The sequence below is a fragment of the Equus przewalskii genome, chromosome 13 (assembly GCF_037783145.1).
Source record: "Equus przewalskii isolate Varuska chromosome 13, EquPr2, whole genome shotgun sequence".
Lineage (NCBI taxonomy): Eukaryota > Metazoa > Chordata > Mammalia > Perissodactyla > Equidae > Equus > Equus przewalskii.
Genome location: NC_091843.1, coordinates 57,614,292 through 57,746,207, shown reverse-complemented (window position 1 = coordinate 57,746,207; position 131,916 = coordinate 57,614,292). Strand labels below are relative to the sequence as shown.

At 36.5% G+C, this 131,916-nt stretch overlaps 1 protein-coding gene across 4 annotated transcripts; it reads left to right on the top strand.

Annotated features, from left to right (window-relative positions):
- Positions 1-13,910: 13,910 nt before the first annotated feature.
- YTHDC2 (YTH N6-methyladenosine RNA binding protein C2) lies at positions 13,911-89,874 on the top strand. 4 transcript variants are annotated; one of them, XM_070569542.1, is made up of 30 exons: positions 13,911-14,580; positions 15,755-15,845; positions 22,961-23,157; positions 24,478-24,677; positions 29,349-29,515; positions 30,267-30,369; positions 31,162-31,318; positions 34,413-34,520; positions 35,672-35,820; positions 37,192-37,327; positions 44,358-44,484; positions 44,693-44,758; positions 49,758-49,936; positions 50,189-50,285; positions 50,366-50,453; positions 50,537-50,617; positions 52,578-52,660; positions 56,029-56,134; positions 57,608-57,727; positions 64,888-65,160; positions 67,189-67,315; positions 68,807-69,012; positions 69,362-69,557; positions 73,888-73,997; positions 75,378-75,670; positions 80,209-80,383; positions 85,551-85,754; positions 86,507-86,689; positions 87,921-88,008; positions 88,110-89,874. In XM_070569542.1, exons 1-29 carry the CDS (start codon positions 14,379-14,381, stop codon positions 87,999-88,001), a joined length of 4,305 nt encoding a protein of 1,434 aa, XP_070425643.1. In that variant the 5' UTR covers positions 13,911-14,378; the 3' UTR covers positions 88,002-88,008; positions 88,110-89,874. The 4 variants fall into 4 exon arrangements, with proteins under 4 accessions (XP_070425643.1, XP_070425642.1, XP_070425645.1 ...); XM_070569541.1 differs by having other exon boundaries at positions 80,209-80,416; XM_070569544.1 differs by lacking the exon at positions 22,961-23,157 and having other exon boundaries at positions 14,397-14,580.
- The last annotated feature ends 42,042 nt before the right edge of the window (positions 89,875-131,916 follow it).

Sequence of the window (131,916 nt, the reverse complement as noted above, 5' to 3'; positions counted from 1 at the left end):
GGTTGTTTGATGTTTTGTTATTGAGTTGCGAGAGTTCTTTATATATTATGGATATTAAGCCTTTGTCAGATATATGACTTGCAAATATTGTTTCCCAGTTAGTGGGTTGTTTTTTTTGTTTCAATCCTGTTTTCATTTGCCTTGAAGAAGCTCTTTAATCTGATGAAGTCCCATTTGTTTATTCTTTCTATTGTTTCCCTTCTCTGAGAAGGCATGGTGTCCGAAAAGATCCTTTTAATACTGATGTCAAAGAGTGTACTGCCTATGTTTTCTTCCAGAAGCCTTATGGTTTCAGGTCTCACCTTTAGGTCTTTGATCCATTTTGAGTTTATTTTGGTGAATGGTGAAAAAGAATGGTCAATTTTCATTCTTTTACATGTGGCTTTCCAGTTTACTGAGCACCATTTGTTGAAAAGACTTTCTTTTCTCCATTGTATGCCCTCAGCTCCTTTGTCAAAGCTAAGGTGTCCATAGATGTGTGGTTTTGTTTCTGGGCTTTCAATTCTGTTCCATTGATCTGTGCACCTGTTTTTGTACCAGTACCATGCTGTTTTGATTACTGTAGCTTTGTGGTATGTTTTGAAGTCAGGGATTGTGATGCCTCCCGTTTTGTTCTTTTTTCTCAGGATTGCTTTAGAAATTCGGGGTCTTTTGTTGCCCCATATGAATTTTAGGATTCTTTGTTCTAAATCTGTAAAGAATGTCATTGGGATTCTGATTGGGATGGCGTTGAATCTGTAGATTGCTTTAGGTAGAACGGACATTTTAACTATGTTTATTCTTCCAATCCATGTACATGGAATGTCTTTCCATCTCCTTATGTCGTCATCCAATTCTCTCAGAAAGGCCTTGTAATTTTCATTATATAGGTCCTTCACTTCCTTAGTTAAATTTACCCCAAGGTATTTTATTCTTTTTGTTGCGATTGTGAATGGTGTTGTATTCTTGAGTTCTTTTTCTGTTGGTTCATTACTGGAGTATAGAAATGCTACTGATTTATGCAAATTGATTTTATACCCTGCAACTTTGCTGTAGTTGTTGATTACTTCTAAGAGTTTTCCAATGGATTCTTTGGGGTTTTCTATATATAAGATCATGTCGTCTGCAAACAGCGAGAGTTTCACTTCTTCCCTCCCTATTTGGATTCCTTTTTTTCCTTTTTCTTGCCTGATTGCTCTGGCCAGGACCTCCAGTACTATGTTAAATAAGAGTGGTGATAGAGGGCATCCTTGTCTCGTTCCTGTTTTCAGTGGGATGGGGTTCAGTTTTTGCCCATTGAGTATGATGTTGGCTATGGGTTTGTCGTATATGGCCTTTAAGGTTCATTCTTAAGGTTCATATTTGCATTTGAGGAGGTTCCCTTATTAAAATGGAAATGCTCCTGGAAGACTATTCAGTCCTTAGCACAGATTTCAAACTTTGTTCAAATAGTCCATTAGATTGGTCTTGTGGGCAGGAGGAGAGGATGGAACTGGGGAAGAGTGTGAAGACGCTGATGTGAATCCAGTGCACTGTCTGGGCTCTACCACCCTGAGTGATGGACCAATTGTTATAGGAAAGGAAATATGAAAAGACTAGGTTAGGGGATGGTATGGGGAGACCTGAATCAGTTGGAGTCCACACAAATTTTAGCACATGACTCTAAAGTCCCCTACATTTCTGTCATGGACTTAATATTCATATCCCTTCCCAAATTCACATGTTGAAGCTCTAACCCCCAATATGAATGTATTTGGAGACGGGGCTTTTGAGGAGTAATTAGGGTTAAATGAGGCTCTGAGTGTGGGGTAATCATGATGGGATTAGTACTCTTCTAAGAGGAGACATGAAAGAGATTGCTCTCTCTCTCCACACACACATATACACACACACCGAGGAAAGACCATGTGAGTACACAGCAAGAAGGTGGCCTGTGCAAGCCAGAAAGAGAGCTCTCACCAGAACCTACCTCTGGATGTTAATCTTGGACTTTACAGCCAGAAATAAATTTCTGACGTTTGCGCTACCCAGTCTGTAATACTTTGTCATGGCAACTGGAGCTAAGACAATCTCCTTTTAATCACATGGCTCTCTTCCCTTCCAGTGTTAGCCATGAGTCAATTTGCCAAATTAGGCATGAAAGAAATGTCCCCAAAACATCTGGCAAGGGAATATTCTTAAATATTATTCCTATCCCAGAGGTTACCAGGGTGGTCTTTCTTCATGTGCTGTTGCTGAAGTTGACTACTTTCGGTTGAAGTTGACTACTTTTGGGTGATCCATTCAAACAAGGTGATAGCATTTCCTAAAGGAGCACTTCTCTTTTAACCTGTCCCACATGTGAAGTTAGATCTACTAACTTGATACGTGTTGGAGTTGGAAAGACTTTTACTGATTTTTAAAAAATTATCAACATTTTCAAACATGCTCCAAAGTAAAAACAATAATACAAAGAGCACCCACATCCTTATCACCCAGATTCAGTGATTACCAGGATTTTGCTTGTGAAGATTTTAAAGAAAAATATCAGTGAGAGGCAAAGTATTATATTTACAAATACTACGTGTGCCATGGGGAAAAAAAATCATTATTTTGTGGGGTGTAATATGCTGTCAAGCTATAGAAAATGTATCTAATCATTCTTCAACTAGAATGTAAGGGTAAATCTGGCCTAAACTTTAAAAGCTGAATTCTTTAATAAAATGGAAACATTAAATATTCAGCAACAAACCATTTGTATTTCAGTGGGTTTTGATGTTTTCTTCTCTTCAAAGGGCCCCAGGAGGGGGTTCCCAGGAGAGGGCTCCATGAATGGCCAGACTCTCCCTCTTCATATCTGAGCTCTTCTTAACAGTCTCCTGAGAGAGAAACCTAGAAAAGTCATTCTCCTCACCTTACTACATGCTCCCATAGATTCTCATTTGAGTCTTTTTACAATCACAGTTAAATCCTTAAAGTGTCACCATTTCTACACTTGGTTTTTACAGCCTACTCTTGGCTGGCATCCTAACAGCATCATTTCCTTAAAATTCTACAAGGACATATGCCAGCTAACATATTTATGTTACTTCTATCTTCAAAACTGTTTAGTGGTTCCACTTCCCAGGGAAGTAAATGTCCTCTGCTACCAGACCACAGACTAGACTCACATTGATCACCTTGGGTCGCCACTTTCTTCCTTGCTTCCATCAACCTGCCTCTCCATGTTCCCAATGAGTGGTCTTCAGGTTTGTGAACTGGTGCATTTTCTCCTACACCACTCCTTTGCTTAGAAAGTTCTTTCCTGTGAGCTTTTCTAAACCTCTTTTCCCCTTTTACTGTACATCTCTTTAAAATTACATCTACTTGAAAGAACAAACAAACCTAGCAAGACTGCCTGGAAGAAATGTTTTTCCTCCTTCCCTCAGTCACCCTCAGCATGAGATAGCAAGTGCTCCATAACTTACACAATGCATTTGCTGACCTATTGTGTTCACATTTCGGGGCTGAGCTGTAGCTTTTGAGAGATGGTTTTAGAGTGTTCTGGAGGTTTTTGAGGAACGTCCTGTAAAAATATTCACTTAAATTTTAACTCCAAGATCTGAGAGACTAAATCTATTTAAATTTTCTCTATGAGTGCTGAGTAAATTAGTTTTTGATGTCTTGAGTAATGGTTAGGATATTGTATGATGACATGATAGTGGGTAAGAAAAAGAGGAGGAATACAAACTAGTTGATAGCACTTCCAGAGAGTCTATTTTCATGAGTTTTAAATAGAAGCACTGCCTTCATGAACCCAACAACTGTCATCTCAACCTTCACTATGATTACTGCTATTATTACAGGAGTTCAGTTATATGTTAAAATCAATGACCTTCAAGAAGTGGGACCTAAAGCAAAAGACAGCTTTCTAGTACCACCTTGTGGCTAACCTATTAATATACATTGTAAGCTGATTACTACGTAGAAAGGTAGATAGACACATGTACGAAGTATTAGTGAAATATGCATTTTTGATGAATACATAATTATATATGTAAAAAATTATAGAGCTGAAAGGAATTTTACGATTACTTAAACCTCACGTAGGATAAATTTCATCCCACAGATTCAGATATGTAAGACAATTTCTCTGTAATTAACTTACTCTCAGTTAATTCTGGGGCCCCCTAGTCCACCTTTAGGCGTGCTCCAAAATTCTGGAGGACTTAAGGGGCGTAAAGGCATCAGCAAAAGTGGGAAGGGGTTTCTGATCCTTGGTCATCAAACAACATAAGTAACTTCTGAATCTTTTGTTGCTTGTTCCCAGCTGCAAGATACCTTCAGGTCTGGTGTATTTCTGCCAATTCTGGACTCTTCTTGGGTACCAGGGATCCTCTGCTGCTCTAGGTCACACTGCGCCCTACCCGTCTAGATGCATCACATCACCATTCCTTCCTGGGCTGCCTCTCTGGGGCCCCACTTGGTAAAGCAGCACATGTCATTCTGGTCTAGGATCTCCCAAACCATCCGGAATTTTTGATGTATTTTCTCTAGGAGTGCAGGGCTCAGGATTCCTCTTACTGAGTCACTGGCATGTTAGTACATGACTTCTTCCTCCCCTACGTCTCCCTATTTCTCCCATCCTCTGGCCCCTAGCAACTACCTTTCTACTCTCTGTTTCAATGAGTTTGACCATTTTTTTTTACATTCCACATCTAAGTGATGCCATGCAGTATTTGTCTTTGTCTGGCTTACTCAGTATAATGCCCTCAAGTTCTGTCCATGTTGTTGCAAATGACAGAATTTCCTTTTTTTTTTAAGGGTGAATAATATTCCATTACGTGTGTGTGTGTGTATGTGTACACCACATTTTCTTGATGCATTCATTTGTTGACGGACAGTTAGATTGTTGGCTATTGTGAATAATGTTGCAAGGAACATGGGAGTACAGATATCTCTTTGAGGTAATGGTTTTGTTTCCTTTGGATATATACCCATAAGAGGGATTGTTGGATCATATGGTAGTTGTATTTTTAATTATTTTGAGAAACTTCTGTACAGTTTTCCATAGTGGCTGTTACCAGGTTTCACTACCACCATTCACATACCTATTGGCCATTTGTATATCTTGTTTGGAAAAATGTCTATATCAGATCTTTGTCCATATTTTAATTGGATTATTTGTTTTTTTGCTACTGAGTTGTATGAGTTTCTTATATATTTTGGATATTAACCCCTTGTGGGATATGTGGTTTGCAAATGCTTTCTCTCATTCCGTAGGTTGCCTTTTCGTTTTGTTGATTGTTTCCTTTGCAGAGCATAAGGTTTTTAATTTGATGTAGTCCTGCTTGTTTATTTCTGCTTTTGTTACCTTTGGTTTTGGTGTCAAATCCAAAAAATCATTGCCAAGACCAATGTCAAGGAGCTTACTCCCTTTGTTTTCTTCTAGGAGTTTTACAGTTTTAGGTCTTACATTCAAGTCTTTAATCCATTTTGAGTTGATTTTTGTGTATGGTGTAAGATAGAGGTCCAGTTTCATTCTTTTCCATGTGGCTATCCAGTTTTCCCAACACCATTATTCATTCAATTATTTATTAATATAACTGTAGGCTCGTGGATATTTATTTTATTCTATGGGTGATAATCCAATACTATCATTATTCTGTTATTCAAATTGTGCCAGCATTAGCCCTTAGGAAGGAGTTCCTTGAGGTTGGCTCCTGTGTTCTTTTGGTAAGCCTGTATCCTATTTTGAGCAATTTCTTTCTTTCTGAGTCATCAAGATGTTTCAGGCTCATCTCGTTTTGTCCTGTCCCAGACCTGGAGTCAATCTTTTCTCTAGGGAGCCCTAGTTCCTTTTACTGGAGAATAGTGTTTAGAAAGTAGGATGTCGGTGCTAGGTATACTTAACGATACTGAGGTGTCATTGCCTCTAGACCCTCCCTGTATTTATACTCATATATAGTTACACATTTATTTTTACTTCTTTATCTAACCATCTGTATGTATATATTGAAAGCTATTATTTCATACTGAAGCTGCTAATTCCAGTCAAATACCACAGAGCTCATTCTGGCTTTCCCTCTTTCCTTATTTGTAATTCCTTCCTCCAACATCTGACTGCAGACCAGAGAAGAGGGAGAATCACAGGAGGGGTACTGTAAATCATTTCTTTCCACATTCCATAGGTCAAAGCTTAGCCATATGGCTTCACAATTTCAAGGTAAAAATAAAGGCAGAAACGTAGAGGAATATGGAAGAATGTGGTCTAGTGTGCTAAGAAAGAGGAGGAGAAACATGACAATTTATGAGCACTAGCATTCTTTACCATACCCAGGGGATGCAAATATCATTTTCTATGTGTGCCATCAGGTGAAAAAGTTTGGGAAGTACTAATAAGAGAGACTAAATGATACGTAAAAATTAAGGAGCAGCTAGATTTCTTCCAATGAAATTATATTATCTACTTAGGGCTAAACATAACTTTATTATTTTTATTTGGAAATATTTTTGATATGTAAACAATGAAATCAATGAGAAAACACCAAAACGTAAATGTGGTAAGTGGATTTAAGGTTTCAATTCAGAACACATTTTTCCACCTCAATCTCTAAGACAAATAAAAATCTGAGTTTTTATATACGTATGTCTGTTTATTGGGCTGGGTTTTTGGTTTTTAGTTTGCAAATTGTCATCATTTGAAACTCTGACATCTTGTTAAGCACTGTAAAAAGGTGACACTAACATGGTGGGGATGACAATTACTCTTTAACTGATACTGAGCTGCCAATTCAAATTCTATATGGATGTACTGGGAGTTGTATGCTCTTTTCTGCTTCAGTGAAGGAGACAATTGTTCTCTGTGGCTTTCCGATTTCTTATAAAATCTGTAATGCATGCTCTGGGAATTAGGATATTCTATCCTCAAAGATAGTTATTCTTCCTCTTTTAATGGAACTGTATTGCTGATGTTTTCTTGTGGGAAATCAGACATATTTACTTTAGATAAATTAATTATCTGAGCTAAACAAACCTGAGAGTTAGTATCTTGAGTAACAGAATATTTAATTAATACAGAATATTTGATCATGCAAATTGGGCTGGAATTACATTTAAATTTAAAACAAAAGCTCACATAACAGTTCTGTCTATCCAGAGGTCCCAGGATGACTCTAAAGGAAGAAAAGGGGTATTTATGCCTTATGATATTATGTAGGAAAAAATACTACTAGACTCAAAGTCTCATAGGAGACTTTTTTTTAAAGAACAAATTTATTAAGGTATAATTGACATACAACAGCACATATTTATAGTTTACAATGTGAAAAGTTTTGATATACATATATACATGTGAAACCATCACCAAAATCAAGGTAATGAACATATCCACCCCCCAAAGCTTCCTCATGGCCCTTTGAAATTCCTTCCTCTGCACCTTATCCCTAGGCAACCACGGATCTGCTTCCTGTCACTATAGATTTGTCTGCACTTTCTAGAGTTTTACATAAATAGAATTATACAGTATGTACTCTCTTTGTCCCACTTCCTTCATTCAGCATAATTATTTTGAGTTTCAACCATGTTGCTGTGTGTAACAATAGTTCATTCTTTTTATAGTTGAGTAGTATTCCATTATATGCACATATCACCATTTGCTTATCCATTCCCTTGCTGAGGGACATTTGGATTCTTTCCAGAGAATCCAAATGAAGGCTGTCACAAATAAAGCTGCTGTGAACATTTGTGCTCTAGTCTTTGTATGGACATATGCTTCCATTTTTCTTGGGTAAGTGCCTAGGAATCAAATAGCTGGACTTCATGGTAACTGTGTTTTACCTTTTTAAAATTTTATTTTATTGAAATCAAATTGAAATTGAAATTGAAAAGTGTGTTTTACTTTTTAAAGAAACTGCCACATTTTTTCCAAAGTGATTTCTTTCCCATCAATAGTATGTGAGAATTCCAGTTCCTTTGCTTCCTCTTCAATATTTGGTAAAATCAGTTAATTTTAGACATCCTAATAGGTATGTAGTAGTATCTCTTTGCGGATTGTATTTGCATTCTTCTAATGACTAATGATATTTAGCATCTTTGCTTATTTGCCATCCATATATCTTCTTTGGTAAAGCGCCTGTTTAATTTTGGCCAATTTAAAAAACTGGGTTGTTTCTTTTCTTATTACAATGTTTGAAAGATATTTATATATACTGGACATGTGTTTTGTCAGATATATGATTTGAAAATATTTTCTCCCAGTCTGTGCTTTGCCTTTTCATTCTTTTAATAATGTCTTTCAAATAGCAAAATTGTTAACTTTGAAGAAATCCAATTTATCAATTCTTTTCTTTTATGGTTTGTGTTTTTGGTAGTATATCTAAAAAATCTTTGTCTAACCTAAGATCACAAAGATTTTCTCTTATGTTTTCTTCCAGAAGTTTTATAGTTTTATTGCTTATATCCAGGTAAGGACTATAACCCAATTTGAGTCAATTTTTGTGTATGGGTTAAGGTACGGTTTGGGGTTATTTTTAAATTTTTATTTGCATTTGACCATTCTGTCACCAGCAGTGGACTCTAACTTTTTTTTCCTGTTTAGTGTAACCTAAATTCTCTTGTCTTGTTAGAAGGTGTAGATATTCCTTTCTCTAATGTCTTTGAATCTTGAGGTTGTTGGTTTCAGCTATGTTCCAGGAAGAAGATCTAAATGCCAACTGCCCTGAACCCAACTGCTCTGAGCAGGACCAGACCGATCCAGAGTGCAACCACAAGAGTGACACCCGCAGAGATGGGTGGAATGTTATACTAAAGCAACCCGACTTCATTAATGTCGTAAATTCTCCTCCTCTTGGAAGGGCAAAGTAGCCATTTTTAGATCATGCGATATATGTAAAAACATGTTTTCAAACCACTTATGTGCAAACTTATGCCCGCCTCTACATGCAATGATGAAACTTCCCCTTTTGAATATTCATTCCCTACCACAAATAAAAGACAACCACTCTCCTTGCCACAGCTCTGTGAAGTGATTCCCTGTGGTCTCCATTTTATTTGCTGCATGCTGTGAATAAAATTATGCTTTGTGTCACAACTACTTCTGGTGTAGGTTTTGATTTAACTCACCAAGGAGCAGATTCACTTTGGTCCAGTAACAATTCAATTGTTCTATCACCATATTTTGAAAAAAGCCATCTATCTCCACTGAATTGTCTTTTTACCTTTACTGAAAGTCTGTTGTCCAAATATATATAGGTCTGTTTCTGGACTGTCTATTCCATACCAATTATCTATTTGTCTATCTTTATGTCAGTACAACACTGTCTTGTTGAATGTAGCTTTATAATAAGTTTTTAAATCAGGTAGTATTAGTTCTCAAGCTTTTTTCCTATTTTAAAGTTGTTTTGGCTATTTTAGTGCATTTCCATATGAAGCATCAGCTTGTTAATGTTTTAGAAAACATTGTGCTGTGATTTTAATTGGGATTACGCTGACTTTATAGACTGATGTAAGGAAAATTGATATCTTAACACTTTGGAGTCTTCTGATTCCTGAACACAGTATATCTTTACATTTATGTAGGTCTTTAATTTTTTTCAGCTGTTTTCTCTTGTAGTTTTTGGTTTTTAAAATCAATTAGAATAAGATAATTCATTTTCTTTGTTATACATGTTTTGCTAGTAATTTGCAGCTAATTACAGCAAAAAGTGAGGTCAACCTGAAAGTGACACATATCACTTCAACTCACTACTCGTTGGCCAGAACTAATCATATGTTCCCACCCAACTGTAAGGGAGCCAGGAAGTACAATTCTGCTACATACCTGGAAAGGAAGGAAACTAGAAATATTTGGTGAACATCACTGTTGACTACCATAATATCCTTGGTTGCTACCCATCAGCCATTCCCCATCCCTTATAGCTTGCTAAGGGGACCCCAGTTTTTTTCACTCTCTTCTAGGTGACCATCTGCTTTAGGAAAGACCAGACCTTTCACAGTAATCCCATTCCTCTTTACTGGTTATTGAGTTAGCCATGTTCTGGCTAGAATACATAAGGATGTCTATTTCTGGGACTTCTGGGAAACTTTTTCTCTCTCTCAAAAAGGGATATCAGACAGGGGCACTTATCTTTCTTGCCTTTACCTGATGCTGTCTGATGATGTGCTTCCTTGTTGCTGAAACTAAGAGGGAGTGGCAAACACTCCAAGGCTGGCAGAGTGGTAGGCTGGACAGATTCTGGAAGACTGAGGGCACTGGCGTACAATGCTGAAACAATCAACCCTAGAATCACCCTACTTCTAGACCTCTTGCTATATAAGATGATAAATGTCCTTATTTTGGACCTTTTCTGCTTGGAATTTCTAATTGTACCATCTAATTGGTACTGAATGCTAAAGAGGAGCCAGGAATTGTGCTAAGCACTTCATCTGCATAAAGGTAATACAATCTAATTTAATCCCCATAATAACACTGTGATGTAGTTGTGTTTATCATGTACATTTTATGGATGGGGAAATTAAAGCATAAGGAAGTTAAATCCTTGCACAAGACCACACAACTATAAAGTGGTAAAAACGAAGATTAGAACTTTAGGCCTTTCTGACACTAAAGACAACTCGAAATCATTTGTAAATATTTTATATCTTCCCTACGTCTAATTTTTCTCTGAAGCATACATAAAAGGTAGAATTGCAGTGTTTCACTCTAAGCATCTACAAATTTCCAGGGGTACACAAAAATATTAGATAACGTAGAATCTGATTAACCTTATAATTTACTGCTATGTAACTTTAGGCAAGTATTCTCTTTTATTTCAGTGAACATGTTCCATATCCTCACTAGGTACCAGAAATACAAACATTTAGACATTTATCCAAAGAGAATGGCAAGAAGGAAAAAAGAAGCAAAACATTAAATCAATGCTTAAACATTAAATCAACAGTTCTATAAAATGAGTATTAAATATATCCATTTGCAGATGGGAAACTTGAGGCTCAAAAGGCAAAGTAGTCAAGCCACAAAGCTAATAAATGATGGAATCAATAAGTGGTGGAATTAAGAAGTTACAGAGTGAGATTGAAAGCAATATTTGTCTGACTCTGTGTAAAATATTTTCAGTTTTACTGCAATATGTTTAGTGCATCCAGATATTATCTACTATGTATGTTTTGTCCTGAAATGAAGCTAGGCTTCATGATCAGCTGGTCCTGGTTTCCATTCTTACTTCATTAATTACTGTGACAATTAATAAAGGGAAACCTCATTTAAAATGAAGACAGGAGGCCAGAAGGGGGAACTCCTTTACGGTGCCACTGGAGGTCAATTGCAGGAAAGATAGTCAATTACAGACCCCATCAGAAAGAAGTCATCAACTGGAAGGAATAGTCAATTACAGGAAGAAATGTGCATTGCGTCCCAAACAGAAATCTCCCAGCTCAGCAACTCAGCCAGTGAGAAGCCATCACCACCCTAAACTCTTGCTTTTCTCCAATCACCTTCCTTCAAGGCCACTCCTCCCAATTTTTTCCTTTTTCTCTATCAAATAACGTTCTTCTCCTTTGATTGTTGAGTTTGGCTATGGTCTGCCATAGCATGCACATCCCAAATTGAAATTCTTCAGCTATTCCTGAATAAACTCATTTTGCTGGCAAAATAATTGCCTCTTTTATTTTTAAGGTTGACATTATCAATATCATGGCCTTGGGCCAGTTTTTAACCTTATGCAGCCTGTTTCCTCATTTGTATTGCAAGGTAATATGACTGCTTCATATGGCTTTGTGAAGATTGGGAAAATAAAGACAGTGCTCCTGGGCACTTAATAAATGACAGGCATTATTATTGCACAGCTAAGGAAATTAGGATACATAGAGATCAAAGTAGTGATAAATGTTCATCCAGTTCACTGGTAACCATGCCAGGACCAGAATGTAGAACCTATTTCTGCTTATCCAGAACTCTTTCTAGTAGCCAACCAAGGAGACTAGGAGGTTAAGGATTATGAAGAAAGTTTTTGGAGGGTAGAGGCAACCAATCCTAATTCCAGATTCTAAAATACGGTCCACTGATAAATGTTTATTGTGTACCTATTCAATTCTAGCTGCTGATGAGACAGTGACAAAAAGATCAACAAGATTCCTGTTCTTAAGGAGCTTATATATATTCTAGGAAGAGCAAATAGTAAATAAATAAACAAAATAATTTCAAACAGAGGTAAATGATAACAGATTGATGTGGGAGAGCCTGTCTAGGTAAGGGATGGAATCCTGCCTTAAATGATGAGAAAGAGGCATCCAGATAAAGTACTGGGAGGAAAATTGTCCAGTGTTGGAGGAAACTGTGCAAATGGAAAGTTCTGCTGATGGTAGTGTCACCGAACCTGAAGTGAGTTCGCTCACCCGTTGCGCAGCAAGCCAATCTCTGACACCGGGGGTGGTGGAAGAAAGTAGGAACTTTATTTTTGCACAGCGCTGAGCAAGGAGAGAGGGCAGCTAACGCTGAAATCCCAAACTCTCCGAAAAGCTAAAAGGAAGGGTTTTTATTTGGGGCTTTAGGTAGGGGAGGGGGAGCATATGGCCTTGTTGGTTGGAGCTTTCCCACCAGCCTGCCTTTGGCCTTGAGACACTTGCAGAGAGGAGGGAGCTCTTGACCTTGCTGGTCAGCAGCTTTCCCACCAGCCCGTATCTCTTTGTGGGGAGGAGATGGTCCAGGTGCTTGTCCTTGATGGTGTCTGTCTCCATGGAGGATAGCGGATTCTGGAGGCAGGAAGCCAGAGAATAAGCAGGGAATGAGTGTTTTGGTTTTAACCCCATATATGCTGGGTTTAATGTGGGGAAACTGATACCAGTGTCGGTATCAGTAGTGAGCTTGGTGTGTTCAAGGGAGAGAAAGAAATAAGTGCATTTGAGCACTGTTGAAACAGTAAACAGACATTGATGATTAGGCACCTAGTAACTAAAGTATTTTTTCTTTTTTGCAGTTAGTGATTATAGCTTTCAGTTGTTCAGCTGCCCACTGTTAACTGTGCTGTTTAGGCAATACGCTGACTCCCACTAGTTTCCTATAGATAACATCTCCCTGGCGCCTGATTCACTCTGGCAATGGGTGTTCGAGCTGTTTTTCAGGAATTAGGATCCGCTTGTTCAGATCAGGCTGATTGAGACCACCAACCCATCAACTGGGCCCACGCAGATGCCTGACAAGTGACCTTTTGATGTCAAGAGGCTGAAAACTCCACCCTCAGACCATGCTAATGTCACCATTTCGTGAACATGCGTCCTGTGAAGAGGCATGAAGTTTGCATACACTTGTACAGATCATCCATTACCTCACCTCCAATCATCTATCTCCACACTTCAGACCACCTTGCCTCCTACCCCATAAACACCCCCGAGTCTCCATTTTAAAGGAGTCAGATTTGAGATTCGTTCTCCCGTTTCCTCACTTAGTTGCCTTATGATTAAAACCCTCTCTCTGCTGCAGTCTCATCATCCCGGTGTTTGGCTTTCCAGGCAACCGGTCAAAACGAACCTAGTTTGTTAACACTGTGAGGATGAGAGAGTGGGAGATGAGATTTAGTTGATGTTAGTAGAATTGTGTACAAGCAAGTGGAAATTCTCACAACCTTTCTTGACCTCCCAAACTAAAGGGTTCCACCTTCCTATTCCATCATCTCATATAGCACTTATACGTACCATTTAATCATTTACTTGTTTATTGTCTGTCACTCTCATTTAGGGTTGCCAGATAACATACAGACGCTCAGTTAAATTTACATTTCAGGTAACAAATATTTTCTTACTATATATGTTCCTAAATATTGCATGGGAAATGTGTAATACTAAAAAGACATTCGTTATCTGAAATTAAAAGAAACTGGGCATCCTGTATTTTTTTTTTTTTTGCCAAATCTGGCAACTCTAGCCTCACTAGAATGTAAACTCCAGGAGGGCAGGAGCCATTTTTCTGGTTCCCCAATGTCTATCTAGGGCGTAGCATAGTGCCTGCGAGGCACATAGTGGGAGCCCACACACGCTTACTGAATGAATTAATGAAGGATTTAATGAAACAATGAGTGACTGAATCAAAGGATGAACTAGAGCTCCGTAGCGCGAGGCGTGCGCGAGGACGGAGAGGACCACCTCGGTGCGAGACATTGGACGAGCGTGCACCGGCCGGAGGCAGCCGGCGGCCGACGCGCTGAGGTCACGGGCCCCGGCGGCCCTGGTGACGTCATCACGCCCGCGCGCTCCGCCTCGCCGGGGCTTAAGTGGCACCGGCGCCTCCTTGGCTGTTGTGGTGACTGGGGGCTTTCGGGTTACCCCGGCCCAGCTCAGGCCGCGTGTGGGGCCGTCCGGTCCCAGCAGTGGTCCCCGAGGCTCTCTCTCATTGGCCGTCAGCCAGCAGGCTGGCCGCTCCCCCGCGGGGAGAGCATCTCCTCAGGGCCATGTCCAGGCCCAGCAGCGTCTCCCCGCGGCCGCCGGCTCCTGGCGCGGGCGGGGGTGGCGGGGGTGGCGGGGGCGGCCCCTCTCAGTGTGGCCCTGGGGGCGGTGGCCGGGCCAAGGGGCTGAAGGACATCCGTATAGACGAGGAGGTGAAGATCGCAGTCAATATCGCTCTGGAGCGCTTCCGATATGGGGACCAGAGAGGTGAGGTTCCTGACAGGGACCCCGCCGGCTGCCCCACCTCCCCCGAACCCGGCCCGGGTGTGCAGGGGCCGCCTCTGCGGAGGGAGGGAGGACCCGGCCGTCCCCCGGCCCGCTCGAGCCGGCCTCAGAGGCGGCCCGGGGGCCTGGGCCGCACTCGTTAGCCCCCCCTGGGAGGTGAAGAACCAGCCGGCATCCTGCGGATCGGCAGGGGTGCGGGGCATTTGGCCGGCATCAGAGGGTGAAAAAGTCAGGTTACACCCTTGCAGGAGGCGTTTCTGTCCGGAGGGAGAGGCCTATCGGCAGCTTGGGCGCCTAAGCCACAGCTTTAGGTATTAGTAATCTTAAAGGAGGTTGTGGTAGCCTTAACTGAGGCACGTTCAAGCCACAGAGGTCGAAGAGCGGAAGGAAATCAGGCAGTACATGCACTGGCGATCTGTGGTGCTTTGATTAGATCCTGGAAGCATTACGCTAAACACCTAAAGAGAATGAAACTTGTTTTGGTGTAGGAAACGGCTTCCGCACTTCTTAAGGTTAGAAAGGTATTTGATGCAGAACCAGCAGCCGACCTGTGGTCATCTGTACAGTATAATGATGCTCATTCCGATTTGCTGGCCTAAATAGGGGATCCCTTACTGTGGAAGCTTACAGTCCAAGACAGAGAATGACCTGGACAGAGTGTTTCTGAGCTTACATTAAACAAATGTAAAGCTTCAGCAGTATATAACAAATCCAGTCTGAGATAGTGATGAGTTATCAATAAGGACGTGGAATGGGAATTCTATACAGTTTTGAAGGCAGAGACAGTGGAGTTTGATGTTGCACATTCATAATACTTGAGCATGCCTCATGATGGAAGTAAATAAAAGTTTTGTTAATTAAGCAAGTAAGAAGTTAAAATATTATCATCCGTCATTGTGCCAACTCAAGATTCCAGTACAAGTAAGAGGAATAATCTTCGGTTAGCATTAAAGTCCTTTATCACATTTAGGTTTATCTTTTGTTAATATAACTCTGGTAGACATTGAGTTGTTATTGAATTAATATGTGCTTTTCAAGTTTGATTATATGCTATATGAGTTTATTCATATTTTAAATCTATATATGTTGTATATTGAAGCACCTTGATAGAAAATTGCTTAGCCTCAAATGGTACTTTCTGTTTTTTTCCATGTAGAAATGGAGTTTCCTTCTTCTTTGACCAGTACTGAAAGGGCCTTTATTCATCGATTGAGTCAGTCTCTTGGTTTGGTCTCTAAAAGTAAAGGGTAAGCTGATAGCTTTTCTTCTTTAAAAAAAATTATTTATCAAAAAAAGAGAAATGTTTCTGACTACATTTAAATAGTTATTACTGTTTTAGGTTTACATTCTTAATTATATTGCATGTAGATAAACTGATTTTTGTCTGTATCAAACTCAGCTCTTTCCTTTTCCTCCTATCTCCCTTTTTTAATTTTCTCTAGGGGGCAACAAAGAAGTAAATTTTAAGATGTAAGAAAAAATAGCTTAAAAGTTGAAATTGATTGCTTGAGAAAAATATTTTCCTTTTTTGCAGAAACTAGATCCTTTTTTTAAGAATGGATGGAGTAAAGATAATAAGTACGATTATTTACAAAACTTATCTCTTAATGTTACTGTACTGTAATGGTAAGCTTTAGACCACATATTCATTGTTTTCTTTCCTACCAACTCAAGAATCTGGTGATTAGAAATGGTTGAGTAAAATGGAACAGGAGAAAACAGTATATATTTTTTGAGTGTTCCTGATCCATATGGGGGAAAAAGTCATTTGAACCCTTCAGGTGGAAGAACTTTAAAATTCTCTGGAGCTGTTTTATTTTGGGAGTAAGGATGGTGGGATTCCTCTATAGCAGGGTTTCTCAGTGTTGGCGCTGTTGATGTTTTGGACTGGGTAATTCTTTATTGTGGAGGGCTGCTTTGTGCATTGAAGGATGTTTAGCAGCATCCTTAGCCTTTACCCGCTAGATGCCGGTGACACCTCCACCTGCAGTTGTGACAACTAAAAATGCCTCTGGACGTTGCCAGAATGTTCCCTGGGGAACACACTTGCTCCTGGTTGAGAACCACGGAGAGAGGGAAAAAAAGAAAATTTCAGCTTACTGGTTTTTGCCAGGTTAAGAAGAGGGAAAGCAAAACTTTATTAAGTACCTATATTAATAAATAAAGAGTAGGAAGGTCTTAAAATGAAATTAGCTTATATAGGAATGTCTTGCATATGAATGCCCACCACGGTGATACATTACTGACTGAGACAGAGGCTTTAGCTTAGGTGAATGTGCATTTTGAATATCATTAAGGCCAGTGCTGGGGCAATGGTTAGGTTCCTGAGCATGCCCAAATTATAGTTCTCTGGATAGGTAATATTCTGCATTTGAAAATAAAAATAGAGGACCATAATCCTTTATCCAAAAACACCCGGACCAAATATGTTTTGAGATTCTGATTTTTCAGATTTTAGAGAAGTATTGTGGTATATTTGCAATATGATATGTAATATCCTCAATAAGGTATGGGCATCACCTTTAATCACAATAATATTTCTACTGGAAAATGTATGAATATTCACACTAAGACAAATAAAGACTAGAAATAGCTTCATGTCAATTTAATCAGGATTTGCTGCCGAACAAAGCTGCAGCAAACCTACAGAAATCTTCCAGTTTTCAGAGCTGTTTGGGTTTAAGAGTTGCAGGTAACAGGCAGTAGGCCTGCACTAGAAATCATATATTATAAATGCACACTTCTGCAGCTATGTCATTTCTGTGGTTAAATGGTTTTTGAATTCTGAACAGTTAATTTAGAAATGACCATTGGAAATTACTCTTGGAAAAGCCGTCCATTGGAATAGACCGTCTCTACTTCTGTGCAGTAGCATGGCCGGTTAAGGGATGGTGCAGAATGGAGAAACATCTCGGGAAGGGGAGAGCAAGAAAGAAATTATCAGGACAAAAAAGAGAGATAAGGAAATATTGAAGAGACAGAGAGAGAGGAAAAAGGAGCGAGATGCTAAGGGAAGCAAGGCAACCCTGCCTGCTTATCCAGCCCCTAATACCAATACCTAGTGCTCCACAAACCCTCCTATGAAATTTCTTAGCTCTTTTCTTCCCCTTTTTATCTTTGAGCAAACTTAATACAGTGTTTATCTAGTGGTCCTTGTGATTTTTAAATGTCTTTCCTTCTTTTCACGTATATAAAAAACTAAATAACTTTGAATATACTTCTCAAATCCTTTCTTTTCATTTGTGTGAGAATTTGTACCTGACTTATTATATTTCATGGGTTTTTCTGTTCACCCTTGAGTAAAGATTTTTTTTAACCTCCTAGCATTAACTTCATTAACTTATTAGCAAATTAGTTTTTCTGCTTTTTTTTCTTTTGTGCCTGGTATTATGGCTCTTTAATACATATTTGAGAGACAGTCTGGTGTGGAGGAAAGAGCAGGAAACCTGCATTCTATTCCATCTCTGAGCACTTCATTCTCTAGCTTTGGTCATGCCTCTTAACTTTAAAGGCCTGTTTTCTTAAATGTAAAATATGAAGGAGTTATTCTCTTTGTTTTAGTTAAGATTCTGTGCTTCTGTAGTTCATTTTGAGCTTCCTACAAGGTTTTTAAAAATAGATTCCAGGCTTACTCTGTGATAGTTTACAATTTTTTTCTGATCACTTTTTCCTTTTTGATCTCCTTTCTTTCAAAATGAAGCCATATGTTTTGGATTTTGTTTCTGTTTTCCCAAAGAGTTGAATTTGCTTTGCAATTTATTATTTTTAATAATTGCTTTTTTTTTGGTGAAAATATTCTTGTTGGAGTAACACCTTCATTTTGTGTTCTTTAGTATATCCTAATGTTTTCTTTGAAATTTTAGTCGAGTTTTCCCATACTAAAAATTTCACCTCCTTTTAATTTGTTTCCTTTTTTCCTCAACTGAGGTCACTGTGTTTTGGTTTTAAGAGCACGCTTTTCTGAGTCTTTAACTTGTTCATGAACAAAACAAAATCTCTTTCCTATTCTTTTATTCCAAGTTAGACAAAATGAGATTTATAAAATGAACTTTGTTAAAAACTTGCGGAAAGAGAAAATATAATGTATATGAAAGTAGGTTTTCCAAGTTTCTTTCCCTGTGATTGCTTAAATCACTGCTTAGTAAGTATCCAAGTGCTCTCCTCACCCTGACAAGGAGTCTCGACCCTATGAGGAAGCCCCCTTTTCAGATTTGGGTTACTGACTCCCTTGCCTCTTGCCTTGGAAGGTTGCATACTGTGCTTCCCCTTTCTTCCCCTAGCTAAAATAGGAAAAAAGGGATAAAAGTGAGGAACTCTCTTAGTGAATTTTGGGATATCTATTGAAAAGAAAAAGCCTATGGTGCTCAATAATATTAGTAATAACAGCATGCAACATTTATTAACCGCTCTTGTGCAACAGGCATTGTGCTAGATGCTTTAAATAGATTATCATTTCATCCTCACAATAGTCGTGTGTGGTGGGTTCTCATTAAAATCTGGTACCTGTATAACAGATGAAGCAATTCAAGCTTGGAGAAGTTAAGTAATTTTCCCAAGACTGCACAACCAGCAAGTAGCAGAGCTAAGATTTGAATATAGTTAATGTTTAATTAATTTTTTATGTTCACACTGAATTCAAAGCAATGTCCTGGGAGCTATGAGGAGTTAAAACGGAAATGTTAGATAGGTCTCATCTCTAAAGTTGCTTATAGTCGTTAAGTCACAGAAAGAACAAATTTACCACAAAACGTAGTGTCTATGACATGAAAGCACCTGTGTTTGTGACAAAGTTAACTGGTTGGTGTATTAATTTCTAGGTAATCATAAAAAGGTACAAATTGCTATGATGCAAACTTCAATAAATTTGCAATTCTATATTACAGTATTAGGGAGAAAATGGTTTGGAGTTAGGTCTTTGCATCTGTCTGCCTAATGGAAGTATAAATTAAGGAGATGTGAAATTAAGCATATACTGGGCATCAAATGAACATTATTTTTTTAGAGACCTTAGCTCCTTGGTGGCCGTGAGCTTTTTAAGTAGTGATTTCAGATTTTGGCTCTTTAGATGATATTTTAAACTGTTTACAGATTTGGAAAGTGGGAAATAGCAAGGCGTTTGGTTGTATTTGAGTTAAGTATTCTGTAATGTGCTGTGTAAATAGATAAATTGATAAATGTTAAAATTGCATCAAATTTGATTAGTTATATCATCATTTTTCTTTAAAAGGAAGAAGACATAGAAATGCCAAAACTTCTTTATAGCGTGTGTTGATTACTTTTACCCTTTGAAAATTGGAAGTTATGATGTTCTTATCTGAAATTTTAGTACATTTACCTTTATACTTAAAAATTGCATATGGGGCTTGCATTTTATTATTTTAAAAAATTGTTATGGGGCCGGCCTGATAGTGTAGTGGTTAAGTTCCCGCACTCTGCTTGGGCGGCCCAAGTTCGCTGGTTTGGATCCCTGGCATGGACCTATGCATCGCTCATTAAGTCATGCTGTGGCGCCATCCCACATACAAAATGGAGGGGGATTGGCACAGATGTTAGCTCACTGACAGTCTTCCTCAAGCAAAAAGAGGAAGATTGGCAACAGATATTAGCTCAGCGCCAATCTTCACCAAAAAAATAAAAATAAAGAAAATAAAAATTCTTGTGTAGTTCATTCCTCTAGCATCTTTTCCATATCTTGCAGTTAGTTTCTAGTTAATTTTGCTCTATAAAGAAGACTCTTACAGTTTTCATCAGAACATAGTGTCAGTTACTTTGGAATGAAAGCATAATGAGGAAATCTCAGTATGTTAGTTTACATAGTAGGACAAATCTCTACTGTATTGGATATTTCTATCCTCACAACAATGAGGTGAATATAGTACCAAAAATTTCGCTAATCTTTTTATTGTATATCAGTGTCACTGTGGTGCTGAATGTGGTAGGAACGAGCACTAATAGCCAGAAGTAGAATCTTTTACTAAAACGTAAAAGCTGTCAAGCTGATGTCATCTTTGTGCCTCACCATCCATATTCAAACTAAATTCAGTAAATTTTAAATGGTAATGGCTAACTACTCACCCCTGCTTTATATGAGTTATTTTTACACATAAGTGCTGTATTATTATTAGGCAACCCAGTGAAACTTTCCTAATTTCAATCTGACCTATTATTTTGGTTGTGAGCTTAATGAGGAAAAAGTGTATTTTACTCAACTTTGTGATTGTAGCTTCTAGCATAGTGCCTGGCATACAGTAAGTGCTTAATGTATGATGAATGAATGAATAAAAGAAAAATAGTTACAGGTGAAATACAGTAAAACTTTACTGAGATGAGTTTTAAGAAAATTAAAGCATCTTGGAGCTGATAGAAATAGTAGTGAGTTTAAAATTAACTGGTATACGGTGTTGGAGAAGTAAAATGATTTATTTTTGATCATATAGTTAGTTAGTTGAAAGATTCTTACCAGCCGAACACAAACCTCCTGACTCTTGCTCTAGTGCTCATTTCAGCATACTTCCTGCCTTCTGTATGTAAAATTTTATAAAGTAAATGGCACAGAGGGGAGTGAATGATTGAGTCTATAACAACTGTGCTGAAGTTTCAGGAGGGTCCCTGGGAAAAGAACCTACAACAGAGACCATCTCTAGAATCCAATAATTCTGATTTACCATGGAAGTAACTAAAATTTCTAGATCAGGTTAAATTTAGTTATTTCATCTTTATACCATCATTTAAGCATGACTAAGCACTTGTTGTGACAGCATAGAAAGCTTATAATTCATTAAAGCAATAAAGAGTTTCCAGAAACCGAAAATTTTGGTAAATTAAAAACCTCACTTAGATGACTTAGATGGCTAAAACTGTATAGGTTAATCCCCAGTTTTATGTCATTCTCACAGTGAAGATATCGTTGAAAAATTTTAAAGCTAATGAAAGTTAGGAAAATTATACATGTAATTTTCTTTATATTTGTGGCTATGTTGCTTATTTCTGTAACATGATAGTGACATTAACAAATGGTGAAACATATTACAAAATGTTTTTGGTAATTTTTTTATGCTTTTTTTGTTGAGGAAGATTGACCCTGAGCTAATATCTGTTGCCAATCTTCCTCTTTTTTTTTTTTTATCCTCCCCCAAGCTCCAGTACATAGTTGTTTGTCCTAGTAGTAAGTCCCTTTAGTTCTTCTATGTGGGATGTTGCCACAGCATTGCTTGATGAGCAGGGTGTAGGTCTGTGTCAGGATAACCAGCAAACCCCTGGCTGCTGAAGCAGAGTGCACAAACTTAACCGCTATGCCCCTGGGCCAGCCCCTGGGTAACTTTTTAAAAAATATAATAAATGATATTTTTTCTTGACTATAATTATAATAATAGCTTTCATTTTTTTAAGTGTTTACTCTGTGACAGATACTGCCCTTTACATGCATTCTTATTTAATGATATGTATAGTCCTTTGAGGCAGATATTGTTCTTATCTTAGGCTCAGGGATATTTTTGCTAATAGTCCCACAGCTAGTAAGTGGTAGAGCTGGAATTCAAACCCAGGTCGGTATGCTTTCAGAGGCTGAGCTCTTTACCGATTTGACCACATTGTACTAGATTACAGATATGTATTATTAAATCATTTCAGAACACGTTTGAGGACTTCCTGTGTGTATAACATTGTACTTAGTACTCTTGGAGCTATAAAAGTCATAAAAGACATGGTTAGACCTGGACCAGTTAAAAAACCAAATATGCTTATATCAAATAATTTGAGAACAGTTATAAATCATTATTTTATAATTGAAGACTAGAGTTAGAAGCTTTGAAAAATTTTGTTTTTTTCAATATGCATCTGGGATACTTTTCGGTAATGCTGGTTTATATTTTTCTGGTCCAGCCACCAAACTTGGCTCTCGGCTCTCTTAACCAGTTTTCGGGGGAGCATGATATTACCAGTATACTGTAGAAACATTCAGTGGGTCTGGACAGTGAACCATAATTTTTTTATCATGATTTTTAGATTCTGTTGTTCAGATTGGTTTTATCCCTCTATGTGTTTCCCAGCATGTATAAACTGGTGAGGTTTCATCCACCATGAAGTCTGTTAAGACAAACTTTAACACTTACGGGTAAGTATGCCATTTTTGCTGATTTAAAATTGGATTTGCAGCATTTTGAAATTTTAATTGAAAGTGGTCTTGTGGCCACGTTAGCACTAAACCCCTCTTTATTGAATTTTTTGGGATTTTCAGCATCTTCTCCCGAAGTATTTTGATTTTTTTCAATGTTTTGCTTGAGACTTGTTTCTAAGTAGGCATACATCATATGTGAACAAATTGACTATATATAGTAAATAAATGATTTTTATTAATATTCAGAAAGGGAGCAAATAGATACCTAACTGTGAAGAAGAAAGATGGATCAGAAACAGCTCATGCAATGATGACCTGTAATTTGACTCATAATACAAAACATGCTGTTAGGAGCCTAATTCAGAGATTTCCTGTCACCAATAAAGAGCGTACTGAACTTCTGCCTAAAACAGAAAGAGGAAATGTGTTTGCAGTTGAAGCTGGTATGTATTTTCTGGGGAGCTTCCTTGTTTATCCTATTATTTGATGACTGTTCTTTTTCCATTTTAAATTTATTTTTGAAAACTAAGATGAAGTAAGATTTCTTAATTTGAATAGTTTGTTAGAAATTATTAAGGGTTGTGAAAATTTTGGAGTAAAATACAGTGTTAAGGTGTGTCATAATGTTAGGTAAGTTTTTTTGTGTGTGTCATTATGGCTCCAATTTACTGAGCACTTACTGTGTGCTAGGCAGTATACTAAACTCTTTATACAGGACCTCAGAACAGCCCTTGCAAGGTAAGAATTTCCCCTATTTCACAGGTGAAGAAACTGGTGCTAAGAGAAGTTAAAGAATTTGTTCAAAGCCGCTCAACCAGCTGGTAAACTGCAGAGCTAGGATTTGACTCCGAGGTCTGGACTTTACTATATTAAGCTGCCATGACATGCTAATAAATGAGATTTTGAATTGGGGTTTTAGCTTCTGGTGAGAGACAAGACAGAGTCTTCAGTGCATTAACTTTCTGAAAAGGTAGATAAATAATATATTTAGGTTATAAAATGGAGTTGTAATTTCACTATTTGGAAAAATAACTTCCCTAGTGAGAAAATGATTTTATTACCTAAAGTGACAGAAATTGCATAATTTCCATTGTCTGTTGGAGTAGGTTTGCAGAGTCTAGAAAACATATGGTCCTAGATATCAAGAAATTTAAGTTTTAAATACATGCACACAACAGTATTTTGCATTGTGGGAAGAATATAAAACACAGCATGCTTATTTTTTTTCCTGTCTGCTTAGTTAAATGTAGATGTTGGGTGAAATGCTGAGTTAAGAAATTTGTTAAGCATTAGGACCTTATATTTACACGTTATTATATTTGATCACAAAATCTATATGTTTAACTTTAAAAATAGAGGATATTTTTCTTTTTCATAATGTGTTTTCATATTGTCCAAAATAGTCTTTATAAGTATAATGCACATTGTTTCCTACTATAAAATTTTAATTTTCTGTCATTATTGATAGATATCAAAGTTGTATTTTATTTTTAATGGTTATTGGATGATTGATTTTTGTTCATTTGTAAACATTATGCGTCAGAAGTACTTTTGAGAAATCTGCTTTCTAATTGATACTGAAATTTGTAACATGTTGTCTAAGAATATTAAGTGTAGGAGTACAAAGGTTGAGGCATTGCTTGCTAACTCTATGTAGACTGAGTAGAGAAGAAACACTTGAATTACATTAGAAATTATCTTTATTTTTAACACTTTTTTTAACGTTGATCATAAATTTTTTGTTTTCTGTTGATTTTTCAAAGAAAACCGGGAGATGAGCAAGACAAGTGGGCGACTCAATAATGGCATACCTCAGATTCCAGTGAAAAGAGGAGAATCCGAATTTGATTCTTTCAGGCAGTCTCTGCCAGTGTTTGAGAAACAAGAAGAGATTGTTAAAATAATTAAGGAAAATAAAGTAGTGTTGATTGTAGGAGAAACTGGGTCTGGAAAGACTACACAGGTTTGTTTCTTCTTTGACATTTATAGAAGAAAAAGTATTTTATCCCATGTGACGGTTTTATATCAAATGTATACTACATGTATTTTAACAAAAGCGAAAAAAGAAACTTCTGGTTACTTTAATGGTTATTTCAGAAATAAATTATTACTGGGAGTACATTGTGATAGTTTGTAGAAAGGAAATGTTTTACAATATTTATTTTTACACTAGTACTTTGGGCCTTCATTTAAACAGAGGTAAGGATGTGATTTGGCATCATGGAAAAATGTGGACTTTGGCCTTCAGTTCAAGTGCCAATTTCCTTATTTATTGGATGTGAAGTTTTAGGCTAGTTTTGTAACATTTATGAGCCAGAGTCCTCATTTATAAAATGGAACTAATAATTGCTACCATTTGAGGTGAAGTTTAGAGATGTCCGTAAAGTGCCTACCATAGTGTTTTGTACATACCAGCTAAATTAAAAGCAATATTAATAACATAAAATGTTAATATAAAGTTCACTGTAGGATAGAATTAATGTAACAGTTTGGATGTTTAGAATCAAAGTACTTGATTATCATGAAGTTTCACTCATGGGGTGACAGATTGGATGTATGGCACAACGTTATGACCTTTTCTTCTTTATGTTCTTTAACATGTTAGCATGTTAAAATAGTAAAATTACTTTGCTTTTGATAGAGGTTCAGATAGAATAGTTCATATAATTTTACATTTTTTTCTTTTCTTTTATGGACAAATTTGCTTTTGACAATTGCTTAAGATATCCTAGGGTTATGTTGGTTGGTTGAATAAACTTAGTCAATGGGTAAGGCAAGGCGGTAGGAGACGTTGACTATAAACTTTACCAATTATTTACTTGTAGGACTTAACTATTTTCGTGGAAGTGTAACTCTTTATCCTTAAAACCTGAGCCTGTAAAACTAAATAATTAAAAACGTGATGAAATTTTTATCTGAAGACAATATATAAGATTTTCCTTTAGCATGAATCCTTTTATGATTAAGTGATATTCTGTGGAGTCACTCCAGAGATTCTGTTCAGGCATCTTAGATTCTTACAATTGCTTTAGTGTTAGAGTTACTTTTGCCAGTAGGTGTTAATTATAAGTTTTATTTATATTGAATGGAGATTATGGAAGTTTTGATAAATATAATAAATTTGTTTTTATTTAAATTATTTGAATGTCCTTGCTAATGATATTTGTATATTGGAATTATGTATGCCTATTTTCACAATTATGTATATCATTTTACTAGGTATGAAAAGAAACTTGAAAATTTAATTAGGAATTAAATGTACTCTTTGCTTTTCAAAATAAACTGTTAATCTAATGGGTTTAAACCTAAGAAATAATTGTATGTTGTTTGAGGAGTTAAAGTACTAGTGTTTTTATTCTATGAAATATAAATATAACAGAATTTAAAGTCAATATCATTAGCCAATTTCATCCTGCTTTTGGTAGCATGAGGAAATTCAGTGCCTTTTGAATTTTCATGTTCATTATGTAAAATTCAAACATTATGGAAAATATTACATAGAAAGTGAAAGATTTCAAATTCTCTTGCCACCTTCTCTCCCTGAATGGTCAGAAACTTGGAGTATACGTTTCTGGGTTTTTTTTTTGAGTATCTTTGTTTCGTTTTTGTTCTCTTTATAGCATTGATATATGTTGTTTTTTAAAACAAACGTAGGATATTATTATACATCGTTTTTTTTGAGGAAGATTAGCCCTGAGCTAACATCCGCTGCCAATCCTCCTCTTTTTGCTGAGGAAGACTAGCCCTGAGCTAACATCTGGTTGATGAGCCCATCTACCTCTACTTTATATGTGGGACACCTGCCACAGCATGGCTTGACAATCAGTGTGTAGGTCCACACGCAGTACCCGAACCTGTGAACCCTGGGCCACCAAAGTGGAGTGTGTGAACTTAATTGCTGCGTCACCTGGCTGGCCCCTATACATACATTTTCCATCTTGCTTTTTTCCCTTAATAGATATTAGATACTTTTTCATGTCACTACCTAGACACGTACCTCATTTTTTAGACAAGTTTATAGTATTCCTGAACATTTTTCCACTAACAATGATAAAAAATGACAGTTTACTGTGTGCTGGACTTTTATAAGAATATCTCATTTGAACCTCTCAATAACCCTAATTCATGTAGGCTTTCTGTTATCTCTTTTTGCAGATGAAGGATAAAAGCTAAAACTTACAGATGTTAATCTGTCCAAATTCACATAGCTAGGAAGTGGCAGAGCAGGAATCTTATTCTTGTACTTACTTTCTTATACTATATCCTAATATTTCTTTGCTAATTTGTGGGAGTCTTTTAATAGGATAAATTCCTACAAGGGAAATGCTGGATCAAGAATGTGCCAATTAAAATTTTTATAGCTACATTAGTAGTTATTGTCTATTAATTGAAAAAGTTATTGTATTAAAATAGTATTGAAAGTATTGAAAGTTCCCATTTCTGTAAAGCTTGGGCAACAATGGACAATTTTTTTTTTTACCTTTATCAATCTGATAAGCAATAAATAGTTTTAATTTGCATTTCCTTGATTCTTAGAAAGTTGAATATCTTTTTATTTGCTTATTATCCATTTATATTCTGAGAATTGCTTATTTAGATCTCATTTTTATTTTTGCTTAATCATTTTAAACTTATTTTTAATAGCACTCTGGTATATTATGGATTCATGCCTTTTGTCTGTTAGATATTTTAAAAGTAATTTTCCCCATTTTTCGTTTGCTTTTTGGCTTTGCTTATGGTATCTTGCTTAGTAGTTTTACATTTTCATTTGGTCACATCTGTCAATCTTTTTTTTAGGGCTCTGAGCCATGCTAAGAAAGGCATTTCCTACTCCAAGATTAAAAAGCATTCTCTTATAAATATTTTATTCTAATACTTTTATATTTATAGTTTTAAAAATCCATCTGTAATTTATTTTGTATCATATCAGGTAGAAATCTTTTTTCTCATGTTAGCATCTAATTGTTCCAATATAATTTTTATTTAGTTATCCTTTCCCCCCTGATTTAAGATATCACTTTTGATCATATACTAAGTTTCTATAGTACCTCAGTCTATTTCTGGAATTTTTGTTATGTATCTTTAATTATCTGTTCCTACACCAGGATCTTACTTTTTGCTTTTTTGTAGTTTTATAGTATGTAGCATAATATTACTCTTCATTATCTTCTCTTTTTAGATATTTCTTAGTTTGTATGAATTTATGCTTCTGGATGAACTAGTCAAATTTAAAAAAAATCCTAGAGGCTCAGACATGGATGAAAAGATGCTCTCTCTCACTCATAGTGAAAGAAATGAAATCAAAACAATAATTATGTTTTTCAACTATCATATTGGCAAAAATTAAAAAATTGATATCTAGTATTTGCGTAGGTGCTGGGAAAACATCATCTTCTGCTTTGTTTGTAGGAGTATAAATTGTTTTGGAGGGCAATTTGATAGTGTTCTATCCAAATTAAATTTGTATATTCTTTGACTCAACATATATGTCTTTGCAAAAGTATGTATAGATTTTCATTGCAGCACTCTTTATAATAGCAAGCAACGACACCAACAGTAACAAACCTAAAAAAACTGGTAATTACTTACTGTGTAGTTGTATTTGTTAAATTATAGCACATCCATAGGATGAGAATATACAGCTATAAAATGGATTAGGTAGAGCTGATATGTTAGGTGAAATCTGAAAATTATATACATTAAATGTAATAATCACTTTGTGTGAATAAAAACCTGTTTATATACACAAATATTCTAAATTGTGTAAACAGTTTTTTTTCCCCTGAAAGAGTTCTTAAGAAACTTAACAGTAGTTACTTTTTTGGATAGGACTATTCGTAGTGATAGGAGTGGGAGGACCTTTACTTATTTTAAATCTTTCTGACCTGTTTGAGTGTAATCATAGAAAAGTATCTGCAAGCCTGGTATTAGGCTATTGTTTTTCTTCATGCTTTTTACTATTTAAAAAATCCCAATGGAATTTTGATTGTTATTTCATTGACTTTATAAAATAATTTGGGGAGAATTGACATTTTTGCAATATTGATTATTCCCATCCCAGGAATATGTCGTATTTCTTTTGTATTCAAATTTTATGTTTTTCAGTAGCATTTTATAATCTTCTTTGTGTAAGCCTTAACTATTTCTTTATGAATTTGTTTTTCAATATTTTATTTTTAGTTTCTGTTGTCAACAAGATCTTTTTAAATTACGTGTTCTATCTTATTAGCAGTTACACGAAAGTTGTTCATTTTCTGATTACTTTATATTTAGACATGTTAGAGAATTTTTTTAGTTCTAATAGTTTTTTGGTTGATTGACTTGGATTTTCTGGGTGTTTAATCATGTCATCTTTATTTTTATTTTTATTTTTTTAAAAGATTTTTAAAACCTTTTCCTTTTTCTCCCCAAAGCCCCCTGGTACATAGTTGTATATTTTTAGTTGTGGGTTCTTCTAGTTGTGGCATGTGGGATGCCGCCTCAGCATGGCTTAATGAGCGGTGGGATGTCCGTGCCCAGGATCCAAACTGGCAAAACCCTGGGCCGCTGCAGTAGAGCGTGTGAACTTAACTACTCAGCCACGGGGCCGGCTCTAATCATGTCATCTTATAGTACTTTAAAACTTTTGTTTCAGATTCCTCAGTTCCTTTTAGATGATTGCTTTAAAAATGGTATCCCCTGTCGTATATTTTGTACTCAACCAAGACGATTAGCAGCTATTGCTGTGGCTGAAAGAGTTGCTGCAGAGAGAAGAGAAAGAATTGGTCAAACAATTGGATATCAAATCCGATTAGAAAGCAGGTAAAGACAATTCTCCTGTAGCCTATCTGTTATCATTCTTAGAAAAGACTGAATGTTTATATTTCACTAAATATAGAGAATGTGTTAGTTAAAAAGTTAGATGATCATTTTGCTTCAAGTAAGTCTGTGACAGGACCTTGAGGTCATGTCTAAACTTAGGTTTTGAATAAATAGTTTGAGAAAGAGTTTGGGCTATAGATATAAATCCCATTTCATAGTGTCATGATCAAGTACAAGTTTTTTCACCTCATTGAGCCTCAGTTTCCTCATCTATAAAATGGGGCTAATAAAAGCATCTAGAGCACACGTTTGATGTGAATTGCGTAGTAAACATTCATTAAATGTTAGTGACTGAACTGATTATTATTAGTACTAGTAGTACCTTCTTGACGAGTAGTGCTATCTCTTTGCTCTCAATGGTTTGGATATAGTGATTCAAAAGGCTGATCTCATTTATAATATGCTTTTTCCCCCCCAGCAAAAATATTTAAGTTCTTAAAAAAATCTGTTTATAGCTCTTTAACAAAATAGTTAATTAATTAAAGCTGTTAGTAATAAAAAATTTGTGAGATTGTCAGGCATAAAATACATATTTCACATAACTTTGTTAATAAAGCATACATACTAGTACTATTGTATTGGTAACTTTAAGTAGCATTTAAAATACATATGATACTAGTATTTAATGTGATCATGTTTTAGTTACATATGAAATTTGTAATTGTGCACTTTATTTTGATTTTTTAAAAAGGGTTTCTCCAAAGACACTTCTGACATTTTGCACTAATGGGGTATTGCTTCGTACATTGATGGCAGGAGATAGTACATTGTCAACTGTGACACATGTTATTGTGGTAAGAATATTGCTGAAATTTCCATATATAACTCAGATTGCTTAAAATTTAATATGTGATTATACTTTTAGAATAGGGTATAAGTGAGAACCACTTTGTTTTTTTGAACAGGCTGTTATAATCAGGTTACTTTTTATTGTCTATAATTATTTGGAATAAATTTTTTTGTGTTAAATAAAGATATCCTTACCATCAAGTTTTATGAGTAAAATAAAATAAGTAGATAGTTTTTTTAAAAAGCTTTTTTTTTGCTGAGGAAGATTAGCCCTGAGCTAACATCTATTGCCAATCTTCCTGGTTAAGGTGCTAAATTAACTAGTTGGTGATGAAGTAAATAGATGAGTTACCACCTTATTCAATTTTTCTAAGCTTTTATCCAGTTTGTGTCAGGAAAAAATTAGATTAAGTTTTATAAGCTTGTAATAAGCAGCTTTTGGAAACTTAGTTGCGTGTATTCAAACCAAAGGATGCACCTGAGCCCTAAGGCTAACAGAAGCATATTTAATAGATTGTGTGTGTATTAAAAGTATAATTAATTAGACTCCACTAATTCAGAATTTGTTGTATTTTGTGGGTTTTATATTCTGTGATAAAAAGGGTGCTAGTTTATTACCCACAGTAGGTTGTTACTGTCTGATTATTTCTGAATTGTTCATAATACAAAATTTTTGCTAATTGGCCTTGTCCACACTTAGTTTGGATTAGTGTAAAACCCAGCAGCTCCATAATTTTAAACACTCAGTCATCCATAAAGTTTTAACTGTTCCATGGTTTTATTTTTGTTTACTGCAGGATGAAGTACATGAAAGGGATCGATTTAGTGATTTTTTACTTACAAAGTTAAGAGATTTGTTGCAAAAGCACCCAACTTTGAAACTAATTCTTTCTAGTGCTGCCTTGGATGTAAATCTTTTTATAAGATATTTTGGAAGTTGTCCAGTCATATATAGTAAGTTAAATTATCAGATTTCTTCTAGAATTTTTATGAAAGAATACTTTTTGACATAATTATATTTATTGTAATAGGAATTGGGGGTGTTCTGAAGTAGAGGGCATCTATTTCTGTTTCCTCTGAGATATGCTTAATCAGTCATCTTTCTGTATTTTCATCCTCTCCTTTTCCATCTACAACTCTTTGGTATTGTGTTTGAGATCAGTTCTCTAGTCTTGAAAAGAAATAAGCTTTATTTTGGCCCTTCATTCCCCTTTAAATTCTGTCCTGTAGCTTTCCCTTTATTGCTAGACTCCTTGAAAGAGTAGTCTACACTCCCATGTTTACTTTATATCTACTTCTGAGTATGTTGCCACTTAACTTGTGTCCTTAAATCAAAACTAGTTTTGCCACTATTCTTTAAAAAAATTATTAAATTCCTCCTCAAAAATTGAAAAAGTTGTATGTGTTCACCTCAGTGATACAGTATGAACATATATAGGAAAAAAGTTCACAATTGCCCCATCCTCTTTTTATTTCATATCCTACTTTCCTGACATTACTTGATGTTAAAGCCTAGTATACATCCTTTCTCATCTTGTCCATGCTCATACAACATTTGTAAATACATACGTATGTATTGGGTTTACAGAAATTGGTTTTACAAAAAATAAGCACATGCCTTATATGTTATTTTGCAGTTTTCTTTATTCATGTGACAGTACGTCATGAACAGTCCTCCTGTTCAGTAGCTCCAGATGTAGTTCATTATTTTAAGCAGCTATTTTAGTATGTCATAATATGAATGTACCATGATTTATTTAACCATTTCTTTATTTTTGGACATTTAGGTTCGTTCTAGATTCTCCCTTCCCGCCACTGTAAACAGTGTTGTAATGAACATCCTTGTACCTATATCCTTACATATTGCTCTTATCTCGAGGGATAGATTCTTGAAAGTGAAATTGTTGAGTAAAAGAGTATTATCTATTTTGAACTTTAACAGGTTTTGCCATTTTACTTTTTCAAAATGCTGAAATGTTTCCCATTTCTGCAGTGTATGGGGCTGTTCATTTGTGCATTCTTGCCGTTGTTATTTTGACACTGATTTAATGCCAAGCCTACTATTCAAATTTTTCACAGAAATCTTAGATTTTCTTAGTATTTCTCATGGTTGCACCCCTCCAAACTTTTTTTTGTGAAATGCTGAGATCCCATAATTTATTTGACAACCCTGCCTTCTAAGTCTCATTTTGCATTATAGCCTGTACTTCCGTGGTCTCCTTTGTGGGCTTCTTTTCTTTTGCATGGTGCTTAAATATGGGTATTTTCTAGGATGAGTCCCTTGATCCGTTTTTTTTCCTCTTCCTTCCTCACCTTCTTTTCCTTCCTTCCTTTTTTTTTTTATCCTCTTCTTTCCTGCTCTGTGCTGTGCTCTACTAGGTACTGGAGAGGCACAGTCAGTTTCCCTGGAAGCTCTCATTCATGCCCTTGGCTTCTACTTTCTCTTTTATGCCCGTGACTTCTGAATCTTTATTTCCAATTCAGACTTGTAAGCAGCTCACTTCTGATATGCCCCAAACTGAATACTTAATCTGTTTTTACAAAATCTATGTCTCTTGTGTTGCCTGTTTTGGTTAATCGTACCATCAACCTACTCACCTAAGTCACAAACCTGTAAGTCTTTTTCTTCTCATAATATTCCTGGATGATAAGGCACATAAAATGTATACATCTGCTAATTGAAAGCTTATTTTGGCACCTCACATGTGACATGTCTAAAACCGAACTCCAGTACCCACCAGCCAACCTGTTCCTCTATAAGCTTTGCTTATTACCTCAGAGAATGACTTCATCATCTCTCCAGTTTTGTAAACCAGGCATCTAAGAACCATGGTTACACTTCCTTTTCATTCCTCCATATCCAATCTAATACTGAGTTCTGTGGATTTTACTTTCTGTTTCTAGAGTCGATCTCTTTTCCATTTTTACTATCACTGGTCTTATTCAAGTAATTGTCTTCTTTTACCTAAACTGTTGAAATAACTCTTAGCTTGTCTGTTGCATCCACTTTGCTCTCTTTGAAATCCGTTCTTCACGTTGCAGCCAGAGTGGTCTTTTCTGAAGTGGAATTCCAGTGATGTTGAACACTTCTCTGAGCTTAACATTTTGAATGACCTTTACCTTAGGATAGAGACCTAAACCCTTAATGAGACTTACCTGTTTTTTCTGCCTCATCTTGAACTACGATCCCCTCTCCACTTCCCCTGTCCCACCATGTTCCACGTAGCTTGGCCTTTTAGTTTCTTAAGAATATGATATTCTTTCCCACTATTGGATCTTTGCATGTGCTGTTCTTTTCTTTATTGTATACTCTTTTCTTTCCATATAGTTTATTTTGTTTACTTCACTTGTCTTGGTCTTCATTTTCTCAGTGAGGATGCTTTTCTTGACTCAGTCAGATCCCCCTATTATATACTGTCATGGTATCTTGTATTTCTCTCTCTTTTTTTTAAAGATTTTTATTTTTCCTTTTTCTCCCCAAAGCCCCTGGTACATAGCTGCATATTTTTAGTTGTGGGTCCTTCTAGTTGTGGCATGTGGGATGCCACCTCAGCATGGCTTGATGAGCAGTGCCATGTCCACGCCTAGGATCTGAACTGGTGAAACCCTGGGCTGCCAAAGCGGTGCGCGCGAACTTAACCACTCAGCTATGGTCTTGGCCCTGTATTTCTCTTTCATAAGACTTGTCACAACTCTGTTTTTACATTTGTTTTCTGGATCATTGGTTAATGTCCGTCTCCCCTGCTAGCTTGCAAGCTTCAAGAGGTCGGGAGGTAGCCCTGTTTCTGCTTACTATTTGTATTCCTGGTCCCTAGCATGATGCCACACACATAAGTAGATAGTAAACATTAGATAAAGCAAGCTAATGAACAGTTGTCTAAAATAAAGATCAAAGTTATATTTAAAGGACAGTATCGTGAGGATCACTTGACCTGTGGAATTGCTTTTGGATTTTATACTCAGGTTCATTAACTTGGATTCTCATGTTTTTATGTGAATTATCTCTAAGATGCAGGTTGACTTTTTAAAAGTAAATCATATTATTTAGTACAGGGAAGACCATTTGAAGTAAAAGAAATGTTTCTGGAAGACATTTTAAGAACCACTGGATACACAAACAAAGAAATGTTGAAATACAAAAAGGAAAAACAGCGAGGTAAGCTTTTATTAAACAAATATAAAAGAAAATTACTATTGACTTTGACTTTTTGGACTGCTCCGCTCTTATACTATGGAGGTACAAGGACACTTGAAAGTGTTTCTCTCTTGTGTATAATTGTTTAATATTATATTAAAATACTGTCCTAACTGTACCTTTTGCATTCTGGTTTATGTCTGGGAGTTATAATCTATAGAGAGGAATTGAAAGTGGATGTGCTAGAGTTGAGCAGCTTGAGTGTGTCTATGTCCAAAGATTCAACCACTATTTTGAGGAGGCAGAAGAGTATATGCTTTTCTGCACATATAATGTGCTACATATGAGAAGAGTATGATATGCCACAGCATATCCCATAGGACAGGAGTGGGGAGTGGGTGGGAGGGAGTGAAAAGAGTAGCATGTGAGTAATAACAGGCTCATCTTTGATACAAACGTCAAGGTTTTCAAATCTTGATATTGTTATGAATTGCAATTTTACTTTGAATTTAGCATATTTGCCTATTAATACATCTCTTACATGACTTATACTATATCTCAACTTTTGAATTAGGGTTAGATTCTTTTTGCTTACTTTTGACTGCATTATTCATGATAGATTTGGCTTCAAGCTTTGATTTCTCTTAGTCTGTGTGACCTTAGATGAATATCTTAACTTCTTTGGGTCCTCCACTTGGAAAAAACCTGTTAGCAATGCCTATTTCACAGTGCAGTGCTGGATCACTAATATGTATATTATAAAACGCCTAGATCTCGAAACCGTTGAAGGTGAAAATTGTATGTAACTTGTCTCTCAAACAACTAGTGTGGTGGTAGAAGTTCAATAGATGGTTTTCTGCAAAATGCTGTATCAGTGCTGTCATTGATTTAAACAATATTTTTTGTATGGCTAAAATACTGTTCTTTGAATTATAAACTTACTTAGAAGTAAACTTCTTACTAGTAGATAAACAGATGATGTTTTTAAGCAGTTTCATGTGTCCTAGTTCAGCATAACACATTTTATTGAATTTCCTAGTGTATTTTTAAAAAGTAATTTCAAAGTAAGGCCAATTGTTAAGTATTTTTGGATTCATTTAATTTTTTAAAACAAAGGGATATGTTAAAAAAAAGAATTTATCTACTTATTTTTCCTTTGGTAATTAATTTAGAAGAGAAACAACAAACCACGCTTACAGAATGGTATTCAGCTCAAGAGAATACTTTTAAACCTGAATCTCAGAGGCAGAGAACTGTTCCAAATGTGACTGATGAGTATGATTTATTAGATGATGGTGGTGATGCTGTCTTCAGTCAGTTGGTAAGACCTCACTGGTTTCACACTAGTATTTTCAGTGAAAATTGTGTAGTTCAAAGAGCATCCTATGAGATTATAGTTTTTTATTGCATTACTAAAGTGAACTCTCTTAGTTTGTTTTAGGCTACAAGACATTTTTCAGAAGAATTTTCTAACACTTTTTTTTCAAATAGTGCAACATCCTTTATTGTTTTATTCTGAGTTTAAATTATTTCAATATTTTCTCAAAATTTTTTGAAGTTATAGATATTATGCATATACATTATTATTGCTTGATATTTTATCATTTCAAAAGTTTAAGCACTTATGAGCTAAACAATGTAAGATAAGCTAAGTTAGGAGAAAACTGAGTAAAGCCTGTTGGTATTAGAGCAAATGATCAGTACTGGTATTTGTTTCCACCACCGACCAGCGATGTGACTTTATAAAATCAATTACCCACAGTAGACCTCAGTTTCTCCTTTTTATCCTTTTCTTTGTTTTCTTTGGCCACAAAATCTTTTACAAATGAAATACTTCATAGAAGCCCTGCCTGCTCATTCATCTCTCTCCATCCACTTCCCCATACTGGGGCCTCTGCTACCTTGGGTTCCATGGAGTCTGCTTGAAAACTACAACTAGCTGATTTCCTAGGTCCCTCTGGTCTTTGATTCTGGTTTGGAATTCTCAAAAAGGCATTGGTGATTAGTGTGATGCAGAATATAGCTGGGACTACGCACTTTTTAGAAAAAGTGTTTAACTGTTTTGAGCATGACACAGATATGCTTGCAGTTCCTACCAGTGGTTAAAGTTCTAATGCATCCAAATGAAGTATATATGAGTTTTAAAAATATCTTTAAAGAATGTTTAAAAATTGTTATTTAGAATAGGGAACATCCTTTTGGTTCAGTGAACAGCATTTTGACTATTAAATTATTGGTTCTTAAGCCTGGCTGCACATTAGCATCACCTAAGGAACTTTTAAAGCCCTGTGGAATCTGGCCTTCATCTCCAGAGATTCCAATGTACTTGCTCTGGGGTAGGACCTGGCATCAGTGTTGAAAAACTCCAGGTGATGGTCCTTCTGATGTGCAGTTGGGAGAGAGAACCACTGGTGTACAGGTACATTTAGCAACAACCTATCAGAAGCCCATTTAGTTAATATTTTGACTGGATCATACTCTTTTGTTGACAAGCTCATTCTCAGATAAAAGATGAATGTAAGAACAAGATATAGTATTGTGAATGATAATGTTTGTGATGAGATGAGAAACTTTTATGTGAAAGCCTGTGCTATGGTATATAGATTCTTGTGGATATTTTGGCCATCTCATGTTCTTTGCAAGCAAAGGTTAAGATGTGTGGTAATTTAAAATCTTTGCTTTTTTTTTAAAGACAGAAAAAGACGTTAATTGCCTTGAACCATGGTTAATAAAGGAGATGGATGCTTGTCTTTCTGATATATGGCTACATAAAGATGTTGATGCCTTTGCTCAGGTCTTTCACCTTATTTTAACTGAAAATGTTAGTGGTAAGTGTAATTTATTTAAATTTTCTTTTTTTATTACTCTTGCAGTCATTTTATGGTGGAAGGGTGGTTTAATTCAAAATGTATGTACTATGTTTTTTTGTTCACAGCTAATAATTTAGTTTTTTGGAGTACTTATTTCAAATGCACAAATCAGGATCTTATTAGCCTAGTAGAATAAATAAATACTGTTAAATGAGGGATTCTTAACCTAGTTGTCTCCAGAATAGTTTTATGGGGTCTGTGAATATATGACAGTTATGTGCAAAAGTATTTTTGTGTATATATGTGCACATAAATACACTCCCCCCAACCCCAAGGGGAATATCTTGGATTTTCAAAGAGATTTGTAAATTCAAAAAAGGAAGGAAAAAAAGGTTATCGACCTTAAAAGTGAAATAACAAGGTCTTTAGCCAAAATGAGTTTATTCAGGAATAACAGAGGAATTACAATTTGGGATAAGCAAACTCTGGTGAACCACAGGCAAGTTTGAGGAGACAGAGGGATGTTCAGCTTTTATTAGGTTTTAGGAGGAAGTTGGAGAGGGCTGTGGCAGTTTTTCATTGGCTGCAAGCGCTGAGGAGCCTGTTGTTGGGTCAGAAGGAAATCATCTTTCTTCCTGCTGGGGTCTCTAAGCTGTGCTGAGTGATACGTATGTGAGAGCCCTCTTTTCATGGCTTCCCAACTCCATTTTGATTTAGCTTTCCTTTGTTCATATTCACATTTTCCCCCTTTGATCAAGATCTTTCCTTGAAAATATCGCTGATCAAGAATCAGGTTATCCAGTTTTAGTGAAATTATATTTTGTCCCTTGGTGCCAGAAAGAACCTTTCCTGGATGTCATGTTCCATGTTGGAGGGAAAGTGCATAGTGATTGGAAAACATTTGAGGCCATGTTTGAGTAACAAAGAGGGTAGAAGGGAGGAACTCTCAGACATTTTCACTTTTAAGATCATATCTTGTCAAGGTTATTAGCATTGGCAGTCATCTCAGAGTGTTGAGCTAACATCATTCTATTTGGTGTGTCATTTCTGTGAAGTGTGTCATTTCTGTGAAGTTTGACAGACAACAGGTACAAAGTTAAAAAATAATTGTGCAAAGCAGAATTAAAAGTAATATGACAAATCCAGTTTGTATGATGGTTCTAGACCATGACCCTAGACTTGAAGGTAGCCAACTGAACAAATCAAAGGGTGATGGAGAGTCAGGTGAAATTTGTTGTAACCAGTACACTTGTTCCTTGATCTTGTGTAGTTGAGTTTCTGCTTCTCCAGAGGTGTTGGATTACCCATGTGTGATAGATAGTATTTGCTATCACACAAACACCTCCTTGTTCAGCAAGTAGGTAATCAAGGGCTATGTAATTGTCTAAAACTACTTTAGCCAACAAGTCAAGTGATCATTGTTGGGCAGCTATTGCTTTGGCTTTGGAATTGGCTAGCTCTCTTAATGTCAGGGGGAGATTTCTGATCATACACTTGTGGCACTTAACTCTGCCCCAAGGGAGAAAGGCTCTTTCTGTGGAGGCAAATCTGGAGTTGTGTATGCCCCCAGGTAGTTCCCATTTAAGACACTGTGGTCTTCAAGTTTAGTTCTGAGAAAAACAAATTTGGGGAAATTGAAGGTTCCCCATAATGGCCATTGAAGTTCTAAATTATATTTGGTTAGGTGAGTCCATTTAGTTAAAAAGGCACATGAGGAGGGACCTGTGTTTTTCAATATAAAACTGGCTGGGGCACTAGAAGGAGGGCCATCCTTAAAGTGTTTAGAGGATTGGGATCCCATAATCTTAACTTAGAAGTTCAGAAAAAAAAAGAGTACTCACCAAAAGGACGATGCCTTCAAGAAAACAGATCCTGAACAAAGTCAGAGAGCTTGACCAAAAAGAGGGAGCTCAAATCTGAGAGGAGGCTTACTGAACTTAAAGGAAGAAGGTGATTCACGGAAACGGAAAGCACAAAGGGCTTGAGTAGGTACTGCACATGATTCTGGGCTCTTTAGTTCCTCAGGGGTTCATCTCCTTCAGGTGCCTTTGTGGTTGTCATGAAATCAACCTTAAAAATGAAGTTACAAGGTTTTTAGCTAGCCAAAATGAGGTTATTTGGGAATAGCAGAGGAATTGCAATTTGGGACAAGCAAACTCTGGTGAACCATAGGCAAGTCCAAGGAGACAAAGGGAAGGCCCACTTTCATAGGTTTTCGAAGGAATCTGGGGAGGGCTGTGGTGAATTTTCACTGACTGCAAGTGGTGGGGAGCTTGTTGTTGCTGAGTCAAAAGGAAATCATCTCTCTTCTTGCTGGGGTCTGTAAGCTGTGGTTGATGTGTGTGTGTGAGTACCCTCCTTTCATGGCTTCCTGACTCCATTTTGATTTAGGTTTTCCTTGTTCATTTTTACATGGTTAATAACTTTGCTCTATACTTTTCATTTAGTAAATGGGGAATTTGAGCATACCTTTGGTTATGTAAGCTCAAGTTCTAATTCACATGTACATGCTTTATGTCATGTGACATGTTTTCACTAATGAGTTATCCTGATTTTGTTAGTTGCTTATGGTGGATATTGGCAACCAGAGGTGAGTTTCAGAATTCTGAAGGCTTCTAGGCAAAAGGCAGAATGAAAGATCATAGAAAATCAGTACTGGAAAGGATTTAGATGTCAAGTAATTTATCCCCTCACCTTAAATTCTCAGCATTATTGTTATTATCGATCACTACCTTCTTGAAACATTTTCTTCAATTAACTTCTGATATTCCATACTTGATTTATTTTAGTCTCATCTTCCTGGCTGGAACTTATTGGTTTTCTTGGCAAGATTTTCCTCTTTTTCCTGACCTCTAAATATAGAATGTCCCAGGCCTCAATCCTTGGATCTTACTTCTGTTTACACTTGCTCCCTGTGTAGATCTCATCTAGTCATAGCTTTAAATATTTGTTTTAAATGGCTCCTAGTTTTTGTCTATAGTCCTATCTCCCTGCCACCTCATTTCATTACACCTAATCACTTGACGTCTCCAACTGGATGTCTCTTAATGGAATGAAACTGGATATACCCCAAACAACTTTTCATTCCCTTCTCACCTCCCTCCCTCTCAGCCTGCTCTTTCCTTGGTGTTTCCTTAGTGATCATAATCAATTGTAGACCTCTTTAAAAATGCATGCACCTGCCCATCCCAGACCTACTGAACCTGAATCTAGGGTACTACCATTCACCTAGTTGCTAAGACAACAAAATATAAAATCATTCTTGCTTTTGCTCTCACACCTCACATATAATCCATTAGCAAATCTTTTTAGCTTTACCTTCTAAATAAATCTCAAATCTGACCATGATTCACTTCCCCTACTGCTGCCATCCTAGTCCAAGACAACATTTTTCACCTGGACTATTGCAGTAGCCTATTAACTGCTTCTATTATGTTATTGCAGTCTGTTCTCCAGAGAGCAATCAGATTAATCCCTTTAAAAAGGAAATTGGATTATGCCACTTTCCTGCTCTCCACTCTCCCAGGGCTTTCAATTACACTTTGAATAAAAGTCACTCCTTCTTCTGAGTTGGTCTCTGACTGCCTCTGATCTCATTTTCTGCCACTCTTTTCCTTGTGTTCACTGTGCTTTAGTCACTCTTACCTTGCTCTTCTTCATTTATGCTGGCACATTCCCATCTTTGGATCTTTGCTTTTGTTGTTTCCTAAGCCTGGAATACTGTCCCCACAGATACTCATATGGCCCAATGCTAGCTTTGTTTAGGTCCCTACTTAGATATTGCTTTGTCAGAGAGGCCTTTTGTGATCACGTTACTAAAACTGCGCCCTTCTCTCACTATTTCTCCCTATACTGCTTTATAATTCATTATTGTACTTTCATTGCCTGACATCATATATTTTTGATATTTTTACGACCTGACTTAGACACTAGAATATAGACTACTTGAGGGCAGAAACCTTGTCTGTTTTACTCATCTCTGTGTCCCCAGAGGTTCATAGTAAGTGCTCAATAAATATTTGTTGACTAATGACATAACTTTTAAGCATCCTACCAAATGCTCATCTATTTGAACATGTTTAGCAATAGGAAGCTCACTGTCTTTGTTGAGGACATTTTCTCAGATTTGGTTTGTTTTAATTGTTAACTTTTTAAATATGTTTTGAAGTGAAATCTACCTGTATAGATTCCATCCTTTTCTGCTTCTGGGGTGATAATGAAGAGATTTAGTATCTATTTTTGCCTGACAGACCTTCAGGTATATGAAGATAGTTATTCTTTCTCCTTTTTTGTTTTCTGGTCTGACCACACCTATGACTTCAGTTATTCCTCTTTAACATAACATGGTGTCTAGTCCTCTCCTGCCCTTGTCCACCTTTTCTGGTTATGTTCTAGTTTGTCCCTTTTAAAAAACATGGTGTCCAGTCCTAAGTGTTAATCTCTTAGTGATCAGCTTTAGGTCGAGTAGATCTTTCAGCCTGAAAACCTCTACTCTTTACTTACATTAATTCAGCCTGTGGTAAGTAAACTCTACCAACCACATTGTCTTACTGACTCATATCGTCTTTGAAACTTCTAGTTCTTTTTTTTTTAACATATGATTTTATTAAATTAATCCCTCCTAACATTTACTTGTTTTTAATTTTTTTGAGCTTAAGACATTCTATTTATTCCTTTTAAATCTCATCTTATAGTTAGCTTTGGCCTATTGTGTCTGCTTAACAACTTTTTTCAGTTCTAATTTTTATTAGTATATTAACAAGCTTTCTCTGTTTATTAACTTGAGGGACCTGGGTCACTGACCAAGCATTTTGTATGCTGCAAGAGGCCTTAGGTCAATATTTGGGTACTATTGTTCAAGTGATTGTAATTCCACATATCTGCTAGTCTAACAAACTTCTTAAGAAAGAAATTAAGATCTTTGGCACTTTTTGTTCTTTGTGAATGTATTTTGGCTCCTATTGATCTGCTTTTTTTCAGCTTATCATTCATTAAAAAAAATAATCAATCTGTATTTTGAAAAGTCATTTTTCTATTTGGAAATGTGGACATTTGTTCATCTCCAGTGTTCTGGCAGTCTTTTTTTCTCCATTATTTTTAAAAGTATTTGTTCTGGAACAGTTTAGCTATCTCACCTGAAAGTTAGGAAATTTGAACTCTGAGATATGTTGCTGTAAACTAGAATGTTATTGTAGCTCTATGAACGGTTATTTACTTCCTATCTTTTTATTTCTCTTCTAAAATCTGAACTCCCAATTGGCATGAAAGTTGAAAATACTTCATGTGATCCAGGAAATCTTGGGCTTCTTTTTAATGCCATCAATATCCTTGTGTAATCCTGGCTAAGCAGCTAGTAATTAGCTGGTTTAGTAAGACTAAGCATTCTCTGGCACATTTACTGTCCTAGTCATCTATTGCTGCATAACAAATGATTTCCAAATTTAGCATCCTAAAACATTTATTATCTCACATAGTTTATGAGAGTCAAGAATCTGGAAGAGACTTAACTGAGTGTTTCTGGCATCTAGTCACTTGTGAAGTAGTAGTTAAGCTGTTGTTAGGGGATGCAGTCGTCTGAAGGTTTACTGGAGTTGGAGGATGTGCTTCCAAGAAGGCTCACTCACATGGTGTTGGCAAGAGGCCTCAGTTCATCTCCGCTGTTGGCAAAAGGCCTCAGTTCCTTGCCATCTGGACCTCTCCGTCGGGCTGTCTTATTCTTCCCAGGATGTGGCAGGTGGCTTCTCCCAGAGTGAATGCTTCAAGAGAGAAGGATAAAAAGCAAATAGGAAGCTAGGTACCTTTTATGGCCTAGTCTCTAAAGTTGCACATCATCACTTTGACTTTATTCTCTTTGTTAGTGTGAGACACTTAGTCCAGGTTGCACTCAAGGATAAGGGAATTAGGCTCCACCTCTTGAAGGAAGGAATTTTGAAGAATTTTTGGACGTTTTAAAACGCCCACTTATTCATACCCTTCTGCTCAAAATACATGCATGTTGGTTCTGTTCTCCAAGTATCAGTTGAATATTCAGTTGAAGCAGTAATTCTCATATGGTAAGTGCGATCATAATCCTTGCAGACCTCTTTAAAAATGCATGTGCCTGGCCATTTCAGACCTCCTGAACCTGAATCTAGGAGTAAGACATGGCTATCCGTGCTTTCCAAAATAACAAGCCTGAGGTAATTCTCTTGTAAGTCCGCCTCCCCACTTAAGAACCACTGATTGATGTCAATTGGGGATACCATGTTTTAGAGTGTCATTAAATAATGAGGGTAATTGGGTATATATGGAAAAGTAAAATTGTCCTTTTGTAGTTATCTTACATATTACTGCAGAGGGTTTTTCACATAATTTCAGAAAGAAATTACCACTTTTGTAATTTAAGCAAATTAGTGCTAAGCAGTTATATATTGTATTGCTTGAGAAATGTATTCTAGGAAGGAACTTAAATTCAATAGAACTTTAATTACTTTTGTCATGGAGGGGTTTTACAGGAAGTAAATTTTCTGCCAGTGTTATTTCCATAAAGCATTTTGGAAAATAACAGCCTACAATGATGGGGGAATCAAAGCAAAACAAAAGAACAACAGAATATTGTCTTGAACTTTGCATTTGCACTTTTAAGCATTCATTACCAGCTACTGATGAAAATTAGCTTTAATTCTTCTTTAATTGTTTCTTGTCATTTGATGATCAACGCAATATCTAGGTTTAGGAAGATTATTTGAGTGTTCTGCAAGTTAGTAACTTTCCTTTTCTGTATTATCTTGGTGAGATTAAGACAGTTTAACAACTGTCTTTCCTTCTCCTGTCTTCCAACTGATATTCCTTATTCCATGCTGTTTATACTAAGGGCATATCAATAACAGATTTCCTTGGGTGATCTGAGTTAAGGGTCAGGTAAGGCTATTATCATGTAGTTAGGTGAAGGAGCAAGTCCCAGGTTCATTCTCCTGACACTCAATTCTTTCATTTAAGATTTTTTTAAATTAAAATAATTTAAAATAATTTGGAAATTTAACATATATTTATCTTTTCCTTCTTTTAGTTGATTACAGACATAGTGAAACCAGTGCAACAGCTCTGATGGTTGCTGCAGGACGAGGTTTTTCAAGTCAAGTAGAGCAGTTAATTAGTATGGGAGCCAATGTCCATAGTAAAGCATCAAATGGCTGGTAATTTTAAACTTTGTCTACTTTTTGTATATCTTTATAGAGCTGCACATATCTTTTTTGACTTCTTATATTTATCGTTATTAAAAGCTATTGTGTAACAATTGCTGATATATCTCTAATGGGTGAATGAATAGTTTTGAGTGACTAGTTTTATAATTTTGAGAACATTATTTCTCTGTCTTAATTTGATATCTTTGAATTTTGGCAGGATGGCTTTAGATTGGGCTAAACACTTTGGACAGACCGAAATTGTGGATCTTCTAGAATCTTACAGGTAAAACTTTATACTATGTTTAATCAATCCTAGCTGCTTTTTAAAAAGCCATGTAAATTGTAGAATATGACAAATATAGGCTATTTATACACTCTTATCCAGAGACTTTTGGGTTTTTTTCGTACTTCTAAGGAATTTTTCTGTCTGATTTTTTGATAGGTTGCTAATAAGATACACTGTATTGTAATATTTATCTTTTTTTAAAATTTTATTTTGAAAAAGCATGAGGGGGTTTTCCAGTTAAACCTGGTAGATAGAACATATATATTTTTCTCTGCATTTTCCCAAAGCCTCGCTAAAACGGTAAGGAAGGAATATTAAAATGTGTAACCTAACAAAGTCAAAGAGAATGCAAGAGGACATGGCAACTGATGGAAGATATTAGTACATTTTTGGATAATAGATGGCTAATGGATCAGTGGTGTTTGATTTAGCAGAGCTAGGGAAACTGAAACCTGAGTGCCTGCAGAAGGAAGTGCCAAAGAGAAATTTCAGCTTTGGAACTTATTAGAGGCTCATTTAACTACTTGTAAATAAGGCAATGAAAGAAGGGGCTGAAAAAGTAACAGAACTGGTTGAAATTCTCTATGAGGAACGTTTAGAATTCCAGATTCCCTTCTTCCCTGCCATTTGATATCCCTTCCCCACCTTGGCAGGAAGTGGGAGGCTTATTAAAAAATTAAGCCACAGAGGCTTTGGACTTGGGGTTACCAGGCACAACTGGAGAGTGGGAATGAGGTGTCTAGCAGGAAAGGGATTTAAGTGAAAGTCTACTTAAAGACCGAAAATTGAGTCACCTGTCACCTTTTCCTGTTTCCTATGTTCTTTGGCAGAAAACTTGAGAATTCTTTCCTGGAAAAATAGACCAAGCCTAGAGAAAATAATTAGAGTTATAGAAGGTTTAGCATTCCTTCAATGAAATGACTGTCTTTAAACCAGGTAGCTCAACAGTCACCACTGTGTACGCGGAGTTTTTTGTTCATTACTTTTTAAAAATGAACAAACCTCCAAGGATTGATCATTAGGCATTTGAGGGGGAAAAAGCACCCACAAATCAAACAAACAACAATAGCAACAAAAAACCCCGGAACTTGCCTGAAACTAAACGTCAGTGACCAGAAGAGAACTTCAAAAACAGTGATAGAAGATATTCATGAAACCAAAACAGTATACTATTAAAAAAGGAACAGAACACAAATCTTTATTCAAATTTCATTGTCGTGAAGGCTGCCGAGATTTACCCTATCTGTTATTGCAATTTACCTCCTTGTGCTATTGATTCTCCTTAACCTATTCTACTTTTTCTTTTGTCCACAGGACCTGCCACTCTCTGATAAACTGTGTAATTTACTTACTTACTATATTCACTGGTTTATTATCTGTCTCTTCTCTCTACTAGAATTTAGCAAGCTCCTTTTCTTCTTTGTTCAAGGACAGTGCCTGGATATAGTAGATGTTCAGTGAATATTTGTTGAAAGAATGAATAAACAAGAAAGAGCTCGCATAAATTAAAAATATGATAGCAGAAAAAATTCAGAAAGGTTGCAAGATAAGGTTGAGAAAATCACTTAGTAGGAAAAAAAATACAAGAGATGGAAAATTGTAGAGAAAAGATAAGAAAGTTTATTTTCTGTATGCCCTTTATCAGGAAACTGTTGGAGAATGTGCTCCACAAAACTGAGAAAGGAAAATAAAGCAGAAAAACAAGGTAGATTCAGCATAGAAGATAGGTGAAAGAAATGCTCAGTATGCTGGTGCAGAGGACTGTGGCTGTGATATCTGCCTAGTAGGGCTAGTCTTAGAGAAGCAGGATATGGAAAGCTCCAGGAGGGAAGTCCCTGAGGGCGAAAAAATAATTATTTGATGTTTTTGACCATATTAAAAAGACTTTATGAATCTGAGACTTTGGGAAGAATTAGTGATAAGTACACAGAAAACTAAGCAAATAAAAATTAGACAGTAATTACTCAAAAAAACCCCAAAAAGTTAGAGAAGAAAGGAGGTGTAATCATAGTTCACTATATGGCTCATGGTAAATAATGTTTACATAGTTAAAGTAAAGGCTGAATGAAGATTTAACAAAAATTGTACAGATTGGTGTGAGTGGAAAGTATAGGAGGGTGGAGGTGCTGACTTCATTTTTCATTAATTGGTGGTTCACAGATAATGACTAAATTGTTAAATCAATAAACATAAATGTTGCTTAAAGAATTGAAAAATGTCCTAGGCAGTGTGACTAGGAATGGAGAGAGGTTTTTGTTATAACTTTCATAAAACCATTTGTTTATTAACACGATGTACATGTATTACTTTGGTTTAAAAAAAAATGAAAGGGCAATACTTTAAAAATCCTATGAAACTAATCTTCTTTTAGGTAATTAAGGATTTTAGGTAAATTTAGATAGATTATGTAGATTTTAGATTAGATATCTAAAGAAAAGATAAAAGATATTTAAAAGAAAAGATAAAATGTATTTTATAATACATTGATAATGTCTGTTTTCAATCTGTAAGAGTCTCGAAAAAGAAAAAAATGGAGTCTGAAGTTAAAATATATTAAAACTTTTGTTATTCAGGAAGGTATAAAATGTTTTATTTGACTTGGGTTTTCATTTTTAATTCTATTTAGTCTCAGACATTAGATGAAGTAAATGTTTGAAGTATGAAATTAGTTTTGTCACTTTAATTTCATTAAATGGTAGTGTAGGTTACAGAATCTCAAAGTTCTTGCCAGATCCAAATGCTAATTCTAGTATGTTGTCATTTCAATAATAGCTCCCAGAACTCACAATCCTTTTAGTGCTAACATTTTGAATATTCAAGACATTCTAATGATGTTAAATGTAGGTCACTAGACAGACACTGTAGATGACCAAGTAAAGCAATTATCTGGATAATATTTTAATTATGCTGGCTAACTGGGCTTTCTTTTTATTCCCTAGATCATGACATTGTCAATTATAAATTTTAAATATTTAAAAATTAAATTTATTATTATGTTTTCTAGGTTAAGTATAATTGATATCTAAAGTTTATAGCTTTAAGCAAAGAACATAATACTGTTTTCATTTACCTGTTAAGACATAACAAAACAAAAAAATTTGGAATGTTTTAAAATGGATCTTAAAATTTAAAATACTACAATTATAAAATTGTATAAGTTTAATGTTTTCCCTATTGGAAGCAGTCTTCTGTTATTTTTCTTATGTTATTTTTCTCTGTTTAAGAGAGATTGGGCTGCACTGAACTTCCTCGGAATCTTATTAATAGTTACTAGTGATGGCAGTGGTTTATACTTACACACAAGATGAAGAAGCAAGGCATTTATTTCAGTAATTTATGCTGATTCTGGGCTTTTGGAAAACAGCATAATCAGCCTGCTTTTAGTATAGAAGTACCAAATTAGTAGTCATGTTAAGCTGGTATCTATAGAGGTTTTTTTTTTGGCTGAGGAAGATTAGCCCTGAGCTAACATTCATGCCAATTTTCCTTTAATATCTTTTTTAGTATGTGTGTCACCAGCACAGCATGGCTGCTAACAGAGCAGTATAGGTCCATGCCCTGGAGATTGAACCTGGGCTGCTGAAGTGGAGCGTGCCAAATTTAACCACTAGGCCACTGGGGCTGGCCTAAGTTTCTTTTTTTTTTAATGTGGACTTTTCTTCAGAGTATTGTTTATAATAGTGAACAATTAGAAACAATCTATTAAAAAATATAAATGATGACCAAAAGTTTGTGTTTTTAAAGTTTTGTTGAGATAAAATTCACATACCGTATAATTCACCCATTTAAGGGTACAATTCAGTAGTTTTCAGTATGTTCACAGTGTTATGTAATCATCACCACAGTCAATTTTGAGAACATTTTTATCACCCCAAAAAGAAACCTGTACTCATTAGCAGTCACTCCTCATTTCCCCTAACTCTCCCAGCCCTAGGCAACCACTAGTCTACTTCATGTTTTTATAGATTTGTCTTTTCTGGACATTTTGTATAAATGGAATCATATAAAGTGTAGCTTTTTATGATTGGCTTCTTTCACTTAGCATAATGCTTTCAAGGTTTATCCATGTTGTAGCATCTTTTTCTGACTAATACTCCATTCTATGGAAAGACCACAGTTCGTTTATCTACTCATTCATTCATGAACATTTGGGTTGTTTCCAGTATTTGACTGTTATGAACACTTGTGTATACAGATTTTTACGTGAACATACATTTTCATTTCTCTTGTGTATCTCCCTAGGAGTTAAATTGCTGGGGCATGTTACCATATTACACTATGTTTAACATTTTGAGGAACTGCCACATCGTTTTCCAAAGTGGCTGCTCCATTTTATGTTCCCACTAGCAAGGTATGAGGGTTCCAGTTTCTATACACCCTAACAATTATTATCATCTATCTTTTCTTTTTTTTTTTTTTAAAGATTTTATTTTTCCTTTTTCTCCCCAAAGCCCCCCAGTACATAGTTGTGTATTTCTAGTTGTGGGTCCTTGTAGTTGTGGTATGTGGGACGCCACCTCAGCATGTCTTGATAAGTGGTGCCATGTCTGCGCCCAGGATCCAAACCGGCAAAACCCTGGGCTGCCGAAGCAGAGCTCGAGAACTTAACCACTTGGTCACGGGGCTGGCCCCTATCATTGTCTTTTCGATTATAGCCATCTTAGTGGGTGTGAAGTGGTATCTCATTGAGGTTTTGATTTTTATTTCTCCGATGACTAATGATGTTGAACATCTTTTCATGTGCTTATTGGCAATTTGTATATTTTCTTTGGAGAAATGTCTTCAGATTGTGTTTTATAAAGTGCTTATTGCCAAATTTTACTTTGAATAATGTACTTGAAACCAAAACATAAATTATATTATAGCTAGGACATTAAATATCACTTACTCTCCTTAGGGTATATTGAAAATTTGAAGAAGGACATAATGCGAATCTTTGGCCGTTAACAGTTACTCTTTTTAATGAAAATTGACTTAAAAAATTTTTTTTTTTTAGTGCTTCATTGGAATTTGGAAATCTAGATGAAAGTTCTCTGGTTCAAACAAATGGAAGTGACCTCAGTGCAGAAGACAGAGAGCTCCTAAAAGCTTATCATCATAGTTTTGATGATGAAAAAGTAGACTTGGATTTGATCATGCATCTTCTGTACAATATCTGCCATAGTTGTGATGCTGGTAAATACGTATTGTCTAAAAGATCTGGAACAAAAATATATACTTTGATTTAAAAATTAGTATCTTGTGTGTACAAAGTTTTATATAACTCCATTGATAATAATGCATAAATAATCTCTTAAGCGTCATCGTATAAATATTACGGTTTATCAGTACTTGAAAACACATGATGTGGTTCATTATAGCTAGTTTTGTTGATTGGTTCTGCTTTTACAATGAGATTTAATATTATGAAAATCATTCTTCTCCAAGGTGCAATTTTAATTTTCCTACCTGGATATGATGAAATTGTTGGACTGAGGGATCGCATCCTGTTTGATGACAAGCGGTTTGCTGACAGTACACATAGGTAAAAGCTAAAGCTTTGTATTTGTTGCTTTAAATAAGAGGTGAGTACCATAGTATATTTTCTCTTTTAATTGTCAACAGATATCAAGTCTTTATGCTTCATTCAAATATGCAAACATCCGATCAAAAGAAGGTATTAAAAAACCCACCTGCAGGTGTTCGAAAAATAGTAAGTTTCATAAAATATTTTTTCCATTTTATTAGACATTAGTTCTATTTTCATGTTAACTATAACATAACATCCCATTGCAGATCCTTTCCACCAATATTGCTGAAACCAGTATCACAGTCAATGATGTTGTCTTTGTTATTGATTCTGGTAAGGTGAAAGAGGTATGTATGGATAAGTTGTATTTTCACTTAAATGAAGAAGGTTAAGTGCCATTCCAGTAAATGCTTTTATAACCAGAATTCACTTTAATGGGAAAATTTCTGGTTCTACATGAATTTAAGATGGCAAATGTTGATTTCACTAAAGTGAATATTCTACCTTAAACAATTCAGTATATAGGATGTATCTTATATTTTAAAAAACTATACAAAAAAATTAGCTTCTGCTAACTAAATACTAAGAAAGTAAAGGATTTGGCAGTTTTAGTGAGAATTTTGTCAAACGGTATGGGAATTTGATTCATATTTTGTGTGTTTTCCTGTTACATGTGGGCATGGACCATGTCCTTCTTCTTTGTTGTTATATCTTCTGTGCTTCACAGATAGTAGGTATTCAAAAGATGTTTATTTCAAGAGAACCATGCTGAGAGAAAGCAAGCAACCATAAAACCAGGGTTCAGCAAATGAAAGTTAACAGCCAAATTGGGCCCATCACCTGCTTTTATAAAAATAAATTTCACAGGATCACTGCCACGTCCACTCTTTTACCTGTTGTTTGTGGCTGCTTTCAACACTGCAGTCGCGGATTTGAGTAGTTGGAACAGAGACCCTCTGCAATGGCTGAAATATTTACTGCCACCCTCGATATAAGTAAAAGGCAGTGTTTATTTCTTTTTAGTATTGCAATGCCCAGCAGTTCTTATTACCCTTAACTTTTCACTGAAAGAATTGAAGGTGATAGAGGTGGTTGATTTTTCAGAGAAAGAAATACTATCCATGTTGTGAAAAGCAAGTTGTGTCTGTTCTAGTGGATATAAATGCTCATTTTTAATGTGAAAAAGATCATTAGTTGCAAAATATTTTCAATGTGATTTTTAGGAATTACTTAGAGAAAATAAAGTTTTACTGTAAAATTTGGACATTTTATTATAGTTGGATACTGTAAAGGAGGAATAAGTTTCATTTTTTGTAAGAAGATGATGAATATTGTCACTGAAAGTCTAAATGTTGAGTCAATGAAGATTCAGATTTTATTGTCCTAAAATTATCTAGAGCTGATGAAGTAGATTTTGAATATTTTAGAAATTAATTCCTTTAGGTGTTGTTTATCAGGTAAATCATGGTTTAGAACACGATGGTAGTGTCAAGTTATTTTACTTACGAAATTGACAAATTTGACAGTTTATTAAAAACTAAATAAATGGCATCTTTTCTGAAAAGCTCATAATTAACTATTCTGAGAAGATGTTTGTATTTGCTCTGTGTAGTTATTTTATGAAAGGGAAAGTACAAGTCACTGAATGATTGGAGTATATATTCTAGTTAGGAATGCATTCTTTTAATATATTTTTTGACAGTAAATTTTGACTTTAGATTCTTTAAGGAAGTATGAGGGTAGTAATGGTTCTTTTTTACTTTCTCTTCTATAACATTCTGGATAGGCTAACTGCGTTAGTGGCTCAGCAGGAGGTAAAATGGAAGGGGTTAAAAATTCTTCACTTTGGGATAGATTTAGTTCAGCAATTGTTATTCTTATCCTCCAGATCAGCTGCCTGGAAAGTATTTCAGAAACTGTCTTTCCCTGATCACTGCTATTCCGCATAATGATGTAAATCTGATAGAAAATGACCTTAAGAGAATAGATCAGTTCTCTCTAATCTTGATGCCTTATGAGAACTGACTGCTGTTATCCAGCTGTGGCAGAGAGAAAAAAATAGCTCAGCAAGGCACAGAATGAGGAAGTTTTACAGCTCTTCTAAGTTTAATTTTCATTCTTTTTCCATGGAATGGTTGTAACCAGAAATCTGGATTTTTTTTTTTTAAATCAATACCTTGTTCTAATGATCTAATCGAGAGGGGCTTTGAATTAAACTTGGCATGTTAAAATGTGTTCGTAATGTTTCTTGCTGTTACTTTTTAAATACCTTTATGTTTTAACACAAAGATGATTTAAATTATACAGAAATCCTTTGATGCCCTGAATTTTGTTACAATGTTAAAAATGGTGTGGATTTCCAAAGCTAGTGCCATACAACGAAAAGGCAGGTAATGTATATTTAATGTACATTCATTCAATTGCCTGTAAAATGGAAACATTTTCATATGTATTACATATTTAATCTATATTCAACTTTCTATGCAATGTTAACTTTTTCATGTTAGTCTGAATTTTTATATTATTTTTGCAAAGCAAACATTTTAATACTTTTTTAAAAGTCAAATTCAGGTTATGTTAAAATTAAAAAGTTTTTCCTAGAATAATTTACACATGAAGATGTAAGAAATTTAAAAAACAAAAATAAAAGCAAAAATTTGGGCTCAGCCTGGTGGCACAGTGGTTAAGTTCGCCCGTTCTGCTTTGGCAGCTCAGGGTTCACTGGTTCAGATCCCAGGTGTGGACCACACACTGCTTGTAAAGCCATGCTGTGGCAGGCGTCCCACATAAAATAGAGGAAGATGGGCATGTATGTTAACTCAGGGCCAGTCTTCCTCAGCAAAAAGAGGAAGATTGGCAGCAGATGTTAGCTCAGGGCTAATCTTCCTTAAAAAAACCCAAAATAAAATAAATAAAAGCAAAAATTCTGAATATTTGCAATACACAGGACAAAGGACTAATTTCTGTATTATACATAAAAGCTCTTTTAAATTAATTGATAAAGATTAATCCATTAACCTCACATATTCCACCTCATATATACCAAAAGAAATACAAATTAATGAGGTACTAGTTTTTGCTTATCAGATTGGCACTGATGAAAATGTTTAACAGTGTACACAACGGAGTTGGCAAAAGCATGGGCCAATAGGCTTTCATAGTTTGTTGATGGAAATTTAAGTTGGTGTGTCTTCTTCAGAGGGCAGTTTGAAACGGTTTATTCAGATCTACCCTTTGAAGGTAGAGTCCACTTCTCGTAATTTGTCCTGAGTATTCTTGCACATGTGCACAAAGATGTATGTTTAAGAATGTGTTTTTCAGTATTATTTGTAATAGTGAGAAGTCTGGGAGCACTGCAGTGTCCATCAACAGTGAAGTGGTTACATAAATTATGTTTTAGCCACACAATGGTAAACTAGGTAACTGTTAAAAGGAAAGATGTAGATGTATGTGTTTTTATGTGGAATGAGTTTTCAGACTATCTTATTTGGAAAAAGTTAGGTATAGAACATGAGTCTAGTGTTCTTTTGTGCTAAAAAATATATGTATATGTTTGCGTGTATATTTAGACACATACGTTGTTAAGTCTGAGAGAAATATTAAAAGACAATTGTTGTTGACTCTGAGGAGGAGGATTTGTGGGGATCTTGAAGGAAGGAGACAATTTTCATTTTATATTTTTTTGTAGTTTGGTTATTTATTTTAGTATATGTGTTACTTTTTCATTTTTAAAAAGGTAAGATTAAAGAGTATCATTTTTCAGTAATTATTTGACTAATTTTTCTTCAATTTTAACTAATAGGAAAACATCAAATACTGACTTTAAAGAATGCCTCATATGCTGAAGACAATGAATGCATTATTTCTGTACTTTGTAACTTCATAAAATGCTCTTGAGGGCTTTGTTGTTATTGTATGAATTGTCTTCTTATGACAAAGTGTGGCTTGACACATTGAGTTGTATTTATATGCTGTGAATAGTATATTATTAGGGATAAAAATCAGAAATTGTAGACATTTCCATTGTCATCTTTTTCAACAGATATTTTTTGACAGCCTTCACTGTGCAAGTGTTATGGATACAATGATGAATAAACTATAATCTGATGGATAAAGTCTGAGGTGGGCGGAATGTTGCCACCCATTTTGGAACCCATTAAATTAAGCAATTTGTTTTCTTTGCTACAACTGGATAATGCTTCTAGAGGAGTTAAGATAGAATCTGAGATAAATATGAATAAAGAGATGTTGTGGAAAGACATTTCTGGCAAAGGGAAAGCATACACAAAGGCTGAAAGGCAAGAATGAGCAAGAAGGTTGTTTGGATGGAGTTTAGTTTAGAGGAGAATAGTGAAAAATGAGTGGAAAGAGGTAAGTTGCAGACAGGTCTTTAAGGCCCATTTTGTGTTTTTCTCTCTCTGTTTTTTTTTTCTTCCCCTCTAATAAACCAGGGGATGGCATGATTATAGTTTTCTTTCAGCTCTTTGACGAATGAATTGGTAGAGACAAAATGACGGCAGGAGGACCCAGTAGGATGCTCTTTTATTAGTACTTCCATTTACAATAAGTAAGAGATGAAATCAGCTTGGATTGTTATAGTGGTGGTAGAAATAAAGAGAAATTGATAATTAATTCAAGAGATATTAAGGGATGTAATATTGGTGATCGTATATCCAAGGGCATGAGGGGTAAGGAATAGAGTGGAGTCAAGGATGTCAATCAGGTTTCTGTCTTAGAAAAATTTATGGGTGGTGGTGCCATTGTCAGATAGGGAAAATGCCAATGGTGGTTGTATTGGGGAGAAGAATTAACTTTTGGTTGTGTTGAGTTTGATTTGACTAGAAAATCCAGGTGGAGCTAAGAGGCTTCTGAAGTATAGGTCTAGAATTAGGATAAGGAGATCTTGATGGAGGGAAATTGAAATCAGGAGGGTAATTAAGATGACTTTGGGAGAGAGTAAGGTAAGCAAACAGAGGGCTGAGCTCCAACCTCATGGGAACATCCAACATTTAAGGTCTGGGCAAAGATAGAAATCTCTCAGAGGTGGCTAGATAGATGGGAAAGCTGATGGGTATCTAGTGAGGGAAATATTTGATGAAGGAATGGCCTGACAATGTCAAATTTTGTAACTTGTATCACATTATGTTATAGTTATGTTTGCTGCTCTGGATTGTGAACTTTGTGAGGCTAGGGATTTTCTGTATCTCTATCACTTAGCATATTCAGCCTTGCCATTAGCTCATATAGTGACTTTGGGTAAAATTAAAAGAGACTGCTTTTCCCCAAGATATTTTTCTACAACTTTCCGGAAAATATAAGTCTCTATGATGATGAGGTAAATGACACTTCCTTGGAGTTATGTAATGCATAATTTGCACAATTCTAATCAGTGGGCCCAAATGTACTGCTTGGTATCAGCTCAGTAAATAGATTAAATTTAAATTACCAGGTACTTATTCATGCTTTATTTTTTACTTACTTTCATATGTATTTTATTTTTTAATTTTTACTATTACCTTTGAAGGTATATCAGGTAAGTGTCATTTATGAATCTCAGTTTATAAATGAGGTAATTGAGTTCTGGACAAGTGAAACACCTGAAAGAATTCACAGCGGGTACGAATCAGAGCAGGAATTCAAACTCAGATGTCATGATCCTGGTTCATTGTTCTGTCTCCTATATCACATTTCTTTTTTAGTTTCCTTAGTATAGCCTTTATTCTTTCTTTGAGTTTTAATTTTGTGTTTTACTTTTAAGGGCAGGGAGATGTAGACCTGGAATTTGTTTCCGGCTCTTCAGTAGACTCCGATTCCAGAATATGTTGGAATTTCAGACTCCAGAACTTTTGAGAATGCCATTACAGGTAGAAATTTACTTAACTCTATAAGTCTATTTTTGTGGGTGAGGGATGAGAGGTACCATTTTGGACTTTTAAATAATTTATAAAACAAAATTATGAAATATATATTATGGAGGGTAGTTATATAAATAACTAATATTTTTTCTATACAAGAAAATTTAATCCATAAACCTTCAAAATTTTAACAAATTACTTGAGTTCATTTAAATTAGGTACAGTTTATAAGTATTTTTTTTATGCAACATTCTAGGAGTCTATCAACCACATAGTGTTCACCTTTTACGTTCTCCACGAGGATTAGAAAATAAATTATTTAAGGTCCAAAAGAGAATACCAAAGTCCCAGTTTAACATACTGAAGTACTTTGGTAGTTTTGGAACTGAGTTTATTGAGATTTCCTGACCTTTATTGTTTTCCTTTAGATTTTCTGACTTCAGGGAACAGCCAGACACTGGGTAGTTTCTAGGGAAAAAACACCAGAAGTACATTAATTTGATTCTTTCGTGTGCTGAACTAGACTCTGACTTCCAAACCTTTAAAGAGACACTGGATCATGTTTTTGGCATCCATGTATCTAGATGACTTCCCACTTCCCCAAGTGTATGTGCCGTTTTCTATTCCTCTTAGGATAAAATGCAAAATTCTTAACAAGAGCCTAAATTATCTCTTCTGCTTCCGTCTCCAGTTTTAATTTTTTAATTCTTGCCTTTCCTCCTCTCTCTACTCATACAAGTAGTTTCAATTTCTCAAGCATGTCTTGTTTCTTTCTATTTTAGGGCCTTCATATGTGCTCTCCCCTCTCTCTAGAATCCTCCCCCTTGTTCCTTTTATAATTAACTCCTGCTCAATCTTTACATCTTAGTTTGTGTCATTTCCTCAGAGAAATTATCTTCAACTTCCCCTGGCCTCCTTCTCTTTCCTTAACTTGATTAAATCTTTTATTTTACCTCTTTAGCTCCTTCATGGTATTCTTCATAGCAGTTGTCACAATTCTAATTAAGTAGTTGATTTTACAATTATTCTGTTTTTCACACACAGTGAAAACTCCATGAAGGCAGACTCTTGTCCATCTATCTTCTTCTTTTTCTCCAACTTGCTGCATAGTGCCTAGCACCTAGTAAGCACTTAAATATTTGTTGAATGGATAAAAGATTCTAGAATGTAATATAAAGAAAAAAAAAACGTTTTTTGGGACAGTAACTCTTGTTGTTGTATATAAGAACTATGTGAGGAGACATTGCCAGTGGGGGCAAGATGACTGTGATGAATTGATGATGGATGTTTATTAAGATTCTAGCACTTAGGGCAAAGTATGAGCCCATCTTTCATAGAAAGACATTGTTCCCTCTACTCTTCATTTTAGTAAAAGACTCTACTAGTCTGTGTTTGGGAACTATACTTCCCATGTTTTCTTTGAAAATAAAAGTCAATTATAAATTTCAATATTTCAAAATTATTTGCTGTTTTTATTTACAGGAACTTTGTTTACATACCAAGCTGTTAGCCCCAGTTAATTGTCCTATTGCTGATTTCCTTATGAAAGCTCCTGAACCTCCACCAGCTTTAATTGTAAGAAATGCTATACAAATGCTTAAGGTTGGTATCTTAATGGTTTTATTTTACCTGACTGTTGTACTTGAAATGTAAACCAAATGAAAATGCATGTTAACTAATTTTGTACTTAAAAAATTATCTTAAATAATCATGTATTTTGAATCTCATGGTAATTAGAGTAAAATAGTAAGTATAGTTCTTTTTTATATATTTGAAGCAAAATATATATATATATATATATAATTTTTTTATTGAGGTCATAATAGTTTGTAACATTGTGAAATTTCAGTAGTACATTATTATTTGTCATACACCATATAAGTGCACCCCTTCACCCCTTGTGCCTACTCCTCAACCCCCTTCCCCCTGGTAACCACTGAACTTTTCTCTTTGTACATGTGTTTGTTTATCTTCCATGTATGAGTGAAATCATGCTGTGATTGTCTTTCTCTGTGTGGCTTATTTCACTTAACATAATACCTCAAGTTCCATCCATGTTGTTGCAAATGGGACAATTTTGTCTTTTTTTATGGCTGAGTAGTAGTCTATTGTATGTATATATACCACATCTTCTTTAATGAATCATTGGTCGATGAGCACTTGGGTTCCGTCCATGTCTTAGCTATTGTGAATAATGCTGCAGTGAACATAGGGGTGTATAAGTCTCTTTGAATTGTTGATTTCAAGTTCTTTGGATAAATACCCAGTAGTGAGATATCTGGGTCATATCATATTTCTATTTTTAAGTTTTTGAGAAATCTCCATGCTGGTATTTTTTTTTTTTTGGTGAGGAATATTGGCCCTAAGCTAACATCTGTGGCCAATCTTCCTCTTTTTTGCTTGATGAAGATTGCCACTGAGCTAACATTTTTGCCCATGTTCCTCTACTTTATGTGGGATGCCTCCACAGCATGGCTTGAGGAGCAGTGCTAGGTCTGCATCCAGGATCTGAACCTGTGAACCCTGGGGTGCCGAAGCAGAGCTTGCCAACTTAACCACTATGCCACTGGGCCGGCCCCTACATACTGTTTTCCATAGTGGCTATACCAGTTTGCATTCCCACCAGCAGTGTGTAAGGGTTCCCTTTTCTCCACAACCTCTCCAACATTTGTTGTTTTTTGTCTTGGTGATTAGAACTATTCTAACAGGTGTAAGGTGATATCTTAGGGTAGTTTTGATTTGCATTTCCTTGATGATTAGTGATGTTGAACATCTTTTCATGTGCCTATTGGCCATTTGTATATCTTCTTTGGAAAAATGTTCATATCCTCTGCCCATTTTTTGGTTGGATTGTTTGTTTTTTTGTTGTTCAGTTGTGTGAGTTCTTTGTATATTATAGAGATTAACCCCTTGTTGGATATGTGATTTGTAAATATTTTCTCCCAGTTGGTGGGTTGTCTTTTCATTCTGATCCTGGTTTCCTTTACCTTGCAGAAGCTCTTTAGTCTGATGAAGACCTGCTTGTTTATTTTTTCTTTTGTTTCCTGTGTCTGAGTAGATATGGTATTTGAAAAGATCCTTCTAAGACTGACGTCAAAAGGTGTACTGCCTGTATTTTCTTCTAGGAGTTTTATGGTTTCAGGTCTTACCTTACAGTTTTTGATCCATTTCGAGTTTATTTTTGTGTATGGTGAAAGATAATGGTCTACTTTCATTCTTTTTTTTTTTGAGGCAATTTAAAGAAGCTTTTATTTATTTATTTATTTATTTTTTGAGGAAGATTAGCCCTGAGCTAACTACTGCCAATCTTCCTCTTTTTGCTGAGGAAGACTGGCCCTGAGCTAACATCTGTGCCCATCGTCCTCTACTCTATATGTGGGACACCTGCCACAGCATGGCTTTTGCCAAGCTGTGCCATGTCCACACCCGAGATCCGAACCGGTGAACTCTGGGCCGCCGAGAAGGGGAAGGTGTGAACTTTACCGCTGCACCACTGGGCCCGCCCCTACTTTCATTCTTTTGGATGTCACTGTCCAGTTTTCCCAACACCATTTATTGAAGAGACTTTCCTTTCTTCATTGTGTGTTCTTAGCATGTTTGTTGAAGATTAGCTGTCTGCAGATCTGTGGTTTTATTTCAGGGCTTTCAGTTCTGTTCCGTTGATCTATGTGTCTGTTTTTGTACCAGTTCCCATGCTGTTTTGATTACTATAGCTTTGTAGTATATTTTGAAGTCAGGGATTGTGATGCCTCCAGCGTTTTCTTTTTTCTCAGGATTGCTTCAGCTATTTTGGGTCTTTTGTTGCCCCATATGAATTTTAGGATTCCTTGTTCTTTTTCTGTGAAGAATGTCATTGGGATTCTGATTGGGGTTGCATTGAATCTATAGATTGCTTTACGTAGTATGGACATTTTAACTATGTTTATTCTTCCTATCCATGTGCATGAATATTTTTCCATTTCTTTATGTTGTCATTGATTTCTTTCAGTAATGTCTTACAGTTTTTAGTGTATAGGTCTTTCACCTCCTTGGTTAAATTTATTCCTAGATAGTTTATTCTTTTTGTTGCAATAGTAAAATGGGATTGTATTCTTGAGTTCTCTTTCTGTTAGTTCGTTATTGGAATATAGAAATGCAACTGATTTTTTAAGTTGATTCCATACCCTACAACTTTGCTGTGTTTGTTGATTATTTTTAATAATTTTCTGATAGATTCTTTAGGGTTTGCTACATATAAAACCATGTCATCTGCAAACAGTGAGAGTTTCACTTCCTCATTGCCTATTTGGGTGCCTTTTATTTCTTTTTTTTTCCCTGAAGATTGGCACCTGAGCAAACATCTGTTGCCAATCTTCTTTTTTGTTCCCCGTCTTCTCCCCAAAGCCCTCTGGTACATAATTGTATATTCCAGTTGTACGTCTTCTGGCTCTGCTATGTGGGATGCTGCCTTAGCAGGGCTTGATGAGCGGTGCTGGGTCTGCACCCAGGATCTGAACCAGCAAAACCCTGGGCCACTGAAGCAGAGCACACAAACTTAACCACTTGGTCATGGTGCTGGCCCCTCCTTTTCTTTCTTTTTCTTGCATAATTGCTCTGGCCAAAATCTCCAGTACTATGTTGAATAAGAGTGGTGAGAGTGGACACCCTTGTCTTGTTCCTCTTCTAAGAGGGATGGCTGTCAAGTTTTTCCCTGTTAACTTGGCTCTGGGTTTGTCATATGTGGCCTTTATTATGTTGAGATACTTTCCTTCTGTACCCATTTTATTGAGAATTTTTCGGATAAGTGAATGTTGGATCTTGTCAAATGCTTTCTCTGCCTCTGTTGAGATGGTCATGTGGTTTTTATTCCTCATTTTGTTAATGTGGTGTATCACATTGATTTGTGAATGTTGAACCATCCTTGTGTCCCTGGTACATATCCCACTTGATCATGGTGTATGATCTTTTTAATGTATTGCCCTGTTCAGTTTGCCAATATTTTGAAGATTTTTGCATCTATGGTCTTCAGTGATATTGGCCTGTAATTTTCCTTCTTTATGTTCTCCTTGTCTGGCTTTGGTATCAGGCTGATGTTGGCCTCATAGAATGTGTTAGGAAGTGTTCTAGCTTCCTCAATTTTTTGGAATAGTTTGAGAAGGATGAGTATTAAATCTTTGAACGTTTGGTAGAATTTTCCAGAAAAATAGGATTTTTATTTTTTGGGAGGTTTTTGATTACTGTTTCAATCTCTTTGCTTGTAATTGGTCTATTCAGATTCTCTATTTCTTCTTGATTCAGTTTTGGGAGGTTGTATGAGTCTAAGAATTTATCCATTTCTTCTAGGTTGTCCAGTTTGTTGGCATATAGTTTTTGATGGTATTCCCTTATAATCCTGTGTATTTCTGTGGTATCCATTGTAATTTCTCCTCTTTCATTTTTAATTTTACTTATTTGAGCCTTTTCTCTCTTTTTCTTAGTGAGTCGGTGTAAGGCTTTGTCTATTTTGTTTATCTTCTCAAAGAACCAGCTCTTTTGTTTCACTGATCCTTTCTACTACCTTTTTTTTTAAATTTCACTTATTTCTGCTTTAATTTTTATTTTTTTCCTCCTTCTGCTGACTTTTGACTTTGTTCTTCTTTTTCTAAATCAATTAGGTGTAGTTTGAGATTGCTTACTTTTAGATTTTTCTTGTTTGTTAAGATAGGCCTGTGTTGCTATGAATTTCCCTCTTAGGACTGCTTTTACTGCATCCCATATGAGTCGGTATAGGGTATTTTCATTTTCATTTGTCTCTAGATATTTTTTCATTTCTCCTTTAATTTCTTCATTGATCCATTGGTTTTTCAGTAGCATGTTGTTTAGTTTCCACATTTTGTCTCTTTCCCAGCTTTTTTCTTGTAGTTGATTTCTAGTTTCATAGCATTATGGTCAGAAAAGATGCTTGATATGATTTCAGTCCTCTTAAATTTATTGACAGTTGCCTTGTTTCCCAAGATATGGTCCATCTTTGAGAATATTCCATGTGCACTTAAGAAGAATGGGTATTCTGCTATTTTTGGATGGAGTGTTCTATGTATATCCATAAAGTCCTTCTGGTCTAGCTTTTCCTTTAAATCTACAGTTTCCTTGTTGACTTTCTGTCATCCATTGATGTAAGTGGGGTGTAGAGTTTCCCCTACTATTATTGTGTTGTTGTTAATATCTCCTTTTAGATTTGTTAATAGTTACTTTATGTACTCTGGTGCTCCTATTTTGGGTGCATAGACATTTATAAGTGTTATGTCTTCTTGATGGAGTGTGCTTTTTATCATTATATACTGCCCTTCTTTGTCTCTCATTGCATGTTTTATCTTGAAGTCTACTGGTGTCTGATGTAAGTATGGCAACACCTGCTTTCCTTTGTTTGCCATTAGCTTGTAGTATCGTCTTACATCCCTTTACTCTGAGGCTGTGTTTGTCTTTGGAGTTCAGATGTGTTTCCTGGGGGCAGCATATTGTTGGGTCTTGTTTTTAAATCAATCCCCCCACTTTGTGTCTTTTAATTGGAGAATTCAGTCTGTTTACATTTAGAGTCATTATCCATATATGAGGGCTTATTGCTGCCATTTTATCACTTGTTTTCCACTTCTTCTGCATTTCCTTTGTTTTTTGTCTCATGTATTTTGGACTGCCAATTCAGTTAGGTAGTTTTCTATGATGATTTTCTTAGTTTTCTCTTTATCATTTGTGTCTTTGTTTAATTTTTTTGTTTAGTGTTTACCATGAGGTTTGTATAAAAAATCTCGTAGATGAGCTAGTCCATTTTCTGATAGCTTCTTATTTCCTTAGACTAAGCCAATTCCATCCTCCTCCTCTTCTCCTTCTAAGTTATTACTGTCACATCTTATTCCATCTTGTGTTGTGAGTTTATGGTTAAAATGATGGGATTATATTTATTTTTGGTGTTTTCCTTCCCTTTATCTTTAATGTTATAATTAAGTGTTTGCTAACTTGTTCTGATAGAGAGCTGCAATCTTCTGATTTTGTCTACCTATTTATCTCCTTACTCAAGGCTTTGAAACCCTTTTCTTTTTTTTTCAGGTATAGGGGCCTTCTTGAGCATTTCTTGTAGGGGGAGGATCTGGGGGCAGTGAACTCTCTTAGCTTTTGTTTATCTGGGAAAGTTTTTATTTCTCCATCATATTTGAAGGATATTTTCACTGGTTAGAGTATTCTTGGCTGAAAGTTTTTGTCTTTTAGAATTTTGAATATATCATTCCACTCTCTCCTAGCCTGTAAGGTTTCTGCTGAGAAATCTGCTGAAGCCTGATATGGGTTCCTTTGTAAGTTATTTTCTTCTGCCTGGTTGCCCTTAATGTTTTTTCTTTGTTATTGACTTTTGCCAGTTTTACTACCCTATGCCTTGGAAATGGTCTTTTTATGTTGATATAGTTAGGAGATCTCTTGGCTTCTTTCACTTGTATTTCCAGCTCCTTCCCTAGGTTTGGGAAGTTCTCAGCTATTATTTCTTTGAACAAGCTTTCTGCTTCATTCTCCTCTTCTCTCTCTGGAATACCTATAATCCTTATGCTGCATTTCCAAATTGCGTTGGATATTTCTTGGAGAATTTCTTCGTTTCTTTCTACTCTTAGTTCTCTCTCCTCCTCCATCTGAAGCATTTCTATATTTGTCTCCTGAAGACTGCTGATTCACTCCTCCATAATATCAGCTATATTGTTCAGGGAGTCCAGATTTTTCTTTATCTCATCCATTGTATTTTTCATCTCCAACATTTCTGATTGGTTCTTCTTTAGAGTTTCAGTCTCTTTTGTGACAAAGTTCCTGACTTCATTGAACTTTCTATCTGTATTTTCTTGTAACTCGTTGAGTTTTTTTTATGATAGGTATTTTGAATTCTCTGTCATTTAAATTATAAATTTCTGTGCCTTCAAGATTGATTTATGGGTACTTGTCATGTTCCTTCTGGTCTGGAGATTTAATACATTTTTTCATACTGCTTTATGGCATGGGTTTGTACCTCTGTATAGTGATAGTACCTGATCACAGCTTCTACCTGCCACCACTGGGGCAGGGGGATGGAGGTCAAGAGCTGTATATTTTGAGCCTGCCATCATCTGTGGCTTGCTCACTCCAGCTGCTGGCTGCTTTTCTATCTGTGTGGCACTATGGCTGACTGGCTGACCTGGAGTGCTGGGCTGGGGATGGGCACTCTCTTTCACCTTGCATGATCCTAGGGGCGTTCTCGTTCTGCCCTTGCTAGCCACTCTCCTTGGGTGTTGGCTTGATGAAGACACCCCCGCAACAGCTTAGGCACGTTTATATGGGGCTTTCCTACAGCCTGTGAGGGAACTTGGAGAGCAAAGGTTTTCCTGCAGACGGCCATCTCCCCCCAGTCCTTTCACAGCCGCGTGCAGTCCCCGGGTTGCTGCTATTTGGGAGGGAGAGGAGATTCCCCTTACCTCCTTCCACTTCCTCTGGGGTGTCCAGCTCCTCCACCTTCAGACGTATGGCTGTGTGGGTCTCTCAGACATCTTTTGTGATATGTGAATGTCCTCTGTTGGTATATGAATGTCCTTTTCGTTGTATCTTAGAGGGGAGAGTCTAAGGGGAGAGCTCACTCTGACATGATGCTGATGTCACTTCAGCAAAATATATTTTTTATGAGATGTGGTAGCAAAAGAAAATTTACATTCTTACGTCATACTTATGGATTTTTAAGTGTGTGGTTTGATTAAACATAATTTTTGGTCATGTCAGATTCTGTTTTGTATCCTTTTGTTTAGACAATAGATGCAATGGATGCATGGGAAGATCTCACTGAACTTGGATATCATTTGGCTGACTTGCCAGTAGAACCACATCTTGGTAAAATGGTTCTGTGTGCTGTTGTTTTAAAGTGTCTGGACCCTATCCTTACAATTGCCTGCACGCTAGCCTATCGAGACCCTTTTGTCCTACCAACCCAGGCCTCTCAGAAACGTGCAGCTATGCTTTGTAGGAAACGTTTTACTGCAGGAACTTTCAGTGACCATATGGCACTTCTTAGAGCATTCCAGGTATTATTATTGTCATTTTATTTCTAAAAATGTTGCTGGTTAAACACATTTCTGGGTCGTGTAACAAATTAAAAAAATACATATGATTTCACTAATTGTGTTATTATAAACTCACATTTTATTAATAGCCCAGAAAAATATCTTCCTACTGTTAGTATGTTAAAATTATCACAGTTTTTCTCTATTTTCTTTCATTTTCTCAATGTTCTCCTTGTAGGAATATATGTATGTTTGTATGTATATATTTATTTATACTTGTATTTATTTTTTAACTAATAGGTTTCTTATCTTCCTTATGTTTCAGACATGTCTCGACAAGGAATGCTTTAAAATTTTAGTTAAGCAACATTGTATATTCAAAGTACATAGAACAAAGCTTGAGAGAAGGTTATCTTGAATTTAGTATCTATTTATTGATTTTTAGAGTGCATCTTTTTCTTGTGTGGTCAAGACACTATGCTAAGAACCTCATTTTATAAAGTGAATTCCAAAAATCGCTTAACAACCTTTTAAGATAATAGTAGTGAGAAAGTGAGGAAAGTGATAAATGGGAAAGAAAAGGTAAGGAAAGTGGGACTCTGAGGAAGGGAAATGATTTAGAAATTCAGATATGTGGGGAAGAATATGTTATTTCTTGAAAAAGTAGATATGTTATTTATCCTTAAATTCTCTTGAATGTAGGCTGTGCCTACACATTTTTAAAGAGTTTCATTTTGTTTATGCAGAAAGTACTCTTTTTCAGGCATACAGGAATTTTCCAGTGCATGCAATTTAAAAAAATAATTGAACTCTCTTTTGTGGGCATTATTGAACAATGGATGGTGCCCTGCTATTAATTGAGTGTATTAGATACCATATATTCTAGTAAATCAGTTGAGTGATAATAATTAGAGATTTTGAGTAGAATTCCTTTCTATTCTTTGCTTTTTCCCCGGCTCCTTCAAAAACAGAGAGGAGAAATTGCTGCCTTGGTCTTTCAGTTATATTGCAAAGCAAGAGATCTCATTTTCAAAGAGGAGCTTTCTTGTACTGCATATAGATGGTTTCTGGAAATCACTTTCCATTCTTAGACAGTTTAGGAGGTTGATATAGAGCTTATTTTTGGAGGACTGGAGTGTTAGAATTCTTAGATATAAATGGTGTTATGCTGGCTTAGTTGAAAACCTGCCACACTTTGGTGGAGGAAAATTAGACATATCTGCAAAGGTAAATATTTTTACGTAGCTGGTCATTTAGGTTACCTGATACTTAGTTCTCAGTGGTATTTTATTAACTTAATAGTTTCATAGCATTTGAGTATAAATTAACTAACGATAAATTTTATTTGATCATAAAGTCTTAGATTTTGTTTTTTATATTTTATTTTTTATTTTTTTATGTAATTGACATATAATAGTAGTTTTGGGTGTACAACATAATGATACAATATTTGTGTATGTTGCAAAGTGATCACTGCAGTAAATCTAGGTAACATCCATCACCACACTTAGTTACAAATTTTTTCTCTTGTGATAAGGACTTTTAAGATCTACTCTTGAGTCTGTTAACTAGACTCATTGTGGTGACCTCCTCAGAACATATACAAATGTTGAATCAGTATGTTATACACCTGAAAGTAATATAATGTTATGTGTCAATTATATCTCAATAAAAAAATAAAAGTTTATTAAAGCAAAAAAGATCTACTCCCTCAGCAACTTTCAGATACACAATACAGTGTTATTAACTACGGTCACCATGCTGAACATTACATCCCTAGGACTTATTTATTTTGTAACTGGATGTTTGTCCCTTTTGACCACCTTCACTCACTTCACCCACCCACCACCCTCTGCCTCTGGCAACCATCAGTTTGTTCTCTATATTTATGAGTTTATGAGTTTTTTAAATAAAATCTTAGATTTTATAAAATAATTTAGACATAGAGAATTAACTTTGAGTGGTTAATGTAGTCATTTGCAGTTACTGTGTTATTTAACTAGGAAGTGATCGGTAAATACATCTTGTTATGTAATTATATTTTTATAGGCATGGCAGAAAGCACGAAGTGATGGGTGGGAGCGAGCCTTTTGTGAGAAGAATTTTCTTTCGCAAGCTACCATGGAAATAATCATAGGCATGAGAACTCAGTTACTTGGTCAACTTAGAGCATCAGGTAAAGTTTTCCCCCAAAGAACCTATTTAAACCACTGAGAGTACCCTGCCCATACCTCATAGATTTCTAGTGTAAACTGATGCCATCTTATATTATTTTTAAGACATTATTACATTGTTGTATATCTTATATTCATGAACTGCTTTGTAGATGTCTGTGTGACCTCAACTTTTGTTTTTGGTTAAAAAAATGATATTGCAGAAGCTGTAGTTGAGAAATATATGAACACCTTTGGATACTGTTGACAATGAGCAATTTATAATATATTTGTTGGCAAAAATCAGTTTAGATATTGTAGTTACATTTTATTACTATTAATAAACAATTATTTAGCTCTATGAAATAGAAATTATCAAAATTTAAGTAGATTGATATGAGTGCTGGTCTTCATATTTTTGGAACATAAATAATAATCTCTTGAAGGCACTTGATTTTTTTTTTCTTAAAGAGAATGCCAGTGTTGCTATTTCATTTTAGAATTGCTTCCTTGAATTTCCCTTTGAGCAGCATAGTACATTGAAAAAATAGTCAGAAGAAAAGTACCAGGGCCTTGATTCACAAATTAGCTGATGTGTCAAAGTAATATAATTAATGAACCAGAGGATTTAGAGTTGTCTCAAATATGGGGAAATATGAAGGACTTTTGAAATTCAAGAATAATCTATATTTACTTGACTTTACTTCCAGAACTAGTGTCTGTCGTAACCAAGATGTTATCAGTACCAGTCAGAAGAATGGTTTAGGTTTTCAGCTATGATTTTAGTATGTTTCTTTTTTTTTCAATTTTAAGTATATTTTATTTAACTCATATCTAAAGTGTTATTACAATATGTAATAATATAAAACATTATTAATGTGATATTTTAAGTTTTTTTGTACTAAGTCTTTGAAATTCAGAGAGTATTTTGCATGTAAGCATATCTCAGTTAGGACTAGCCACATTTCAAGTGCTCAATAACCACATGTGACTAGTAGCTACCACGTTAGATAGCATAGATCTATATAATTGGGAAAATTATTGTTGTGGTGGGTAGAAACCTGATTCAAGCAGTCATAGTAATAATTATTTATTTTTTTATTGAGGTAACATTGGTTATAACATTATATAAATTTTGGTTTTCATTATTATATTTCAACTTCTGTATAGACTACATTGTGTTCCCAATGAAAAGTCTAGTTGCCATCCGTCACCATATATATGCGCCCCTTTTTAGTATGTTACTTATAGCAGCTTATGCAGAACTGTGTAACAAGAATGTGCATTTTTTTAAAATTCCCTAAGTCCCCGAGTGAATCTTCTACTTACTTTATCCTGAGCAAACAAACTTCCTTAGAACATATTTTAAACTTTCCAGAGGAGATTTTCTTATTGTGGAATTTGAATATCATTCAACTTGTGTGAGTTATACAATTTTTTGTAAAAACACACAAATTTAAAAACGTATTTTGTACAATAGAAAAAAAGTTGATATGGTTTTTCCCTCTTTCCAGGTTTTGTTAGAGCGAGAGGTGGTGGTGACATTCGAGATGTTAACACAAATTCCGAGAATTGGGCTGTCGTTAAAGCTGCATTGGTGGCAGGCATGTATCCTAATTTAGTCCATGTGGACAGAGAGAATGTATTATTGACAGGGCCAAAGGAGAAAAAAGTACGGTTCCATCCCACTTCAGTGCTCAGTCAGCCTCAATATAAAAAGGTAAAACATTTTTAATGCTCCTAGGCCTTGAAGTAAAACTAATCTGATTTAGATAGTCGAAGATCAGTGAAAAATGCCCAAATACTGACCTACTGTAAGAAATTAACTAGTTATAACTGTATAATTCAACATTGGAACAAAATTTTGATGAAATCTTAAGAGTTGGAAGAGGTAATGTGCTAAGTAGTGAGGACTTTTGTACAAACTACATGAACAATGACTTTAATTTTTGCTTGGGTACTAATATACATCATCTATTTCATTGAGGGTCTTTTTACATTTTAAAAGTATTGCCAGTAGATTAGGTGATAAATACAGTTAACAATTTTTAAATTTATTTTCCTAATAGATTCCTCCAACTAATGGTCAAGCTGCAGCAATTCAGGCATTGCCCACAGATTGGCTTATTTATGATGAAATGACCAGAGCCCATAGAATAGCTAATATTAGATGTTGTTCAGCAGTGACACCCGTCACTGTATTGGTATTCTGTGGACCAGCTAGGTTGGCAAGTAATGCTCTTCAGGAACCGTCATCCTTTCGAGGTAAATGTATTATGAGAGAAATAAAAAACATTTGAAATGAATTTTTTTCTTTTTACTATAAGAAATTATAAAAATTTATATAGTTGCAGCTCTCTTTAGGTGTATTAAAACTAATTAGAAAATACTGAAATGTACCACTGTTCTTAAACTTGATTTCTAAGGTAACTTGATATTGATGTGTGCATATTTGATTAAGCCTGCTGATGGGAAGTTTGTTTTTCTCTTCCACTTGAATTTAAATGATAGTTTAAAATAAATAAAGGTAGTTTAAAGGAAATAATTGTTTGGTGATTCAGCAAGTATTTTTTGGGCAACTGCTGTATGTCAAGTATTGTGCTAGGCATTGAGGATGTAACAGAAAACAAGATAGACAAGGTGTTTCTGTCCTCAGGAGTTTACGTGATAGTAGGGGTAAACAGCAAAAAAGTAAATAATCTGCATGGTACTATGAAGGAAATAAAGAGAACTGCCTTAGAGGTGACCTACTTTAGAAAGGGACCCTAGACAAGTTTCTCTGAGGAGAGATGTGATTTAAGCTGAGACCTTAAGTATGAGGAGAAGTCAGCTATGTGAAGATGCAGAAATAATCTCTAGGTAGAATCAGATGGCAAGGGCCAAGACTGCACTAGGAAATGATCTAGGAACTGACAGAAAGGTTATGTGATTGGGAGCATAATGATAAAGAGGAGAGTAGGGTGAGACAAAGTTGAAAGAAAGGCATGGACTTGTAAGTCATGGTAAATGCAAGGGAAGGCATTGAGGGGTTTTAAGTAAGGGAGTGACATGATGTAATTTATGTTGGAAAAGATTGTTTTGGCCACGAGAATGGATTGCTGAAGGAGCAAGAATGGAAGAAAGGAGACAGGTAGGAGGCTTTTGCAGTGGTCTCATGATGTAATGATGGCTCAGAACTACAGTGGTGGCAGTGGATATGAAGAGAAGTTGATTCAAAATTATTTTGGAGGTACTAGTTGGATTGAATGTGGATGGAGAGTGGAGGGGAGGAGTCATTCACTCTCAGGTTTTTCTCAGTGGTAGCTTGCTGAATAATTGATGCCACTTATTTGAAATTAAGAAAACTGGGAGGAGCAGGTTGTATAGGGGAGAAATCAAAAGTTCTGTGTTAGGTATGTTAAAGTTTAAGATGGCTAAGGCATCCTAAGTAAGATTTTTTTCTGAAGGCAGTTGGATTTTCATATCTGGAGCTCAGGAAAGAAGCCTGGGGCTGGGAAAACAAATTTGTGAGTCATCAGCTTGTAGATGATATTAAAGACATGAGAATGAATTTCCTAAAGTGAATGTGTAAATAGAGAAGAGGGTTCTTGACAAAATTCAGAGAAATTCTAATCATTAGAATTTGAGTAGAGGAAGAAGGAGTAGCCAGGTATTGAAGGTATATAGATTTCACAAATGTGTCGTCAGCTCTTTTGAATGTTATTCTGAGAGATTGAAAAAGATATGTACTGAAAATTCTATTTGTTCTATTTGGTGGTATGGCGATCATTGATGACCTTGACAGGAACAGTTTCAGTGGAGTAATGGGGCCCATAGGGGATTAAGTTTGTTTAGAGAGTATAAATAGCCTGGTAAGTAACTCATGAGAATATGAATAAGGTGAGGGCATTGGTACATTGACATCTTTATCTGTGTGTCCTTTTGCTTTCATTAAATATTTTCCTTGGGATAAAATTCCTTAAAGTGTAAGTTAATTTTGATAAAAGTATATGAATATTATTTATGGTTCTTCTTCCTTATAGAGCCATATTAGGGCCATCAAGAGTGAGTTTCATTGCAACTGCACCATCATTGGGTGCTAGTGTTAAAAAAGAAATTTGCTATTTTAATAAAATATGTTATAAAATAATATATTTTTTAAAAAGTTCTTTCATTTACACTTTTAATTTTTTCCTGTCAAAAAGAAATAATTCACCGAGCATTTGTTTATATTTCCCTTTAGTTGTTTATTTCATCTTTTGCCTATTTGAATACTGATGTTTTTCTTAAAAATTTGAATTACAGCTTTATGATTTTAAAGGTTTAGTCCTTTCTCTATCAAATTTAATATAATCTATTATCCTTTTTAGTTTTACATATTTTGAATTCTGTGTTTTGATTACTGTATATTCAGATTGAATATCTTTTCCTATATTAGTCACTTTCAAAGCTGGGAAAGTTTCATTCCTTCATTGACCTGATAAGTATTCTGTTTTTGTTTGTCTTTCTTTTTCTATAATTTGATTTTTAAGATATTTAATTTTCTAAACCGTGTTGAGTTGACTCTGGTTTAAAGTGTAGATCCGAGTTTTTTCTAAGGCTTTCCCCTCATCTGCACCATTTATTAAGCTTTGTGTATTCTCTTTTTAGAAAGCTTACATTATTGCGTATTACATTTGGCATCTTTATTGCATATTACCTTTGTCATTATTAAACTTTCTGTATACTTGATAACTTTAAATTTCTGCCTTTATATTGCACCATCTTGTTTAGTAGTTTTGATTTTTAGTAAGTTGTAGTATCTGGTAGTGGAGGACCTACCTGTAACTCTTTGCCGCCTTTCTGTTATTAAACTATTCTTTGATAATCTTACCTGTTTTTTATAATGAATATTCAGTAGTCGTCATCTTATAACCCTTTCTGCAACCAACAATTCTTTTGTGATTTTAATTTAGTGTTTGCTTCCAGGAAATTTAGGATATTATTCTGTTTAGCCATACCTTCTATTAAATCTAGCAATATCTTTTTTTTGGTAAGTTTTATAAGAGTTGGATAATATTTCTTAAGATGATTTTAAGATTTTGTTCTCTTTGTGTCATTTTCCTGCTGATCTTGTTTAATAGGAACACTACCACAAACAGTATATTTACTCTGTTGCTTTACTAAGCCCTCATTAATCCTTTGAATTTTCTATTTATTAAATTATATCACCTTCACGTGGTAATATTTTAATTTTCTACTAAAATATACTAATTTTATTGCTTTTTTATGCCTTCGGAAAACCATGTTAATTGTCCACTTTGTCTTGTTGAATTATAAAGATTTAAAGTCTAAAGTTGTACCATTAATGTTAATTTTTATTTTAATAAAAGTACTATTAAATTAAGGAAGAATTCTTCTGTTTTTAATGTTTTAAAAATGTGTTGAATTTATTAAATAGCTTTTGGGCATTTGTTCATATAATCAGAATTTGTTTAATCTATTGATGTGATATGTATGTTTTCTTAGGGAACTATCATTTCCTGCCAAGAATAAACCTTCCTTGGATTAAGGAGAATTTATTGCATTGCTGAATATTTTGCTAGCATTTTATTTAGAATTCTTATATTTGTGTTCATTAGTGGGGCTGACCTGTAGAGTTTGTGTGGTGTGTGTATGTGCATAATCAGGTATCTTTAGGTTTTATCAGGTTTAGCATTAGATTCAGATTTGTTTTGATAAAGGAGTTGGCCATTATTTGATTCCTTGAATGTTTGAGAGAGTTGGTGTTCTGGAATTTTTTGTTGGTGTTCTTTAAGGACATCTTTAATTTCTTCCTCAAATAGTCTGGATTTTTCTCTTTCTTGTTCTTTTAGTTTTAGTCATTTCTTGTTCTTTCAGTTTGTTTTGTAGAAAATAATTTCTTTGAAGGTTTCAAATTTCTTCTAAAATTATGCATACTATATCTTTTTAGTTAAAACATTTTATATTAATTTTTATAATTTTATTGTCATTTCTGATTTTGTAGATAGATTGGTGCTTTCCTCTCTGTTTATTAACTTTACTAGCAGGTTGCTTTTTAGTCTTTTCAAGGAACTAGATTGTAGTTTTTACTACTATCGTTTTGTCTTATCTAATATAATTTTTTTCCTTACTATTTTCTTCTATTTTTCTTTGGGTTTTATGCTGTTTTTTCTAAGATGTATTTAAATCTATAGTTTCTCTTTTTTCTTTTTTAAGTTGAAAACTGTGAATTTATATGAGTAGTGGTTGATATATAAGGTTTTCATTTCGTTCTTTATGTTCTTAGTTTTCTTCTTCATACAGTTATTTTTAAAGATTGTGCTTCAATTTTTATGTTCTTGTCTTTTTTGTTTTGTTTTGTTGTATTGTGATTAGAGAGTGTGATCTTTACAATGTCTTTTTTTTCTCTTTTTAAATACTGAGATTTAATTTGTGACCTGTTGGGTTTGGAGAACTCCCCACACAAATTATTAGTATAATCAGAAGGATTTGTATATATAGTATAGTATATCAATATACTAAATACAGAGTATCTATATTTACTTACTTTTTTTGCTATGATTATAATATGGTAAATGTGAAAATTTTTTCCTTTTAATGTTTGTTTGAACAGCGGATGGTATTCCTAATGACAGTAGTGATAGTGAAATGGAAGACAGAACTACTGCTAATTTGGCAGCTTTGAAACTTGATGAGTGGCTCAATTTCAAACTAGAGCCTGAGGTAAGCTTTGTGGTACTGTGATAAATTTCTTTCATTCAGTTAGTATGAATTGATATACAGTATGATGAAAATTGTATCTTTAATGTTGAGCTCCTAGTATTAGAGAATACAGCTTATTTTTCAGTTTTCATAGGGCCCTATTCTCTGCCCTATTGGGATTTATTCTAATAGAGAATCTGAAAAACCTAGGTGTGGCTCAATATTTAAGCGTGGTAATATCTGAGTATTTCTGTGTATATAAGAAAATATTGAGTATTGGGTACACAAGAACTCCCTTTATTTTATACAACTCTGTTTCTAAGAGAAAGATAGTGAGTTTATCCTGTTTTCTTTTTTTGTAAATCTCTGAATTGGGAAATATGAATATTTCTTTTCAAATTAAAAATTTTCTTGACAAAGCCTTCCCTTAATTCCATCGCTACTTTTAAAGACCTTTCTATAACCTTTTTTTTTTTTTTTTGGCAGCTAAGCTATCAGTAGTTGACCCTGGCTAGATTTACTTTTTTATTACTCATTCATTCATTACTTCAACTTACTGTAGTCTCGCTTCCATTTCCACCAGCCTTTCACATCCCTGAACCTGTACTTTCCAAGGTTAGCATTGTCCTCCATGTTGTCAAAGCCAGCCTTGATAAATTTAACCTTTCTCTCATATTTGGCACTATTGTCCATACCTGTCTTTTTGTAATTCTGCCCTTTCCCATTTTTCTCTCCCTCCCCTCCTTCCCTGTCCCAACTTCTTGGTCACTAATTACTGTGACATTGATCTCTTTCCTGATTCTTCTTTCTAGAGAGGTCTCTTAGGTTCTTTCACTGACTCTTCTGTATGTGTTTGTGTGTTGAATGTTAGATGTTCTCCAGTACTGTGTTTTATTCTGCTCTTCTCACTGTCTCTGCACAGTCTCTAGGGACCTCACCTTTGTGTGTAGATTTAGTAACCATTTATGCATTGATGACTCCCACGTCTGTCTATATCTCTAGCTGAGGCCTTTCTCTGGACCTGTGAATCCAGCTGCCTTCTGGATATCATCTTTTGGATGTTCTATAGGCACTTAAAGTATGAATGGAACTAAATGTATTTTTCTTTCTTTACCCTGCTGTTACTTTTCCAGTATTAATCACACTCCACCACACATTGTTTATTGTCTCTCTCATTAGACTGTCTCATTTGATTTTGTATCTCTAGTGCCTAAAATATGGTAAATGAGAAATTTTATTTCATTCATGCAACAAAAAGAATGAAATTAGTAGTAAATTATGTGATATGTAAATGCATTCTTTGGAAGCAATTGCAGACCTTAACTAATAAATAGCTGTCTTACAAGTGTAATATACATTTTGCTTTTATCTATTTGAACTGAGGAGACTATCTTATTATAGGCAGCCAGTTTATTGTTGCAGCTCAGACAGAAGTGGCACAGCTTATTTTTACGCCGAATGAGAGCTCCATCTAAACCTTGGTCTCAAGTTGATGAAGCTACCATAAGAGCCATCATAGCTGTTTTAAGCACTGAAGAACAGTCTGCAGGTTTACAACAACCATCTGGAATTGGCCAAAGGCCAAGGCCTATGTCTTCAGAAGAGCTTCCTTTGGCATCATCTTGGAGGTCAAATAATAGTAGGAAAAGTTCAGCAGATACTGAATTTTCTGATGAGTCTACTACTGCAGAAAGGTAAATTTATAACATTCCACCAAAGTGGGAGATATTTTCCCCAGGAAAATGAACTGTTCACCATAGAATCATGTGCTTATATAATAATAAAAATTGCTTTCCTGTAATCTAAGATACACAAAGAAGTTACAGTAAAAAGAGAAGAGTTTTACACTTTTAGAACATAATTCTTATAAGTTTTAAGGTAATATGACGGATTTCAAGCTACTGGTATTTGTGTGTTATTTATTAAGGACATTTTTTATAAGGAAAAACTCAAGATATTTAATGTGCAGAATTCACAAAGACAGCAACATTTTTTTATTATATATTTTAGTTAATATATGTCGAGTGACATCTTTTCTAGATACCTTACAGCAAGAAGTATTATTAGCTATGGTCATTTAAAAGAACAACCTTCCCAAAAGTCTTACCTTGATATCTATATTGCTGACAAATACTTCATTCATTCATTCATTCAGGGACACATTGAATGCCTATTATTCTTGGTGTGGGGGATATAGCAATGTACAAAACAGACAAGATCTCTTCCTTCGGAGAGTTTACAATTTATTGAGAGGAGGCATGTAATAAATAAGTAAACAGATTTACTGTTGTGACAAAGTTTGTTACAGTTTAGCCAAGTTCTTTTTTCTTTCTATGATTTAGCAATTAGATGTGATATTTTTGTTTATTATGTGATTCTAAATAATAATAAGGGAGTTCTTATATTGAATTATTTAGCTAAAAAATGTATTCTGGTAATATAATAGTTGTTATAGTGAATTGTTGGCTATGATTCAGAAATATTTCTTCTTGTTAAAGCATTTGTTATGGGGGCTGGAAGTTCAGCACATTCCACTTCAGCAGTTCAGATCCCAGGTGCAGACCCGCACCACTTGTCAGCCATGCTGTGGCAGTAACCCATATATAAAGTAGAGGAAGATTGACACAGATCTTAACTCAGGGCTAATCTTCCTCAGCAAAAAAAAAAAAAAAAAAAAGTTAGGATCAAATTTAAGTTTCTTTATATCAGTTAAAAAAAAATTTTTTTGCCCTGTTAGAATTGATAACAACGACAACATTCTTGCCTGTGATGCTAGTTTTGGCAACATTGAAAGTGTAGAAAGAATATGATTTCACTGTTAAAAAATGGAAAATAGAAATGATGGAAACATAAAAGATATGTGATGCTTACTGTTTTTCAAGGATCAGTTGGGGCTTTTAGTACCTTCTTTTGATCAGATTTTGCATATTTGAATGAAGCAGTAAGGCTTCATTGGTTCAGACTTCAGTTCAAGAGGAATAGTACATACTGGTTTCCAAGTCAGATATTACATTTTAGTAATAATTTATCCTGTTGCCATGAAAACTTTCTCATAATGTGCCTGTCTTCACCTTTCTTTCTGATACAGACCCTGCTGAGTGAAAGGAGAATAGTAAAAAGCACATTTTCTACTTAGATACTCTCCACTTTTTGAAAATATTTTTCTAAAAGCTTACTTGAACAATGATTGTTAAGAATGTGTGAATATGTTTCCATAGAAATTGTTGTGTGGTAGTGTTATTTCTAGACCCATCTATAAAAAAATCTGTGAGATTCATAGAGACTACATATGTGTGTGTGTATAAATGCATATGTATGTATGTGTATGTGCACATAGTCACACACACATATAGGTGCACACACACATTTTTAGAAAAAAAAAGTTTTTTTCCTTTATAAAAGTAACACATACTCATTTAATAAAATTTGGAAATACAGAAGGTAATCAGAGTTAAAAAGTGTAATATTAGTTATACTTTAGGAATTGGTTATCTTATAAATTAATTTTTTCACCTATGGTACCACGATCAACCATTTTCATTTCCTTAGAGATTCAGCCTGGCACTCTTCCTTCTCTTTCCTATTGAGTAGTGGGATATAGAATTTCACCTACTTTCAGACTTTTGGTAATATTAATAAATAAAGCCTGGAGTTGATGAATCTTGGTGAGAAATAGAATGAGGACTCTTAGGAAGATTTATTTTTAAAGGGAGAAGTTGTAATCTTTGTGGGATTACTGCTTGGAGAAAAGGTATTTATAGTTAGAGTTTTCACTCTTGGATGGCAAGATACAGATTAGATAATTTCTTTTAATAAAAGCATTTTATTGAAGCTTTTAAAAAATAGTTTAAGAAACCATTAAAATAATACAAGTTGCCCATGTCCTACCCTAAAATCAAACCAATGTTTTTTTCTTGTCATTTTCTAAATAATAATTTGATGGCAGAGGACACACTTACCTTTTCTTTAAGAAAAATGAGATATAATTGGGTTCTATATTGGAACTCTTTGTTCCTCTTAAGTGAAAATTTAGGTGAAAGGGTTTATGGGAATGCTTTGGTTTTTTTTCAATGAAATATTCAGGGGAAGCCAAATATGAGAGAGAGAAAAGCTAGAATAGAGCTCAGAGTAAAAGATCAATTTGCAAATCACAAGAGTAGACATTTAGTTCTACTGAAAACATCATTTTTATTTTAGTAATGTTTTACCCTCATTGAGTTCTGTCACCTAATTTTTGGGTCAATTAGGTACCAGGGTAAGAATGATGAAATTGTAGAGGTTGTAACTAGATAACTCATTGAACTTCAATTCACAAGAGGAAAAAAAACCTGAAAGGTGTTTTTCACACTTCTTAGCAAGCTGTTGTTAATGATTCAGATGTACATTCGTTATATATTTTTTGTTAGTATCTGTATGCTTTAGCTATTTTATTTCATTTGTGAAAGAAATAGTCCTCGATCTAAGATATTTATTGAAGGAGGGTGGAATTGTGGGGATAGCTATTTTAACTTGTCTTGAAGCCAGACTAGTCATAATTGCAAGACTCTATAGAAGGTTAAGAATTATTGAACACATTCTTTTTTGTTTTAAATTTATTTGTTATAAATATTGTTAAACACAGCAAAATAAATGATACCATAATGAACTCCATATCCCAGATTCCATGGTCACCAAGATTTTCACCTATTTGCTTTATCTGCCCACATTTTCTTTTTTCTCTTTTGCTTTCTTTTTTTGTTTACATAGTTCAGAGTAAATCCACACATTATGTCATTTTACCCTTCCATGTTTATTAAATATGCATCTCTTAAAGATAGAGGCATTTTTCCTGCATAATAAAAATTTAATTATCAATCCCAGTAAAATGATTGTTTCTCAATTCTCAAACTATAGGTTTATTTGAATTAGCATCCAGGGGGAGGACTCGTGCATTGTGTTAGGGTGTTCTGTTTCTTGAGTCTCTCATGATCTAGAGCAGTTCCTCTGTTGGCTCTTTTGAAGAAACTAGGTCAGGGGTACTATGAGATGTACTACATTCTGGATTTGTCTCTTTGTTTCTTCCTCTCATTATTTATTGCTGTACCCCATGTGTTTCATGTGAACTGGTAATTAACTCTCAGGGCTTGATTAGATCCACTGTTTTGGCAAGAATATTTTGTAAGTGGTGCTGTGACTTTATATTGCACAACTTTAGGAAGTACTCAATGTCTTTTTTTTCTTTTCTTCTGGTTGTTCACAAAGACGTAGCCTTTTTTTTTTTTTTTTGAGGAAAATTAACCCTTAGGTAACTACTGCCAATCCTCCTCTTTTTGCTGAGGAAGACTGGCCCTGAGCTAACATCCATGCCCATCTTCCTCTACTTTTATATGTGGGATGCTTGCCACAGCATGGCTTTTGCCAAGCAGTGCCATGTCGGCACCCTGGATCCAAACTGGCAAACCCCGGGCCGCCGAGAAGCGGAACGTGCGAATTTAACTGCTGTGCCACCGGGCCAGCCTCAGACATAGACTTTTTAAAAATTTATAACATTCCTGACTGCCATCTTTGCTGCATTTATTCATAGAATTTTAGAATAGAAGAATCTTACATTTTATCTAGTATAATGGTTTTTTGAACACATAAGGAAATTAAAGCTCAGGTAAGTTGAGAGAATTGCCTAGGATCACATACCTAGTTAGTTGTAAATTTAATACTGTCCTAGAAATCTTCTTTCCTGACTCTAGTCCAGTATTATTTCCATTTTGCCATACTGTAATTTTTAGTATGCTTTTAAAATCTATTTTACTTGCCTCTAAGATATTCTCTAAAAGTAGAAGGGAAGTGGAGTGGGTGATATTTTAGTAAGGGCAATTAGCATAGATGTATTTAAATAATTTTATAGTGTTAAAAGACATTAAATATCAATATAAAGTATTACAATTGTTAAAGACCTCTCCTAAACCATCATAAAAGAGGTTAGGAATTTTGTAAGGGAATTAATACCTGAGTATTTGTTAATACTAAGTTAAAGACTTTCGTAGATTGTTTTAAGTGTATTTTTACCCATTGTTTTTGTAAGTGTACCCCAATAGTCCAACTGTTTCTTCACTTTTAAATGTAATAGAAGAATGAAATTCCCTTTTTAAATAGTATTCCATAAATCATGATGTCATTGGAACTTTGGTTTGAAATGGCATCTGCTATGTTATGAACTTACGTATAACTGATCTTTGCTTCCTCCTTCTCACTCAAGAGTCTTGATGAAATCTCCATCTCCAGCACTACACCCACCTCAGAAGTACAAAGATAGAGGAATTTCACATCCTAAACGAAGCGCCGATGACCGATCGGATCAGTCTTCTGTGAAGTCTGCGGACAGCAGTTACCCAAGTCCTTGTGCCAGTCCTTCCCCTCCGCCCTCAGGAAAGGTAGAGTATCTGAAGGGCGATACAGAGGGACAGGTTTGTAGCACATCTAATGTTACGTATTTAAACAAAATTATAAAACAGTTCTACTTTTTAGTTGCTAATCATGGCCTCAGTTCTAGATATAAATTGAAGCTGGGAAACTTGAGACACCTTGAGTAAGTTTTTTAGCTTTTCTTTCTTGTTAAATATTTCTAGTTATTACTATCTTGAGGTGTTTTAAAATGATCATTAACTGATGGAATATAGCTAGGCACTTCATTATTTCCATTCTGTATCTTTAGAATCTTTTTTTGTTAAAACAAATAACAAGAAGATTATCTTAAATTATTTTTAGTTTATAATTTCAGAATTGAAAACAATGGTTTCTTTCAATTGTTAATTGATTTCTCCAAATCAATGGTTATATTAAAAAATACAAGACAGGATAGGGATAGGAAGATGGGAAATGTTGATAGGGAATTGAGAACTATGTATCTTTTTGGGAATTTGTCACATGAATGATTTCAAATGTTTAGAATATGTTTACTTTTACTTTCCTGCATTGTTAGTACCCGAGTGAGTACTTGATTAGGTTTATTTAGTTATATTCTGGTGAAAATGTCTGCTGAAACACTCTTGTTAAATAAGATGAAAAGAAATGTTTTTGCAGATTTACACCCTTAGGTTTTAGGTTTTTTATTTTTAAATATCTTTATTAAGGTATAATTTATACACAATAAAATTCACCAATTTAAACTGTACAATTCAGTGAATTGTATACAAATGTATGCAATCGTATAACCATACCACAGTCATGTACTGAACATTCCCGTATTCTGTGGCTCCTGGCAACCGCTGAACTGCTCTCTGTCCCTTGAGTTTTGCCTTTTTGGGAATTTCCTGTAAATGGAATAATATGTATGCAGCTTTCTGTGACTGGCTTATTTCACTTTTGAAATTCATCCGTATTATTGAGTGTATTATTAGTTTATTACTTTTTATTGTTGAATAGTATTTCATTCTTTGGATGTACCACAGTGTATTTATCTATTTACCAGCTGATGGACATTTGGATTGTTTCCACTTTTTGGCTATTATGAGTAAAGCTGCTCTAATATTCAAATACAAGTCTTTGTGTGTAAATATGTTTTCTATTCTTGAATAAATACCCAGGAGTAGGATTGTTGGGTTGTGTGGTAAGTGTATGTTTAACTTTACAAGAAATTACTCAGCTATTTTCCGAGATGGCTGTATTATTTTTCATTCCCTTCAATAATCTATGAGAGTTCCATTTGCTCTATATTCTTGACTTACTTGCCATTATTAATCTTTTTAATTGTAGCCATTCTAGTGGGTATATAGTGATATCCTATTGTAGTTTTAATTTGCATTTCCACAATGACTAATGATGTTGAGCATTTTTTCATGTGCTTTTTGCCATTCTTGCATCTTCTGTGGTGAAGTATCTGTTGAAATTTTTGTTCAACTTTTTTGGGTTGTTTATTGGTTGTTTGTCTTTTTTTATTTAGTAGTATGAGTTTTTAAATTACATCCTGGATACAAGTCTTAATTGTATATGTTTTGCAGATTTTTTCTAACAGTCTGTGTTTGCATTTTCATTTTCTTAATGGTGTGTTTTGAAGAGTGAATGTTTTTAATTTTAATGAAGTCCATTTAATCTATTTTTTTCTATTTTGGTCTCATCTATTTTTTTCTGTTATGGTTTATATCTTTTGTGTCCTAAGAAATCTTTGTCTAACCCAAGATTACAAAGATTTTCTTATATTTTCTTCTGGAAATTTTATAGTTGGAGCTCTTACTATTTAGGTATATGATCTATATTGAGTTAGTTTTTGTTTATAGTATGGATAGGTCAAGGATCATTTTTTGATGTTGGCCATACAGTTGTTCCAGCACCGTTGTTAAAAAGATTATCCTTTTTCCATTGAATAATTACCTTGGTACCTTTATCCAAAATCAACTGACCATAAATATGTGGTCTATTTATTGGACTCTCTCCTGTTTCATTAATCACTATACTTCTCATTTTGCCAATGCTACAGTGACTTGATTATAGTAGCTTTATACTTAGTCTTGAAATCATTTACTGTTTTTTCTCCAACTCTGTTCTTCATTTTCAAAGTTGTTTTGGTTATTCTAGGTCCTTTGTACTTTCATATAAATTTTAGAAAAAGCTTGTCAATTTTTACAGAAATTTTTTTTTGTATTTTGAGTGGAATTGCATTGAATCTGTAGATTGATTTAAGGAAAATCGACAACAATTTTTAGTCTTCCAATCCTTAAGCATGGTATCTATCTGCATTTATTTAGATATTCTTTAATTTCTCTTAACAGTGTTTTGTAAAGTTCAGAGTTGAGGTATTATACTTTTTTTGTTAAATTTATCCTTAAGTATTTTATATTTTTGATTGTGCTTTTTAAAATTTTAGTTTCCAGTTTGTTGCTAGCATATAAAAATACATTTGAATTTTGTTTATTTACCCTATATCCCATGATCTTACTTCATTTATTAGTTCTATTAGCTTTTTATGTAGATTTCTCAGAATTTTCTACATGGATAATCATGTCATCTGTTAATAAAGGTAGTTTCAGTTTTTCCCTTTTCAATGTGGATGCTTCTAGCTGAAACCTCCAGTGAAATGTTTACTGAAAGTGTTGAGAGCAGACTTTTCTGCCTTGACCTTAGAGGGAAGACAGCTTTAGTTCTTTCACCATTTAGCATGATGTAACTGTGGGACATTTCCTTTAGGGTCCATTTTGCTGAGAGGGTTTGTTATGAATAAACCCTGAATTATGCTTAATGCTTTTTTTACATCTATTGAAATGATAACACAGTTCTTTTTTTCGGTCTGTTATAGTGGATTTCATTGATTGACTTTCTAATGTTTATACCTCACTTGGTCATGATGTATTATCCTTTTTAAATATTGCTGGATTTGATTTTGTTCAATCAAAAATTTTGTCAAATGAGGGATCTTTGTTCATGAGGGATATTCTGTAATTCTCTTTTCTTGTGTTATCTTCGTATGGTTTTGGTATCAGAGTAATGCTGACAACCTCATAAGATTAGTTGGGAAGTGTTCCTTCCACTTCAGATTTTTGGAAGCGATGGGTAGAATTGGTATTATTTTTTCCTTAAATGTTTGGTAGAGTTTACTAGTGAAGACATTTTTAGCTTTCCCTAGTGTGTCTTGAATCAGTATTATGCTACTTCAGGTATAGTTTGAAAATCTTGCAGCAGTGTACTTTCATTTTACCCTTCTGTCCTTTGTGTTAGTGGTTTCATACATTTTATTTCTACATGTTATAAATACCACAGTGAATTATTTTTCACTTACATAGTCAGCTATCTTTTACCAAAAGTGAGAAAAATATCTTTTATATTTACTCAATATTTACCATTTCCTGTGCTCTTTATTCTTTTATGTTGGTGAGAATTTCTATCTTGGGTCATATCCTTCTCCCTGAAAACCTTCTTTTAACATTTCTTCTAGTCCAGATCTCCTGGAAATGAATTATTTAAGCTTTGTCTGAAAAGCCTTTTTAACTTTTATTTTTGGACAGTTTGACAGTGATTTTCTTTCATTACTATAAAGATGTCACTCTGTTATCTTCTGGTTTACGTAGTTTCTGATAGAAAGTTTACTATTATTTTCGTCTTTGCTTCTTTGTATATAACATCTTTTTTCCTCTATCTGCTTTTAAGATTTTCTTTTTATCACTGTTTTTCAGCAATTTGTTTTTGATATGACTCGATTTGGTTCTCTTTATATTTTTTCTTCAATCTGCATATTTATAGTTTCCATCAATTTTAGAAAATTTAAGACATTTTTCTTCACATATTTTTATATCTCACCTCCTCCCCTTCCTTCTGGGACTCTGGATACACAAATGTAAGTCTACTCGATACTGTTCCTCTTCATTTTTTTCAGTCGTTTTGTCTCTTAGCTTCATTTGATACAGTTTCTATTGCTGTATCTTTAAGTTCACTGATGTTTTTATTTGTAGTATCTAATCTGCTGTGCATTCTTTCTAGTGTATTTTCACGTCAAATATTATATTTTAATTTCTAGAGTACCTTTTGAGTCTTTAAAAAATACCTTCCATTTCTTTTCTCATCATGTTTAGTTTCCTTTACCTTCTTGAATATAGTAATAGCTACTTTAACATTCTTGTCTCCTAATTCCATCATCTGTCAGATCTGAATCTGTTCCTACTGATTAATTTTTTTCCTGGTATGGGTTATATTCTGCTGTTTCTTTATATCCTCTTAATTTTGTTTGGCTGCTAGATTTTTGTTATATTCCTTTAAATAGTGTTAGACATCGTTCTGCTCCACAGTTAAGTTAGTTGCAATCAGTTTAATCCTTTCTATATTTACTTTTAAGCAATGTTAGGGTGGGTCCAGAGCAGTTTTTATTCTGGTACTAATATCATTCCAATACTAAGATGTGACCCTTCTGTTGTCTAATGCCCTTAGGTATTACAGATTATTTGCATTCTAACTGGGGATAACATGAAAGATCCCCAACCGTGTGTGAACTTTGGGACTTTTTCAGTCTGCTGGTTTCCTTGGGATCTTTCCCTGGCCGGAGGTCATTTTTTCTCACTCATGTGCAGGTCAATACTTAAGCCAAAAATTTGTGGGGACTCTCTGCAGTTCCCTGGGACTTCTCTTTCCACGTAGCTTCCTTCTATCTAGTACACTGCCATGCAAATTCTAATGACCTTGGCCTCTAAACTCCAAGCTCCATCTCTGCAGTTCAGCCAGACCATTGGATTCTGTTTGTGTTTCCCTTCCCTGCACTGTAGCCTGGAAACTGTATCCAGGCAGTAAGCCTGGGCAATTTCTGTTTTGTTTTCAGACTTTGAAAGTTTATTAAAATATTTTCTGAAAGTACATTTGGAGTATAAATCAAAGTTGGTAATCCAGGATCTTTTCTTGATAATGGATTTTGAATGCTCTGAAAATGAATACTTGGTTTTGGCTCTTAACCTTGTTTTAATTCACCCTGTGAAGGTTTTCAGGCATGATAGAGCTGTTTGCATTTGTTGAGTATTTGGTAAAATATTTTGGTTTATATGTTTATGAAGATGTTATTTAATGGAGCCTGTTGATTTCGAAAGGTCAAATTACCTTTCAAGAACTTATGCAATTTTTTTATAGGGCTCAAAATCTCCTTCACCAAGACCAAACATGCCTATTCGATACTTCATAATGAAGAGTAGCAATTTGAGAAACCTTGAAATTTCTCAACAGAAGGGTATCTGGTCTACAACCCCTAGTAATGAGCGGAAGCTAAATCGAGCCTTTTGGGAAAGCAGCATGGTTTACTTGGTATTTTCTGTTCAAGGATCTGGACATTTCCAGGTGAGCCATCCTGAAACGCTAAAATGGGGTTGTTCTGGCTGCAGGTTAGCACACAGAGATAAAAACAAAAACAAACCAACCCTGGCTTTTTATTGCATCAGAATGCAAGAGTGCATTTTGCTTTACTGAGAATAAGGAATGTGCTGCGCCTCTTCAAGGGAATGATAAATAGGGGTCCCTTTGTTTTTGCCTTGTCTTACTAGAGCATCTCCAGATAAACAATTTCTCCTTCTGAAGACAGCTTTAGATTTACTATTTCTCAGGTGGATTAAAAGTAATGAGAAGCTTTACTTTTGGTAAAATGTTTATTTAAATAGGCCAAGGAAGTTAGTATTGACAATTGAGAAACTGAGTGTGTTTCCTAACTCATCTTGACTTATTTGAATTTATAAAGTAATGAATTTATTATTTGAGATTATTATTAATTTTTGAAGTAGAAACTTAGAGATTAGATTGTATCCATTTATCATGGAATAATGTCAGTTTAGAGCTGTTGATACATTATTTAGAAAATATTTGTTCATATTTAAAATTATGTTAGAAGACTGGAATTGGTCTTTCCTCTGAAATTTGCTAATACATCTTATAAAAAACACTTAAATAGCTTATTTTTTGTTTTTGTTAGATAGCTGTTATTTTTATATTACATTTTTATCTTAAAATTTAAAAAAACCTCAGAGCTTTCTGGGATAAATTGAATTCAGACATAAAATCATCCTCACCTTCCCTCTTCCCCCTCATTTTGCCCACAGGGATTTTCTAGGATGTCTTCTGAGATAGGAAGGGAGAAAAGCCAGGACTGGGGCTCCGCTGGCCTGGGAGGAGTGTTTAAGGTGGAGTGGATACGAAAAGAAAGTCTTCCCTTTCAGTTTGCACACCATTTACTCAATCCTTGGAATGACAACAAGAAAGTCCAGATAAGCAGAGATGGGCAGGTATACAAGGCATTTAACATTTTTTCTTTTACTTTTCTTTTTGTTTTGCTATTATTATTCAGTGATTTGTTTGAGGAGCAAATGTAAGAATACAAATTGTATATTCCATATGCACGTGGGAGGTAGTGGTTCAGATTTGTAAGAGAGCTAGTAGAACCCTACTTGCAAATGTGTCTGACAGAGCTCATTGCTTTTTTAGCATTTTGTAAATTTGCCTTCCCTCTGTCATTGCATATATAGAATCTTTCATCAGTTACTTCATGGAGGCTCTTGTTATCTTACTGACTAAAGATTTGATCAAAACTAAGTGTAATTCTGAAGTAATGTAAAGTCTAAGGATAACAACAGTATCTAACTTCTTTATGGCTTTACTAATTATGTAAAACAACCTTTTTATATTTTTGTGGCTTGTTTTATTTATTTTATGTTTTGCTTTGCCTTCATGAGGCTGCTGACATGCATTTTAAACTAGTTAAGGTAAGGGAATTAACATATATATGGAATACTGGGCTAGCTGCTTTATATGAGGTAATTTCATTTAATGCATAAAATGAGTTATTAGCTCAGTTTTATGTAGGAGAAAATAGACTCAGAGAAATTAGCCTTGTTTAAGGTCACACAGCTAATAATTTATTTGAACTAGTGTGATTCCATTCAGTCACCATATGAAAAGTGTTCAGGTTCTTTTTAAATGCACGTCATATCACAAGAGAAGTATAAATGACATTCTTTTCAATTGTATAAGAATATTTTCACTTTTACTATATAATAATGATTTTGAAATAAATCTAATTCCTAACATAAGAATATTATGATATGGTCATCTAAGATAGTTTCTTGAAAAAAACTCCCAAAACATCTAATATGTTAGGTTTCACAGTAAACCGTTGGAAGTTCAAGCACAGTGATTTTGCTAAATCTCCATTAAAAACAAAATTCATTATTTCTAGATAGAAAACATTTTTAGGAGAACTCCATGGAAATCTCTCACCATTTTGTCACAAATGCTTGTGATATTTGCAGGTTAACTACAATCTTGAAGTTTGGAAGTCAGCTCTGTAAACCTTCATGCAAAGAATTAGAGCAATACATACCATATGATTTTAGCATGTTCTGGTAGAAAAGTGAAATTTAAAGTGAGTTTCTAACATTTTTATCAGTATAGATTCTGGTGATTAAAAAAGTTTAACCTAGTTCTTTTTATGTTTATTCTCGCTTTTGATTTATCTAGGAACTAGAACCTCAGGTTGGTGAACAGTTGCTGCAGTTATGGGAGCGCCTTCCATTGGGAGAAAAAAGCACAACTGATTGACACTCAGGTTATACCATGCTTCACTTTGAGTGCTGGCCATATTTGTGATCATTAGGGATGTCTCTCAGATTATTTATCTTTTCTTTTCTTTTTTTTTTACCCTTCCAGAGTTCTTAGCTACGGAAGAACATCATGCCTGTTTATAACCACTGAATGCACTGACTTCCAAAAACTGAGATGGGGTTGTGTGTTATGAATGGGCTTTTCTGGTGTAGCATGTTGTTTTAGAACCACCATCTTTATATAAAAGAGAAAAGGATAACTTTAGTTTTTATAGTGGTCATAAGGAATGATTGATTATGTAATGTTTGTTAATTGTATGTTTATAATTTAATAAAATAGTAGTTTCATTATTTGACACATCAGTTATTTTAAACATTCTTAGTTTGAAGTTAAACATTTCATTTGTTTAAAACACTGACTTATAACTCTTATTTATGATTTTTTTAATGCAAAATAAATTACTTTAAGTAAGGCCTGAATATATCAATACATCTGAGCACCATTTTAGAACAGTCAGCTCTTAAGATTTATCATTAAAAAACAAACAAGCAAACAACCAAATTCTAAAAATGTCCCTTTAAAAATAGTGTGACTGATTAAGGACTATTCATTCTGCCATTTTTAACCACAAGGTACGTTAAGAAAAAAAAGGAGGGATGTTCTTTTTCTGTGATTATGAAATGCAGTAAAATCTGAAGAAAGGCAGAGTTTCTCTCGGTCTTTGATCAAATCAGATTCAGTGTTTAGTTTTATTCCTGGTCTTGCGTCTTGTAACCTGATGTGTACCATGCCCCTTCTTTCCCCCCATGGTAGAACCTTCACAAATCTCATGTGAGCACAGTAATTATGACCTCTTGTTTTGGCTTGGGAAACTTGATTTAGACAAGTTAAAAATTTAAACAAGTTATACAAGTTAAAAAAAAAGCTCAACATTTAATGGTGGCTTGATTGCTGTATGTCTTCCAAACTAAAGTCCACAAGCACCACAAATCTAAATGCCTTCTGTGTGTTTTCTAGTATTTCTTATCCTACTTATATTTTTAGATATGATTTCTCTTGTTGTGCATTTATGGTTTAATAAACAGGGGATAATTTTTTGTAACCTGTGTTAGTGCCAACTCTCATTTTTCTTTGCCATCTCAGAATTGTTTGGTTTGATCTCTTTATCACCATTGTCTATAAAGTTTCCTAAAATCCTTTTCTAAGGGAAGTAGAGATACAAGGAAAAATGCAAGAAATGCCTTGGTTACTGAGCTCTAAATATAACTAGTTTGATAGCACTTCTCATGATACATTTGGATCATTGCTGTATAACAAAAAACTAACATGAATCTAATTAAAGACAGAAAGAAAACTAAGTCCTCTGCTTCTGTATTTGAGAACAAAGAAGCAAAAAATCACGGGTCAACATAAAATCTTGAGAACCCTTGTACTTTCTCTGGGAAAATATTATATGTTGGTGCATTAGTTTAGAATGTCAGCTGTGATTTTTGCCTGTATTTGTAGTTGTTGGGGTTTTTTGTTTGATTGTTTTATACTTTGAGACATATCTGTAAATTGAGCCTATGTGAATTATGTTCCACTGTATGTGTATTACAGTTCTTTTGCTATTAGGGCAACTTATGTTTTTCTGATAATGTATATACACATTGTTTAGGTATATATCTAGCAGTTCACGGTGTTCTAAATCTGGAAGTAAGGACTTTTAAAAAATAAAACTTGTTTTAATTTCCATCTGTTTTATAATATCAACCCTTGAATGTAAATGAGTTTGTTGATATTTAATATGAATACAATTTGAATGTAATTAAAATGCTGTTTTTGGAAGAGATGAACTTTAAATATGCTTATTAAATGAAATTCTATTAAATTATTTCTGTCTTGTTATTTCTGATACATATAATAGGACCAAGGTTACAATGATCAGCAATATCCCTTGAGATCTTAGTGAATTTCAACACTTTGAAGGATAAAAGTAAATTGATATAGAAGGTGATATTTTCATATCAGTACTCCCCTTAAAAAAATTTGCTTTATTAATACAGGGGGATGGAAAAAAATCTCGACGTGTTTTAATATAAAATCTTTTGACTATTAATATATGCAGCCATCCACCTTCTGTTCTCAGTTAGAACACTGCATTATGGTAATGTGCTATTGCATCCACTGAACAACTCAACCTCCCTCTACCAATTACAGCAGATAGGCAGTGAGGAAAGAAGAATGTCAAAAGCGTACTTCAAGAAAAGACAGTTTCAACTAAGATTTTGTTCTCAGTGACTCATTCTTCACCATTTAAAATCTTATGTATTGAAACAGAGAAAGTCTTGAGGAATAAGTCACATGAGCTTCACTTCTGAGTCAACACCAGGGCAAAAATATTGCAACTGAACATGTAGCTCACAAGTGACCACACCTTCCAGTCTGAGATAGCTTCCCCTAGCACAGATCCTCACTGTGATTCAGAACTCTCCACAATTCCTCTCTACCCAAAGGACTGCACAGTGCGGTCTATGCCCAAGGCCACTGGATGCACTTTGGTCTTTCCGGCCAAATGTGAAATTTCCACTTGGCTGTCTAATAAAATCTCAGGCTCTGCACATTCAGAATTGAACTACTATTCTTTCCCCAGAACCTGTTGCACCTAAAGCTGTCCTCTTTTTCAACTGATGCTGGTTCCATTGTTTTGGTTGCTCAGGCCAGAAAACTCAAGAGTCATCCTTGACACCTTTGTTTCTTTCAATCCAATCCATCAGAAAATTTTCTTGGGTCTACCTGCAAAATACATCTAGACTCCAACCAACTGTTTCTCACCACATCTGTCATAACGACTCTGGACTGAGCCACCATCATTCTCACCTGGATTATTGAAATAGCTTCCTAAGATGTCTTCCCTCTTCTACCTCTCCTCCCTGCCACCAATCTATTTTCAACACAGAAATCAGCAATCCTTTTAAAACACTGGATCAGTTCATATTACCCTGCTGCTCAAAACCCTGCAATGGCTCCCTATTTCACTCAAAAGCCAAAGTCCTTATAATGGCATAAACCCCTTATGTGATCTGGTCCTCCATTATCTCTCTGACGTGCTCTCCTCTCCTCTCGTCCTCTACTCGTTTTACTTTAGGCACATTGACCTCCTTACTATTCCGTGAATAGACCAGGCACATTCCAGCCTCAGAGACTTGTTTTAGCTGTTCACTCTGCCTAGAAGGCTCTTCTCAGAATATCTGGCCAACTAATTGTCACCATTTAGTTTTGGGTTTATTGTAAAGTTTTCTTTAAAATGTATTTAACTTTTAGAATTAACATACATTAAAATCAACTTTTTAAAAAGATGTACAGCTCTGTGAATTTTAACCCATACGTAGATTTATGTAATTTTTTCCACAATCAGCATACAGTTCCGTCACCTCCAATACTCCATGCTATCCATTTGTAGTTATATCCTCCTCTCATCTCTAACTTCTGCCAGCTGTTGATCTGTTCTGACATTCTAGTTTTCTCCTTTTGAGAATATCATATAAATAAAATCACATAGTATGTAACCTTTTGGGACTGACTGCTTTCACTCAGTATAATGCCTTTGAGATTGGTCCAAATTGTGTATATCAACGTTCATTTGCTTTTAGTAGTCCATTGTATAGAACGTGCCACATTTTTTTAAAACCACTTACCCACTGAAGGATGTTTAGGTTGTTTCCATTTTTTTGTGACTATAAATAGAACAGTTAAACATTTGTGTACAGGTTTTTGTGTGTAAATATGTTTCCATTCCTTGAGTAAAGACTTAGGCTAGGATTGCTGGGTCACATGGTAAGCATATGCTTTATTTTGTAAAAACTGCTGAACTATTTAGTTGCTATGCCATTTTGTGTTTTTATCAGCAATGTTTAGAGTTCCAGTTGCTCCACATACTTGACAGCACTTACTATTGTCAGTGTTTTTTATTTTCACCATCCTATTAGGTATGCGATAGTGTCTGATCATGGTTTTAGGTTGTATCTCTCTAATGGCTGTTAATGTTAAACATCTTTTCATGTGCTTATTATGTCACTGTTTTAGTCTGTTCAGGCTGCTATAACAAAATGCCACAGACAGTGTAGCTTATAAATAACTGACATTTATTTCTCACAGTTCTGGAGGCTGGAAGTATAAGATTAAGGCGCCAGCATGGTCTGATTCTGGTGCAGACCTTTCTGGTTGCAGACTGCTGACTTCTTGCTGTGGCCTCACATGATGAAGGACAAGCAAGCTCTTTGGAGCCTCTTTTATAAAGACACCAATCCCGTTTGAGAGAGCTTAGCCCTCATCACCTAATCACCTCCCAAAGGCCCCAAAAAGTTCTGCTAATACCATCACATTGGGCATTAGGATTGCAGAGTCCAGAAATAGAGACAAACAAATATGGCAAACTGATTTTTGACAAAGATGCAAAGACAATTCAATAATGGGTAGATTTTTCAACAATGGTGTTGGAGCCATTGGACAGCCATATACATAACAATAAACCTCAACCTAAATATCACAACTTGTACAAAAATTAACTCAAAATGGATTATGAATCTAAATATAAAATAAAACTACGGAACTGTTAGCAGGAAACATAGGAGAAAACCGTCATGACTGGGATTAGGCAACGAATTCTTGGATATGACGCCAAAATCACAAAACATAAAAGAAAAAAAACTGACAAATTGTAGTTCATCACAGTGAAAAACTACAAAAAATACTGTGAAGAGAATGAAAAGATAAGCTACAGATAAGAGGAAAAAAATACTTGCAAAACGCGTATCCGACAAAGGACTTGTATTCCAAATATGTAATGAACTCTCAAACTTAATAGTAAGAAAACAACTTAATTTTAAGGTGGTCAAAACTCTTGAACAGACACTTCACCAAAGAGGATGTATGGGTGACTGTTGTAGGGACAGCTCATCATATTGGATAAAAAATCAAGACTCATCTACATGATGCCTGCAAGAAATGTGCTTTAAATATGAAGACACAAATAGGTTAAAAGTTAAAAAAATGGAAGAAGTTTTATCATGCTAGTATTAATGAAAAAAGCTAGAATGGCTACACTACTATCAGGCCAAGCAGAATTTAGAGCAAAGAATATAACCAGGGATAAAGACAGTCAATTTAGTAATGATAAGGGTCAATGGACATGATAATCCTAAATGCTTTAGCACCTAATAAAAGAGCTTCAAATACTGAAGTAAAAATTGATAGAACTGAAAGGGTAAACAGGTAAGTTTACAATTATTGTTGGAAATTTCAATACCCATCTCTCAATAATTGATAGAAAAAGTAGGCAGAAAATCAGTAACGATATAGTAGGCTTGAAGATCATTAGCAACGAACTTGATGTAATCAACATTTACAGAACATACCACCCAGCAGCAGCGGAATACACATTCTTTTTAAGTGTGCACGGAACATTTATCATTATAGGCCATTTTGTGGACCATAAAACAAATCTCAGTAAATTTGTTTATTTATTTTTTATTGTATTAAGAGAGCTTACCACAAGATCTACCCTCTGAACAAAGTTTTAAGTGTGCAATACAGTAATGTTAACTATAGGCACAATGTCATACAGATCCCTAGAACTTATTCATCTCACATAACTGAAACTTGATACCCTCTGAACAGCAACTCTTTGTTTCCCCCTCCCCCTAGTCCCTGGCGACCACTATTCTATTCTCTATTTCTATGATTTTGACTATTTTAGATACCTCATATAAGTGGAATGATGCACTGGCTTATGTCACTTAGTATAAAGTTCTCCAGCTTCATTCATGTTGTTGTGTAAAGCAGGGTTTCCTCCTTTTTTAAGGTTGAATGATATTCTGTTGAATGTACCACATTTTATTCATTGATATACATTTGGTTTGTTTACATAGCTTGGCTATTGTGAGTAATGCTGCAATGAACATGGAGTGCATATATCCATCTATCTCTTCGAGATCTGATTTCAATTTTTGTGGATATAGACCCAGAAGAGGGATTGCTGGATCCTATGGTAATTCTATTTTTTAAAATGTCAATAAATTTAAAAGAATTCAAGTCCTACCAAGTGTGTTCTCTGACCACAATGGACTTAAATTAGAAATGAGTAATGTTCCACTTCAAATTAGCCAGAAAGAACAATGTTTTCCTACTAGTTTCCTCATAAATTCCAAGGTTGACTCTCATTGGATCAATTGGTCATGTGTTTATCCTGACACCAATCACTGCACTAATTGGCAAAGTCTATGTCAAATGCTCACTCCAACACATGAACCAAGAATAGGAGAGAAATGGTTCTCTAAAGGAATATCAAAGTGATAGTACCAGGATAAGGATTCTGGGGTAGGCAAAATTATTAGCTATCCACTACTAAAAGCTACTAGAACTAATTAGTGAGTTTAACAAGGTTGCAGGATACAAGGTCTCAATATACTAGAAAAAAATTGTATACTTCTATATACTAACAAGAAACGATTGGAAAAGGAAATAAAAACCAATACCATTGATAATAACATAAAAAATAGTAAATACCTAGGAATAACTCTGAAAAAAGATGTGAAAGACTTGAACACTGAAAAATACAAAGTATTGCTGAGAGAAATTAAAGAAGACCTGAAAAACAAATAGAGATTTACCTTGCTCATGGGTTGGAAGACTCAATATTGTTAAGATGTCAGTTCTTTCCAAAATCTATAGATTTAACACAATCCCAATCAAAATTCCAGCAGACTTTTTTGTGGACATTGACAAGCTGATTCCGAAATTCATACGGAGATGCAAAGGATTTAGGATAGCCAAAACAACTCTGAAAAAGAACAACTTTGGAGGGCTCACACTACCTGATTTCAAGACTTATGAAGTATAGTACACAAAATAGCTTGGTGTTGGCATAAAGATAGACAAATAGATCAATGGAACATAATGGAGTGTCCAGAAGTAAACCCAACATCTATGGACAACTGATCTTTTTTTTTTTTTAACAAGGGCAATGTGGTGGAAAAAGTATAGCCCTTTCAACAAATAGTGATGAAAGAATTGGTTGCTTAAGTGCAAAATAACAAACTTAGATCCTTACCTCACGTAATATACAAAAATTAACTCTGAATGGATCATAGGCTTAAATGTAGGAACTAAAACTATAGAATTTCTAGAAGAAAACATAGGAGAGAATCTTTCTTACCTTGATTTATGCAGAGATTCCTTAGACCCCCCTATCTCTAAAAGAACAAAAGGAGGGGCTGTCCTGGTGGCATAGTGGTTAATTTCACACGCTCACTTAGTGGCCTGGGATTTGTGGGTTCAGATCCTGAGTACGAACCTATGCACCGCGTGTTGAGTCATGCTGTGGCAGCATCCCACATACAAAATGGAGGAAGATTGATGCAGAAATTAGCCCAGCGACAATCTTCTTCAAGCAAAAAGAGGAAGATTGGCAACAGATGTTAGCTCAGGGCTAGTCTTCCTCACCAAAAAAAAGAACAAAAGGATATATTTGGCTTCATCAAAATTTCAAACTTCTGTTCTTTGGAAGACACTGTTAAGAGAATGAAAACACAAGCCACAGACAGTGAAAAAGTATTTGGAAGATATATATTTAATAAAGGACTTCTATCCAGAATACTTAAAAAATTCTCAAAACTCTATTATAAGAAAGCAAACAACCCAATTAAAAATTTGGGCCATTTGAACAGATACCTCACCAAAGAAGATATACAGAAGACAAATTAGCACCTGAAAAGATTCTTCACACCATTAGTCATTAGGGAAATGCAAGTTAAAACCACAATGAGATACCATTGCACATCTATTGGAATGGCTACAATGAGACTGACCATGCCAAATGTTGACATGGATGTGGAGGAATTGGATTTCTCATGTACTGAGGGTGGGAATGTAAAATGATACAATCACTTCAGAAAATAGTTTGGCGTTTTCTTAAAAAGTTAAACGTAAACTTACTATATTCCACTCCTAAGTATTGACATAGTTTTTTCCTCATGCTTTGCATATTTTCATTATAGTAATCATATTGTTTTATGATTGTTTTCATGTCTGCCTCCTTTTGCCCTGTCCACAGACTGCATACTCCTTGGAGGTGGGAAATCTTTCAATTTTATATGCTGACTTTCTTGCACAGTCTCTAGTAAGCATTTAATAAATATTTATTTAAGAAATTACTAAGAACAATAAAGAAAATGACAAGAAAAATTCATTATTGAATATGAATTTTACTTAGTCTCTTTTATAGTATAGCATAATATTTTAGTCTATTTATTTTCACTTAAAATTATATGGTAATGTTTCCCCCATGTTATTGCAGATTTCTGATTCATTCATGGTAATGGCTATATAATAATAAATTCCATTTATTATAATAGAATTTATAATTTCATCTATTTTTCCCTATTGTGAATAGTATTGTTGCAAACATTTTCTTATTTTAAGTAATTTCATTAGGATAGATACCCAGGAGTGGTATTACTAGATGAAAGGCTATGAACAATTATACTAAATTATTTTAAAGTACACTTAGCTACAATCGGAGCATGTAGTTCCCAAAACAGGGTCTTAGCTATACCTGGGTAAATTTTTTTAAATTTACTTTTAAATCAGGGAAATAATCTGTTAAGAAATTGGGCCTAATCTGTTTGGGTTAAAAAAACCTACCTGTTTTCAATATTGATGGTTCTTTCTCCCACATGTGGCAATAATTTTTTAAAACAATTCTACAGTTGCAATTTATCTGTTTAAGAATATGTTTTATCCACTCTTAATTCATCCTGGGTAACCATCAGAAATTCTCATGTGAGTGTGTAAAGATATAAAATACTCTATCTTGTTCCAAAATGATTTGAGATTTTATTAAATTCTGGTGTGAAATGTAAGAGAAAATAACAAAACAAGAAACGACTTTTTGGAGGACTGTATAAACAGCCAAGTGTAGGGTTCATCAAATGAGAGAAGGGCATCTATAAGACTGGACTATATTGCTTTAACGTACTGTCAATACTTTGATCATCTTCAGAGAAGAAGTGGATTCTGGAAATTTTTATTAGTTTTTGTCTTTTGCTTTTAGTAAAAGTGCTATTACATAAATGATAAAATACGTTGCATTGAAGGAGAGTTACATTTTTGGTCACCCCTAAGAATTTGGTGTGTGTATCCATCAAAAACTTTGGTGTTACTTAATTGTAAGTAACACATTCTGACTTAAGCAGTAAAGAGATTTGTTGGAAGGATGTCAAACAGTTCACAGAACTGATGGAATTGAAGAACCAGGTATGAAAATGAGCAGGGGAGTGGGTAGAGGGAATTAGAGCCAAGGAAAGTTTGGGCCAGGACCTCACCCCCAGCTTTGATGCTGCTGGACACTGCCAATGCTAGATTCTCATTTCTTTCTTCAACAATCTTCCAGGCTCCCCTGTATCTTTGCCACACCCTCTCAAGAATCAAAGTTGGTGGGGTAAATGACTGGCCAAGCAGGTGCCCTTCCTCCTAAGGAGTAGGAAACAGAAGGAGGGTGGGATCCTGTTTCCCACCAGCCCTAATACAATGAAGTATCTCCTCAAATAGGAAGGAGGTTTGGCTTATGGTTATATTAACAAAACAAAACAAACATAGATCTGTTACAACATCTATTGATTCTTGATGATTATAGGATCATTTTTCATTTTCCAATGGTTTATATAATGTATACAGTGGAGGTTCTTTAACTGTGGCCCATGCATGGTTAGGTAAGGCTAAGGAAGGCCATATATACCCTGAAATTGTATGCAGAATTTTGGTCTATGTGCCTTTTGCATTTTGGGGGTGGTGGGAGGATCCACAACTTTTGTTAGATTCTCCAAGAGGCCCACAATCTAGAAAAGTTAAGAAATACTACCTGGTGGTGGGGGGTGATGTCAGCAACATGGTGGAGTGAGCTGTTCCCTTTGTCTCTCCCTCTTTGAACTACAGCTAAAGGGACATTCATTGATCAGGGGAGGATACCCACACAGCACATCAGGACGTCTGAGAGATCTGCGCAGCTATACATCCGAAGGTGGATGGACTACCCCCTGGGGAGGTGGTGGAGATAGGTGAGCAGTCTCCTGCCCCCAGGCAGCCCAGTACATGTGTGTGACTGCTCTCCTGGCTGGAGTGCTTATATCACAGCTGCAGCCCTGAGGGTAGGAGCACGCCTCAGTGTGACTGCAGAAACAGGTGATGGCAGCCTTGAGCCCCCGTGTGATCACTTGCCTGTCTGGCAGGAGAGTCTACAGGGCCATGTGATCCACAGGGAGTGGAATTGGCAGTCCAAAATCTATGGAACAAGAAACAAGGGAAATATAAAACAACTGGAAAACAAGTAATAAAATGGCAGCATTAAGTCCTCGTATATCAATAATCACTCTAAATGTAAATGGATCAAATTCCTCAATCAAAAGACACAGAGTGTCTAGATTAATTAAAAAACAAGACCCAACAATTTGCTGCCTTCAGGAAACACATTTCAGCTCTAAAGACAAACATAGGCTTAAAGTGAAGGGAGGGAAGACGATACTCCAAGCTAATGGAAAGCAAAGAAAGCAGGTGTTTCCATACTTACATCAGACAAAGTAGACTTTGAGATAAAAAAAATGAGAGACAAAGAGGGGCAGTATATAATGATAAAAGGGACACTCCACCAAGAGGACATAACACTTGCAAATATATACGCACCTAACACATGAGCACCAAAGTACCTAAAGCAACTGTTAATTGACATAAGAGGAGACATTAACAGAAACACAATAATAGTAGGGGATCTTAACTGTCATCAATGGATAGATCAACCAGATAGAAAGTCAACAAGGAAATAGTGAAACTAAATGAAAAACTAGACCAGGTGGACTTAAGAGATATATACACAGAACAATCCATCCAAATCCATCCAAAATCACCAGAATACACATTCTTCTCAAGTGCACATAGAACATTCTCAAAGAAAGACCATATGTTGGGGAACAAGGTAAGCCTCAATAAATTTAAGAAGATTGAAATCATATCAAGCATCTTTTCTGACCATAATGCTATGAAACTAGAAATCAACTACAAAATAAGAGCTGGGTAAGTGACAAACAGGTGGAGACCAAACAACATGCTACTGAATAACCATTGGATCAACAAAGAAATCAAAGAATATCTGGAGACAAATAAAAGTGAAAACACACCATACCAACTCATATGGGATGCAGCAAAATTGGTCCTAAGAGGGAAATTGATAGCCAAATAGGCTCACCTTAAGAAACAAGAAAAATCTCAAATAGGCAGTCTTAAGCTACACCTAACAGAACTAGAAAAAGAACAAACAAAGCCCAGAGTCGGCAAACGGAGGGAAATAATAAAAATTAGAGCAGAAATAAATGAAATTGAAAGAAAGAAACAAACAAAACAGTAGAAAGATCAATGAAACTAAGAGCTGGTTCTTCAAGAAGATAAACAAATTGATAAACCCTTAGCCAGACTCACTAAGACAAAAAGAGAGAATAAATGAATAAATAAAATTAGAAATGAAAGAGGAGAAATTACAATGGATACCACAGAAATACACAGGATCATAAGAGAATACTGTGAAAAACTATATGCCAACAAATTGGACAACCTAGAAGAAATGGATAAATTCTTAGACTCACACAACCTCCCAAAACTGAACTGAGAAGAAATAGAGATTCTGAATAGACCAATTACAAGAGATTGAAAGAGTAATCAAAAACCTCCCAAAAAATAAAAGTCCAGGACAAGATGGTTTCTATGGGGAATTATATCAAACATTCAAAGAAGATGTAGTACCTATCCTACTCAAACTGTTCCAAAAAATTGAAGAAGACAGAACACTTACTAACACATTTTATGAGTCAACGCCACCCTGATCCCAAAGCCAGACAAAGACAACACAAAGAAGGAAAGCTACAGGCCAATATCACTGATAAAACAGAGATGCAAAAATCCTTAACAAAATATTGGCAACCCAAAACAGCAATACATCAAAAAGATCATACACCATGATCAAGTGGGATTTATACCAGGGACACAGGGATGGTTCAACATCCACAAGTCAAGCAATGTGATACACTACATTAACAAAATGAGGAATAAAAACCACATGATCATCTCAATAGAGACAGAGCAATCATTTGACAAGATCCAACATCCATTTATGATAAAACCTCTCAGTGAAATGGGTAAGAAGGAAAGTACCTCAACATAATAAAGGCCATATATGACAAACCCACACCAAACATCATACTCAAGGGGGAAAAACTGAATGCCATCCCTCTGAGAACAGGAACAAGACAAGGGTGCTCACTCTCACCACTGTTATTCAACATAATATTGGAGGTTTTGGCCAGAGAAATTAGGCAAGAAAAAGAAATAAAAGGGATCCAAATTGGCACTGAAGAAGTGAAACTCTCGCTGTTTGCACATGACATGATTTTATATAGAAAACCCTAAAGAATCCATCAGAAAAGTATTAGAAATAAAACTACAGCAAAGTTGCAGGGTACAAAATCAACTTACAAAAATCAGTTGCATTTCTATACTCTAAGAACGAACTAACAGAAAGAGAACTCAAGAATACAATCCCACTTACAATTGCAACAAAAAGAATAAAATATCTAGGAATAAACTTAACCAAGGAGGTGAAAGACCTATACAGTGAAAACTATAAGACATTATTGAAAGAAATCAATGATGACATAAAGAAATGGAAAAATATTCCATACACACGGACTGAAAGAATAAACCTAGTTAAAATGTCCATACTACCTCAAGTCAACTACAGATTCAATGCAATCCCAATCAGAATCCCAATGACATTCTGCACGGAAAAAGAACAAAGAATCCTAAAATGCACATGGGGCAACAAAAGACCCCAAATAGCTAAAACAATCCTGAGAAAAAAGAACAAAGTTGGAGACATCACAATCCCTGACTTCAAAATATACTACAAAGCTATAGTAATCAAAACAGCATGGTACTGGTACAAAAACAGACGCACAGATCAATGGAACATAATTGAAAGCCCAGAAGTAAAACCACACATCTACGGACAGGTGATCTTTGACAAAGGAGCTAAGAACATACAATGGAGAAAGGAAAGTCTCTTCAATAAATGGTGCTGGGGAAACTGGACAGCCACAAGAAAAAGAATGAAGCTAGACAACTATCTTTGACCATACATATAAATTAACTCAAAATGGATGAAAGACTTGAAGGTAAGATATGAAACCATAAAACTCCTAGAAGAAAATATAGGCAGTACACTCCTTGACACTGGTTTTAGAAGGATCATTTCAAATACCATATCTACTTGGGCAAGGGAAACAAAAGAAAAAATAAACAAGTGGGACCTCATCAGACTAAAGAGCTTCTGCAAGGCAAAGGAAACCATGATCAAAATGAACAGACAAACCACAAACTGGGAGAAAATATTTGCCAATCGTATATCTGACAAGCAGTTAATCTCCAAAAATAGATAGAGAATTCATACAGCTCAACAACAAAAAACCAAACAACCCAATCAAAAAATGGGCAAAAGATCTGAACAAACATTTTCCCAAGGAAGATACATGGAAGGCCAATAGGGACATGAAAAGATGTCAAACATCACTAATCATCAGGGAAATGCAAATGAAAATTACAATGAGACATCATCTTACACCTGTTAGAACGGCTATAATTACCAAGACCGAAATGCAACAAATGTTGGAGAGGATGTGGAGAAAAAGGAACCCTCATACACTGCAGGCAGGAGTGCAAACTGATGCAGCCACTTTGGAAAACAGTATGGAGAGTTCTCAAAAAATTAAAAATCAAAATACCATATGATCCAGCCATTCCGCTAGTGGGTATTTATCCAAAGAACTTGAAATCAACAGTTCAAAGAGATTTATACACCCTTATGTTCATTGCAGCATTATTCACAATAACCAAGATGTGGAAGCAACCCAAGTGCCCATTGACTGATGAATGGATAAAGAAGATGTGGTATATAGATATACAATGGAATACTACTCAGCCATAAAAAAGGACAAAATCGTTCCATTCACAGCAACATGGATGGATCTTGAGGCTATTATGTTAAGTGAGATAAGCCAGACAGAGAAAAACAAACACCATATGATTTCACTCATATATTTAAGATAATAAACAAATACATGGACAAAGAGAACAGATTAGTGGTTACCAGAGGGAAAGGGGTTTGGGGGCCAGGGGGTAAGGGATAAAGAGGCAGATATATATGGTGAATGACAAATAATAATGTACAACTGAAATTTCACAATGTTATAAACTATTATGACATCAATTAAAAAAAAGGAAAGGAAATAACTACCTGGAATGGTCTACTTTCTCCCTGTGAAATTTCATTTGCTTGTAATTGTCGCTAGTATTACAACCTTTTGTCCGCTAGATGGTGCTGTTCTATGCATTTTCAAACGAATCACAAGCTTGCTTGATATGAAGGAAAAAGTGCAGTGGTGTAAATGGCAAGTTCTCAAGATCATTTTAGGGTCGGAAGGAGTTTTAGAAATCACATAGCTCAACCTCATTGTTCTACAAATGAAGAAACTTATGCCAAAAAGGTTAAGGGAGAGCTTTGACTGGAACCAGGAACACCTGGAGCTGGGGCTCTCCTCCTTCAATGGTAACAACACTTTAAGCAAGTGCCTCTGGCTGCTGAGGGACTGGGGTGGTACTGGCTGTGGACTTTGGCTTCTTTGGCTCTGAGACATTTGTAAATTTCATTTACAATCATGACTTGAAATCCAGTCCTTCTGCCCTGAGCGATGGTGGTAGTGCTGAGGGGCGCATTAGTAAGGAGGGCGCTTGCACGGATCCTTCCCCGTGACTAACTCTCTACGGCGCACTTCTGTGGATGGCTTTGGACATATCTTATAATTAAGTGCATTATGTTCTTTCCCGAGCCAATAGCAACCCTATAAATGTGTGCATAAGGAATATTGATGACATATAAGGGACATGCTATAAATTTTGGTGTTTGGATTCTTCAGACATGAAGAGAGAGAAAACTCTAGCCAAATGAGGAGACAGCTCTGGGAAAGTGGCTGGATACATTCCCTGCAGTATCCTTTGTGTACAGACCACTAGACCAAGGCACAAAGCGGAGCCACGGCGTCTGCTCAGGACTCAGCTCTCTAGGGGATAATCCTTCCAAACTTCTCCCAGAAAAGAGTCTCCAGTGCCTAAGTCTTCAAAAGATGTGCTCTTTATTTTTTGCCTCCACTTCCCTGTTCTCTTTGTTCCTCGGTCCTTTCTGACTTTGACTTTGGCGATATCCTCAGCCACACTCTAGCCAAGGCAGGAACCAAAGTACTCACCATTCACACCTTTTTCCACCAAAGCTAACAATATTGAATCAATAAAGTGCTCTTTGAAAAAACAATCTTTTCATTTGTGCTGAGAAACAGATGCAATTATATTTAAAACTCAATGTTGTGTCTTAAATTTCAGTAAACAACTGTGAAGCTCCCTATAATGGATAGTCGCTGTTTGTCTCTACAAGTCCACTGTCCTTTGTGCCCAGGATGCTGACTTTTATTTCATGATTTCCTATTCGGTTTGGCCAGTGGGAGGCACCAGCAAGAGATGGGAAGGTGGGAGGAGACAAAGCTGGGGAATTTATTTCCCTACAGCTCCGTCTGCCGGGTCACTGGGCAAGTTGGCTGTGTCCTTTATCCTCTGCTGAAGGCCCTGCTCCTGTCACCCAGCCCTCTCCTACAGCTGGGACTTTCTGGTTTCCAGTAACTCCTGTTCCTTCTTTTGCTCCCTCCAGCCTAGGGGTGTTAGGAGCTTGTGGCTATGACTAGTCATGGAGTGCTTCCTTCTCCCTTGCCGTTTTTCCTTAACCCTGTTGCCTCCTTTGTAAACAGACATGTCATTAAAATCTCTTCTTCTTTCCATCTGTTTTCAGCCAAAACCCTGACCCACTCAGCCAGAAACATCACTGAATTTCTTAATATGAGATTACTTATAAACATCTATTTATGATGCTGGATTTGTGTGTGAATTTTCAAACCGAAACATTAATGATCAAGTTTTATTAGATTTAGTCTCGAAACATTTGCTGAGTGTGTTGGGGCAGAGGAAAATCCTTTTTCTATTCACCTTGTGTTCTTCTGGTTGGACTAATAATAAAATTGACACAACACCAGATTAACAGGAGAAAAACCCAGTTCAGTCTGTGCATATTGGAGATCATAGAGGAATGACGCTCAGAGAGTGGACAAAGCAGGCAGTATATATGTTTTACACAAAGAAACTATACATCTGTGAGGAATGACGGGGCAAAGAAACTTAGATCTGAGGGATGTAGTTAGTGAGGAATTTCAGCAGAGTTTAGGCTTCAGGTAGTAAATCAACAAGGCTGTTGATACAGGTTTCTCAGCCCTGCATCCCTTAACTGGTGATAAGGATGCTGGGAGAGCAAACTTTCACGGGGGAGATGTATTCCCTGCTTTCAGGGGGAACAGAGACGGGAGGGTCAGAATGCCCTTTTTGCTTCTCAACTAACTTTAATTCAAAATAATCGATATGCTATTGTAGGGTATTTTGGCGTGGGCTGCCCTGAGCCCCAACAAGTGCCAGGCAGGATGCGAGGCACTTCAAGTCTCCCATTTGATTCTCATCACAACCCTCTGGTTGAATCAAAGCTTTTGTAGTTAAAAGTTTTCAGGCGTTTAAACAAGAGTTGAACATTGACATTTGTATTGTGTATGCCTTTGTATGTGTGTTTTAAAACATTATCACAAAACTCCATTGTTTACTGCTAGTCTTAGTTTCTACGATAAACGCCATTGTATGTTACCAAGATACCCCTTTAGGAAGGAGGAACTTACGCCCCTCAGACTGAGTGGGCTGCTGACAGAAAGCCCTCAGATGTCAGACCCTTGTGGGTATTGTCATAGCTGAAGAGAGGCCTTGCCCGGGTCATGCCCCCTTCAAGGGTGGCCCATCTCCAGGGATTGATTGATGCTTGGGGTGTAAAGGCTCAGCTCTCTTCTACCAACTTGAGACAACTCTGAAGAGTCATCCAAGCTTCAAGACTTCCTGTAGAGCGGCTGGAACCTCCACTAACATTGCATTGTGGTTCATCTTCTCCTTCTTCCCAACTCTATTTCTTTTGCTTCCCTTTTTAGGTATTTATCACAAGGACCCTCCTGCATGCCATCATCCTTCTCAGAGTTGAACCCAACTTGTCATATTTGGTACCAGGAGTGATCCAAGAATGCAGATGCTGGGATAGGATCTTGGATGTAGATTATGCACCGCCTGGTTGACAGTGAGGACTCTCATCACCAGCGGAAAGTGGAGTGCAGAGAGCCCCTGGCACAAAGTGGAAACACAATTGTTAAAACTTTTGACCCTGCTTGAGTCACACCTATTCACTGTGGACTGGATGAGAGGGGACGATGCTGGACCTGACTTGAGTCATGTACTTTGCAGCCTAGGAACAGCCAGGGAATTGTGATGAAAATTCAACAGAAGCACATGGGAGAGGGTGGGAATTCACTAAAGAAAGGGATGATGCAGTGTCCAGTGCAGCTGGAGACACAGTCCTTATTACTAAAGTCTTTATTGTGGCCTTCAAGGCTCTACTTGACCTGGTTTGTCTTTCTAAGCTTCATCTCCTTCCACTCCTCCCTACCCCACTCCCCAGCTTTCCAGGTGGCACTTGCCTTCTAACTGTTATGTCTTGAGGAAATGTCTGATTCCTGGTTTGGACATAAAGAGGAAAATGGAAAAATTCTGAAGCCATTTTCTCAGATGCATAGTTTACTCCAATTCTGTTTGATTCTTGTTTCCCTATAGTTAACGTTAGATCTTTGTGGCATTAGTTCTCTACGACCTAAACACTTTCTATACTAAACGAGAAAAGGAATTGGTGAAGCAAATTTTGACATTTTCCAAAGATTTCCATGGTTTAGGTCATTTCTGTTTTCTGTATCCTGAGATGATCAAAAGTTGACTGGAGCTGACGATCACACTGAAAATTTTTGTTGTTGAGTGATTTCTTTTTCTACTTCCAGGATTTTTAATGTACATGGGTTACCAATTATTCCATACCATTATTTCCTATATATGTGCTGTAGTCCAAAGAGAAGGTATTAATTTCGGCTCTGCTGTTTACTTATCTTTGTGACTTGGGGCAAGTTTCTTAGTGTGTCCACGTTTTGCCTTTGTAAAATGCAGATAATATGCACCTTAAAAGGTTGTTGTCAGGATTAAACAAGATATGGAAAATACCCGGTTCAGAGTGTGAGACAGAAAGGACATACTAGTAATATACTATTGTTTCTTATTTGATAAAAAGAGCTCGTAAGTAATGAAATATGATAATGCCAAAAAGAATGCTTCCTTCACTGAAGGATTTTGCTTCTCCTAGGTAGTAGCCCAGGCATGACATCTGTTTCATTACTCTATATTCTTAAAATTAGCATAGCATAGCATTCTGCTGGACATTTAATGGATGGAAATAATTAGAAATTTTATTTTTGGTTCAAAAAATGGCCTCAGAGCATATGGAAGTCTCCTAATTCATTGGCAAGAAGTTCATAAACTCTGTTGGATCTACAGCTGTGAACCTACAGTACACGTCCTCTGGGCATTTTTAACAGATTTTCACTTGGTGATAATTAATAAATTAATAATTGGTGCTAGGAGAATTGAGTGCATAATGCAAGGAGAATTAGAAGTGGCAAGTAAGAAATGCATGTTTCTAGAAGTGACCTGCTATTAGAACAAAAGGAAAGCTTGAAGGGTGACTTGACCTTGGCTAACATCCTGGCATGTTCGATTGATTACTCTCCACCCACTTGTAGTAGTAAAGTGAGTGTCCTTCATTTAAACACTGATCACTGATGCTATGGAATTTGTTGTGCTTTATTAGAATGGTGGTATGATGGGACTCCTGAATTATTAATGACTAGTATTAAACTGCTGAAGTATTAAATTCATACAGAATACATTTATAGCCTTTTAAGGAAAAGTGATGTACATATTGTCTTTGAAAAACTGTTGATGTTGAAAGTCATATTCTTCTCCATAATTGCTATCTTTTAGTATGAAAGATCTCTGTGTACAGTCTTGTCATTTTCAATGTTACCAAAGTTCAGTACAATTGTAGGCACACAATAACAAGAGTTCAGAATCTGTAGAATACAATTCTCTCCCTAAATCAGTGATAGAAGTCGGTCATGTTTCCATGGGGTCTACTGCACTCTTTAGCTTTTTTAATCCTTTTATGGATAGGACTGGGGAGGATGGAGAGTGGATTCATATTGTTTTTTTCATCCTGTTGCCCCATCTTAGACTTGTCCCATTTCTGAAGCATTACCGCTTTGGGAGTTGAGGAGACAGTTGAGCGGAATCCTCTGTGTTCACTTCCTGCTGGTTGGGTGTAGGAGCCCTGTACGTGCCTTCCCTCCCACACCCAGGAGTTACATCTGAGACTGATCCACTCTTACAGACCCGGCGCTTCAAAGCAGATGAAGCAAGCAATAGACAAATTAACATCCCCACTCAACACTGCTATAAAGTACAGAAAAACACTTTATAACTGGTTTAATAAAAGAAGGTATTACTGTTTTTCAAATTCAACTAGGCCCTGACACTGTACCAGGCACTGAGCTAGGTGCTTGCACGTATATTATTTCATTTTATTCTTAGCATTGTTGTTTCCCCCAAAGTTCCACTGGGAAATTAAGTGATACTGTAAGCCATTTGTGGGTGAAATTGCTGCCAAATGTTCAGAGGAAAATCAGAGCTTTAATGAATGGTTTAATTCAAGGCTGAGCTGAACCAATCCCAAATGCTTTCCTTTTCCAGTTCAGAATGTGTTGTTTTTGCCTCTTTCCTTGAATGTCCCCCTAAAGTTCTAAGGTCTGAAACCTTGTCACTGTGAACACTGGAATAATGCAGACATATTTGAAATGTACAAACTCTGCAAGGACACCAGGTTGACCTACTGTTGTCAAAAAGCCCATTTATTACATTGATTCAGCTAAGACGTTGGCATCACACAGCTTCTTTTGAAATTTACAAGCTGCTTTTAAAACCCCTAGGAAAGAACAGCCGGACGTGTGGATGCATGCAATGAGGTTTTATGACAGGTGGAGAGGCGCATCCCTCAAGCTTAACTCTGACTCCTCCATTCAGATGAGATGTTGATGGAGGGAGCCAGCATGAAGACAAGGCATGTGGGGCTGTCTGGATGACGGGACCTCAACATGTGTTTCTAGTCACGTTCCGATTCCAGATAGAAAGTACTTTCTGCAGGCACCAGGTGAGAGGACTTACTGCCTCAGCTTTTAACCCTTCCTCCAAAGCATCATATGGAAAGGCGTTTGAGCCCAGAGGTAATATGACACTTCCAAGACAGGGTCAGTGTCCCAGCCTAAGGGAATTCATGTGGTCTAGTGCAAGGTCAGAAGATAAGAGGAGAACGAGAGGATTCTCCAGCGTCACCATCAGCACCCTTCCCTCTCCTTCCTCCTCAGTCAGGAGCTGCGATGAGGGGGGGGGGTCCTGGCTCTCCTCCCTCTCCACTCCAGTCTGTAAAATTTCAACTTGTTCTGACTCTTTCACGCCTGTTCAGACTGATACCATCTCACTGTCAGGATGTTTTCGGAGGAGGCAAGGAGCCCTTCAGGGTCAGCTGACACCAAGAGTGGTAACCGTCGTCTAGGGGAAGCAGGGAGGTGACACAGGTGGAGGAGAAGCTCTGTGCACACAGGCTGAGGTCCTGGGCTCCTCCTCCAGCTCCTCCAATCCAGCTGAGAAGCATGACCTTGAGGCAGAGGAAGGGGTTTACAACTGGTGAAAGCGCACCGCATAGGATTGGTACTTTGGAAAGAAAAGCAAATCCTCAGTAGCACGTAAGCAGGTACAAGAGCACGGCTGAGGACATTTTTATATTCAGAGCAAGGACACAGCTTTAGGTGTGTTTTCTTAATATTGTGGTAAAATATATATAACATAAAATTTCCCGTTTTAACAATTTTAGGTATATAGTTCAGTGGCACTAAGTATAATGCTGTGCAACCATCACCACTGTCCATTTCTAGAACTTTTTCATCATCCCAAACTGAACCACCACATCTATTAAACACTAACTCCCTAGTTTCTCCTCTCCCCAGTCCCTGGCAGCCCCATTCTACTTTGTGTCTCTACGAATCTGACTTCCCTAGGAATCTCACGTAAGTGAAATGATACAACATTTGTCCTTTTATGACTAGTGTATTTCATTTAACATGTCTTCAAGGTTCATCAATGTTGTAGCCGGTGTCACAATTTCCCTCCTTTTCAAGGCTGAATAATATTCCATTGTATGTATATACTACAGTTTGTTTACTCGTTTAGCGGTCAATACCCGTTTGGGTTGTTTCCACCTTTTACCTCTTGTGAATAACGCTGCTATGAACGTGGCTATGCAAATATATGTTCAGGATCTTGGTGTTTTTACTTTGAAAAATTACATAGTATCTATAGTTTGTTAGGTGTTGGAGCATTATGTATTATTTTTGGATTATGGTTTCATACTGGAAGAGTGTCCCAGCATGAAAGAAAGGGTGACCTTTTCAAACATTTGACTAGAAAAGCTGGACACAGCCTGGTAGCCTGAAGCAGAGCATCTGTAAATTAATGCTAGTTAAAATTGTTTATTCTAATGACAAAATCTTTTTCAGGTTAGTAGGCTGCCAATCAACTTTAGAAATTGACTTTCCAAATCCTAAGTGATGTTCTTACCTTTAGTTTCCGGTGTTTCAGGAGGCAGCTGGGGTTGAAGTGCCCAGCAGCTCCGGATGGGGGCCTCCCTCTCGTCTTTGTTAAGAGGTGATAACTCTGTTTATTTCACTCCTCCACACTTTGCTGAGAGAATGAGGTGGTAGTGATGGAAGGAAACAACTATAGCGACTTCTGTGTGTGGTTAGGAGAGCGAGGCTGAAACACAGGAAAGCGCTAATTCTAAGTGAAAACCCAGCAGGGAAGTGGAAGTACGAAGGCTTCATCCATCATTTCATCTCCCTACGGAGCGGTTTCTCTGGGCTGCGAGGCTAACGTGTGATAGAGAGCTCCTATGAGTTTAAGGATTTCTGTACATCTTCTACCTGTAGTTGGAGAGGTAATGCTGCTTCTCTTTGGCGTACTGAAGTGGTTTCACGATCTCCAGAAGTGTTAAAATCTCAGGCATTTGCTTCTGGCTCGCTCTTGTTGTTGACACTGGGAGAAACTGTGCAGATAGCTCCTCACCGCTGAAAATCCACACCAACTGAACACACTGTCAAACAGCCCAGCAGAATCAGTCACCACGGTAAAAACGCCTCAGAAGTGAAAAGATACTCAAAGCAAACTGCTGCTAAATGATGAAAAGAATATGAAGAGCACTTTGTGGCATTAATTTTATTATCCTTTGTAGTTTCAGCTCAATGGTAAAGACTTACAGGTGCTTGTTATTAATCAAGAGAAAAGTCAATTTAAAAGCTCATAAGTTGCATAAATGATAAAAGAATTTTATCCAACATTGAATCGGGGAACATTTTAAAGAAAAAAAAGTAGAAGCAATACTTATCTACAAAAGTCATGGAAAATATGTGCCCATTTATAGCTATTAAACATGAGTGCAACTGTAGTAGTATTCTTAAGAATATTTGTTTTTCTTTTTTGTCTTTTTCCATGTATTTTTCTTCTACAGCCTGAGGGTTTCATATGGCTAAGGGTGGAGATGAGGTTATAGGATGGTTACAGTAGGAACATGAAGAGAAAGAAAGAATTAACATTCAATTTCTGCCATTTCGAACAAGATTTTGCATTAAGGCAACAGGCTTGCAGGACAGCCTTTATTAAGGAAGAAACAGTTGTCTCAAATTTAAGCATATCAAGAATCAAACACAGAGAACTTGGATCAGAGTATCACGGTTTCTTCCATAAGGGTGAACAAAAATCCTCTCTACCTATGTTGGCTATTCCCTGAGACTCGCTGCCCTGAGGATGGAATGAAATTCTCTTTCCTGAGGGATAAGGAGGGAGGACAGAGGCAGAGTGGGTAGGGAGTAAGAGACATCCTTAGCTCTTCTCTCTGGGCTAAAATATCTTAAATAATCCGAAGGGTATGCCAAGGGCAGGGAGCTGTGTCCCTGATTGGTATCTTGGTGTTGAGCATAGGGGTTTATTTGTAAGTTACCTCCTAATTTGTGGCAGAGGTCACATCAAATTAAATTGGGTAACTCAGTGGTTTTAAGCATAAAAGGGAGGCTAAGCTTAGCTTTCCCACTAACCTTTCGTTAATGGGTGGCCTAGACAAGATCCAGAAGGTTTCGATATTCTCTAGGAAGGATACAAAATTTTGCTAAGGGTCTGGCTGAGGAATTCGCTCTAGGTTGGGACAGGTGGCAGGAGGAGTCGCCATATAGCTGAAGGCTGCAAGGCAGAGCCCCTGGGCCAGGGTCATATAGGAAGAGACACACAAGACTTCCAGGGGCAAAGTAAGCCAGTGAGCATTGCAGGCCCAGAGCAAGCCAAAGAGACCAAACCGCAAAATATACCAGACATTGATTTGTGCTGTAAATACTGCCAGAGGGAGAGAACTGACCAGTCCAACTAGGGTGGTTGATGTAGAGGTCAGAGCAGCAAGAGGATAGCAGCCAGGTCATAGATCCCTTTCTCCACTGCTGTGAGCATGCCTCCCACCTGAGGGCAGGCGTGGCAGATGGGAGGATTTCCGAAAGCCTGGCCTCGGTCCCAGCCTGGCCGTCCTCAGTAGAAGTCTGGCTATAGCTCCTGGCTAGGGGCTCTGCCTTGCAATCTTCAAAAGATGTCTTACTTCAAGAGATACTTCAAAGTATGCTCTCAGACAGACAGATTACTAGATTGAACTGAAATGTCAATGTTTTTCCTCTGCTACTAGCTGGTGGGTGCTTGTGGGCACTATCAGAAGAATTATAGGCAAGATTAAAAAAAAAATGTGCATTTTTCTCTGCCCATCTGAGTGAAGGGTGAGAAATTTATAGCTCCGATCAATCATAGCCACACTTTAAAAAACCCCCAAACCATATAGTATGCCAAATGATAGGCACAACAATTAAGGTAAGAAAACTCTTATGACAGTTTTTGACATTTTTAAATTCTAGAAATGTGTTGAGGAAATGCTCTAACCCCTTGGGTTGATTCTCTCTGGTATCTACTAAGTTGAGAGTGATAGCTATTGTTCCTAAGGACAGTGGGTGAAGAGGTGAGAGCACAGGCTCTGGGCTCGAATCCTGATTCCACCATTTCCTGCCCTGGAGCTTAGACAAGTTGTTGGACCCCTCAGTGTCCTCATCTGAAGACACATGGGATCAAGCAGCTTCTCAGGGTGATTTTCAGACGCATGGGTTAAGATGTGTAAACTCTTTAGTAAGTGCTCATAAATATTCACTCTCATTAAAAAATATGAACTATCTATTGCTTTATGTGAAATCATAAACTCAGGGAAACTGTCTAGGAGTAGATAAATCATGGGGGTCCTGTTGGAGGGGCTTCTCTGTGGGGGTGCATTTCGAGTGTCCTGGGCCTGTATACTTGGCAGCAACTTTATTATAAATCCGCAGATTCTCCAGTTGATGGTGAATCATTATTTGACCTGGTTAGAAAAGCGCAGAAAAAGACTATGATTATGAATGGGTCATTAACAAGAATCCCATTGTGTTTTATCATATTAAATGTCACTTTCAGAGATCAGAATAATATCATAAGACATAATAAACCAGTTAGCTTAATATATGTATTTTATGTCACAGTAGAGCCCACCTCATGGGTAGGAACATGAGTGTTCCCTGTAACTTGTTTTGCATTTGTTACTCACGAATTTGTCTAAATCTTTGAAAATAATGCACTGGTATGATCTCTTAAAGATAATGGGTTCCCCCAGTTTTTGCCCACACTGTTAAATGCAAATTCCTTTTATTTGTAATAAAACCACCTCTCTCAAACACAAGTGTTTCTCTTTGTTATTTTCTCAGACAAAAGAAATGCAGAAAAAGATGTTTTTACTTTCATGACTCATCGTCATCTTTAAAATGAGATAGTTTGAAGGTGACCTGGCAAATGAAATAGATTGTTTACAAAAACACAGAAGACATTGTTCTCTCTACCCCAGTGAAAAACACATGATTTCTTAAAACGGCTGAGCACTGTTACTCATTGTGAAAGTCAAAGCCCTTTCTCCAGTTAAAGTTTGGGGATTATTGTCTTGGATAAATGTCTCAGCAAGGCTTCTCTGCTTTTCTGAGGCATGGTTAAGTACAGCACCTAATGGGGGTGTTTTGGTCCTTACTTTTCACTGGGGAATTAAGGAAACAAGCTCTAGATGACCAGCAGTTTTTAACTGAATGGTACCATACTCAGTCTACTTCCTGGGAAGAATGAACTGAAAAACAAAAACTGTACGTGTTGGCAGACAATCCTCCCTGTGTCTCTTGCGTTTCTGCATGTCTCGTGAGCGGAGGCACTGGATGTCTTTGTTCTGGGGTATCTTTGCAATGACGTTTATATGGCAAACATCCTGGGAAGATAGAGACAGTGTGTCCCTCTGGAACAAAGGGCAGGCATGCTTACCGTCCTTGTAAAAGCTTACTGCCCTTGTCCCTTGTGTGCAGGTGTCCCTCGACTCTCTTTGCATTGCCCTTTGGGAACTGGGGCTCAGGGAACTGACAGAAGAAAATGCGGATACTCTGGCAGCTCCTATTGCTGTGAGTAACCAGCTGTTTTGGCTCTGACCCGGGAGTTTTGTGTCTTCTGTCAGGATCCATAAACTGTGGCAGACTGAGAGTGAAAGACGAGCGGATCTTCAACGGAAAGTTGGGATGCAATTACCTGAAAAGGAAGGAATGGATTCTGGGCAAACAATGATCAGATATCTGCTACCATGACATACACTTTCATATCTGTGGTCCTTTCCTCCCACTGATTTTCATGCTTAGTGGCCCTCCTTGTCCAAGTCCTAGTCGTCACTCAAGGCCAAGCAAATCTCTCCAGCCCAGGAGTGGCATTGAACCTCTTGGTATCTATTCCTAGAAAAATGCATTGCGTACAGTAAGCATTTCATAAATAATTGCTGTTGATGAATTTGATTTGTGTTCCCCCCGTCCTCTGGCTATAAGATCTTGGAGGACAGAGAGTGTGAGATCTGGGATTTATTAAAGTCTTTAGCAAATATTAAAGTACAATGTAAAAAGAGTCTTATTAATCTGGTAAATACATATTAAAATTAACTATATTGATAAATAGTTTATTACCGGTGTCAAACATATTGCGGGAAAAAATTGCTCAGTAATATAAAAAAGATATGAATTAGGTACAAAATCCTTATTTTGGTAGATATAAGCTGTATTCTAATCTGTTATGGGCTTTTGAATCATGTGACAACTTTTGGCTGTATCCTTGTTGAGAACGTTAAGATTTAGTGTGAAGTGTCACCACATAAAAATCAGAAACAAATTCAAGAGGCAAAGTGTTTATTTGGGATCAAAAAATTGCAATTTGGGAAGCACAGATTCAGATACAAACCCAAATAATGTCCTGATTATAGGAGAGGGGCTCAGGGTTTTCTTATGGGAAAAGAGGAGGAAGATGAGGTGAAATGTTTTGAGGAGGTCACTGGTGCTAACAAGCTAAGCTATTCTCGGCTACCCATGCCGGGTTATGATGCTCTCTTCAGAAAGCCCACAGTAATCAGTCTTGTGAGCAGGATGTCCCTCCTGCTGACTTCTCAAACAATTGCGTGTAAAACAGTTGCCATTTTTGGCCCAGTCCAAAGGTTTGGCCCAGTCCAAGTTTCAGGAAACAAGATGAGCAGGGCAGTTCCTCCAGAATGGCTGCTCCAGCTTTATTTTAAAATGGCTCCACTTACGTCAATTTTTCACAGAGGAAAGATGCATACTGGGAAATGTTTTTTACCTAAAATATTTCACTAGAATGATGGCAAGTTTGATTAAAAAAATTAATAAGGAGAATGGAAGGATGGTTTCAATATGTAAGAGCTAGTCTAACTACATGTGTGGCTCAAGGTGAACTTCTCTTGGTACAAAGAGAAACTAGGCACCCTCCCAAATGCACCAAGTCTGAGGAGCAATGCTACGCCCTAAGATTCTCTCTAAGATCATGGGCCTCATTTGAAAATGATGCAAACCATCTCTCTTGAGACATAAGGAATATGAATGTCTCTTTTCCATACTCATATCAAGATTCCTTCAAAACTCCATCACTTCCTTTTCTTCTCTGGTGTTAATATTTTATGGACCTTAATGCTTTAAATGTTTAATCATTCCCTTTAGAGCAATTCTTTGAAAATGATATGTAATTCAAGGGGGTACAAAGCCTTACTCAAAAGGATTAAATCCAAAGCAACTTGCTTTGTCATTGGCAGAGATGTGTAAACTGAGGCAAGGACTGGCAAATTTGTGGATCTCAAGGGTGAGAGCAGTTCTGAAGCTCTCGGAAGCACAGTCAAAGGGAAAACATAACCAAATATCCAATAAGATAGCCTTTTGTTTTACTTTTACTTCATTTTAATAAGAGACACCACAAGGGAAAGGCTTAGGAGTTTTAATAAACAAACAGAAAAAGTGAAGTGGAGAGTTTTAAACTTGAAGATTCCTGAGAATATACAGAAACAGAACTGCTATGAAAACAATGGTTTCTAAATTTTGTTGCACATCGGAATGACTGGGGAATCGTTAAAGACTATTGATGCCTCATTCTCACTCTCAGACATTGCAACTCAGTTGGCATGGGGTGCCACCAAGGAACCATCATGTCAAAGAGTATTTCCTCAAGAAGATGCTTCCTGATCTGTGATAGGTTTTAAAGGAGATTAATTACCTGTAGTGGGCTCAACGGTAGCCCCCCAAAAGATATTTCCATGTCTTATGTTACCTTATTTGGAAACAGGGTCTCTGCAGATGTACTTAAGTTAAAGATCTTGAGTGAGATCATCTTGGATTAATGAGTGGGGCCAAAATCCAATGACAAGTGTTTTTATAAGAGAGATTAGACAGAGAGAAGAGGAGAAGGCCATGTGACCATGGAGGCAGAGATTGGAATGATGTACCCACAAGCCCAGGAATGCCAATAGTCACCAGAAGCTGGAAAAGGCAAGGAATGGAATCTCCCCTAGAACCTCTGGAGGGAGTGTGGCCCTGCCAACAGCTTCATTTTGGGCTTCTGGCCTCCATAACTGTAGAGGAAAATTTTCATTGTTTTGAGCCACCCAATTTTTGGTGAATTGTTATGGCGCCTCTGGGAAACTAATACGTTACCTAATGCGCTGTAGCAGCAGAGCAGATGCTAAAACGAGGGATAAAGTGATAAATGCTATTCTTGCCACAAATGCATCATAGCCAGAGGGTAGCTTTGTAATTCAGGTTCCAGTGTTCCCATTGTGCAGAGTTGGGTTGGAGTACAATTTGGCAGGCCATTATTCCACAAAGCGAAAACTCCTTTGCCTCAAATATCCTTTATCTTTGTATCATTTAGAACTTTTTCAGTTGTGACACACATAGGTCCAACTGGCCTCCCCCAAACTGGTAAGTAGATGATTGATGGCGAGATCCTAGTGGGATGCTTGATGGCTTAATTAGGGGATCAAACAATGAAAATGGGATAGAATTTCTTTTCGTCTGTCAGTTCTGTCCCCTCCACTTGGGCTCCATTCTCAGACAAGCTTAGTCCTTTGGGGGCAAGACAGCAGCAGCTGCACATCTTATGTCCTCACCACTGCAACCATGTCTGTCCCAGAACTATCAGCACACATCTCCTGGTGCTTCTAGGTCGTGATTGGGTCAGATGCTAATCGCTGATCTGATGGCCACGGCCAGTGGAATACCATGGATCGATTAGGCTGGTGTAAAGAATACGTGGAGTTAGACACATGTGGATGTTCCTGAATGTTTGATTCTATCTCAAGCTAAATTTTAATGATTAGGGGCTCTGATTCATTGTAGCTTATCCTTCTGGATAGAGTAGCTGTACTTTAATCTTGTTGGTCTTCGTCAATTAGTATCTGGAAACTGTTTTTTGGGCATGAATTAGGCTTTTTTTTTTTTACGTTCCATATATAAGTGACATCATACAGTATTTATCTTTCAAAAATGGCAGGATTTCCTTCTTATGGCTAAATAATATTCTCCTTAATATTTTGAAGGCGTTATTCAATTGTCATCAAGCTTCCAGTGTTCCTGTGAAGTTAGGATGACATTTTGATTCCTTATCCTTTGTATGGGACATTTTTCCTCTCTGGAGGCGTATGCTATATGGAAGTTCGTGTCATGTAGCTCTGGGAGATTTTTTGAATTATTTCTTTAATAATTTCCTCTCTTGTGTTTCCTTTTTTAAATCAAACTACTTTAAGTCGGATGCTGCGTCTCCTAAACCAGTCCTCTAATTGCCTTTTCTTTCCTAGTTTTCATCTTTCTATGTTTTTTTTTCTATTTTCTAGGACATGTCCTTAACTTTATTTTCCAACCCTCCACTGATCTTTTTAACTTTAACTATTTGGTTTTTAATTCCCAAGTTCTCTAACTGTTTCTTTAAGCATTCCTTCCTTGTTTCTTGAAGTATACTCTTCTTTAGGAGGTCAATGATAATTTTTTTTGAAGTTATCTTTTGTTTCACGGCCTTTCCCTTTCTTGTTTGCTTGTTTTCATCCTGTCTTTCACATTAGAGGCTCTCCACAAGTGCCTGCTTATCCTTGGGCTGTCTATTCATCTTTAAATGAGGTATTAACAAGCTGGTGGAGAGCAGAACTTGTCTATGGGAGACTTCGTTGTAGGATGATCGTAGGGGTATGCAGTCATTTATTAGGGGACTCCCACATGTCAGACTTTCCCCTTAGTTGGTTAGTTTCTCCAGAAAAGATTCTCCTATCTCTTGGGGCTGGCCCCGTGGCCGAGTGGTTAAGTTCGCGCGCTCCGCTGCAGGCGGCCCAGTGTTTCGTTGGTTCGAATCCTGGGCGCGGACATGGCACTGCTCATCAGACCACGCTGAGGCAGCGTCCCACATGCCACAACTAGAAGAACCGACAACGAAGAATACACAACTATGTACCGGGGGGCTTTGGGGAGAAAAAGGAAAAAAATTAAAAAAAAATCTTTAAAAAAAAAAAAAAAAAAAAAAAGATTCTCCTATCTCCTGCCTGGAGTAGGGTGATATAATCTCCCAGCTCCTACATTCCAGGGTACTGAATGGGGTAAAGATGGAGAGGTTCTATAGATCAGTATGTAGGCTCCTAGTCTTTTCCTTGTTGCTTCATGCCTTACTTTGCCTTCTGCTGTTCAGGATGTCCAAAAAACCAGGGTCTTTCGGGTTCAATTCTCCAGAGAAGTGGTTCTCAAACTCTTCGGTCTCAAAACCCCTCCACAGGATCTTAAACATTATTGAGGTCTCCAAAGATCTTCTGTTTATGGTGGATATATCAATTAAATAAAACAGAAATTTAAAAAAATTTATTAATTCATTAAAAGGTAATAATAAACCCATTGCATTTTAATATAAACAACACATATTTATGAAAAATCACTAAAGTTCCAAAATAAGCAGTTTAACGAGAAAAGTAGCATTGTTTTATATTTTTGCAAATCATTTAAATGTCCAGCTTAATAGAAGACAACTGGATTCTTATATCTGCTTTGCATATATCTTCTGGAAAACTCCACTATACACTAATGAGAATAAAAAAATCAAATAAAATTCTGGTATTATTATAAAGATAGTTTTGGCCTTGTAGACCCCTGAAGGTGTCTTGGGGACTCCACACTGTGAGAACTGCTGCTGTAGAAAATGCTTCCCTCTTCCTGCTGAAACGAGAATGGCCTGTCTGTGCAAGTTGGGGAAAGGATTTGGGGGTCTCAGTGCTCCTTCTGCAGAGGTTCATCCAGCCCTCCTGTTCCAAGCTCACCCTCATCCCTGCTCTCTTTCCCTTCACCTTCGTATCTGGTATATTTAATTCCTGAGACTTAGTGGAATTCTACAGTCTTAATTGCCTTGTTTTCATTTGTGCCCTCTTTACAAAACTCTGAAATTCCACCTTTTTCCACTCTGCTGAGTCAATGTAGTGATTTTAAAACATGTCTGCAAATACTGTGACCCTCGTCCCAATGAAAGGTGGTGGTGGGGGGCTTATGTTTCCTTTTCTTGCATACGGGCTGACCTCAATGACTGATTGGCAAATAGAGTGCAATGAAACAATGCTAAGTGGCTTCCAAGTCTGGAACAGAAAAGATACACCTTCTGCTGGATTCCCTAGGGACATTCATCTTTGGATCCCTGCCTTGCCATGTAAGCAGTCCTAGGCTGCCATACTCTGAGGAAGCCCAGCTCACATAGAAAGATCATATGTAGTTATTCCAGTCAACAGCTCAAGCTGAGGTCACAGCTAACAGCCAGCATTAACTCCCAGACACGAATCCCAAAGCCTCCAGATAGTTCCAGCTCCAGTTGTTGAGTCACCCAAGCTTTTGAGTCTTCCCAGCTGAGATCTGTGACATTATGGTGTAATGACAAGCTGTCCATGCCACATCCTTTCCAAATTCCTGACTTGCAAAATTTATGAACACAAAAAAATAGTAGTTTTAAGTTGCAAAGTGTTGGGGTAATTTGTTATACAACCATAGATAACCAGAGCAGTCAGTGACCACTCATTCCTCTGTTCTCCATCTGCCAGAATTTTCTTGTCATCATTCATCCATTGTCTTCTTCTGTTCTTGTTGTCTTTTTATTTGTCTAACACCTTTATTCCTTTATTTTAGGGATTTTGGCAGGTGGTGGAAAGGAATACATGTTTAATTTACAGTGTTTCAATGGATGATTTTTCAAGTGTGTTTTGTCCCATTGAAGTACATTGCAAGATTGTTTTCATTTTAAACGTAGTACAGCATTCCCACTTTTTCTTGGTTTCAGTTACCCATGGTCAACCACGGTCTGAAAATATTAAATGGAAAATTCCAAAAGTCAACAACTCATAAGTTTTTAATTGCATGCCATTCTAAGTAGCATGATGAATTCTGGTGTTATCTGGCTCCATTCTGCTCGGGACGTGAATCATCCCTTTGTCCAGGATATCCCCTACTCACCCGCTAGTCACTTCATAGCTGTCTTGGTTTCAGATTGACTGTTGCGGTATTACAGTGCTTTTGTTTTTTCCTAATGTTTATTTTACTTAATAATGGCCCCAAAGCACAAGAGTAGTGATGCTGGCAATTCAGATATGTCAAAGAGAAGCCATAAAGTGACTCCTTTAAGTGAAAAGGTGAAAGTTCTTGACTTAATAAGGAAAGGAAAAAATTGTATGCTGAGGTTACTAAGCTCTGTGGTAAGAACGATTCTTCCATCCATGAAATTGTGAAGATGGAAAAAGAAATTCGTGCTCATTTTGCTGTCACATCTCAAATATGTATGTATAGGAAAAAACATAGTATATACAGAGTTTGGTACTGTCTGTGGTTTCAGGTGTGCACTGGGGGTCTTGGAGTACATCCCCAGAGGATAAAGGGGGACTGCTCTATGGCTGTAAATCCGTATCTCTGTGAGTGGGTATGCATGTGTACTCATGGAGTATATTTATTTGAGCTTTTTGAGGAAAAGTTAGAAGACAAATAACTACTACGTGAAAATAGTGTGCTTATTGTCAAACATGCCCATGGCATTTCTCTGTGAGGTGCTCTAGACAAAACACATTTCCCTATGCCCTTGGTACTTGAGGATGGTATCTTCTTGAGCTATTATACGAGCAGTTACAGAAATACTCAAAACCTGCAACAGGAAAGAACTACTCAGTAACATTTTTATGGGCTGAATTATGTCCCCTCAAAATTCATTGTTGAAATCCTAACGCCCAGTACCTCAGAATGTGACTGTATTTGGAGATAGGACCTTTAAGGAGGTGTGATTAAGTCAAAATGAGGCTTTTAGGGTGGTCCCTAATCCAATCCAACTAGTGTCCTTAAAAGCAGAGGAAATTTGGACACACAGAGAGACACCAGGGATGTGAGTGCACCGAGAAAAGACCACGTGAGGACACAGTGAGAAGGTGACCATCTGCAAGCTAGGGAGAGAGGCCTCCGAGGAAACCAAACCTGCTCTTTGATCTTGGACTTCCAGCCTCCAGAACTGTGAGAAAATAAATTTCTCTTTTTTAAGCCACTCTATCTGTGGTCTTTTTTCACAGTAGCACATAACAAATGAGCAAACTAATATAAATGTTAAGCATTTCTGCTTTCTCTATAGGTCCCCACACCTGACAGATAGCAAGGATCGAGTCAGATCAAATCAGAGAAAATCAAATGCAGTGCTGTTTGTTGAGCTCTTCAGGCAGGTGATGTACAAGAACACCTCCCAAACCCTGCCCGAGGAAATCAGTGTGGAGATATCTGATGCCCACTCAGTTAAGACTGGGCTGCGGGGGCTGATGCATCTTATTTGGTCATGTTTCTTTTTCCCAGTTTAGGAAGAGATAAATATCCAAATGAACTCTACAAACAGAAATATTTAACTTGTTCTAGGCAGTATCCAAGGCACTTCCTTTTAGTTTTTAATTCTATCAAGATTTTGCTTCTCCAGAACCATTGAGTATGCTACTAAGGAACTAGCCTATCTGAATTAAAATAATAATAATAACACAACACAGACTGATCTAAAGTGTGAATAAAGAAAACCCAAAGAAGGAGAGGGGTGGGAATGATCTAAGCGGCCCAGATCCTTTCTCTCATGGAGCTCTTCCTTTCATCTTCCAGGTGCCACCACTTCTATGTACGAGGGCCTTCCGCTAAGAATGTCTTCCTGTGACTCCACCTTGTCAGCACAGTAAACTTTTAGTCGGTCTGCATACTCGGATCTAATACCACTTTGTGAAGCCTTCTCAGCTCAGCCACACCATGACCTCATCAAGCCTTTTCTTGGAAGGATCGGTCAGTTACTTTCATCACTGATGGTATGGGTATGGTTTATTAAAGACACCGTGTATGTAAAATGTAACTTCCTTTTCAAAACTGAATTTACTATTTAACTTGAGCTCCATGCAGTTAATTCTGAGTTGTCCTACTTGTTTTTACAGGGAAGGAAACAGGCATTTTATTCTTGGTCATCATTGGTCCATATTGGCATATGTCTGTCTTAGTCATGCTGGCTCATTCCTGCCTGTCTCAGTCATTGGCTTGTATCTTTGCTAGCATCCATGAAACATGGGCTTTCTCAAATGGATTCAAGTACAAGTTCTAGACAATATTCTCTGTTCTCTCAATATGACTAACCTCAAGACTCTTTAGGTTCTCAGGCTTTCTCCACTACACTGAGCCTTTAAAAGTCAAAGGAGACCTTTTGATGCTCTTCTAAGCCACGCGGGTCATGAGAACTCTGGGGCTGTCTGAAGCTCCCTTTGTCTGGTGGTCACGTCTGCTCCACCACTGCAGGATATGGACAAATTCTAGGACTTCATTTAGGAAGCAAGGTTCAGATTTTGTCTGCTCTCACATCCCCAAACTTATGGTGGGTTCTTTCAGCTGAGAGAGGGCAGAGGCAGTTACCAGGGATACTCACTTGTCTCTGGTTCTCTTGCTTCCCATCTGACTGCCCATGCAGCTGAGAGATCCTCCTTTGGGAGTGGAAAATTCTTGCTTCAAGTAGTTATCTGCGTGCTTCGTATCTGGACTTAGAAGGAGCAAAGCCAATAATTTGAATCCTTTGTTCTCTGGGTTGCCTGCGACTGCCCCCTTGTGCCCCTTCACCCCCTGAAAAAATGGGTACGAATTGTGACTTCTCTTTCTGTCAGCCATATTGGGTGTGTGGCTTGTTTTCCTTATTTTTTTAAGGTTTTATTTGTGGAGATTTGGGGGTACTCTTTTTGCTCTTTCTCCTATTTTCTCCTTCTGACAGCCTATAATTCATATATGACAACTGGAGCAGCTGCAAGGCATCCTTGAGGATGTAAGTCAGACTCTGAGGATGGCAGAGCAGGAAACTCAAGAGGAGCTGATAACTTTATGGAGCAAAAATCCCCTGCCCTGGACTGCCTAACCCCAGACAAACAGCCACATACCTGGATTCTCTTATGTGAGAGCGTAAACCCTTTGTGTTTAAGCTACTATTATTTTTTCTTTATGTGTAACTAAAGCTACTTCTAATTGATACTGCTGATGCAGGCTCGGTGAGCCGAGCAGTCAAAAGAAAGATTTCTTGGACTCTCAAGGTCTGGTAGTAATGCTCTTTTATTCAGAGAATAGCATGGGGACAGGACCCATGGGCAGTGAAGAGCTGCCATGTGTTGAGGGTTAGGGCTAAATTTATAAAGCATGGGTACATGACTTATTTTTACCAGACAAAGGAAAGATGATGTAAGAAGTCTTTAAATGGTATCAGTGCAGGTGGGGTCTGGTTATTGTGTGGTCGTATAACTTTAGCTATGAATCGGGTCATATAGATTGGCATGTAGGCCAGGATGCCTTGGCCTTCTCTCCCTGGGGCAACCTTGATCCACGTCACTGCTAGCCTAATCATTTCAGACGTGGGTTTATAAGTATGTACTGAGTAGACACAAAGATAAACAGGACATCATCATTATTCTCAAGGAGCTCACAAGCCACTCTGAGGGGAAGAAACCTGCACAGCTTACTCTGGCACACAGGAAAGTAGGAGAAGTACAGGAGAGATGTGCAAAATGCCACAGGAATTCTGAGGAGAAAGAGATACAAGTTTAGCACGGAACAAATATGGTGAGAAACTCAGGAAAAGATGGATCTTGAAGGAAAAAGATAGATTTTTTTTTTGGCTGGAGACAGGAAGGGAAGGGTTTTCCAGGCTGAATAAATAGAGTGAGTAAAGGGGGATTGCACGGTATCTGTTCAAGAAACGCTGCGTTGTCTACATTGGCAACATTCCTGCATGGAGAAGAGTAGGGAGAGGTGAAGTTGGAGAGTCAGGTTGAGTCTACTCCTTAGAGGCATCAAATGCCCATGCGCCAGGGTCAATGTGTTGAAAAATAGCAACGAGCTTTTCTCTTTTTTATTTCCACTTACTTGATTTTCTCCATAGTCAGCCAAAGCATGTAACTTTCCTGGGAGCAGAGACATTAGAATTCTTAAAGTTGGAATGCAAATGAAAAGCAAGTGTTAATATTTAGCTTATGAAATTCAAAATAGGATTTAGCAGTAAGTCAATAAGCTTGGAAGCCAAGTTTTGTCTTAAAAGGAGGATAACTTTCTGAATTCCTTTAACGGGGTGAGAACAAGAGCCCAGAGGCCTCAGATCACAGGATTCTGCTACAGTGTTGAAAAGATTTCCTGTCCCTTTTGTTTTCTAGGCCTGGGGCCTTGATGCCCAAGTAGGAATAAAGAATAAGATAGAATGGAGCTTCCAGACCTGTGTGCTGCCAATGGGTTAGATACATTTCCTGACCCTTGGTTTTCAGGAAAGCCTGGCGTGACCTGAGGTGGCCATGCCCGTGGTAGCTGTGGCTCTGGTCTACAGCTTCTTGACATGGACAATTTTATCTGGGACTTGAGCAAAATGATATCAGGCCCTCTCCCTGTGCTTGGCCTAGGAGATGCTCTGCACTCGGGCATGGACAGCTGATGGGCGGGATGTGTTGCTGCCCACTGTGATCACGTGGCCTCTGATGCTGCTGGGGATTGCAGGGGTTGGGGCCAGCTCATCTTCCAGGATGAGCTCAGGAGCATAGGGTGCAACCTGGGTCTGTGGTTAGGTTCAGAGAGCCTGGTGGGAGCTCCTGGTAGAGCTCTTGTGGCCGTTTGTCCATTTATCAGACACTTTCCCCCATGTGCATCGGATGTGCCCTTTATGGTGCCCAAGCTAGCGGTGGAGTGACTATTCTAACAATGCATGTGCCTTCTGCAAATTAACTCTACTGTTAGTTTGAATATTTCATTTGGGAAAAAGTTTTATTGGACTTGAATTGCTTTTGCATTATTGCCAAAAATCTTTAACATTACATTTGTCCATGAAAGAAAAGAAAGAGCTGGTAGATTCCTTAAATGTCATTGTATCATAAATTTGTGAAGTTTTGAAAATTCCCAAAATTTTGAATGGCTGTAAAATATTCAGTGTAAAAATGGTTTTAAACTTATCACCCATTTGTGAGAATAAAGTTTCTCATCAATGGCAACTCTCTAGAATTTGAAGAGCTCATCATTAAAAACTTGATCCGGAATTGCTTGTGCCTATTTTAGGGATAAAAGCTGATATAAAATTTATGTGCATAGGATCAAGCTCAAGCTCAAGCTTCTTTTAAAAGATTGTAAAATATCTTGGTGTGTTTTATAAAAATTCAAAATTTAATAACTTTCCTAATACTTGGCTTTTTGTTTATTATAATTATATATTATAGAAACAATGTAATCAGTTTTTTTCAGCAAGCCACATATAGATGTCCCCAAATCTCCTCCAGTTTACCCCAGTGTGCAGTACAAATATTATCAAACTTTATTTTCGTCGTGAAAAAGGATTGGAAGTACTGACAAAAGAGGAAGAAAATTCTGAGATCCCACCGTCCCTTCTACAGGGCTTAGGGAAGAAGGGAAACCAAATTGTTCAGGCATCAAGGATTACAGAACTATCCAGGTAGGTATGTGGGAGCCCACGGTGACTAAGCCCACGAGGCAACTCTCAGTTATGCTGTGGGGCACTGCAAGATTTAAGCAGCCCTGCAGCCATTCACTACTAACCTGAAAAGTTAGAAGGTGTCCAGGCAGCAATGGTTGGAAGAGCTGGCCAGACAGGCCTGTAGCCACCTTTCTGGTTCCCCGTGGTCCTAGAGTGCTGTGCAAGGGACACAGGAATTCCTGTTTGTTCTAGGGAGGGGCATGTAGGTGCCAACTGTGATGGGACCTGATGAAGGTCTGGAGTGAGAACACAGATATTACCAGGGGTGGGGCCCTCTAGACTGGGGACAAACAGCTGGCACCAAAGGCCCAGAGGTGGATGGTCTCACATTACCCCTAAACAGCCAGACACGGCCAACTGCACCTCATGGGCTGGGCAATCCGGCCACTCTGCAGCAATGATCAGTGGATCCAGAGGATGCCACGTGGTCTGAGGAAGCTTCCCTGCTGCTGCCAGGAGGGTACAGTGAGTCTCTTTTATATTTACAGGGGCCATCTTACGGAAGTTGGAAGGGAAGGAGGAAAATCTGAAAGACTGGAAACTTGGCAAAAGGTTCTGAGTCATCCAACAGAGATCATGGAAACTAGCTGTGCTATGAGGCTAACTTTGCATAGACCGAGCATTTCAACGTAATCATTTAAACTGTTTAAAAGGAAAGAGATTAAAATATTACTAATTGCAAATCTAAATTATCCATGCTACTCAGCTAAGTGGGAGCTTGATGAGGAAGATCTGGTCAGCTTTACAAAAAGAAGAAACTAAGCTTTCTGGTCACATCTGAATGCAAGGTGAGTAAACGAGCATCTACCAGCCAAGGTAGACTTCATGTGGTAAGCCACGGGGGCCTCGAGGCATCTGTTGGTTGCTCGGCTCTCTCTGCAGTTCAGACCGTGAACACACCTTCCTTTCCTGCTCACCTGAACTTCCCCACTCTTCCAAGATGGACACACACTGCTCCTGGAACAGGACCCCACCTCTACTTCCCTAACAACGCTAATGTAAATTTCTTTTTAATGAAAATGGTAAGTTCTCCTGTTAGGAAATAATCTTCCCTAATGAATATGCTCATTAGAGTTTTTATTTCAGTTCACACTATCTATCTTTTCTTCCTAAATCCGAAAATATGCTAAAATACATTAGGTAACAGAATGGTGATGAATCTCCTTACGTAAAGTGGCTATAAGTAGAGATTGTTTTTAAAAAGCTGGCATTGAGACATCACCAAAAACATCCTCCTAGGTCTGCAGAAAGGGTTTTGGAAATGAAATGTGATACGTTAATTCTAACTTACTGCTTCCCACACACCTTGGAATACGTAAATCATTTTTTTTAAAGCTGAAATTATTGGATGATTATTTCTAATGTGAAATGATTTTCCACCATACATGTGTCACATATGTCATATATGCCTCTTTAGTGGTAATCTCCAGGATGAAGACAAATAAATAGGAAGGCAGAAGAGTGAAGGGTGCAAGGGAGCCAGGCCTCTAACTGATGCTGTTGACGTGTTGGCCTCTCCCACCACGGACATTACGCTCTGCTTAGGATCCTACTATTCTGCCTTGCTGTGTTCTCTTTCTCCCTGGGATGCATCGGAAGGTGTGCCCTTTCTTCTGGAATGCTAACATTTTATCAAATATTGTCTGGGAGTCGTGTAGTAAATATGCTTTGTGACTTAGAAGATGCTTTTTATTTTTTCTTTTTAAAAAAGGAAGAGTCCAGTTAAGATGCTCAAACTTGAATTACATATGGAAAAAAGTGAATATTACTCATTAAAAATACAACTTCTCTATGATTTTTTTTTGTCCTCAATTACACCACTAATTGAAATGTTATAAGGAATAGCTGCTTTATGAAAGGTGATTAAGTTAGGAGTGATGGATGCTTAGCTTTTAAATAAAAAATGCCAGCTCCTTAATAGATCACAGAGTCCTAATCTATAAGGTCCTCCTCTTTTAGCTGCCTGCACATCTCACTTGTCTCCTGGGCTTGCTTTATTTTGAGGACAAGAGAATGCTATTATTTCAGAGGAAGGCGCTCTGGTGTGGTAGCAGTGATGAGAGGCCAGGGAGAAGTCTTGTATTGATAGTACAATACTTTCCTTTATCCTGACATTCTTATCTTTGAATGGGGAAGAAGTAATATGTTCACTATTTAAATTAATTATAAGCCCTTTTTTCCTCTGAAAAAAGGAAAAACATTAAGGTTTTCGATGGTGATTGTTCTTTGACTGTGGACGTGAGTCTTTGGAGAAATTCTCTTTGGTAAATGCAATTCACTCACATGCAGTGGAAACAGCCATCAAAAGCTTTCATAAAGAAGCTAATAGTATAGAGTAATAACTACTTTGCAAGGACATTGGGGGAATTAATCAGAGAGGTTGTGTAAAGTGGTTTGGAGACGAAAAGTGCAATATAAATGCTAAGTAGTCGCATATTTTTCTGGGAAGAGGTGCAGTAAATGTAATCAGGGCTCTGCTCAAGCTGAGCAGCCTGATGGCCACCTCCACGCTCATATTTAATGTTGATAGAATCACTGGCAAATCTTCCAACAGAGCATCTCTTTTTTTTCCCTCCTACCACATTGTAAATAATTTCCACAAAACTCAGGGCAGTTCACGCTTCTGAAAGCTTTTGAAGAATTGAGAAGAAAAAAGCCAGGCATATGGTATTTATATAATAGGAGCTCGATAAATATTTGTTGATTTTATGTTATTTTCCCATTGCTTATCAGGACCCCTGAACTCATGTGCTTTTGAATTCCCCTAAGATGACATCAGCACTAGATGGCGCTATGTCATCGTGGAAGACTGGCCAGGTGGTCGTGGTGGTGGGGCTGGGTGGGTGGAGTGAATCTCTAATTTTGCAATTAGCCAAGAATGTAGATAAGCAGAGGTTTAATTTAAGTAATTTCCTCCTCATTTTACTTGATAAGAAATCGTGACCTTTTTTTGAGAGGTAGGGTAGGAGTGGAAAGAGATCTGCGTTCTTTTACCTCTGCATAAAGCGAGTTCAATTTGATTTAATTCTCACTTTGACGGAGAGAATGCCAGGCTCCTGCCGGCTCTGTTTCACAGTGTGTGGCGTTGGTAATGGGCTGTGACAGCCTTCCTCCTGCCGCTAACTCTGTGTCACATGAGCGGTCGGAAGGTGACTTGAGATTTGGAGAAATGAAGGTGCATGATTGATTCTAACAATGAGACTGTGCTTTCTAGTCTTCCCTTCTCTGAAAGCTAATGACTATTTAATTTTTATTAGAATAAAAGTATTGGTTTTCTCATAGTGCTTGGAAATTCCCATAATGGACTAAAATATTCCTTTGCCCTTTAAAAAAGTTTATAATGATTCAGACTGTTAACATGATTTTGAAAATAATTGAACAGTTGAGCCTTAAGGTAATGTCTAAGAGCAAATTCTAGCAGAAGAGATCACTGGCTTCCACCAAAATAGAATTCTCTTTGTGGGGACAGAGAATATCCCTCTCAGTCTCCCATTGTTTACGGTGTGAGGGGACATGTTTTAATTTGTTAACTTTGTTCTGATCTGTTTGGTGTTTAAAACATTCAAAAGGGCTTAACTCCTTTTAAGAACCCAGAGAGTGAAGGAAATGAGTCTTCACCAGGATAGAGGCCTCTGAATGATTGCATTAGTCTAATGAGATGCACGGTTATATATATCTCTATATCTTCATCTCTACATCTTCATACCTTATTAAGGCAGTCTGGGGCTACTGAAAAAGGAAGTTGGAAAGGAGAAATTTTAGAAAGGAAGCCAGAGAAGCTACTCAAGGGGCTAGAAGTAACTTGATCCAAGAGAAGGAAAGAAGTTTAGGTATAGTTAACTCCACAATTCCTACACTGTGTACTGGGACACCCTGGACACTCCAGCAAATTCTCAGGGATGCTCTGGGACTTTCTAACCTTTTGAGAGACATAGAGCAACATCTGTCAGAGACCAAGCAAACTACTTCAGAGTTTCAAGCTGAGATCGCAGTACATTCCTTCAGACGACATCAGATTTTTGCAAAGCTGGTTTTCAGAGGTTGCTGGGATAAAAAGCAAGTACCGTGTAAAAATATGGAATAGTTAATAAGGATGGCCGTATCTGATCTGATTCGAATATTTGAGGGGTTGTGCAGTGTCCAAGAGGCACATACATCCCCTTTGTAAGTAATTGTGGTTATTTGCCAAGTAAATGAAACTATTTTTTCCTTCAATTTATGTGTATTATTTTTTCGAATGGCTACTAAATTGTTAGGACATCAATGCTTATTTGGTTTTTTGGATCTAAATACTTAATACAAGTGACTGTTAGGTAGTTATTTTGACATAGGGGTGCCATGAAAAAATTACTGAGACACTAAAGATGCCATATACTTAGAGAGTTTGGGAACTTGCGGGCTAACCCTGTAAGCAGCCCCTCATCTCCCCTGAGGAGTGGCAGACGCCCTCCTGCCTCAGAGCCTTTGCTCTCAGTATTCCCTCCCTCTGAGGGGGGGCTACCCTCAGGTATCTGGTGGACTGAATTCATCACTTGCAGTAAGTCTCTGCTGAAATCTCGCCCCCCCCCCCGCTCCCACCCCCCGGGGCTCACACTCACCACCGTCTTTCGTTTTGCACCCTGCCCACCCTCCCCAGGGCTCAGCTACCCCTTCCTCACTCTATTTTTCCATCACGCAGATCCCTTTTTAAGGCACTATATAATTTATTTGTTCATTATTTTTATTGTTGTTTGTTCCTCTTGCTAAACTATAAATGTCAGATGGGCAAAATTCTTTGCTGTTTTATTTACTGAACAGTAAGTAAGTGTTTAGAGGAGTGCCTAGAATATAGAGTTCTTTGTAAATATTTGTTGAATGAGTGAAAAATCGTTAGTGACATCTCAAGCCTGGTAAATATATTTTTCTGTATGTAATTATTATACAAAAAACTATACAAAAGTTATACAGATAAAAATACCTTAGGAACCCTTCCTTGCTCCGAGGTGTTTTGTGATGGATGTATTTGAAGAACAGTTAACTGAGTCACTGTTGTCGTTGTTATCGTTGCTGAAATAAATCCTCATGTTTTTGCTTTATAGAAGGAGGAAGTGAATGGACCAAAGATTCTATTCTTGGGTTTCCCAGTTCCCCATTCTTTAAGATTAGCCTAACACATGTCTAGAGCTATACTTACTAAGTTCCTTTAGTTGTCTTCCTGTAGAGGTGATCTTTAGCTCTGTGAAAGAATTAAAAAGTATTAAAAAGTATCTCCAGGCGTTAATTTAAAACTTCACACTTCTCTGAAGTGAAGAAAACCTCGCAGAGATACGCACTGTGTGCCCTATAGTGAGGGTTGGAATCATTATGAATAAATGAGGGAAGGAGGTTACTAAACTTGGTTGATTGAAAATAAAAAGGATTCCATGTTGACTCAGTATATTAGTTTTCTACACTACATGTCAAGTTACTACCAATTTAGTGGCTTCAAGTGATGCACAATTATTATCCCACAGTTACTGCAGGGCAGGAGTCTGGGCACCCTCTGCTTAGGCCCTCACAAGGCTACAGTCAAGGTTTTGGCCAGGCTGCTTTCTCAGCTGCAGGCTTGACCAGGAAGAGTCTGCTTCAAATTCATTCAGGATGTCGGAGGAATTCAATTTCTTGTGACCGAATAACTGAGGACCCACGCTATTGGCTGGAGGCCCTCTGAGGTTTAGAGACCACCTGCAGTTGTCTGCCACGTGACCCTCTCCATAGCCAGTTTCTAACCGGGCTGGTTGCTTCTTTAAGGCCAGCAAGAGAATTTCTCCTGTCTGCTACGATGGAGGTAAAGTTTCTTCCTGAGGCTTTTGTCCTTAAAAATAATCAAGCCAAAGAGACACATTTTGGGGGGACAAATTCTGCTCCCCTACATTATATTGCAGGAAGAGAGAGAAGTGGTGAGCAGCAAGGTGGAGTTATGTGGCTAGAGCAGATCACTCATGAATAAACACTAAATCTCGCCCCCACCCCGCCCCCCGCCGCCCCCTTTCCCTACTTAGATTTTCTCAGGAGCATCGTGCACGAAACAGGCTTCAGTCCTTGGAAAGGAGGGGAGGGGATTGCACTCACTGACTTAAGAAAAGTTTGGACAAAAATATGACTATTTATTATGTAGGGAGATAGTAAATGCATATTCAATAACTATATTTTACTTAATTTGACCATAAACTTTCACCAAAACACAGCATGC

Coding starts and splice junctions, on each gene's coding strand:
- YTHDC2 (XM_070569541.1), top strand. CDS start 14,379: ATGTCCAGGCCCAGCAGCGTCTCCCCGCGGCCGCCGGCTCCTGGCGCG. Junction 57,728..64,887: donor ATGCTATACAAATGCTTAAG/GTTGGTATCTTA, acceptor CCTTTTGTTTAG/ACAATAGATGCAATGGATGC. Junction 86,690..87,920: donor AGATAAGCAGAGATGGGCAG/GTATACAAGGCA, acceptor TGATTTATCTAG/GAACTAGAACCTCAGGTTGG.